This window comes from Rissa tridactyla, chromosome Z (assembly GCF_028500815.1).
Source record: "Rissa tridactyla isolate bRisTri1 chromosome Z, bRisTri1.patW.cur.20221130, whole genome shotgun sequence".
Lineage (NCBI taxonomy): Eukaryota > Metazoa > Chordata > Aves > Charadriiformes > Laridae > Rissa > Rissa tridactyla.
In genome coordinates, this window is record NC_071497.1 from 41,225,577 (window position 1) to 41,369,755 (window position 144,179).

Here is a 144,179-nt window from a genome sequence, read left to right on the forward strand (position 1 = left end):
CTGGTCTAACAAACTAACATAGTTTGCAATCTTTTACTGGTACACATAGCTTTAAGCATCAAAAGAACAAAAAAAATATATCTAATTCATTCACACCATGTATGCAGATTTGTATTTCTTGAGTCAATTCACAGTTTTCTCCTGATTTTACATTATTTTCTTAAATTTCAGCATAAATACAGATCTAGAAATTTAATTGGATTATTCCAATAGTCAATTTTATCTCTTGAGCGGTTTTAGTAGTTTCAATGAACTTAGACTTCATCAAGTGGGAAATAACCCTTTAGATAGCTCATGAAGTCATACTCAAGAATATTTTTTTCTCTGACATATTTTAAAATTAATAGATACTGACCACTGCTTCTTTGAACAAATTTTGTGTCTTTCTTTATGCAATCATTTTAGACCAAAGCATGAAACACAAAAATTAGGCACGGCACTGGAAAGCAGACTTCACAGGTGGATTTCTTTACTTTCAGAATACAAGTCGTGATAATACTTTAATACAATACAAAAACATTCCTACCAATCCATGCATTTTTTATAAAATAGATATTAAGTGTATTATTTAAACAAGTGTGTTTGTTGAAGATCAAAATATAGCAAGAGCATCCTGGTTTTGTATAGTATCATATTGGCCCTGAATTAACTCATTGTTTAAAGAGATGTCCAGGCTTAAAAACAAAATTAATGCCAAGAACTTTAACAAAATTATGTCCTAAAAAACTTAAGGTTTCAGTAAGACAGGAGTCTCTAACTGCATTTTTCCTAGATGGTGTAACAGACTTGCCAAAAATAGAAGTGTGCAAATTTACAGCAAGCTAACACAGAAAAAAAACATAAAAATGTTTAAGAACAGGATGGCTAGTGATCTGAATGTTCAGAAAAAATCTTCCGGTCCACTTCTGACTCTAGAAATGTGTTTTACTGAGTTTTTTACTATCCCAACAAAAGTGATAGTGCCAACAAAAACCTGAGCTCATTTCAGAATTCCTTTCAAGTTTGTAACCATAATAACTTCTTGTTTCCAGCAAACATGGAAAAATGGGTTAGTACTTTGACATGAAAACAAGCCCAAATACTACTCTAAGCATGACAACTGACTTTTTTGTGTTAAGCTTTACGTTACGGCAGTAACTCACCCAGACAGTTTTTCAAATTATACTTTAAATACAAATAAGGCTTTCCCAGAGCAACATATAAGTCGTGTCCTTTCTGAATTCCCAGGAAACCTCAAGGAAAAAGCTATCTGTATTAAACAAGTATTCAACTCTTAGAGTTCAGCCAACCTACATAATCAGGCAAAAAAAAGCTTTTAAAGAATTTACAATAAACTGGGAGACATCTTACATTCATGGAGGAAAGAAAACTTAAAAAAGCAGAAGAATATTAGGTGTGAATACTGACGATTTCCAAGCAGTACATGCTCTCAAAATGGACATTAGGCAATCTATTACTGGCATATGTTTCATGTGTGGACATACATACGAATGTATGTATCAACTGATAAAACAATACCGGGAATAAAGCTATTAATAGGCAGTGACAACCTACAGAAGCAGAGAATCGTAGAATCATAGAATGTGTTGGGTTGGAAGGGACCTTCAAAGGCCATCTAGTTCAACCCCCCTGCAGTAAGCAGGGACATCTTTGACCAGATCAGGTTGCTCACAGCCTCATAAAGCCTGGCCTTGAGTGTCTCCAGGCATGGGGCCTCCACCACCTCTCTGGGCAACCTGTGCCAGTGTTTCACCACCCTCGTTGTAAAGAACTTCTTCCTAATGTCTAATCTAAACCTACCCTGCTCTAGTTTAAAACCATTGCCCCTCGTCCTATCACTACATGCCCTTGCAAGCAGCCCCTCCACAGCTTTCCTGTAGGCCCCCTTCAGGTACTGGAAGGCTGCTCTAAGGTCTCTCCGGAGCCTTTTCTTCTCCAGGCTGAACAACCCCAACTCTCTCAGCCTGTCACAGAATAACAGAATCACAGAATGGTTCAGGTTGGAAAGGACCTTAAAGATCATCTAGTTCCAACCCCCCTTCCATGGGCAGAGACACCTCCCACTAGACCAGGCTGCTCAAAGCCTCATCCAGCCTGGCCTTGAACACTTCCAGGGATGGGGCATTGACAACTGCCCTGGGCAACCTGTTCCACTGCCTCACCACCCTTACAGTAAAGAATTTCTTTCTGATATCTAATCTAAATCTACCCTCTTTCAGTTTGAGGCTGTTACTCCGTGTCCTATCTTCATTCTTCTGTCTTCAGAGGAGAGATGCTCCAGCCCTTTGATCATTTTCGTGGCCCTCCTCTGGACCCACTCCATCAGGTCCATGTCCTTCTTGTGCTGAGGGCTCCACAGCTGGACGCAGTACTCCAGGTGGGGTCTCAAGAGAGCAGAGGGATAGAATCACCTGTCTCGACCTGCTGGCCACAGTTCTTTTGATGCAGCCCAGGATGCAATTGGCCTTCTGGGCTGGAAGTGCACATTGTTGGCTCATGTCCAGCTTTTCATCCACCAGTATCCCCAAGTCCTTTTCTGCATGGCTGCTCTCTATCACATCATCCCAGCTTGTATTGATAATGAGGATTGTTCTGACCCAAGTGTAGGACCTTACACTTGGCCTTGTTGAACTTCATAAGGTTTGCTCGGGCCCACCTCAGTAGCTCGTCAAGGTCCCTCTGGATGACATCACATCCCTCTGGCCTGTCAACAGCACCACTCAGCTTGGTATCATTGGCAAACTTGCTGAGGGTGGATTTGATCCCACTGACTGTATCGTTGATGAAGATATTGAACAGCACTTATCCTAGTATGGATCCCTGTGGGACACCGCTTGTCACCCCTCTCCATGTGGACATCGAGTCATTGACCACCACCCTCTGGATGCCACCAGCCAGCCAGTTCCTTATCCACTGAACAGTCCACCCATCAAATCCATATCTCTCCAACTTAGAGAGAAGGATGTTTTGGGGGACCGTGTCAAAGGTCTTGTGCAAAGAATAGTGCAGACGAGATTCACAATTAAAAACATAACATTTATGTATGAAGTACCATACCTTGTAGCACTGGTGATTGCAGACAGAATATTAATTTGCAAAGGGGCTGAGCCTTCAGGATAATTAGAGATAGAAGCAGACATAATTGACTGCGTTATCACAGAAACAGAAGAAAAATCACTGTGAAGTGGAAACCATAGATATAAGTGAAAAATTTATCCAAAAAAAAAAAAAGATCAAAACGAAATCTTCTTAAATATCTTTTGCACAAAGGTATTTTAAAGCATATTTGAGTAGGAGTTTTAGGAATATTAATACGAAAAGAAAGTTTTTACTCAACAGACAAAAATCTCTCCAAACCTGCAGATAGTTTTAGGCCTTTTATTGTTTAAAATTATGTGATGTACTTTTTTTCACCTTTTTATATTCTACACAAAAAAAATGTAAGATACACTGTAGAGACTTCCTTTTTTAACTGAACTAAAATAAATGTAAGAATGTAAGAATACAAGTATCCTTTTTAAAATTCCCTCAAAAAATGGTTCTCCTTCTACCATCTTAACATTAAGACTTGTCACACTTTGTCCTCTGTTATGAAAGATAGACTTAAAAAAACCCAAACCCCTGCACCCCAAAAAAACCCAAACAAACAAAAAAAAACCCACCCAGACCCACTGGCAGTGTTGCTAATAGTATCCACACAACTTTTTCCAGGGTGTGGAATTCTAGGTTGAATTTCCCTTTAAAATAGTTTAAAATAGTTTTGAGGTTAGAAACATCAATCCTACCATTCATTGGATTGCAATAGTCATATCATTCATAAACTTGTCACAAATTTTCCTCAATGAGACCATCACTTCTTAAGGCACATTTATATCATAATCCTCTCATAAAATAACCTCCCCTCAACAGAAACATGTTCAATTAAACAAGTTACCTAAGCAGCAAAAGACATTACCCAGAACACCATGCTTGCTGAAACCAGTTGTGATATCCACATTTCCAAGACTCTGGATTAAAATACTCTTGTATTACTTTTATCCCTTCCCCCCAAAGGCAATGACTCATTCCTGTCAGAAGTTTTAAAATAACTTCTTCTAGATCTAAAAGCAACTGCTGTCTTTAAGATCTTACAAATTTGGGGATTTAAATGGTTTTTGAAACAGACAATATCCTGATGACTGCCTGTAGCCCAGCAAGGCTCCAGACAGTTTGAAACTGACCAGGAAGAATCACACCTGGGATAGCTAACATGGGACTTATTACGTAAGAGAACTTGAAATAACTCTAAGAACTTGAAAAAACTCTAAAACCTTGAAAGGATTGTAATCGTTCAAGTCACCTGAGCAAATGAGCAAATGAGTTACCTGAGCAAACACAGAACAACATATTAAAACCTTATCCAAACTAAAATTGTGTCTAAAGAGTAATACATTCGAATGGGATACAGCCATTCATAGTGGTAGAAAAAAATTTGTAACAAATTCAGAAAAAAAAATATACAGAAAAAATAATCCAGTTGACTCCATTGGCGACAGTCATAAACTCCTGAGGATAATTGTTTCAAAAATATTCCTCAAGGAGATTAAATGACAGATCCATAGAGGACCTTAGACCAATTATACTTTCCACAAAATCAGAAACACAAGCCTAAAAACTCTTGCCCAAGCTCACGAATATTTGATTTTAGGAGACAGATTCCACAGACATCAGAAGATCTGCTCAGGTGCATTGTTAGATCTTCTGGTTTTTTAGTGGGGAATAGATTCTCTGAGACTGACACAGTTCCCAGAAGTATCATCCCATACTGTAACATCTGGGGAATGAAAAAATGAGGCCTTGGCCATCCCATTTGTTTTAGTTTTGTGCAAGAGAGTTTAGATGTCCTGCATCAGGGTAAGAAAGAGGTCTCTGTACACTCCCAACATTGATTTCAATACCAGTTAGGCTATTAAAAGAATGGCACTTGTGACTGGGCTGCACTCAGCTATTTAAAGTGATGCAACAGTATAATTAATCCGTCTTAATTTACAGGTTACATTTGGCTTACACCTATACTTGTTACTGACGGAAACTCAATTTGTACTGCAAGTTTTTTAGATTAGAGACTGTCTTTCCCACTGGATATTTTTAACAGGCAGGACTAAAAGCTTAAGCTTCAGAACAGAAATGACTGTAACAGCAGCAGACAGAGCCCACTTGTGAATCAGCTTGACATTTGCTCTACACAGCTATTTCAGAGCACTGTTGTTTAACTTTGGGCCACATGATTAGAATCATAAGTACTTACAGGAAGAGCCTCTGTCCAGAGCAGATAAATGACAGATATTTCTGCATCAAATTTACAATGAAATATTTTTGCAGTCTTTGGAGTGATGGAGACAAGGGGAAAGAATGAAAATGCCTGTTCACGACCAGTTTCTCCAGTCTTGCTTTCAATCATTTTTGAGAGTTTGACATTTCATTATCAAAAGTGCCAACTATGATTTTATTAGTCAGCAAAGCCTCAGTCAGCAAAGCTAGTCTGGTAAATTTGGCATTATGAAGAGTTAGATAGTGCTTCACCTTATGGAGCTGTAAATATCAATGTTACTCTTGCCAGTCTTTTCTAAAGTGAATATGACAGCTGTGATTTCTTTATATGAAGTATAATACAATAGCAGGTTGAACAGCTGGATAGGCTAGAGCTTTAACTGTTGACAAGGTTCTCTGAAATATTAAATGAGAAATTTATTTATAATATAGGCTACTTTCTTTCCAGATGTAGCTAAAAAATCTCAAAACTAATGTTTTAAAACAAATATATACTTGGGGGGGTTGTGTGTATATGTGTACATACATTTATAACATATATGATGGATAATTTTCTTCATTAATCCATATATATGGGGGTGCACGCACGTGTGTCTGTATACAGCCTCTCATATACATACTGGCATTGTCCAAATGACTCTTTTTAAGGCTCTGACACACACGGGTCATTGACCACCTCTGTAGGGAGCATCTTCACTCTTGACTACCCTCTTGGTAAATAAATATTTCCTAATATCAAGTTCGAACCTCCCCTGATGCAGCTTTGAACCATTCCCACTGTGTCACTGTGTCACTGGATCCCAGGGAGAAGAGCTCAGCACCTCCCTCTCCACTTCCCATTCTCCCATTCTCAGAGGGAATTCCTCTCAAGGAGGTCGCCCCTCAGCCTCCTTCTCTCCAAAACAGACAAACCCAGAGTCCTCAACTGCTCCTCACAGGACATGCCTTCCAACCCTTCCACCAGCTTTGTTGACGTCCTTTGGACACATTCAAGTACCTTCACATCCTTCTAAAATTGTGGGGCCCAGAACTGCACACAGTGCTCGAGGTGAGGCTGCACCATCTCTAAATACAGTGGGATAATCACCTCTTTTGACTGGTTGGTTATCCTGTGCTTGATGCTCACCAGGATGCAGTTTGCCATCTTGGTTGTCAGGGCACACTGCTGACTCATATTGAGCCTGCTGTAAACCAGCACCCCAGATCCCTTTCTGCAGAGCTGAACATCATGTGTACCTGTAAATGGTCAGTCAGAAACATAAATACTGTCAGAAATTGCTCCCTGGGCAAGGCTGTTTTACCTCTCTAAATACCTGCAGTAGTAGTAGATGGAAACCCTTTTACAGAAAAACCCAGAACTAAAATACAAATCCTTCTTCCAACAGATTGGAAAATCACTTTCCAATCTTCCTTTCCCTTTCCAGTCTACATTAATACAGGACAGCATTTTTCATCTTCAGTTTTGAGCATTAGCAAATGCTAGAGGGAAGGGATATCATCCCGGGGGAACCTTGACAGACTTGAGGAGTGGGACCTCATGAATTTCAAAAAGACCAAGTGCACTATCCTGCACCTGGGTCAGGGCAATCCCTAATATCAGTACAGACTCAGGGTGAAGGGATTGAGAGCAGCCCTGCACAGAGGACGTGGGGATATTTGTAGATGAAAAAATAGATATAAGCCTTCGCAGCCCAGAAGGCCAACCGTATCTTGGCTGTGTCAAAAGGAGCGTGGCCAGCAAGTCGAGGGAGTTCATTTTTCCCTTGTACTCTGCTTTCATGAGACCCTCATCTGGAGTACTGCATCCAGCTCGGGCATCCCCAGCACAAAACAGACATGGACCTTTTTGAGTGGGTCCTGAGGGGAGCCACAAAAATTATTAGAGGCCTGGAACACCTCTCCAATAAAGAAAGACTGATAGAGTTGGGGTTGTCCAGCCTGGAGAAGAGAAGGCTCTGCTCACGTTGCAGCCTTTCAATATATAAAGCAGGCTTATGAGAACGACAGAGAGGGACTTTTTACCAGAGCCTGCAGTGACAGGACAAGGGACAAAGTTTTTAAACTGAAAGAGGATAGATTTAGATTGGCTATGAGGAAGAATTTTTTTCCAATAAGGATGGTGAAACACTGGAACAGGTTGCCCAGGGTAGTTGTGGATGCCCTATTACTGAAAATGTTCAAGGTCAGTCTGGTTGTGACTTTGAGCAATGAAAAATGTCCCTGCCTGTGGCAGGGGGGTTGGACCAGATGATCTTTGAAAGTCGCTTCCAACTCAAACCATTCTATGAATCTAGATAAGCAGACCCTTGAGAAAGAGATTTGAAGTTCAAAAATTCTAACATAAATAATTTGCTAATCAATTAGGGAAACTGCAAAAATCCATACTACTCAAAGTTTTCTCTTCCTTTTCCTCTTCTCTCCAATGTGAAATTTGTCAGCTTAAAGAAAAATATTCAAAGTGTAATTCTGATTCAAACAGGTCAGGGCTACTTATACAGCATATTCTGGCCTGTGCCCAAAGCATAAGCACATTTTGCCTAGATCCCCTAAGCTTGCAAAGACTCCCCCACGTCCTTCAGGAAATGTATTTTTTTTCGTACCTTCAGGCCTGGGAGGACTTGATCTCTCGGTGGTGCAGGCACCACATGACACTTGTGCCACTTGCAGGAGTGGCAGCTCGTAATCGGTTTCCCACTGAGCAGGGAACACAAGCTACCCAACAAATTCAGTGTGCCACGAGCAACAAACAAAGGTCACTTGGGATGCCTACTTTTAAGGACATTTTTGTTGGGGAGGTGGGGTTAAGGAAAAGAAAGAGACTGACTGAAGCTTTAGACGGCTTCAGCACATCCTTATCCCAACACTACATGATAGAAGGACTGTATGTGTCATAAAAGGCAAGTATTACATGGTTCCAGCTTCAATAAGCATATAAAAGGTGTCTACAAGGAAATTAAAATCTATAGTCCTCTAGTTTCATGACAAATTTCACTGCTAATAGAAAATCTTACACAGAATTAGAATCTTTTACTGAATATTTGCACCCCCTGCTAACCTTGGCCACATTTACCAAGGATGATCATCATACTCACCTCATAAATATTTACATGACCTATAAAAATGTTTATAAACTCACTCTCAATTCCAGTAGCATCTTAGAATACATTCTGCAAAACATCTTAGCCCATTTAGTGCCCTGTAGCTTAACGGCTAGCAATGCAAATTCTTGCCAACTATAAAAAGTACAGATAAAAGATAACTGAGCAGTACAGCTGTGCCTGTCACCAGAAGAGCATAAAGAGTTTTATCCAGATGGTGTCTCTGAAGATATTTTGACAGTCATGATCTCACTTAAGACATTCCCAGACTCCTCAGTGGAGAAACTGGCCAATTATAACACGGGAATTGTTAGGGAAAAAAAAAAAAGAACAGAAGTTAAATAATATTCATGTAAGTAAAAAAAAAAAAAAGAACAGAAGTTAAATAATATTCATGTAAGTTTTCTAAATATAAAGCTAACTGGTGCAACTCCTAGTGTGGTTGAGCAAAGCTGACCAACTTTCTTGGCTTCAGAGCTGCAGAGTCAGTTTGTTGGCCCCAAAAAGGTAATATTGCTTTTGTAGCACTAGAATATCAATAAGTATGGGTCATCATAGACAGCAGTTTTGCTCCTGGAACCGCTGCCAAGAAACTTGCTTAGTAAACACTAAGTCCTTTGATGCAAATCCTTCATAGTCTTAGGTGAATGACCATCAGCAATTTTGAGAGAGAGGAGATTTAAAAAAAAAAAAAAAAAAAAAGAAAAAAAAAACTAGAAAAAATAAAAACTTTCAAAGCACTATTATTGCAAATCAGACAATTATATTTGAAAAGAGAATGATATCTGAACTATTATTTTTAAAGTTAATTAATGGAGCACTGTAGCAGCAGCTGGCAAGGGAAAGCCTATGGAAGTCAAGTTTAAGACTGGCTTGGTATCTTCAAGAGAGACCAGGAAGTTAAATATATAGCTATTAGACAACTTACTTTGCATAGCTGCAGCTCTGCTGGACACAATCTGGCTGTTGTGCATTTCATTTTCAAGAACATTTAAGAACAACGGTATTACCTATGTCATTATTTTTTTTCAGTTGCTGCAGTTCAAGTTAAACATAGATAAACTAATAGCTAAACAGATCACCTACCTGTAATTTTTTTTTTTTTAATTTATAGCCTTAAATCACACCAAAAAAAGAAGCATTTATTTTCGTACCCACAAAGTGCCTATTCATGCCTCATCAGTAGAACAGAAAGATTAAGGGTAGCCAATCCTGTGATTAACAAGCACAACAATCACCCTGATTTTCACATTTGTTAGAAGACATATTCCAGATGGGCTCAAAATTAATGACACTAGTTAATAAGTGTACATCAACGTGCTCTTCTATTCTAGTTTTTTTCATAATACCTCAGCCTGTTGCTATATTCCTGCTTCTTTCACTGAGCTGCTGGGATGCATTTTCACTTCTGTACAACCTGTCAATAACATCTTAAGACTTTTTTCTTTCTGCTGTGAATATCATCCACAGCTTCATTTCAGTACCATCTGCTACAATCTCACTCACTAGAACATGCTCTGAAGTGCCAAATCTAGACGTTTCTTAAACACCTCTAGGGATGGTGACTCAACCACCTCCCTGGGCAGGCTGTTCCAGTGCCTGACCACTCTTTCAGTAAAGTAATTCTTCCTAATATCTAATCTAAACCTCCCCTGCTGCAGCTTCAGACCATTTCCTCTGGTCCTGTCATTATTCACCTGGGAGAAGAGGCCAACACCCACGTCTCTACAGTTTCCTTTCAGGTAGTTGTAGAGGGCAATGAGGTCTCCCCTCAGCCTCCTCTTCTCCAAGCTAAACATGCCCAGCTCCCTCAGCCTCTCCGCATATGACTTGGAAAATTAACTCCAGCTCTGCTGAAAACATAACTGGATTCTTGATTGTTCTGTCAAGTCCTGACTGAAAGTACACTGTACTTTTTGTATATTATAAAAAGAGAACAGCATAACAAGATTATGATTTAATGCATTGTGTGAGGAGATATGACTGGCTAAGGTACCTTGTCTGCTTGAAAATAACCAGAACTGTGGTTACGGTCCAGCAAACGTACTTTCAAAAGTACGTCCCAACTGTCATGATGTAGAAATAAAAAAAGGTATTCCTCATTGGTTTTTTATTCTCTTTTGATTGGTTGGTCTGTTGGTTGGTTGGTTAGTTGGGTTTTTTTTTTTAGACAACAACTCTACTACAACATAGACTTAAGAGTTTTGTACTTAATCTTGATCTGTACCATGTCACATACAGGTTGGTAAGTTTGAATAAGAATCATAGAATCATGGGATTATTTAGGTTGGAAGCAACCTTAAAGATCACCTAGTTCCAAACCCATGCCACCGGCAGGGGCACCATCCACTAGACCAGGTTGCTCAAAGCCCCATCTAGCCTGGCCTTGAGCACTTCCAGGGATGGCGCATCCACAACTTCACTGGGCAACTTGTTCCAGTGCCTCACCACCCTGACAGTAAAAAATTTCTTCCAAATATCTAGTTTAAATCTACCCTCCTTCAGTTTAAAACCCCTCATCCTATTACTAGACTCCCTCCCCATCTTTCCTGTAGGCCCACTTTAAGTACTGGAATGCTGCTATAGGGTCTTACTGGAGCCTTCTCTTGTCTTCTAAATGCCATAAATTTAAACACAAAGTGGAATTTGTCTTGGTTAGACATGCACACAGAGAGTTACATTATACAACCAGCTTTAAAAACAAGAAGTCATTTTATTTGCAGCTTGGTTTGAAACAAAACAAAGTTCCCTTTGATCAACTGTTCAGTTTGTATCAGGCAATTTTAAGGCCTACAAAAAGTAATTTTATAGCAAATGAATGAATATGGCAACTTAGTCTTCACAAGAAACATGGCAAGAGTTTCCTTGTATCCTTTACAAAGGAAGAAATGCAAACAAGGGATCATTTTGTTGTCTTCCTTTCCTCTGCCTTTCTTATCCAAAAGATGTAGAACATCTCTAACATACAATTATAAAAAGGAAGGTGAAAGAGTTCAACCACAATTGAAACATGCCTTCCCTGAAACCACCACAGAAGTCTGAGTGCCATAGCTCAGCTTTGTTTCTGTAGGCTTGTTCTAAATTTGCTGTACGCACACACATTGACACTACAGGATCTTCTTTTTGCTAAAGAGCCTACTACGTGTTGTTAAACTCAGTTTTGTAGAGCTTACTCATTTTTTCACATTTTTTTTTCTTGTTGCAGTATCAGTATATCTTCTAGCTTAATCTTTCCCATGAAATGTTTCATTTCTCTTTAGAGCTTTCATCCTATGAAACAGGAACACAGTGAGCTACAGACTTGCTTCATTATTTAGAAAGCACCCTACTTCCAGAAATTGTCTGGACATAGATTTCACAGTTACTTCAGGCTTTCCAGTTTGGCATTGTTCTTTTTGCTGGGTTTCTTTCTCCCAGGAGATTTTTCCGTTCTGCTCTGCAAGGAAACTTTGGGCTAATGGCAGGGAAATGGAAATATAAACTAATGCTGAAATTTAGCAGTACTAGGTACTGAAAGCTTGGTGAATCAGCAATAGGAGATAAAATATTTAGCTCCTAGGTAATTTTTTAGCTTGCAAAATCCAAGTCAGCAGCAAGCCTGAAAAAGCTGCAAGAAAGTAATGTTTATATTAAAAGCACATGGGTTGCACAGGTAGTTTTCTGACAATCCAGTCAGTGCACAGTACAGAATACCCTTATCAGATACCATAACTGAAATTTGCACCCTTGCTGCAGCTTGAGAAAGGCCACTGGGAAAAGAATTAAGATTTCTTGTAGCTTTCAACAGAAGAGAGGAAATCAAACACTGCTACATTTTCATTATTAATATTTGCCTTTTGAAGTTGATAATTATGTCAGCATTCATGAAATAAAATTTCCAGAAATATATCTGTAGTTCATATTTGATAGAAGTGCTGCTCAGCTAAATAAGTGTTTATATATCAAGACTTTTCTCAGCAGAGAGTTTTTTAAAAAGCTTCAGGACTTAACAGTTCACCTTTTAATTTGATGATTTTTCAGAAAGCAAGTTGCTGCCTCGTGTTCTTGAAATAAGTTGCAGCCTTGTGCTCTTGGGCAGTTTCATAGACATCTGTGTCCCTTAACATTACTTGCCCTTTATCTCTCACTTCTTGTTTCAGGGCAGTAATATGCTTCCTGTGTTGATTCAGTAGTTCTTTCTTTTCACATCAGGAGTAAATTTTTTTCTCTGCAGAGAAATACTTCTTGTTTAATCTTCCTATATTCCTAATAAATGAAGACACAGCAGGAGATAGTAGAGAAATAGTGAAACTGCATGTTAGAATCAACAACAAACAAAATTCTCTTTGATGACTGCAGTTGAAAGTATTAAGAAAAGGGTGGGGGAGGGAATTAAACAGAAGACATTTTGGTCTTTTTTATGCAAAGAATGAATCTTTTTAAATTCTATGTTACACTATTACCTAACTTGAATTTTTTGATAACCCATTAACCTTTGCCTGGTTTAGTGGAAACTTTATAAAAACGTATCCTACTTTCAGCCACAGTGCCAGAAAGAAGCTCTATCACTGCAACCACATTTAGACCATATGTTTTCGGTATATGTATTACACGTCCTAAGTAGATCCTAAACAGGTGCTATATAAGGTGTCAGTTTAAAACAATAAACGAACTTATTACCTATAAAGCTTCCCTGAAACATATGAATTTCTCATACTTAGCATCTGAAAGCCACTGCTTGAAGCAAAGAATGCAGTAAAGTCAAATTTCATTTATCTGAAATTGAATATGAGTTTATGTTTTAATCTTTTAATAAATTGAAACAGTTATGTCTTAGGTGGTAATTCTATCTGACCTCAGAAATCACAAGCACCTTTGCAAGAATTCAAAACAGGTACCCACAGAATCCTGTACGCAATAAGGCAAATCATTACATTGATAAAACACGAGTCTCATCATTTCATTGATGAAGAATATAGGAGTTCCTGACTGAAAATAGAAGAAAATTGCATAGAAGAGTTTGAAGAACATTTGGAAAATAAAGAAGAGAAAAACTAACAAAACACGAACACAGAAGACAGCTAAGTTAACCTATGACTATAATTAATGCTTGAAAACATCAATTGACTTGCACACTTTCTTTTTTACTAAGTTATAAATATGGAAATCCTGTCTAAAAAGTTGGCCACCAACAGAGTAACCAATTCATTTTATGATGAATTCTGCTAAGTAATAACAAAATCAGGAAACATTTATTTTGTGTCAGCTTCAGAATAAATATAAACTCTTCCATCATGTGCCTTTAGTTAGTCTGGCTCCTAGTACAAATAAATGCTTGTTGAAAGTGGGAAGAGGAGGAAGAAAAAAAAATCTCTTGCTAGTTGCAAACAAGTATCTCTGCTCAATTAAAATTTAAACTAAGTGGAATAACTGTACATATGGTACGCATAATAACGACAGTGGTAACATCCTGTTCATTTCACTGTAATGGAAATCTACTACTGCTGCTAATGGTATATAATAGCACCAAATTAAAAGAATTGAATGAAATAACAGGTAAAAAATCCAGTCCCTCAAGAAGCCTCATGCAAGCAGAGCATTTGTACCCAACAGGACCTCAGAAAATAAGTTTGTGACTGTAAAATGGAAGAAGATTTAGCAAATAAGGACAACCTTCATTGCACAGGATGTGTGGAAATGGAGGAACTAAGGAAACCTTAGTTTCCTAGTCTTTACAACAAACTTCTCCCAACATATAGGGCTCAAGATCCAATTACAACAGCGCCAGGTTTCTAAGCTTCTTGAATTCATGACGGCAACACAGTAGGAAAGAACCACAAATTTTGAGTCACATCAGATTATATTGAATATCATGAGCTCTATGATTAAAAGACTCATAATTCTGGGCTGCTCATGAGAATCTGACACCAAATTTTATTGCAACTCTTGCTGACTGACTAGCAAAAATAGCTGTGATTCTGCCATAGATAATATATTTTTTTAATTATTATTTGAAACATCAGTACCTATATTAAAATTTTCAGCCTATTTTGCAAACCTGGGCAGTTCATTTCCCAACAAAAGACAGCAGTTCCGCATCAATTAGAATGCTCAGAAATTATACTTACTGCAAAATTAATGGACTTAATCAACGGATATCTCATTCCTCAGTATGCGATTAGCTGACTAGTGTGATCATGCATCCTATGCCATTAGGCCCAGGCATCTCAATATTTGCTTCCTTGATGTCCATTCTCTCTTATTTATTTAGGCCTGGTAATACAGGTTTTAGAAAAAGCTGATGGTCTTTATGTCTTTAAACAGCTTTCAACTGATTTAAACCTATTTTTTTAATAGGAAAAATATGTTCTGAGCTACCAAGACACACTCCCATCCACAAGACAATTTACAAGCATGACCATAAATTGTTTTTAACCAGAGTTAGATGCAATGTGAAAAATTATGGGTTTAACCATAGTTAGAGGGGTTGTGAAAAGGAATAAACCATTTATATAGCATTTTTCATTAGATTTTCCCATCAGTTTTCGCAATGTGATCAAAACCATTTTATTTTTTTAATGGTTTCTAACATTCAGACTTCTAATCACATCAAAATTGAAAATTTCAACTTCCATAATAGGATTTTATTACAACTCGTAGCCAGCTTGCTTCTAACCTGTAATTCGTTGGTTTCACAGAATCATCATTTTACATTGATTATTTAACTCTAATTCTGTATGTAGAAAACCTGTTGCCCTAAACTTGTTTGGATAGCAATTTGTTTTTATTCTTATTACCTCTTATATTTTGCTCTGGAAAGGGTTTTTTTGTTTTGTTCAAGACTTTTCGTGTACAAAGCAGTTACAGCTCTTCAAATGCATAGCATGGTCTTCTAGACTGGAGGGCTGAAGAGAGGGAAAGAGGAAAGGAAGCAAAGAGAGAGAAAGAAGCACTAAGGCATCAGCCAGTCAGTCTTAATTGATTAGGTTACTGTCAAATCTTTATTTCTTCTTCCTCTTCTGAAATAGTGATTTCTTCCTGAAGACAAGTTGCATTTACATTTGTGAGGCAAAGAAAGACACAGTAAGCATGGAAACAAAAAGTTCTGACATGGCTTCAGGAGAAAGAGTCTGCTGGCTGTAGGAAGTTAACGTGGAAATATCTGATAGACACTTCATAGTTATTCAGAAATAAATATCTAATAATTATGCAAATCAAACTTGCCTCAGTCAGAGTGCAGGGATTTGAATAACTGAGAAGTAAACATACAATTATAGGTCAGTAGTGGCAGAGCATTGAAGTACTTGAGGGGAAATGTTTCAGTATCAACTGTATTTAAACCAAAAATGTGGAGTAATTGAAGGCAATAGATGCAGCATGCTAAGCCTAAGTCTACTGAAATATGAATCCTATGAAAAATTTCATTTTACACATCAAAATACAGTACTAATCCTCAGCTGCTGAAAGCCTGCATAGCTTCACTGATTGAAATGGAGCTACACCAATTTCTATAGCTATAAACAGAGCACTGATAGAATAAGTCCGTGTGCTGTGAAATCAAGAAGAAAATGACATGGAACCAAGGAAAAAATTCTTAGAGAATTACAGAAATTTTTTTTCAGCTTCCCTGCAGCATGAAATGTGGTTTGGAGTTGACATCACCTCTGGTGTTGTGGAGTTCTGGTCAATTCCCTACAGTATCAAAGCTATAAGTACTGGCATCATCCTGGTCTCCCCAGTTCTCTGCTTGTGCTACACACCAGGGTTCACAGGACTTGCATGGTTCGGGCTTAGTGGCAGATGTTTGGGCAAAACCTTTTGCCCTCACAAGATGGGATTAAATAATTTAGTAATGCCTTCTGGTATAATCTTTCTGCAGCTACAACACATAAGTGCCTGGACCATTTAGTTCGATATTAAGTTTCACAAATGCATAAAAAGAAAGTTTGAAAGATAAATATTATTTTTACTTGCATCACAGTATCCTTCCACTCAAAGAAAAGAAAGTAGGAAAAACACAATGTACCTGCCACTCTTTTAATTTTTATTTTAATTTTTTTTTTAAGTGACTAGAGCACACCTTGTTACAGGCCCCACGACACTGTATGTGCTAATTTTCAACTAACTACTAAAGGATCGTATGATCTTTTGAATATCTCTTCAGACCCTGAAAGCTTGGAACTCAATTCCTGTTCATGACATTTAGATTTGTCTTTTCTCTCAGCAAGATCTTCATTAAGGTTTTCCAGCTCAAATATCCTACTTTCTAAATTATTTAGTTTCTTGCCAAACATTGTTTCCATCTCTCTTTCGCTGTTCATGCTGGAATTGATGCTAACCTTGAACGTCAAGCAGGAAAAGGGAATTAATGAAGTCACGTAAACATGTTGGATTTTACAGACGCTTCTGAAACCATCTAGTAAAAAGAAAGAAAAGCATGCCAGACTCAAGATAGAAAAAAAAAAAGATTTTAAATACCACATACATACTCTTTATTTGTTCATTGGGACAGGCAACTGGCGGACAGGGAAAGATTTCCCTGAGTGAAAGATAATAACCTTTGTTGGCACCTCATACATCATACTACAGAAAACATAGGAATTCCCAGCATGAGAAAAGTGACTTTGTCCTTACCATTAACACTTTTTACTTTTCTGTTGAAAGTTCTTGTGTGTACTTAGCTAATAAAGAGGTCTGTCCTTTTGTTTGTTTATTTGCTTGCTTGCTTGTTCGATTGTTTTGCAAAAGCCTAAATAAACTTACAGGATGATGTCTGTTTATATAGCTGAAATATGTCTAAGAGCAACAGAAACAACATTATCGTGTCAATTAACAGTGTAGTATCAGGTTAATCTTGTTTATTTACTCTATGAAGGCTGTTTCCTACCCGTTGGGTTTCAAGAAGTCTTTTTAAAAAGTCTTTCTTCTCAGTTTCTCCTCCAATACACTGTTATTCTGCTAGCAGTTAAAAACACACAACACAAAAGCATCACAGAAACTACACTTGTTAAACATTTCAACCAAAATGTGCAAGTTCTCTCATTTATCAATATCTGAAACATACACTTCACAATTATAAACTATTGGTTAAGATACAAATCCACTATATCAAAATACATCTGTAAGGTAGGGTCAGAAAATATAGCAAATATAAAACAAACGAATAGTAGAAAATGCCACATTAAGACAGAGAATATGGACCATACACCATATAAGTTATACTTTATATCAGCACTGATTTTGAAAAGAAAATATTTTCTTTTCTTAAATTGAAACAGATTTTTTTTAATAGAAGAAAGAATTTAATTACAAGAAAGATATTTTGAGCCCTGTTATTCAGTTATGCCACAGTATCTTCTTTTCCCTTTGACCTCATACTAGCGTTTTCCTACTCGTGCTTTCATTATAGCAATTAATCCTACTATGTGGAATGTTACTGTCATAACATTTAGTGCAGAAGCACTAAAATCAACTTTCACACTCATCTGAAAGCTAGTATAAAACACTGGGCCTTTTTTTCCTTTCATTCAAGTTCATTTTAAAAAATAAAATATTGAACTATATGAACAGTAAATACTGAAACAAGACCTAGCTAGTATCTTCTGAACTAACATTTGGCACCTGCAGTGCATTGGCTGACAAAAGTGTAACTTTAAATATGCAGTTTCAGGCCTTGCTTCAGTAATTAGGAATGTCTCTTAAGGTTTAGAAAATAAACACTAGACCACATACAAACAAGGGCAAGGCAAACCACATCAAACATCACAGTGTAATGTGATGTTGGGAGCCAGAGACAGTCTCACAATTGCAGTGCACAGCTCCACATGTGTGTGTTAGGAATGACTTGTGAGTCTTCAGCCTACAAGGAGATTTTCAGTAGTGGCTGAAATGCTGTTCTGAGCATTTCAGTGGTGGATGAAATAGGAGAAGCTTTCCTTTGGTGAAAGCAGAGGGATATAAGATCCCTCATATCTTTCCTAACTTGAGCTATTTTTATCAACTGTTAACTCAAGTTCATTAGCACATTTGTAAAAGCTCTTCCTGAACATCATAATCATGATGGTCATCAACTACTTGTTGTACATCTAGGACAGAAGCTTCTGTTTATTAAAATAATATAAATGGGTCACCTGTATAGAACACAAACTCGTCTGACAACTGAGGAAGAAGCATTACGTAGATCTCCAGCAGTGGTAAAATAAAAGTAAAAGCCCTCAGCCTTTGGACTTAAAGCAAAAATAGCTTTATCTTTCATTAGTGGAAGAAGAAGGCTTAGTTGCAATGTACTGTGAAGCATTCTCTGTAGAGGGACAGACATTGCAGATGACCAAAAAATGACTGCCTGTTGCCAAAAAAGCAGGAAGGAAAGAGTTGAGAAAAGAGATTTGTTAGCATATGGAAATAGAGTGCAGGAAGAAAAAAATCAAGCCTTTAGCATGGTACTGGTGTGAGGACAGAGCAAACAAATGCTGTAAACCTGAATTACAAGAAAATGCAAAGGACAGAGGAAGACAAATGTGAGATTACAATAACAGATTTGCCTGCATTAACTGAGATCTTTATACTATATGACCAAATCTAGATGTTGCATCTTCAAAGAAAAAATTCTATTTCCTTTTTGATAACAACTCCCAGCAAATAATGAAACTGATCTTAATGAAGCGCTTGATTATCATGTTCTTGCATTACTGTAACAAACTGACGATTTGCTGTAAAGTGCAAAACTGCACAGGGTGCCCTTGTTATTTTTCAGTTGGAAAGGAAAAAAAAAATCTAATATTCAACTGACTAACAAAATTCATTCTGAAATGTTGAGAGTCCACAAAATTAACATTTCTAAATGGTATTTGTATTTATCATTGTACTGGTTCTGGCCAGGATGAAATTAATTTTCTACGTAGCAGTCCTTACAGTGCTGTGTTCTGCATTCATGGCTCCACCAGTGCTAGTAACGCACCTGTGTTTTGGCTATTGCTAAACAGTGTGTGCTTGCATGACATTAAGGCTTTCTCCCTTCTCCCCCTGTGAGTAGGCTTGGAGTGGGAAAGAGGCTGGGAGGCATGTAGCCAAGAGAACTGACACATATGACGTGCCATATGACATCTTGCTCTGCAATAAAAGCTCAGGAAGAGGAGAAAGGAGGGACCTTTGTTGTTCTGGCATTTGTCTTCCAAAGTAACCATTTCCCCTGCTAAGGTCCTGCTTCCCAGGGAGTGACATCTGCCAATGGTGCATGAAATCCTCATTTTGCTTTCCTTGCTCATGCAGCATTTGATTTTCTTATTAAATTGACATTGTCTATATCTGTGAGTCTTCTCACCTTCCTTCTATTTTATCCCCGACCTGCAAGAGTGAATGAGAAGCTGGGTGGGAGTTTGAGTGCTGACAGGGATAAACCCACCACACTTATTCTATGATTTAACATGATTTTTTGCACTGTCCGTTTACTTTAATATCTTGTACCATTGTTTATTTTCTCTAATTTAAATTTGAAAATACTTTTTGCCCTTTCTTCCCCTTTTTATTTGGCTCAGGAAGAGTGTGCTTGAAAATTTTAAAAACACAGCATAATTCAATGAGATAAATGAAACAACAATATATATTTGTTTTGACCACTCACAAAATAAATAAAGATTCTTGAACAGAATAATAAGTTTCATTTTTTGTTTTGAGGGTGGGTGAAGGCATATGTTTAAGGTTTAAGAAACATTTAAAAACACCCGTATAGTCTCTTTACAGTATTACAAACAAGCACAAGGACTTACCTTTGACCATAACTCAAAACTTTGTAGCACTATCATCTGTGTTTTTAAGGTGGAATATTTCATGAGAGAACATACTAGACATGCACATTATTTTAAGAGTCGTTGCAATAATATCCCTTCTTTTCATAAAACTTTTCCTAAAGCAAAAAGAGATCCTTTGAAATGAAGCACGTTCATTTCGCTTCATTGCAAATGAATGGATGAAGTACTTGTGGAAAGCTGAAATTGAGAAGATGGAGACTAGCACTAGTTCTGTGAGGTAAGGAGTTGGTTAAAATGGGAGTCGTGGCTTCTCTTTGATCATTTCCAACATGATGAGAAGAATCCAGATTTGTCAGTAAGCAACAGCATGATGATAAGTCACTAGCCACAGAAAACCAGCGTATTTTTCTGGGTAGCTGGCAAAATGTTAATGTTGCTGCACACAGCAGTGCTGAAACATAGATGTTTCAGCATATGTTAAACTTACTCTGTTATTCATCAATGAAAAAAAAATAGTTACCAAACGGAAAAAAAAAAGGTTATTCAAAACAATCATACAGAGTAAAGCTCCTAAGACCACTGCAAATACCATGAAGGGAGAGCAACAGATCTTATCAGAGAAAATGAGAATGGTTTAAGAAACAATGTTCCTGCCAGTGTACATTAGAGAATAATATACAAGGAGTTACCGAATGCCTTCTTTCTTCGGTCTTTACTGCTCGGCCCAGCCCTCAGGAGTCCCAGACTTTGAAGAAAGCAACGGGGAAAGAGGAAGGCTTCCCCTTGGTTGAGGAGGATCAGGTGAGAGATCAATTAGGTCAATTAGATATTCACAAGTCCATGGGCCGCAATGGAATGCACTCGAGAGTGCTGAGGGACCTGGCAGAAGTCATTGCCAGGCCACTCTTCATCATCTTTGAAAGATCCTGGAGAACAGGCGAGGTGCCTGAGGACTGGAGGAAAGACAATGTCAGTCCAGTCTTCAAAAAGGGCAAGAAGGTGAAGCCAGGGAACTACAGGCCGGTCAGCCTCACCTCCATCCCCGGAAAGATGATGGAACAGCTCGTTCTGGGCGTTCAGATGCCCTCCACACCTCAAGGCATGTGGAGGAAAAGAAAGCTACCAGAAGTACTCAACATGGATTCACCAAGGGGAAATCATGTCTGACTAATCTGATAGCCTTCTGTGATGGCATGACTGGATGGATAGATGAGGGGAGGGCAGTAGATGTGGTCTACCTTGACTTAAGCAAGGCATTCAACACGGTCTCCCACAGCATCCTCATAGGGAAGCTTAGGAAGATTGGGTTAGAAGAATGGACAGTGGGGTGGATAGAAAACTGGTTGAAAGACAGAGCTCAGAGGGTCGTGATTAGGGGCACAGAGTCTAGTTGGAGGTCAGTGACAAGTGGTGCTCCCCAGGGGTCAGTACTGGGTCCAGTCCTCTTCAATATATTCATCAATGAGCTGGATGAGGGGATAGAGTGCACGCTCAGCAAGTTTGCCAATGACACAAAGCTGAGGGGGGTGGCTGACACACCGGAAGGCTGTGCTGCCATACAGAGAGACCTGGACAGGCTGGAGAGTTGGGCAGAGAGGAACCTTATGAAATTCAACAAGGGCAAGTGTAGGGTGCTGCACCTGGGGAGGAATAACCCCATGCAGCAGTACAGGTTGGGGGCTGACCTGCTGGAGAGCAGCTCCATGGAAAGGGACCTGGGAGTCCTGGTGGACAACAGGATGACCATGAGCCAGCAATGTGCCCTTGTGGCCAAGAAGGCCAATGGCATCCTGGGGTGCATCAAGAAGAGTGTGGCCAGCAGGTCAAGGGAGGTCATCCATCCTCCTCTACTCTGCCCCGGTGAGGCTGCACCTGGAGTACTGTGTCCAGTTCTGGGGTCCCCAGTTCAAGAAGGACAGGGAACTGCTGGAGAGGGGACAGCACAGGGCTACCAAGATGATCAGGGGACTCGAACACCTCTCTTATGAAGAAAGGCTGAGGAATTTGGGTCTCTTCAGTCTGGAAAAAAGATGGCTGAGGGGGAACCTTATCAACACTTATAAATACTTAAAGGGTGGGTGTCAGGAGGATGGGGCCAGGCTCTTTTCAGTGGTGCCTGGCAACAGGACAAGAGGTAATGGGCACAAACTTGAGCATAGGAAGTTCCACCCAAACATGAGGAGGAACTTCTTTACTTTGAGGGTGGCAGAGCCCTGGAACAGGCTGCCCAGGGAGGTGGTGGAGTCTCCAACTCTGGAGACGTTGAAAACCCGCCTGGACGCGTTCCTGTGCAACCTGCTCTGGGTGACCCTGCTCTGGCAGCGGGGTTGGACTAGATGATCTCCAGAGGTCCCTTCCAACCCTATGATACTGTGATTCTGTGATTCAGTGACAGGAAAAAAAACTATTTAAGGCCAGCCTTGGTACAAGACTAAACAAATACTGACTGGATGAAAATAAGCAGGGAGAAGGAAGTTTCTAACTGTCAGAGTACAAGGCTTGACAGCAGAATTTGAGAGCACTGGTAACATATGAACTCAGGAAAAGGGTAAGGAAATGAGCTCCTGCAATTTTCAGCTGGAACATGCTCGTTTCAAAGAGAGACTTTACAAGCATTAGTCATGAGTGAAGTAGGCCTGGACTTGAAGGATATGCCTTCCAGTCCTACATGTCAAAACGCCACACTGCCTCTAGCACAAGCTATAAAGGTCTTTTAGAAATAACAAACTTGACGAGACACACATCACTTGGATATTAAAACAGTTTGCTGTTTCTTGGAGAAAAGGAAAACAAGTATTTTACTTCCGAAATATTCTTTTGTAATTACAAATGAATACAAAAATAATGAATACCCATAATCTGAAATATGCACTGCAAGTTATTGTCAAAGTTAAATTCTATGCACCTAGCATTATACAGAACAACACAGTCTCTGCTATTTTAGAAAGTTAACGTGTGCAGTGATAAAGAAACCTTTTGCTAAGGAAATACATTACAGTGTGACTATGAGATGCTATAAATCACATATTGGTTCCAGCTGAAAGAAAAAACATGTCATTGTAGTAATAAGGAGCACAGTATGCAAACATTAAAAGAATAAACCTGAAAACATTTGCCAAAGACTGCAGAAGGAGAGAGAAGAACATTAAAAACATAAAATTTTTGTCTGTTGAATTGTGTCGGTGTAACAAGCTGTTATGGTATTTCACGTACTGCTTAGCAAAGGAAAACATCCATTCACTAATTATGTAAAAAGTTATATCCATCAGAAGACAGGCTGATGAAGCAATTTTTACAATAAGACATATCAGTCTTCCCACAGCATCAACAACAAAATGTTATTAAGAAATATGTATACTGAAATGTTAGCATAATTATATAATATAAAAAAACTATAAAGCCAGACAATTTTATAAGTATTTAAAGTGCAACTTGTAAAATGTTTAAGATGCCACGAATGGCAAATCTTTCAAAACAGTCAATGAGCAGGCAACTTACTCAACGCTCAGTTAAGAGCAAGCACTCAAGCCTAGAAATAAAATTACTAATGTGGAGAACCAAGTCCAAACTTCATCAATACATTCACTTAATGACTGGTAATTTTGGAATGACATCTTAGAGGATATTTTTTTTAAAAAACAAAAATCATTTGGCATTTTACATTAACACCTATGCTGGTTTACAAAAACACTAAAAAGAAAAACAGTTCCAATATCCAGACAAAGTAGAAAACAGCAGCTGCTGACTTGACCTACCTAGAGAACTTTTCTGCCACTACCCAGCCACCTAATTCTCTGACTGCTTTCTTTTGGTATCTGCAGAACTCTTCACCAAACATATCAATATATTTATTATATATTAATAACATCAATTTATAATTTCTGTTGTGAGGAAGAACTCCATTTTCAACATCACAAACGGCAAGAAAATATATTTGATTTCTAAAACGGCTAAAAATATGCTGTAAACATCTGTAAACTTAATAAAAAACAATGAAAATAGATCTGATCTAAAAAGCATGGTTGAAACAAGGAAAATATAAATTTATTGTTTTTAAAACTGTCAAGAAAAGCAATATGATACCCCTGTGAAATTTATACAGCCATGACATAAGTCAGGCTACACCCATAGTGCATTAAAGCTATAGTAATTAACAGGGTGTACTCCCCTGCCCTTTTGCCATCGTGCTATAATTTCTGCAAAACCTTCCATGTAACTAGGGTGGGGTAAAGGGGGAGCAGAGGATTGCTTGCATTTTTAAAAATAAGTCTCAGCTTTGAAGTTAAATCACCAAGCTTCAAAAACTTCATTAAAGGACAGTCAACAAGACTGATAATTCCAGTATTCTAACAAAGGGTGGCTTCAACTGTGTGAAACACTTCACTGAAGCAAGAAAACACAGAAGACACCCATTTGTGGGGCAGGGGCATCTGTAAGGTAGTTTGGCTAGAAATCAGTCACAGGGTACCTACATTAGGAGTTAAAATCACTATGAACCCAGGAAGAACCTAGAGTCTGCAGGATATTTATATCTTGCAAATCTAAAGACATTGCCCCATAGACCTGAAGGAGACAGTAGTAGCAAATGCACAAGCCAGAGGGAAAGTGAAATATTTGTCCTGCTCCAGGACCATTCAAAATCATCTGATCAATTGCATATAATATAAGCATTATACTGTGAATTTACCTTACTTTTTGATTTTGTCATTTTATATAAAAATTCTGGGGGAAAAGAAAAGCCCTACTTATCCACCCACACAGTGCATTTGATAGTCTGTTCCACAGTGACGGATGTTGCACCTAGATACCTTAAACTTACTTATGTTGCCAAATAATCCCCTTCAATCAATTTCATTGCTACAGTATACTCACTGCTGTAGTCTGCTTCCTTCAACAGTTCTACTACAAATGTCTGATTAAAAAAAAATTACGTGAACGTAAAATTCATGCAATTTTCTTTAACTAAACTAATCTGGACAGACATTAAAATTCAGACACGTGTGTAGCCTAAGGCTTGTTAATGTAAAAGAAATTAACGTATATAAGTGTATGGAATTTCCTGAAAAATTCTACTATAACTTCAGAAGTCAATGTAGATCTTGGGAACCCACTGATTTCCAAGGCATGAATTATATGAAATCAAAGTAATCACCCAGTTTTCAGATAGCTTCCCTTCTAATAAGCCTTTCTACATCTAAAGTATGACAAGGCTATAAATTAAAGTGCTAGATACTACAGTAATCTTCAGTAGCAGTAACACAGGGGAAGAAAATCTTTGTGTTCTACAGTGTACTTATTAAACGTGATTCCTAATAATTTGATCAAAGCCTCCCTCAAGTAGTTGTGAAAAAAGGAATAATAAAAGTATGCAATACATATTTGTATACCTCTAGGCCATAACGCAAATCCCAAGGATAAGGCAGATGGCGATACACCTAGCAGTTGTGCTCCACAAGACGCCTTCAGCAGCTGCATGCCAGTCCTGGGCATACAGCTTTTCTCTAGCCAAGGAAAGGACATGAAATGCCAATAAACTGAGGTGCCAGCAACCTGCTCTCCCCAGCCTGTGCTCATACCAGTGCATGTTGCAGAGCCACAACATGCAGGATAAAGTAAGAGATATTAGGATTACTGGGTGGGCTGGAGTTCTGCTTTGTGAATATGAGGAGGTGTCTGGGGACAGGTAGCCAGTCTCCCACGGCAGGAAAGAAGACAGAGCAAGGTATAGAGTAGGGGTGGAGAAAGGGGCTGGAGACTTCCACTTGGCTCCTACACGTGGCAGTGGCTGTCAGCTTTGGCTCCTTGAGCCGCTTCTTTGTTCATGCTGCGAGTCGTGCCTAAATATGTCACATTTAGGAATCTCTGAACTAGACCGGAAAGCAAGTCTCCCCTGCACTCTACTGTCATTTCCTCAGTGCTCTGTTTTCAGGCAGAAGACAGGAGAGCAGCTAGTTTTATTGTCACCAGAGAAGTCATCCAGATACATCACTTCTCTCACTACCTGCCTTTACAGTCAGCCTCTATGCTCCCACCCATGTTTCCTACAAATCGTGTGTAGCCTGCGTCCAGCTGAGCTGGAAGTGGTCCTGTGTTCACTCTTAGCACTCCTCATTCTGCATCTGTGCGTGTGACATGGCTACAGCAGTAAATGTCCTCATCACATTACAAAAGACAGGAGAACTATACTAAGTCATGGAAATTTCTACCAACAGAGGTGGTTGCCACACTTTTTATGTACAAGTACAGCCTGCTGCAAAATTAAAATGGAAATCTCTTTCCCACAAAGGTGGGTGCACAGAGATTCAGGATAAATTTCCTTTCTGATGCCCAGTGTGTACTACGCCTTAATATAAAGATTTGTTGAAAGATAGCTGCCTAAATTGTATCTCAAAGTGACAGAAACAAGAAGGAGAAAGTAAGTCTTCTGGGCTAAAAATCTGTCTGAAACCTCAGAAAACAAAGCTCATATAAGTTTGGAGGCATGCTATTTTTTTATAGACCACTGATAAATGGTAAGTTAATAAAAGCCTTTTGTGCTGAATGTAGAATTTAAGCTACCCTGCCTAGAACAGATGGCAGACAGTCTTTTTTACAAGAAAGCGACAACCTATGCGACTGTGAAACTTGGCACCGTTCTCAAAACTGCACAGATCCTACAGCTTCTACTGTCCCTACATTGCAGTGCTTCTGCTAGCTAGTCAGTCCTTGTTATTTGCCAACAGATGCTGAAATGTTACCTAGAGAAATAGCCAGATAAAACCAAATTCTAACTGTCTGGCTGCACATTACGTTTTGCCACAGTTGTTGCTGCATCTGGGCACAGGCTTCCAGGATGCTTCTTTTGGTCATAATGAACAAAAAACATTTTTCCAGGGAGTTGTTTAAGAAATAGTTTTATCCCTGGTTTTGTTTTTGAAATGTAGCTAATGTTGCAGGCTAGACATTAAAAACATTAAGCAAATAAAATAATTTTTTTTTTAATTTTTTTTTCTTAAATTGAAGTGTATTTTGAAGCTATATAATACACAAGGAATAAAATAGTAAGGGTGCAATGTAGGGTAAGGCATGATGAAAAGGTAAAACAAGGAAAAAACATAAAAACCATATCTGATAAAGGTGTTTGATAAGGACTAAACTGGACTGAAATAGCCAACACAGCTTCAAAGTACAGTAGCTCATCCAGCCTCTGTTAAGCTGTTGTTTTGGATCCTCTATCATTTGGTTCAGTTTTCATAAAAAATACCTCTGTCGGTAGGTTAGAGGAATAAAAACTGTGCTCGCATTTGTAAAGACCTACATAAGACATGAAGCTGGAGAGCTAGAAAAATAATCCATTTCTAAATAGAAATTTGACAATTTAGCCAGAGCAATTATAGGGAGGAAAGAAGTACATAACTTATATCCAAATTCCAGTGCATCTTTTAAATAAAAAAGCTTTTTGAGGTATTCCAATATGTACTGAGAACCCTTTGGACTTGGAAGAACACACCTGTTTATGTATTGCAACATTAATAAGAATGGCAGGTCATAGGTTCATGAGCCTTACAGCATTTTTGAAGGAATAGATCCCAGCAAAAACTTACACTCTTGTATCAAAATAAAGAGTGGACCATTTTTCCCACTTTCCCAAGGAAACTATATCCAGAGACTGAAAAACAGTTCCAACTACAGTTGCTAGAAATTGCAATGCACTTCGAAATGGAAAAGTCATCCTGGATAAAGATATAAATTTCTGATACTTTTTGAAACTTCTTTCTCAGGTATCATGCAGCAATTATTTCTCTAACAATTACAGCCACCTAAAAGAACAGTTACCCAAAAAACAAGTGAAAACTTTGAAGCCTCAGACCGATGTAATATATCAATATAAATTAAAATGTTTCCAAAATACTGAAACGTACAGTCATACCTTCCAAACACTAGACGCTTACTCTATTGTAACCTATTTGGACTTTCCCTCTCCCAAAGTCTCAAGCTTCCCCCCTCCAATCATTTGTCCTGCAAATACCTCATATTGCCTCCCAGAGATTTAGAAAATCAAACAGGAGAAAAATACCATAAAACTGGAAGATATTAAAAAAAGCAACCATTGCACTTTGGATTGCAGTAACACATTGAACCATGATCTAAAAGCTTCTCATATTTCAGACTGGGTTTTAATATTTTTATTTTTAATACCAAAAGAACAACTTCTAATAAAAGCATAGCATCCAAGCACACCAAACCAATTGTCCAGTTAGACACTTGTTCGCTACCTTTACCTGAAAGCCCTGTAGTACTAACAATGAAGAAGGGAGTACTGTAAAATACAGGACATTTGGCCATTTACTGTGCAGTTTCCAACAGTCTAGGCCAATAGCAAATAAGATGTAGTCCAGAGGTCATGCATTAGCAGGAAATCCAGGGCTGTGCAGGCCTTCTCACCGTGCAGCACCAAGGGGTACCCAACAGAGGCCTGAAATATTCCCATAAGGGTGCAAAATGACAGCATCATAGCAAACTTCTGCTGAATTTCCTTATGATACTCACATGTATTAATCCAAAAATCTGATGCACAGTACAGCCATACTGGTTTTCGCAGATATAGAGGGAAGCAGTTCTAGCACAGAGGAAATTGCTCTGTTTATTGAAGTAGCTTGTAATATGTACAAATGATTATGAATGTCAGGTAGTATTCACTCGTGACTTAAGATATTATTTCAGTCTAGTTTTCCTGAACACTAGTGCATTATAGAAATATTCAGTCAGGATTTATATTCAGGGTGTTGGAGTTGACAACATAGCAGATAACACTCTTCCATTAAATCTGCCATACTGAACCTACACCCAGGCCATACAAACAAACTTCCAGGAGTGCTGAAACATTACAGCTGGAATTAGCCACATGAGGCAAAGCAGCTTGGAGGGCATCCATTCTGTCGCTGGGTCACAGAATGGTTAAAGAGGGAAGGGACATCTAGACATCACCTGGTACAACACTTGTACTCAGGCAGGGTCATCTGGAGTAGATGGCCCTGGACTATGTCCAGAGAGCTTTTGAATATCTCCCAAGGATTGACAGCCTAGCATCTCCCTGGGCAACCCATGCCAGTGCTCAGTAACCCTCATAGTAGAAGAGTGTTTCCTAATGTTCAGGAAGAATCTCCTGTGTTTCCATTTGTGCCCACTGCCTCTTGTCCTGTCACTGGGCACTACTGAAAAGAGCCTGTCTCCATCTTCTTTGCACCCTCCCTTCAGGTATTTATATACATTGATAAGATCTCCCCGAGCTTTTTCTTCTCCAGGGTGAACAGTCAGCTTTCTCAGCCTTTCCTCATAGGAGAGGTGCTCCAGTCCCTTAATCATTTTAGTGGCCCTTCATTGGGCTCTTTCCAGCATGTCCATACCTCTCGTGTAATGGGAAACCCAGACCTGGACACAGGACTCCAGGTGTGACCTCATCAGTGCCAAAGACAGGGGAAGGCTCACCTCCCTTGACCTGCTGGTAAGACTCCTCTTAATGCAGCCCAGGATACCATTAGCCCTCACCTTCCTGTGGCAAGGGGACATTGACTTAAGTTCAACTCAGTGTCTATCAGTACCCTCAGGGCAGTTTCTGCAATGCTTCTTTCCAGCTTGGCAGCCCACAGCCTGTAGTGGTGCATGGGGTTGGTTCTCCCCAGGTGCAGAACTTTGCAATTCTCCTTGTTGAACTTCATGGAGTTATTGTCAGCTCATTTCTCTAGCCCATTTCTCCAGCCCATTCCTCCAGCTCATTTAGGTCCCTGTGGATGGCAGCACAACCCTCTAGTGTATCAACAACTCCTCACAGTTTTGTGTCATCAGCAAACTTGCTGAGGGTACTCTCTGATGAAGATGTTAAAACAGGATAAAACCCAGTATTGACCCCTGGGCTGAACCACTTGTTACTGGCCTCTAATTAGACTTTGCACCACTGATCACCACCCTCTGGGCCTGGCCATTCAGCCAGTTTTCAGACCACCTCACTGTTCATCCAGGCCACATGTCAACAGCTTGACTATGAGGATTATATGGGAGACAATGTCAAAGACCCTACTGAAGTTCAGGTAGACAGTATCCACTCCCCTCCCATCATCTACCAGGTCAGTCATTTCAATGTAGAAGTTTATCAAGGCAGTTCCTGATGATTTTCTTGTTCTTAATACGCCTAGAAATTGTTTCCAGGATGAGCTGCTCCATCATGTTTCCAGAGATCAAGGTGAGGCTGACTGACCTGTAGTTCCCTGGTCCTCCTTCTTGCCCTTCTTGAAGATTAGAATGACATTTGTTTTCCGCCATTCTTCAGGCACTTCTCACAGTCACATGATTGATCAGAGATTATTGAGAGTGGCCTTGCAATGACATCAACCAGATCCCTCAGCACTCATGGGTGCATCCCATCAGTGCCCATGGACCTAGGTATGTCCAGTTTGCTGAATTATTCCCTGACCTGATCCTCTTCCACCAAAGCTTTGCTCCAGCTTTTCCCCCTGGTCTCTGGGACTTGGGATACCTGAAGGCCAGTCTTGCTAGTAAAAACTGAGGCAAGGAAGGCATTCAGTATCTCAGCCTTTTCCATGTCCTGTGTAAAGGTCCCCACCCCATTCAGCAATGGGCCTACATATTCCCTAGTCTTTCCTTTGCCATTTATATATTTATAGAAGCCCTTCCTGTTACCCTTGACATTCCCTGCCAATTTCAGCTCCAGGTCAGCTTTGGCTTTCCTAGCCATGCTTTATTCTACATGCTTGGATAGTGTCTCACTATTCATCCCAGGTTACCAGCCTCTCCTTCCACCTTCTGTGTAGTTTTTCATCTTTGAGTTTTGCCAGGAGCTCATTGTTCATCCACACAGGCCTCCTGGCATTTTTACTTGACCTCTCACTTACTGGCATGAACTGCTCTCGAGATTACAGGAGGTGATTCTTGGAGATCAACCAGCTTTCTTAGCCCTTTATTTCTTCCAAGGCCTTATCCCATGGGACACTTTCAAGCACATTCTTGAAGAGGCCAAAGTCTAATTTCCTGAAGTCCAAAGTTTTGAGCTTGCTTTTTATTCTACTCCCTTCCCTCTTAGAATCACAAACTCCATTATCTCATAGTCACTGCAGCCAAGGCTGCCTTCGAGCTTCACATTCCCAGCAAGCCCTTGCTTGTTTGTGAGTATGAGGTCCAGCAGAACACCTCTCCTAGCTGTATCTTCTATCATTTCCATCAGGAAGTTTTTGTTGATTTTCTCCAGGAAACTCCCAGATTGCTTATGCCCTGATGTCTTGTCCATCCAGCAGAAATTGGGGTAGCTGAAGTCCTCCACAAGGACCAGGGCCTGCTAACATGAGGCTGCTTCTAGTTGTTTGTAGAAGGCCTCATCCCCTTGTTCTTCCTGATCAGATGGCCTATAGCAGACACCCACTACAGTGTTACCCATAGTAGTCTACTTGTTAATCCTTACCCATAAACTCTCTTTTTGCTCCTCGTCCATCCCCAGGGAGATGTTCATGCATTGCAGCTATTCTCTCACATGAGGGGCAGCCACACTTCCTCATTTTCCAGACTGTCCTTCCTAAAATGCCAGAATTCTTCCATTGCAGCACTCCAGTCACACAAAACACCCCACCACATCTCCTTGATGCAACCAAGATCACAGCCCTGCAAACGCACACAGTTCTCTAATTACTTATATTTATTCCCCATGCTGTGTGTATTAGTGTGTAGGCATTTCAAATCAGCATGATGATTTCCCAGAAACAGTCTGGGAGGTTTCCCCATAGTGGTGTCTTTTAGGCATTTCTTTGCTTATATGCAAATACTTCAGCCCCGTTTTGTGAATTTTGTTCCCTTTCACTCACACAGCTCCAGTCCTTTGTACTTCAATGTCGTCCATCACTCCACAGTGCTGCTGGTAACTCTCTCCCTCTCCTGTCATTCTCAGTTTAAAGCTCTTCTTACCAGGCCAACCAATGTGCTGGCAAAGATACCTTTGCCTCACTCAGTTAGGTGAATCCCATCTCTCCCAAGCAGATGTTGATCATCAAAAGGGGTGCCATGGTCATAGAAACCAAACTCAGCTGGCAATGACAGCTCTGCAACCAATTGTTACCATGTAGTCATCCATTTTCCCTCACCAGCAGGACTGAGGATCCCACCTGGGTCCCACAACCCTGGCTATCACCCCCAGAATTCTGTAGTTACTTTTGATACTCTTGAGGATATCCCTGCTAGTATTACTCATACCCATATGGGATAAGAGTGGGGGTAATAGAGGGTGGGATAAGCTTTAGCAGTCTCTCCACAACATCCTAGATCTATGCCTCCAGGAAGCAGCAGAAGTCTTTGGACAACAGGTCAGGCTGGCAGGTGAGTGCCTTAATCCCCTGCAGAAGAAAGCTGCCCACCACTATCACTGGCCACTTCCTCCAGGTTATCCTGCATGGTTCAGAGTTAGTTGTCCTGGTTGTTTCACCTGAAAGCGCACCCATCTCCTCTCAGCTTTGAGGCAATAAACCTGTCCCACACTGCGAGACTTCAGGTGGAGCAGGAGCCTTCCTAATAGTTTGTGATGTGCCCTGGGATGAAACATGCAACGTGTTTTTAACAAACCAGGGAATGGTTAAGTAGCAAACATCAGAGTATTAATTTGGTATCTTACCTAGAACATTATGTGACACACAAGCAGGTGAGAAAACAGATATAAATGAATCCCCTCAGCCAGGATATGGTATTTCTCTGTTAAGAACTTCTAACCAGCGTGCCATTCTATGATTCTGTGCCAACACCTGTTATACACATAGCATGGGCCAAATGCTAATTACTGTGACTGATTCAGGGACAACCCAGTTGGTTGGTACGAGGTAGTCAACAAGCTCTTGAAAATTACATGCTGATTTTTCTTTTTAATTTGTAGGAGAGATTTCTGATATGAACTTCTGATTTTTTTAATTGTTAGATAAATCATATAGATTCTAGAATCATAGAATCATAGAATCTCATAGAACCATAGAATGGTTTGGGTTGGAAAGGACCTTAAGGATCATCTAGTTCCAACCCCCCTGCCATGGGCAGGGACACCTCCCACTAGACCAGGTGGCTCAAAGCCCCATCCAGCCTCGCCTTGCACACTTCCAGGGAAGGGGCATCCACAGCTTCTCTGGGCAAATAAGAGAGTGAAAGAAAAAGAAAGAGCAGGAAAGGAAAAGATGGGTGGATCAGAGTCCTGAATTCTTTCCCCATCTTCCCTGAGCCTGAAAGCTCCAGATAGTCTGGCTTAATACATTATAACCTTACAGTAGTCCAAAGTAAGAGGAAAAGGAGCTACAGGACATCTTCTGGGCAGCAGCTTTCCTATAGCAAGACCTTCCAACATATGCAAAACTTACTTATAGCATAAAAGCAGATATATGCTAATCATTGTCAGCCATATCATAGTGTTGTCAACGGTCACTTTACTGCAACTAAAATACTACTGCTTTCTTTAAACCCCCATTCCTTAAATCATGTGCTACCTTGAAATGCCAACCTGTGCTTTGATGTACAGCTCCCATAGCTACAGAGAAAGGAACCCTGGTGATATGGACTTTTAAATACATTTTTTAAATGTAAAACCAAAACCAGAAAAAAAAATGAAAAGCTCTATCTCCTTTAGCTACCTGGTTGCATCAAGTGTTGCCACTCGTGGTTCCTGCAGTTGCCAATATCTAACCACGGAACTCACCTTCTCTGAATGCACTCTGAGCAGACAGCTGACCTCCTCTACCTCCCTGGGGCCAGGGCAGACCACAACAAACTTTTTGACCAACATATTTTCAAATAGTTATCTTGATAGAAAGTAATACAAATACCACGGGTTGACATACCATTACGGTTTTTAAATCAGGAAACACAGAATAAGAATGAAACATTGAATAACTTTTCATGCCATTCATAAACCTGTAGGGAGCCAAAGAAATATGTTGTGGTGTTCCTCTGTGCAAAACACTGCAACTAGTGTACATATGAAAAAGCTGACATGTCCCAGGCACAGACAGCAGCTCCAGTAGCTCAGAGGAGTACCACATGTATTTATCAGCTTAAGGCCCTGCAGTGTAACACATTATGTCATTACACAATACACATGGCCAAAGGCTGACTCAGCCTCAAATTGTCCGGACCTGGGTAACAAATGAAAAAGAAAATATAGTGTTGTATATGTAAATCTGGATTCAAGTGTTGCTCTTGTATAGCCTATCTGAGCTGATATCCATCCTTACAGATCTACTCACCATGTTTTGACAGCTAATTTAATTACTTCATAAATGTCACTGTTGATTTCAGGAAAAGGCTGGAAGCATTAGTGGAAAATAGAAGCTCTGAACATAGCAGAGGCAATACGGTTTAAGATGTAATTTCTTTTTAGATATAAAATGCATCTTTACTAAGATTTTGCTGAACCTCAAATAGTTTTTTTAGGATTTGGCAACGAGAAAACAGAAAGTTCCAGGGAGAGGTAAGAGAGATTAAAGATCCTTTCATATTAATGCATGTCAGCACATAATGAAAACACCATGTAGATCCCCTGTTTACACTAAGCAACACCCACAGCTGTTAATGGACCAGTAAAGTGAATAAGAGAGCAAGCTGTAGGATAGAATATAGTCACAGCTGCAATCAGCCCAAGTAACAGATTCAGCTATTGAACAGAGAGGAAGCTTTTCCTGAACCGCTCAACATATAGAAAGATTACCCAAGAGGTAGATAAACAGAGTTACAGTTCTTCTATTTATTAAGACTAGTTCAAATGAGGCCTCAAAATGAGGAAAAAAAAAACCCTGCTTTCCAATCTGCTCCCATCCTCTATGAAGCAGGAGCTACTCTGTACTGAAATTATCCACAGATCAGGATCTAGCAGATACTGAAATCAAGTCACATCATCAAGAAAAGAGCATTCCCTGTTTATTATTTTGCTCATTGCTTCCTTTGCAGAAAATAAACACAGTAAAACAGTTCCAATGGTGTGTAAATGTTTGAGGGGAAAAGAAAGAAAATGTTGTCCAATGTTAACTGTAAATTTTAAGGCAATATCTAATACAAGACTATGTTATTCCTAGGTACTTACTAATTAAATTTCAGGTTATTTGCTTTCATTATAAGTTTATCTTCCTACCTTATACTTTGCTATACTTAAAAACAAGGCCAAAACAATGCAGCACAAGGAAAAGGAACACAATGGAAAGTAATTATCTGATTTACACATTGAGCCAGTGAGTATTCTATAACACACATTTCAATTGCTCCCAGTCTTTCTGCGTTTGAATAGCAGCTACTTGCGAAGCAGAAGGAAATGGTTGAGTTTTAGTGACTGTCATATTTGGCAGCTTGTCACAGCCAATAAAAAGGCGGTACAGAACACGTGCATGTTCATTTTGCAGCTCAGAATTAAAAACACGTTGTTTTCCTTTAGGTATCTAAGTGTCTGTCATAAAAAGCTTGAAAACAGCATAAATTGCCATTAGTACACATAACTCCTTTCATTCATAAAATGATTCACTTCCAAAAATTGAAAAAGAACATATGCAACAGGTCAATAACAGAATTCTCTTATCTGGAAGTTTGGGGTTTTTTTATTAAAAGATAATACTTTTAAGTAGAACTACCAGTAAAACAAGTTGGGTAGAAAACCAATAAAATTAGATCAAATTCGAAATGAAGCATCTTTTGGCACACAGATTTTGTACTGCAATGGATGACACTACTAAAACCGTATTTAACAGTATGTGCTGAGTATGTTCTCACACTATTTTTGCTGTATAGGACATAGAAGTAGAACTCAAATGCAGTTATGCTGAAATTAGGAATTTCAGTTATAGCTGACATTACCCACTGGACATCTTAGGTGTAATGGAGACAGTTGTATGTGTACACCATCTTCCCCTTAAACAGAGGTACTGGACAAATTCCATCACAAAAATAATCCATTCTTTCTGCGGGTAAAATTTTAGGAAGTAATGTTCTACAAGAGCCAGGAATAAAATCTCTTAGCCCTGCAGGGAAGTACTTGGGGATACTGGTGGATGAGAAGTTGGACGTGAGCCGGGAACATGCATTCGCAGCTCAGAAGGCCAACTGTATCCTGCGTCAAAAGGAGCATGACCAGCAGGTCAAGGGAAGTGACTCTTGCCCTCTACTGTCCTCTTGTGAGACCCCACCTGGAATACTGCATCCACATCTAGAGTCCCCAGTACAACAAAGACATGGACCTGTTAGAGCAGGACTATGAAAATGGTCAGAGGGCTGCAACACCTGTCCTATGAGAAAAGGCTGAGAGAGTTAAGTTTGTTCAGCCTGGAGAATAAAAGGCTCTGGGGAGACTCTATTGCAGCTTTTCAATGTATAGGGGGGGTTTATGAGAAAGATGGAGAAAGATTTTTTTACCAGGGCCCATAATGACAGGACAAGGAGTAGCAGTTTTAAACTGAAATAGGATAGATTTAGGTTCGATTTCACAAAGAAATCCTTTATGATGAGGATGTTGAGACACTGGAAGGTTTCCTAGAGAAGCTGTGGATGCCCAATCACGGGAAGTATTCAAGGTCAGGTTGGATGGGGCCTAGAGAAACCTGACCTAGTAAAAGATGTCCCTGCCTGTGGCAGAGGGTTGGACTAGATGATGTTTGAAGGTCCCTTTCAACCGAAACCACTCTAGGATTCTATGAAAATTAGATTCACAGAGGTTCAAAGCCAAGTTGGGGAACACCAGTTTGATCTCCTGTATACCATTGACCTTGCATTTTCTGTGGCTTAATTGTTACAGCAATTTTTAAATGAAAATGTTAACCTGGACTTAAATAATTTATCAGTGTTTTGTGAGTTATCCCATGGTTGCTCTTACTGAAACACAGGCCTTTTTTTTCTAGTTCAAATCTGTGAATTCAAGTTTTAGTCTTCTGCCTTATGTTTGTCTGGTGCAGTAAAAAATCCTGTTTCGAGACTGTGATTTTTCATTGATAAACATTGACAAGCAAATGGATTTGTTCACTGTTCAATGAACTTAAAAATGCATGTTTTCTATTTATGCTAATGGTTTTCTGCTGAATGTTCCCCAGTTTATCACTGTTATTTGTGAACAGCAGAAATCTTTCAAGTAAGACTAGCAGCTAAAACAACTTCTCTATTCAAGTACCTTCTGTTTATATATCCAACAATTTTGACACTAGAATTTGCACTGGGAACTTTTATTTAGTTAATTACATTTGCACCCCTAGTTTTTCTTAAAGTTACGACTTTTTGAAACTTTCTCTTTGTTCCAGGACTTGCTTAAAATCAACATTAACACCTAGAGACCAACTCAAGAGGGTTTCAATTAGGATAGTAACACGACTGCAGGAGTTTGTGACTGGAATAAATAACACATCTAGTATTTACAAATTCTCTTCTTTCAAAAGAATGAATACTAAAAGGTTAAAAAGTAAATAAAATGTCGAAAGTAGTATTTTTTATATGGAAATCTGGAGGAGAACATCCTTTGTTGCTTTACTTTTTAAATATGACTCACTTAATTGGCAGTCTACTGCACAAAACTCATAAGTTTAGGACTATTAAAATTCTCTACTTTCAGTCTAATTTGAGTCTAAATTCTCAAAGTCTCAAGTCTTTTTAGATTAAAAAGTATTGTTTTATTAAACAAAAAATAGTCTGATTTCTGAAACTCTACAGTATATACAATTATGTAATTATACGTAAACATATTATGAAATAGCAAGCAACATAACTCCAGCAAACTCGTTGCTACACAACTTGGAAAATTTCAATAAATATCCACAAAATCCTGTAATCTGAAACCATTAGTAGAAGACCTTTATCATCATTTTGCTGATGGTATTCGTTCATGCTGCTCAGTCCTTAAAATCTTATTTAATACACTGCTATGTTATAAGACTGTTTAGCGCAGAAGTTTCAGTCACGTTGGTACTTGAATTCACAAACAGGTAAAAGCTTATAATATGCCTGAAAAAAACCCAGCAGAATTGCTACAGTTTCTATATATAAAATTGTTGATACTTATTTAAACTGAAAATCCTGAGGAGGACAATTTCCTTGAAGAGCAGAAAGTAAATGCAAACAACTATGTATGTGTTTGTACTTTAAATATTGTAAAGAATTTAATGTGCTATTTGGTCTTAAGAATGCAACAGATGACATTTGTTTTCTAAATTAATCCTTCCCCTTTTGTAAAATAAAATATCTTTTTAAGATGATGATTTATGTTCCACTGTTTCCACTACAATGTATAATGTCTTCCTCCTGAGGGCATCTATCCATACTTTATTACAATGAATGGTTACTTTTGGAAGGAACATACGTAAATTAGTGGCTGTTGCTGTGGACTTGAAAATAAATATGTTGATTTAAAAGGTGAAACAGCATCTTATGAAGGCTCTTCTGTTCCTTCTTTTATCTGAAGTTACTGGGAGCAGCTACAGTAACAAATAAAAAAAATTGTGATGATTTTTAAGTGCTTCTGGCCATCTATGTTTTCCAGTGTTTCCTATTCAGGTGGATAAAAATAGAATTATTCTGATATTCACTTGTGATTTAGAGATTTTTGATCTTCAGAGCTGAAGACTGAGTAATACTTTTGTAGTGTAGGAAGGGGTCAAATCTGTGAAAAGAGAAAAAAGAAATACATCTCAGATTTCAGCTATGTAACCCAGCACAAATAAATGGAGCCCTTAGCTAGAAAAAGCTAGGTTTCATTTTATTTCAAAGTGATCTCTGTGCTGTCTTTCAGAAATTCTGCTGGCTTGTATTATACAGAGGTTGTTCCTTCTCCAGTCCACTTTTCAAAAGCAGGTACTGGCATAATCTATAGCACAAGAATTCAGAAGCAGGAAGTGCAAGAGTGATTCATGATCCAACCTCATCATAAAAAGCATGGAGATAAGGTTTGTCTAGGAAGGCAGAAAAGTGTATCTCTGAGCTGCTTTGCGCCCAAGGAGTATAAAGTTCGCCTGTGCTTGACAGGGCCAAATGCAGTTTTCAGGCAGCCTGGCAGCCATTATCTTAGACTCCACGTTTCACAAGTATGTAAATACAACTCCATCACTACTTATTTCATGAGTATCTCTAAAGCCAAATTATGATTTCAATTTTTCCTCCATTCCTTCTCTCCATTTAAAGTGCTATTTCTACCATTATCAGAATCTGGGACTTTTATAGCAGACTTCACTTTACAAGACGAGTCTTGAATTCTCAAGCGTGCAACTTATGGACATTAAGGAACAAATGCCCATTATCAGAACATGAAAAGTATTCTGCAGCCACATCCTGTGGCCTTTCTTTACATTTCTTTTTCACCAGGTCTTGTAGGACCACTGTACAGACTACTTACCTGAAATGCAAGAAAGGAAGATACCATAAGATTCATTCCACAAAAATTCATTTCTACACACAAATTCTCAAGGAGATTTAAACAGAGCCTATAGGGTATTTTGGCTCACAGGAAATTTTGCTTTTGTTTCCTAACACATTTTACTAAAGAGGACTCAAGAGGTTGCCAGTAAATATAGGTTGGAATAGCAAAATAAAGTAATATTTAAACTTTCAGGTGCTGTGCAATAAAGGCAAAAGCAGTGATTTTACTACATTAATTTTAGAGTGGTTAAACAATTAGAACATTGATATAGATGCACTGTTAAAGAATGTTCTATCAATCCAAAGAGCATTTCATATATACGGTCTGTTTCATTTTGAGAAGGAGAAACATTTCTGCAGGAATTCAAAATCGCTAATGCCAACCCCAAGAGAGGTAAATAAATCTGGAGAATGACAGTAGTCATTGCATACATTATCACTCGATTAAGGTTAATGCATATACAAACACACCATTAATTTTGTATGAATTTTTTCAATATCAAGTGTTTTATTTGGGGCCTAAACTTTTAACAAAACACATTCAACATTTTAATTTTTAGTCTTATTTAACACCATAACAGACAATTACAGTTTAAGGGTTTATTGCTTGTACTCTTAAAAATTAGTGTTCCTAGTGTATGTCTACGTTTATACCCAAGAGAGAAGGAAGTTTGCTGCAAGTTACACATACCCCTTTCCTTTAGGTCTTCAATGTATGCTTTCATAAATTCTTTCTCAAACTGCTCCCTATCACGTTCACTTTCTATGATTTCTTCAGTGTCTTCACATACAATAGTCTCAACTGGGCTGTCCTTGAGACTTATGAATCTAGAGAGATATTAAAACAAGAATACATGCAACAGGCTTCTGAATATCATTGGCCAATATGAATGACATTTTAGAAGTTGCTACTATAGCCAAAAGGGTAAACATAAAGAACATTTGCCTAATTTTTGCATTATGGCATTGTTAGGATTGTTATTATTAGAAATAAAGATTTCAAATGGCACCTTCTCTATACTCCACTTTCCATATAAAAATGATCATATTTATCTCTTTCTTTTTGCCTATCTACATAAATAATTCTTTGGAATAACAGATATATTTCTTTATTACGGAACTTCTGACAGACTTCACTGTAATTTCACATCTGTTAATGAGCAGTATGAACTCCATCCTAACAATATTTCCTATTAATCTGGAGTATTGCCAGTAACACGAAGCTGACAGTATGTATCTCCATTTTTGGGTTGTTATGTAACTTCTCTTTCACAATGCATGTCTGCATGTGGATTATGTTGTATTTGCAAATTTCCTAAAGCTACACATTGCCAGTGAAAAATTAGACATTTACGTAAGTAACTTACATAACGTGCAATGTTGTGCATACAGTGCACAGTATTCTGAAAATCTCTGATGATATTACCACTCCAAGAAGGAAAAAAAAAAGCAAACCAGTAGAATTGTTACTTGCAAAAGAACAAATGTTACAACAAATCATATGGCTTTTTAAAATCTCATGAATTGCTGTGAGTCTGTGGCGGGTTGACCTTGACTGGCCTGGTGCCCACCGAGCACCTCACTCACTCCCCCTCCTCCGTGGGACAGGGGAAGAGTATAAGATGACAAAATCATAGGCTGAGATAAAGACATCTTAATGAAGAAAAGCAAAAGCCATGAGGGCAAAGCAAAAAAAATTATCCTCTATTTCTCATCAACAGGTGATGTCCAGCCACTTCTGGGAAGCAGGAACTCAGTACGTGTAGTGGTTGCTTTGGAAATAAACACCTTAATAACGAATGACCCACCTCCCTTTTCTTTTCTCTTAGCTTTTATTGCTGAACAGACACCATATGGTATGCAATATCCCTTTGGTCAGTTTGAGTCAGCTGTCCCAGCTATGTCCCCTCCACCTTCTTCTCATCCTCAGCCTACTGGCCTTTATGGGGGAGGGTTAAAGAGACAGCCTTGATGCTGTGGGAGCCCTGCTCAACAGTAGTCAAAAACCTTGGTGTGTTATCAGCAGCATTCTAACTACAAATACAGAGCCCAGCACTATGAGGGCTGCTATGGGGAAAGTTAACTCCATATCAGACAGATCCAGTATAGTGTCAAATGGCTTCATAATCAAAAACCTGAGCATCGCCTACAGAAATGCAAGATCATTGTAACTGCAGACTAAAAGGCCTTTTAGTCTTACCCTGCATGCAGCAACAAGGTGCTGTTTCACAACAAAGAATGTATGGACTACTAATCTCATGGGACACTATTTAGCCTTTTAACTAGCCATGTCTCCTACTCCCAGCAGCATACTTTTGACAGCGCTGAGCTTATCAACAGCTAACTGCCAGACTACTGGTGCCACACTGTAGCATGGCTTTGTGACTACAGAGTTAGAGGAGGATATAGAGGAATAGCAGTTTAGGCATACAGATGCACAACTGTCAGATGAAAATCAGAAAGCTGCAGCTCCTCTGCAGTTTCCAATCTCTCTAGTACTTCCTTAAGGGGTCTCATATAAATTGGGCCAGAATTTGACCAGTGGGTATGGTAGAAACTGATGTTTGTGACAGTATTTCCCCTGGGTGCATCTACCTTACCTTCTTAAGAACAGATTCCTTTCTCTCTCACTTTTACTTACTTTAAACCTGTAGTTGATTCACAGATGGCTGTGGGTATCTCAACCAGGTCATCACCACTGACAATTAGCAAACTGAGCTTTGGCATATTGACCAGAGATCGTGGAAGATAAGTCAACTTGTTTTTCTGTAGGAGAAGCGTCTGAAGTTGATCTAACCTGTAAAAATGTAAAAACTAAAGATAACTTAAAATATTTGTTTCAGAGAGGTGCATCTATCTAAAATAGCAATACAGAATTAATCTTGTGTAAAAGAATAACAATTACATGCATCATCTTTGGCTTCTCAAAAATTACTCATACCACACTTTCAGAAATTGTAATCAACTTTAGTGGAAATATCCAGTCGTGGCTCAACATTACAGATATTAATAGCATACCTCCGACAAGTACTCAGAAGCATGCCCAAGATAAAAGGTTACAAAAATTACTGTGCTTTCATACGGAAGATCTAGACATAATATGATACAAAGCCTCATCATGTGTATCCCAGAACTAATGAAAAATACGGGTGACCAGCCCATACCTTTGCCCATATGCTGGTTTCTGTGAATGAGATACATCCATGCAAGGCAGTGTATTCCCATCTACTGTTTTTCACTAGTAATTAGTACTGTGGGGAGCAAGAGAAAGACCAGCTCCTGGTCATATGGCTCTTGCAAGTTGTCCCACTGAAATCAATTTAATGACAATGTTTTGTGGAGGAATGCATTGGGCTTCTTTTCCTTCATTTCCCCTGGCTTTTCTTAATGCAATGGTAATTTCTGGCTGAGCATTTATTCTTTGGAGTAGATAGAAGATGAAAAGCATAGCAAACTGATGAAACAAGTTTGTATCATTCGACTGGAAGCCTCCATTCCTAAAACAGTGTTGCAAGCTATTGCTTATCAGGCCTGTGTGGTTTGTTTGAATTCAGGGAAAGATGTTAAGTAAGGTTTCAGTTTACTGACAACTCATCTTTTTTAATCACAGACTTCTTGGTAGTTCATTGAGGTTCTTCAACACTGCAGGCATTGAAATCATGAGTCTGAATAAGAGTATCAGTTTACTGGGAGGGTGGGGGATATCCTGAAATATTCTAGTCTTCAGAATGCATATAAGCCCAAGTGATCTTGAAATTCAAAATCCAAAGTCAAACAAAGAAAACATTATTTTGTGGTGTCTGATTATGATGCTTTAGTATAGATCCTGGCAACTCAGTACAAAATCAAGAAGATGAAATGTAGAAAAGGAATATTTTGGAGATAGAGAAATACAGATATATTACAGGGGAAAAAAATGATCCTTAAGTTGAGCAGGTATCCTTCCATAAAGTGAAAATACCCTCTTAGAAGCTCTTTGAAGTTAATCAAATCTCTGCTCAGATCCCCTGGAAAAAAATGGCAGGTTTATGCTGTTGTGGATAGAGTATGTGAATTACTAAATCAAATTAAGTCTTCAGCTCTGCTGTCAGAGAAATCTGTGATTACACAATGTCTCAGAAAATTCTTTTTGCCCAGCAGCAAAGCTCTTGCAAAAGTTAAGGTTGAATGAGTTTTCTGTGAAGTCTCTTGTGTCTCAGGGATCTCTATTCCCAGATCAATAAACAATCCATATTTTTTTTATTAAACTTTAGTTAATATGTGTTTCGGTTTACTTATGGCTATGTAAAGTTTTGTAAACCAAGTTACAACAGGACTCCAGAGTGAATAAATAGGCCCAGAGATAAGAAAAGTGCTTTCTCAGGCTAGTAAGTCCCATTAGAGGGATCAGCATGAGTTTTTTTAAAACTAGTTGTAGTGTATCCCTAAACTGAGAGACTGAGTATATACGTGCACTTGCATATATACTTCAGAGTAGAAGAGGAGGATTGTCAGTGGTTTTTTTTAATCTTATCGATATTTTTCTGCTTTACTGCCAAAGTTTATCAAGTGCTTTCAGTAACTTAGATATGCTTTAGTTCATTTTTCCCTTCACCCTATCTGTCCTCCAGAGAGATATTGCTGACAATTCCATATGGTGAGTCCCCTTTGCTGGAACTGGGGTGTTCTCTTTGATGGAACTGGGGCATTCTCTTTGCTGGAACTGGGGCAGACTATGCCCCATGAAGTTCCCAAATAACAATGCCTGAATATAATGACAAATTATTGTGAATGTGGCAGAAAATGTAATCAGTTAACTGAACAGGAAAGGCACTGACTGTGCAATCTGCCATCAACAAGATAGAAAATGTAGTTTCTGTGACTTTTTCATGTGATTTTTCATTAATGGTATCCCTTTGAAGCTTGTTATTTCTAGATTTGCTTTATAGTTCACAAGCCTGTCAATGAATTAAAAAATAAACTACCTGTCTATGTCTTCTGGGAGATCTTTCAGGTTGTTGCTGCTAATATCCAACCACTGCAAGTTAGACATCCGGAGTACACAAATTGGAATAGAATGGAACTTGTTTGCTGACACATCCACAACTGTGACTTGTTTCAGGTTACTTAGCTAGAAAGAAGCAGTGCTTTATTTTAGTTACATTTTGCAAACACAAGAAGACATTCCATTCTTCAAACATTCTTATTCCTCTCAAAGCACTTAGAAAAATATGAATTGCACTATTTTTTTACTCAACTTTTTGGCAGCCTTATCTTTTACTCATCATTTCATAGGAAAAACGATTTCAGAAATAACTACCTCCCAAACTGTTCATCATGTTTGTACGACTGTTATGGTATTGAATGAAATTTTCACTCTAAAAAAACCTATAGTTTTAGATAACACCAAGGCTGGAACAAGACAATGACTTGGTTCCTTGCTAGGTTACATATAAACTAAGCTCAGAGGTGATAAAACACAGTTTTGGTAATTAAAAGATGCCAGGTTATCTTTCTCAAAATCAGAGATTTTATAACTCCCACCAAAAATATGTAGATTTCCTTTGCTATAACTCTGTTATGCACTGAGAGTATATTGCTAGGAGACCCTTAGACAATGAAACCGCCAACATAAGCCAACAGAAAATTTGGTCCAATATTTTTCAAAGATCTTTAAAAATACATAATCCATATTGCAAACTAAATGCATAATAAGGTGCACTAGAGCTTTTTACTTGAATACTTTTCAAAGGAATTACATTTTTAAGTTAAAAACCTTTACTGCAATGAAAGTTAACCACAAATGTAAAATACACCTGTTAAAGAAATAAATGTGTTAAATAAAGCTCTCAGTGTACTGAATCAATTATTCACAATACCAGTGTTCATAAAACCATGCAGCTAGCTAAAGTGAATGTCAAAGGAGTGTAACTGTTAACCAAAAAAGTACTTTAGAATGGAAATTATACATCTGAGCTTCTAATCATATGTCACCATCACCATCTAGCTCTATAAATTCTGATACAGATGAGAAAGTAGCAAAAAATTTTTATTGGTCTTTGCCTGAAGGTTTCTTAGAATGTAGAAAATAATCAGGAAACAAAAACCCCAAACCCCATATATTTTCCATTCCCAAAGTAAGCAAAATGCAAGCAATGGCACAAATTATAAAAAAACTAGAAAGTGATAAAATACATTGAAAAATCCTTGAGAAGGACTTTTTTATTCTTATTTATTAAGAATCAAGTCCTATTTTGTTACATTTTATGGCTAAACTTCTTCTTACCTCAATACTATCAGAATTCCCTCTTAATTTGACCCTTGTTATTTAAAATGCTCACATTCATAGCATGGTGCTGTGTCAAAGACAGTTTGGTTTGGGTTTTGTGGTGATTTTTTGGGGGTTTGTAGGATTTGGGGGTTTGGTAGGTTGGTTTTTTGATTTGTTTTGTTTTGTTTTGTTTTGTTTTTTCTAGATCTAACTTTATATTGCTGCCAGACCCTAAAATTTGGGGAAATTTTTTTAGGAAGATTTACTGAAGTTATCATATTACAACTGACTACACAATTAAATTTACCTTTCAAAATGATAAAAAAAAAAGGTTCAGAGTTTCTCAAGCCAAAGATATGATTTCTAAATCTGCCCACCACTGCATTAAAACAGCCTTGGTGAGGCATTACCATGAAAATGTCTCACTTCTGTTTCAGAACAGGCAAGCACTCCTATTGTTCTGACACTTCTCACTTCCAAACCATTTTGTCATTTTGAGGACTGACTACTAGCAATGAACACTCACTCCTATACTGTAAATTTTTCAAATACTGAATCTTTTTTCCAAGAAAACAGAACTTCCCTTTGAACAAGGAAAGCAGAGTCACTCTTCTAGACTGTAGCAATGAGAGAATAGAAAAAATAATTGGCACCATCTTTACAATGCATTTATTTTGTTGTTTCAAATTACTGTCACAATTCCAAATCCTAAGCAATATTTCAAGTTTCTCTGCACTCAGAACAATTTGCTAAAACTGCTGACATATTTCTTTCAACAAACTCTCCCAAAAGGAATTTAGCAGGCACAGAATTAGAATAAAGTCCTACAGGCTTAAATGTCACCCAAAATGTTCTCAAACCATCCCCAAAGAAGAAAAGCCACAGTCTCTAAACACCAAGCAGCAGAGTATTTTAAAATAAACTGACATCACTGTTCACCCAAGTTTCTAAACACTTTGCTTTCACATGCAGTCACCTGTCATGCTGAAACAATGTGGTAACTTTAACACTAGGTAGTAAATATCGTCAACAGCAGTAACTAGTTTTATGTGTTCACCTGAAATTGCGTTATTGGGTTAAATATTAAAAGTAACATTAATATGGCAGTATTATTTTTTTAATAAACAGAACTGTTTCTGCCATTTTTCATATAGTATGGAAAACAGATTGTTTTAATAGTTGATTAGATGAAAACATACATTTTTCAGGAGTTTGTACTCCCATAAAAATGTACTAACAAAATATAAGGCCATAGACTCATACGATATAAAGTTTGGTTCAGCATACTGCAGAATGTATGGAGCCATGGTTATATTGTGTAAGCTGCAAGCCCTCCGTGCTTGTTCTTTTAGGCTAATATTTAGCAAAATCTGTCCATTTTCTATAATATGTTGAAATCTAATGGAGTTTTTATTTAATCTGTCTCTGATATGTCACCAACAAACACCTATGATATACAATGCATTGGAAATTATGGCAGCTGTGCATTATACTTTCTGAAGAAAATCCTGTGCATTTTATTTCTTCTTGAAAGACTAATGGATTTTTGCACCTTTTATAACACTTCATTTTCAAACAAGCATGGCTACCTTATCATTTTTACGTTATTGTTGCTTGATGTTGTTTTTTGCTATTTTGCTCTATAATGTGACTTTGAATCAATCAGTATATAGGCATTATGCAAGTTCCATTTTTAAAAACAGCTATATTTGACAGTCCAGGTACCTGGACCCGCTAATTGTGGTCCTTATGTTCAATCACTATAGTCATGTTTATTTTACAAACTGCCCCATTTTGCTTATCTTAATAATTTTGTTCATAGAAATAGCCCAGATGATAACATTGTAGGACTCCACTGCTTCCCTTTCTCTCTGACATGAAAAGGGCTGAACAAGTTATTTGATTAATGGGAGTGGTTTTATTTCTGATCTGCTTTTTGTCCTGAAAGGGATTTACTGATAAGGTTGCATGTAACTTTATCATGAGTTGCCTACTATTTAGCACCAACAAATGAAGAGGTGTAAAGACATGTTAAGCCTTACCACAAAATATGCTGTATTTTTCAATTACATGTAAACATTCAGTGACAGAAACAGCATCCCATCAAAGTCAATGTATGACAAGACATACAAAGGATTAACCCAGAAATGTCTACTGTTGCATTACAAACATGCATTTTCTCAGAGATTTCAGACTCCATGAATTCAAAGAAAATTTGTACCACTTCAGTAGGATCAGGTTATCACCTATGCTGTCTCCCAAAACACGTAGATTGGCGCTCAGCATCTCATTAGCTTGCTGAAAGCAGTACAGTATATATGACAAAGGGGCACCCTAGGTGCCAACTGCACAGTTGCCCACTTAGATCTCATGCATTCAAACCAAATCCCCAGCTTTTCTTTCACAGAGCTGTAAATTTAAGCTCTTCTATAATCTCATTGACATTTCTAGAGAAAAGCATCAATTAAAGAAACAGTGGACAAGCACCTTTAGAGGTAGAAGGTATCTTTCATGAAGATATACTTGTACATTTATAGCCCAGTCCACCATTGGACTTCCAAACTGGGCTCTTAAACTTGAGAAGGCAAAGGTATTTAACAGTCAGACCCACCCCTTAGTAACAGGGTACTCACTCACGTATTTTGTGACAAAACCCTCTGAAGCATAAAAAAGCATGACTTCAAACAGCACTTGGTCTGGTGGTAACGTGATAAGCTAAATCCAAGAAATATATGTGGAAGCAAGTCTTCACCCAAATTACATTATTCTCATTTTGCAATGCTGAAATGCTAAATCTTTTGCACAGTTAATCCACAAATAGACACTGTTATTTTGATGACAAACTGTCTCCCTGGAAGTTTAACATTATCCCCTTTCATCTTTGGAGCATTACCTTCATTCAAATACCTAAAGTTTAAAGTCTAATAGAGTAATTACAGCTATGATGATCAAGCATTAAAAGTTCACAGACAGGGACTTTGCTTTTTATTAGAGCATTATGAAATATAAATATTTCATCCAGTCTGCAAAGAATAAGAAAGCTGGCTGCAATATTCGCAAAAACATTACATTCACAGGTATTGATCATTCAAAGTGATTGAAGAACCACATAGCAACAAGAGCAGGACTATCTTCATACAGTTAAAATCCCTAAGAATGTGGATCATGTGTTTAAATTTGAATATAGGAGTTTTTCCAAGCCAACAGATGAGTCACGGGCGTGAAATTAAGCACACAATAAATGATTTTCTGGGCTGAAGCCAAAACAAGTCTACTGTCTCTAAAAATAAATTTATGTTGATTAGTTACATTAAGTTTTCATAGTATTACTCCTGCAAATACACAGTCTGCACTTTGCCATCATAAAGTGACCTCATCTTCAGATCTCCAAAACTTGTAATTTAGGGGCACATATTAGAAGGAAAACTAGGCTTTACCAAAAGTCCATTACAAGTTCCTTCACCAAGAGATGACCAAAATTGCTCCCTTTCACAACAGAACAAAGCCAGAAACTTTCTTCATTTCTGCTCCAAGATGCAACAGTAATTGAAGAGATACTATTCAAATGGTGCCATCATAATTATCATTTCAACACATACAACAATTCTGTTTTGCCATGACTATACACAGTGGCCTGTGAAGTTACTCTTCTGATTTTAAAAACTGAGTATGTTCATTTGAGCTCATTCTGAAACCCACAGCAAATCATTATTTGCCAAAGTGGGGCAAGGGGGAAAAACCCAAAAGAGAGGGAAATTTTATTCTGTAGCAATTAAACAATGATATTATAAACAAAGATGGTAGTAAAAATAAAGAATTATAACACAGTGGTTGATGGTTTTGTTTTGCATTGATAAAACAGGAACCATTGACTTTAAATTAAAAAAAATATCAAGGATATTTGAAGAGACATCAGTAGAAGAGAAGCAGGTAATGGTGTAATATTGACAGAAATAAAATAAATAATGAAATTACATGAGAAAAACATTAAAGTGAAAGTAAGAATTTGCTCTTATTGCTCTAACTTATTACAGTAGCATCATTTTGATGAGTGATGATGAAATCATTTCACCTTATATACATTGATGCTGGGCAATGACAACAGCTTTCTACACCAGATTGAACAGATAGTCTGATAAACCTGGAAACAAGGCTTTCGTGGAATGTTAGACAGAAATCAACTTGCTTAAAAAGGTAAGTGGAAGACAGAATATTAAGGGGGAAAAGACATTCTGACTTCAGCAGTGGAGGGCCTTCTAGGATACCAGGAATAAGCATCTGCATGGTTTTTTGCTTTACAAAGAGGAATGGTAAAACTTTTCACCTTGGCACAGAGTAGCTTCACTAAAATGCACAAGTTTCTCACCTGCTGTGGTGCTGGGCAACAGAGCAGTTTGATTAATACAACTAATTGGCTCACAAGCAGGACAACCGTGCAACTTGGAACTGCATTTATCTGTTCTTGAAGCAAAGGTTTCTTAAAGAAAATCCTCAAATTCAGGGAGGTCACAATGGAGATAAGTCTGTTTTGCACCCTGTGACATATCTGGTCTGGAATTAGACCTTATCTAGCTGAGCAAACTGTTGCAAAATATCTATCAAGATTGTTTTTCTTTTAATGCCACAAAATATATGTGCGCGACACAGATAGTACACAAACCCACAATGGAAAACACCGTCAACAATTGAACACTACAGTTCACAGCTTTGTGGCTTGTCAGGATTGTAGCAAATTTTCTTGCCCTCCTCTTCTTTCCTTTCTCATAGTGCTGTTAGATATATGTGGGGTTTTTTTATATACATTCTCTGAGGTGGTGATAAACCTAATGGGAAAAAATTTAAGTTAATCTCTTTCCAAAAGATTCTTTTCTTTCTATATTGTAATAGTATTTCTAGGATGCTTTATGTCTTGCTCTGGTACAAAAATGTAAAAACTGGAAATACAGCTAATATTAGTAAAAGACGCAGATATCGGAGAGATCTTTTCCTGACCTGGACAAGAAAGCTGAGGATTTGCACATATTCTGTACACACAGTGGGTGGGCTTTTTGCACAAATAGACATTTGGCTGCTTGTTAAGAAACTGATGGTGCAATTAAGAGCATAAGGTTATGACTTCTTGTAGGTTTTTAGTGCTTCATTGTTATTTTGCTTTACTCCATCCAGGCTGTGTCCAAGTAGCTGGGGTGTGTCCAAGTAATTTAGGGTATTAAATTATTATTGTTCTTATTAAGTGTCTCCTAGTAAAAATATAACTGAAAACTTATACTTACTTATGAAAGCTTATAATGAAGCTGGATTTTCAAGACTCACTTTACAGGAAATATTCCCCTACCATGGAGTTTACAGAGACCTGGTGCAGGCACTGGACACATTGCAGCCCTCCAGTGTTACCACCCAGCCATGTGATCTTTGATACTGCCCCACAGATGAGAACATAGCAAGCCTACAAATCTCATCTGTTTTTTACTGGAAATCCTTTAAAGTTTCTTTTCTCTTCTTTCTTTCCTTCTTTCTTTCCTTCTTTCTTTCCTTCTTTCTTTCCTTCTTTCTTTCTTTCCTTCTTTCTTTCCTTCTTTCTTTCCTTCTTTCTTTCCTTCTTTCTTTCCTTCTTTCTTTCTTTCCTTCTTTCTTTCCTTCTTTCTTTCTTTCCTTCTTTCTTTCCTTCTTTCTTTCCTTCTTTCTTTCCTTCTTTCTTTCCTTCTTTCTTTCTCTCTTTGTTATACACTAGTGAAGCACTGGTTCAAATTGCCTTTTTAAAGGAAAAAAAAAAAAAAAAGCCTGCATATAAAATATCTGGCCAGGTCCCCAGTTTAGCCAAGAGGCTCCTATATTTCAGGCAGGCTTCTAGGTCTACATTACATCCAGAACTCTTCCACCAAGTCTGAGTACCTCAGGAAGAGATAGTCGCAAATGTAACTGAAAGCTCAGTCCATAATGCTTCTTGGATTGCTAAATTTTGTTCTGTGTCTCTTAAATAACAGGGAAAAGGTGACTAATAAAATCAGTCATCTCACCTGTGCCAGCATAGTTACTCAGAAGATAAATTGTGTAGATTCAAGTATAAGCTCAGATACATTTTACACTTTTATGTCCTATATCAAAATCAGAAGCTTCCAAAGAAGTGTTTTGCTATCCAGTACCCTTCAGATTGTGTCCAAGCAACTCATCTTTGCTTAGCTACACATTGGTGCCGGAGACATATATTCCTGTACTATTTTTTTAATAGTAAACAACAAAAAATTTCTGCATTTTTATGTATATCATGTGCAATGCCAGATAATATTTTCTGTGAATATGACATCTTACAAACGCCTATTAATTCTTTGAGCATATAAAAACATTAATATAACAAAGGAAACTGTGACTACGGAACAAACACTTAGGAGTAACATTTATTATTAACACATGAATCTAAAACTGCCAAGATTTTCACAACTGCAAATAAAATCTAATATGGAGAAGTACAAGCTAATATAAGAACAGTGAACTGCACACATTTCTTAAACTGACTGAAACCTGGGAAAATATGGAAAGATGAAAAAAGTAACTGCATATAACTCAGTGAAAGTCTTGTGTTCAACATGCACTAGTGGTCAAAAAGGGCAGATAAATAGTTGGATATATATGTAGTACGAAACCAGTAATTAACCCCAAAATTACTTGCCACTAGATAAAACAATCGTACACGTATATACAAAACACCATACTTCTTGTCAGTTTTTATCAAGAAAAAATACAACAGCAGATGGGAATCAAAAATGAGCAACAGTCATTAACAGAATGGAAAGACTTTATTATTTTTGTTAATTTTTTGGTTTGCGGTAGTTCTGAAATGCCTACATCTATGTCTTCCTAGAAAGACTAGGAAAGACTGTAAAAAATCAAACTGTTGAGCAAGAAATGGTAAATGCATGGTGCATTCTTCTTTCACAATACAAGAGCAACCTAACCAAAAAGCATTGCACTTCCTGATAAAATCAAACTTCTATACAATTAGGTTATAGAATTTGCAACAACATGTTTTTCAGTTCAAGAACTTTGCAGGATTCAGGGGAAGCTGACATTCACACAAATAATTAAAACCTCCATTTCTATGTCCCAGCTCAAACAAGCAGAGTTCAGATTTTTTCAGCCTCAGAATGTGGCACAAACACCGCACTGATGGTCTAGTAGAATAACACTGAACACTCTATATTCAGCTTGTTTAGTAGCAGTAATACTAGTAATAGTAATACTAGCTAGTAATACTAGCATCATTGCTACCAGAACACATAGAACTGCAGATAAAGCTCTGTGATGCTATGCTGTAAAAACACATTGAGAGTTCTCTACCGTGCAGTTTTAATATCATTAATACCTATAACAAGGAAATGGGAGAAACTGAACAGAAACACAGTGGCAAGAAGTCACTTACCAAGGTCAAGAAATACATCAGGAAAAGTACAACACAAGCTTCCTGATTTCTAGTCTTGAGATAGTAAGGACAAATCCAGGTATGTATTATGAAAAGTCTCAGGCACCTATCAAGATTTTCTTTGATTATGAAACTAGTGGGGATTAAGAGGCTCTATATTTTTTATAACATCCTCATTTCTTTCCTTTTTAAAAAAAATATACTCCAGTATTCTACAATGCTGAAGCATCATATTAGGTCCTTGAGTCTAGTCAACCTTTTATTGCCTCTAATTGGCATTTCAAAGAGCATTTTGTATTAGTAACCTGAAGATTTAAAGCCAGCTTCTGAGAATAAAAAATATTTCAACTATATTAAAAGAAGTTTGGGGTAACCTGGCCTCTTCTTAATCATCTCCCTGCCCTGCAAGGAGTGTATTCAAAGAGAAAACACCACCCACCCCCCCAAAAAACCACATCAATAACAAAAACAAATAAAAAAAACCTAACACCAGCAACAAAGGCAGAAAAGAACAATGAATCACGAAATGGTGACGCCCACATGTGATCTTGACACATGTATCTTCTAATTCATTGCAGCCCCTCTGTCACCACAATCATGTGGGTCAGACACAACTTTTAACTGACAAGCTCTGTATTTTAAGATGAGACAAAATAGCCTCAAGACAGCTTGGCAGCCAGCATACTCCACCTAACAAGATTGAAATTAGGAGTCATAGCCCTCTTCAGCAGTCTAGTGATGCACTCTACCCAATCATACTGCCATATAACCACTTATCATATAACCAGACACTTATCATATAACCAGACACATTCCCCAGTTAGGGGAAGTTCTGTTGCATAGTCACACACATTCTTCACGCAAACTCTATGTAGAGGCAAGCATTGGCCGCATATACCCAGCATCCATACTGTCCATGTAAACCCATACATGGAGTCTCCAGTTTTGGTTCAAGGAATTTGGCAAACTAGGATTAATGGTATCGCCTCAGATTAGTCCACAAAGAAATTGGCTGATGTGGCTAGAGTAACGCAGGTGATGGGGAAGCAAACAAAAGGTAAGTCAATTAAAAATATATAGAAACAAAAAAATTACCCAGATTGATTTTGCAAAATAAAAGATAAGGGAGGTCTGGGAAATCTTATTCCTGCAAAATTGCATTTATGCCATAAAGCATGAAGTTACTTTAACCTTACCATAACCCTTGTTATTTGTGTTTTTATTGTTCATAACATTATCCACCTCCTTCTAAAATCCATCAGTCACAAGCCACAATAGTGAATTAGATGGATAGTCTTAAACAGCAGGTGAAAAGATGCCTCTTTTTTTATATTTCTTTCGAGTTTTCCAGCCATTAATTTCTTAATCTGAAACTCATCATGCTTTGCATTGCAGTTCAGAAGCGTGACAGAGGCCCAGGTATGTGAGCTGGCATCTCTTCAATAAGAAAAGCAGGAACCACTGGGCTATATCCTCCATTGAACTCCCTTGCAATTTCAGTATCACTTCCACTTCACATTGGGTATAATTTTACACTCTTTTGCCCAGCACTAGTAGAGCAGAGATCTTACCTGGATGAGCTCTGTATGAAACAAAAACATAAGATGTTATCTGCTTTCAACTGATAGGGCTGTTTCTTGTCTTTATGCCTTTCCCACTGATCAATGATGATGAATAAAAATCAATTAGCCTTATCAGGTGTTGTTTACAGTGTGAAGTGCTGATCAATCATGTAACTACCTATAGTTAGTTAACAATGATAGGAATGTATTCAGTAATAAATTAAATGTATTAACTTCAGTTAGACTCTCCAACTTTATTCTCTTTACAGAATAAACAATACCTCTCATAATAACAAATAACATGCTTTTCTCCCTTCACCTACAACTCCCTTCTGATTCTCATCAATCCATATATGTGAGCACCAGAGATATTTTTTTTAAACTAAAATATGCAAGTGTGATAGTGCTATGTATTTGTTCTCCTCTCTGCTTCTCTTCAGTAGTTATATAAAAACTGCCTCAGATTATGCCACTAATGAATGGAGGATATACAATCATGATTTTGAAAGCCTATTTTGCTATTGCACTCAGTAAGGTTTTGACCTGTTTTCAGAGAAAGCAGAGCTAGAAGAGTAGCACTCTTTGCTACCACAGAATTCTTTTACAATGAGATTCATGCTTTTTGTAACAACATAGGCATGTTGGAGTGTTCATATTATGGCTTTTTGCTCATTGTTAAGTCTTCCCTTATGCTATAAAACTACTTCTCTGTCATTTCAGACTGTGCAAGGTGATGTTACATTTATTGGACTCGTGAAAGGTAAAGGAAAGGTCACTGGCACACCAGCATGGAGGCAAGCATGGGTTGGTTCTCCAATGAAGTAGGCTGTTATTATTAGCTGTTGATTTGCTCTGATAGTGGAGTGATTTTGAAGCGATGCTATATTAATTAGTAGATTTTGGAAGCACAGTGTAAAGAAGAGGATCAACTGACACACTTTCCTGAACCTAACTGCACAATCCTGTTTCCTAACATAGACACATGCCCTGCTTTAGCCCCTTGTCTATTAAAACATTTATGAGAGCTCCTGCAACAGTAAGGCCTCCATGAATCTCCTCTGACACCTAACACCTTTGCACCTGCTCTTTTGAGTTTCACACCCCTCCTGCTAATATTTGGTGTTACGTCTTACACCAGTTCCATAAAGCAGCTGTTGCTCTGCATGGATTGACAGCACTTTGGCCAACTGTATCGGGAAGGAACTCGTCGTGAGCTTTACACAAATTCAAAGCACTGAGCAAAGAAGGGTAAGATGACAACCTGTCTAACAGAAATGCATGCAAGCCAAGCAACTGGGAAAACATTTCTGAGACTGCAAAATGTACATGTAGAAATGCTGGTTTGATTAAAGTCAACCAGACTTTTGCCAGTAATTTAAAATGAAGAATTTCACCAGAGGTTAGTTGGTTGGCTTAATGCTGTTGGCTTCACAGTATCAAGTTAAGCACTTTATTACATCACTTCTCTCTGCTTTGTGGTCCTGAAAAAAACCACCAAAAAAATTAGTTTTTAACAAATCCAATACATGACTCCTTTGTGTCTTTCTAAAGATTCTACAAATGTGAAGATTTTACAGGTCCCTTATAATCCCATTGCACGAGAGAGGAAGGAGTGGAGGGTGAGTTCTTCCAGTGCCTGACTGGATAGTGAAACCCACAGGAAATTAATGTTCTGTACATCACCCTGACTGTGTTTTTCATTTTGTAATTGTTACACACATAAAAAACAAATGGCAGAGGAAAGAAACAGGTTTGGAAGCTTCCAACAGTTGGAAGCTTTGAAGAATAATGTGCTGGTAAACCAACCTGTCATTTTACGTTTCTATTGAGACCGCTGGTGTCCTGCCTGCATAACCAGGGTATGGCTTTTGGAGGTGTGAGTCACAGATCACAAAGACAACAAGTTACATGGAAATGCCCAGTGGGGATTTATCTGAAGTCTCCCCACACTTGCATACAGCTTGTGCCTGCTCTTCCTGCTAAATGTTTTCCTTTGCTAAATAGGACTAGTCAGAGAAACAGAACCAGACCAAAAGAGACCAAAAACTTTCCAGGTGTTAAACTTCATTTTTAAAATATCTTTTGAAATTGTATTAATGTAAAAAAGGTTATTATGTCTCCTCTGGATAATGCTGTGATTGAAAATCTTAGGAGACTAATGTTAGCGCTTAATGAATCTTTAATCACATCTGCTTTTTCTTTTTAGCGTCACACATGTTAGCACTGTTGAAAGATGCAAGAGACAAGTAATTATAATAATTTTTTTTCAGGTAAACACAGCAGAGAAATTGCACCAGCTATAATTCCTGTGTCTCTAGACAGCCCTACCAGAGGGGATGCAATACTGGAGCTGGTGATCACCGATGCAAGTGAGCTAATCGATGACATCAAGGTTGGAGGCAGCCTGGGTTGCAGTGATCATGCAGTGGTGGAGTTCAAAGTCCTGAGGGATATGGGTTCAGTCAAAGAGTCAGGACCCTGAATTTTAGGTAAGGAAAATTTCAGCTCTTCAAGGAGTTGGTCAATAGGACCCCAGGGACATGGGAGCAGAACAGAGCTGGCAGATCTTTAAGGACGATTTACACACAGTTCCAGAACTCCCAGTCCCCAGGTGTAACGTGTCAGGAAAGGAAGGCAAGAGACCAACATGGCTGAGTCGAGACCTGCTGGTCAAACTAAAGGGCAAGGAGGAAATGCACAGGCAGTAGAAACAGGGACAGGTATGCTGGGAAGAGTATAGGGACGTTGCCCAGTTGTGTAGGAATGGGGTCAGGAAGACCAAGGCACAGCTGCAGCTGAAGCTGGCAAGGGACACAAAGAATAATAAAAAGGGCGTCTACAGGTATGTCAGCCAGAAAAGGAAGGTCAAAGAAAGTGTATACTCCCTGATGGACACAACTGGCAAACTGGTAACAACAGACAAGAAGGTGGCTGAGGTACTCAACAACTTCTTTTCCTCTCTTCCCACACCTCTCAAGTGGATGAATCACAAGGCAAGGATTAGGGGAGCAAATTCCCTCCCACTGTAAGAGAAGATCAGGTTTGTGACCACCTGAGGAATCTGAAGATAGAGAAACCTGACAAGATGAATCCCAGAGTCCAGAGAGCATTGGCCGATGGAGTTGCCAAGCCACTCTCCATGATATTTGAAATGTCATGGCAGTCAGGTGAAGTCCACAGTGACTGAAAAAAGGGAAACACTGCACCCATTTTTAAAAAAGGGTAAAAAGGAGGATCCTGGAAACTACCAACCTGTCAGCCTCACCTCTGTGCCTGGGAAGATGACCATGGAACAGATCCTCCTAGAAGCTACGCTAAGCCATGTGGAGCACAGGGAGGTGATTTGAGTCAGACAGCATGGCTTCACCAAGGGCCAGTCCTGCCTGACCAACCTCGTGGCCTTCTGTGATGGAGTGACTACTGTAGTTGACAAGGGAAGAGCTATGGAAGTTGTCTATCTGGACTTCTGTAAGGCCTTTGACATGGTCCCCCCACAACATCGTTCTGTCTAAACTAACAGATATGGATTTGATGAATGGACAGTTTGGTGGATAAAGATTCCACCTGGGTGGATTCCTTGGGTGATCACATCCAAAGATTAGTGGGCAAGGGCTCAATGTCCGGATGGAGATCAGTGACAAGTGGTGTCCCTTAGGGGACCATATTGGAACCAGTACTGTTTAGTATCTTCTTCACTGACATAGACAGTGGGATGGAGTGCACCCTCAGCAAATTTGCAAGATGACACCAAGCTGAGTGGTGCAGTTGACACGTCTGAGGGATGGGATGCCATCCAGAGGGACATGGACAAGCTTGACGAGTGGGCCCACGTGAACCTCATGAGGTTCAAGAAGGCCAAGTGCAGGGTCCTGCATGTGGTTCAGGATAACCTCCAGCATCAATACAGGCTGGCGGATGAAGGAATTGGGAGCAGAAGGACTTGGGGGTACTGGCAGACAAAAAGCTGGACATGAGCCGACAATGTGCTCTTGCAGCCTAGAAAGCCAACCATATCCAGGGTTCCATCAAAAGAAGCATGGCCAGCATGTTGAGGGAAGTGATTCTCCCCCTCTACTCTGCTCTGGTGAGACCCCACCTGGAGTACTGCGTCCAGCTCTGGAGTCCTCAGCAGAGAAAAGACATGGACCTGTTGGAGCAGGTCCAGAGGAGGGACCTGCAATAAGGTCTCCTGGAAACCTGGAGAAGAGAAGGCTTTGGGGAGACCTTACTGCATACTTTCAGTACTTAAAGGGGGCTTATAAGAAAGACAAGGATACACATTTAGTAGGGCGTCTAGTGATAGGACGAGGGGTAATGGTTTTAAACTAAAGGAGATTAGATTCAGACTATACATAGGGAAGAAATTTGTTATGATGAGGGTGGTGAAACACTGGAACAGGTTGGCCAGAGAGGTGGTAAATGTCCCATCCCTGGAAACATTCAAGGTCATGGATGGGCAACCTGAGAAACCTGATCTAGTCGAAGATGTCCCTGTTCATTGCAGGGAAGGTTGGACTAGATGACCTTTAAAGGTCCCTTCCAACCCAAATTATTCTATGATTCTATGATTTTGAAAGCTCCCCAAGTCTGTACTTGCTTGAATCAGGACTTAGCTGAAACCTTCCATGCATCAGAAATACAAAACAAGATTTTATTTAATCTGTTGAAAACACAGTGTGCTAAAACAGCCAGGTAGCATAACCTTGCCATTTCTCTGAACTTCAAAGATCAGTTTATGCAGGATTGACATGGAAATGTAGGCATACATACATATGCTCTTTCTTTGACAAAGTATTTGTATGCTGTAACAGTCTCTGTCTCATTCTTTCACTTTGCATTACCCAGATCTCACAAAGGATACAGAAAACACTTCAGATCACTTGCTGGCACCGCTCAGATGTGGTACTGAACACTGTTCAAAGCAGAAGAACTTTGCAAAGCCAGTTTTTAATTTATTCTCAATATCATAACATCTATCTGTAAGCATTTCTGTAATGTGGAGTGACTTGCCTGTCCTGTGACTGACAATATGTGCCACACAGAATGGTGGAGATGGAGGAAATGAACATTTCTTCATCTTTCCTCTATTCTCAATTAAGTTCCTTCAGATCCCATCGATAGATGCTCTTGGCTGATGTAGCATTATTAGCAGAATTTTATAGTATGGAGGAAGAACTGTCCCTTCAACACAGCAAAGCTGTCTCTGAAAAATCAGCACAAAGCAGGTATTCTGCCATGCACAGGAAATGTTAATTGAGTGATTCAGTAAATAACTGTAAAAAGCAATACTTTCTGAAGGAAGCACAGCTCAAAATAGGGTCAGAGCAGTTTTTCCACAAACCTATATCAGAAAACACATTATTTATAATAACATTTTTATTCCTAAAAAACAAATCAGTTGCATAATGCGTATGAAAATAGCAATAGGAACTCTATCTAACACTGAAAATACAAATACCAGTGTGAAACCAATTCTTAAATTCACACACAGAAGGTACAAGAAATTTAGAAACAAGTTTATCTATGCCTCCCCTTCTCTGTGCAGCTACAGAGTATGGTACCCAGTATAATCCCACTATGCTAGGAGAAGGACAGGATAATATACAGGGCATGTGGCTCCTGAGCATCTTAGCTGGAGGAACAAATTCACCTCCGCAGAGGAGTCTTATCTGCTATGTGTCATCTCAGGGAAGAATGTGCCCTAAACTTCATAGTGCATCTTCCCCTCCTGAGCCTGCTTACTGAGGTCTTGAAATATCTATTACAAACTGGCTGCATAAATATGGCATGTAGGTTGCCTTTTCTGACATATACATTTGATTTCAATTTATATTTTCACTCATGTCCAGAGAAAGGCATTCTTAATTTACAAATGTGGCCAAAACTGATTTTAATTCAACTGCAGATCCATAAATCTTTTCTGCCAAAGGACCTACTTTGCAACTAGTACTAATCTAATATTGAAGATAAATAGAACTATTAACATCTAAAAATGTTAGACATCCACCAGTAGAAGAGAGAAACATAAATTGAAACGCTTTTCATTAGGCCAAGCTGAATGCTAAGGTTCGGAGTGGGGTTTTTTCCACACACTCTGAAAAAGGTGGATGTATCACTACCAGATATTGAATCTATTAACAGAGAATGAAGATTCACAAGATTTTGGCTATGCTAGGGCATCTCAGTCCTAGCATACCTCATCTTAACACAGCTGCATTGAAAATTGAAACTGCTTTCAGAAAAATAAAAATAAAAAAATAAGTTTCAGATTAAAAAGGCAAGAAATATAGTCGGTATACAAGCTGGAAACCTCCTTAACAACTTTAGTTTACCTGAAAAGTAGTACAAGATAAGGTGCTTAGTATCTTGTCTTTCCTGAAGTTTCCCTGTTTACAAAACAAATTAACAGACTTAACAGACATCATAATAGTCTGTGAATTTCTTACCGGGCTGACTGACAAATTCAGGCACAGAAACAACTGATATGCCAGCAAAAATTTATACACATATATGGTAGCCATCTTCACAAATTAGGAACTTCAGTTCAAATTGGGTATTTGGTTTTGTGTAATAACCAACGTTCACCCTCTACCAGTTCTATAACTGTCATGTATTATACCATATACCTCTTTCAGATTTCTCCCACTAAATTAGCTCATTGCGTAATATTTTGTGTCTATTTAAAAAAAAAAAAAAAAAAACTCAATTGAACCCTTTTCCTAAGAAAGCAAACAAATAAATAACGAAATAAACTACAAGCTTCAAGACTTCTCTATTTTTTGCACCTGTCATAAAGAAAATGGATAGAAAGGGAACAGGGAAACTGATTACTGACGATGTAATTCAGTCTCAGAGTTCTGATGATCTCATAAACCTTTATGGGTCTGTCAAAAATTCTTGACTGAATTATGGGCATGTTATCAATCTCTTTGAATCCATTTTCATATTTGTTATCAGCGTCTCCCTGGCCGTTATTCTATGTACAAAATCAAGGTAAAATTAGACTTTGATCATTTCTGCTGGGCTGAAGTTTGCTTTTATTTCCTTTGAGTAAGTTTTGCACTGGAGAATACTGTTGCTGTTCTCATGCTTTTCTTTAACCTTCCCAGAAGAAACTTTTAAGGACTTGAAAGTCAAATAAAAATTGAACTTCCTAAAAATCGAACAGGGAACATTTTTAGCAATTCTCTACCTTATTCTGTGTATCAGTTGCCAGGTTTTTAAAGGGAACTCATTCACCTACCAAAACACAGCTTGCATGTACTTGTTCATTTACACTCTCCAGTTTCCAGTACTCACACCACAGGAGAGAACGATGACCAACTTTTGTGAGCATTTCACTGTATTAATAGATGTTAGCAACAATTGTATTAGCTAATAATTGATCTAATATGTCTAACTTGGGTTCATAAATACTTTTATTGGGTGTCCATGGCAACGTTCTGGCAGCTTCCCCATGCTGGACTCAGACAGTTCCAGCTGGCTCCAACTGACCTGCCACAGGAAAAAGCTGAGCCCCTCAGCCACATGTGTGGTGTCACTCTAAAAACTTATTTAAGAAAGGGAAAAAAATGCTGGAGAAAGGGGGAGAGAATAAAAAGAGTGTGAAAGAGCAGAGGGAACACCAAGGTCCAAACAGGAGGAGGGGGAGGTGCTCCATGGTGGATCAGATCTCCACACCACGACTTGTGAAAGACTCATGCTGCTGCAGATGTATATTCCTGAAGAAAGTGCAGCCCATGGCAATCCCCACCCTGGAGCAAAGGAAAAGTGCGACAAGGAAGGAGAAGTAGCTAGAAACCATTGTGTACTGGCTATAACTCCGCCTGCCTCCCTGCACCTCTCAGGGCTGGGAGATGGATCTGGAGTGAAGGAGTGAAGCTGACCGTGGGAGAGGGGGGAGAAAAGATGTTTCAAAGTCTTTGTTTCTCATTAGGCAAATATATATTGGCAAATATTAAATTAATCTTCCCCAAGTACAGTCTGTTTTGCCCACAATAGTAAATGGTAAACAATTTCCCCATATTTTATCTCTACCCATGAGCTTTCTTATCCTATTTTCTCCCAGTGTCACGCTGAAGAGGGGGAGGAAGTGAGCAGCTGAGTGGGTGTTTGGCTATTAGCCAAGGCTAGCCCACCACAACATTTCACAGTGTCTTTCTGTTTTCCCTTTTAAGACTGTTCAGACTAATTCAATATTTTAATTCATTAAATAGTTACCTGCCAGTGAGTACCAGCTTTTGTCCATCTGAGAATCAAACATCAGACACCTATTACATTAGAAAAGATACTGATGCAATTGCTCTGAGTAACATCAGCCACACTGAGTACACCGAAGGCCAAACACTTTGCAGCATTTTAAATTATTTGAGAAAAGTGCTCCTTTAATTGTATGTTTGGCTTCCAAAGCTGCCCTTGAAATGTCGATTCTTGAAAACTAATTTTATAAACTGAATCAGAAGAGTTTGTGTAGCCTACCTCCCATGTCACTGCAAGTATAAATTAAGTGCCAGCCTCCAGAGAAACAAGGAAACACAATAGATAATGACAATTTTTTTTCTTCTTGACCTTTTATACCATACTGACATGATGTTCTTCCAGTTTTTGCTGCTATATAAAGGTCATTTGCACACCTCCAAATTTTTTCCATAGATTGTAAGTGAACCATTACGCAGTAGCCTACGCTCAGTTTTAGTGGCTTTCAATCCCATTGAATAGGACACTGCCAGAAGGGAACAATATTTTTGAGCTTTCCAGGAGAAAATTGTCTCAGTGTTTCTCAGCCCTCAAAAGACTTACATGCACAGTTAGGTTTACTTGCAAAGGCTACCCATAATGCATAGACATAGGCCTTTAGAAGCAACTGGGAAAATATTAATTGATTTTAGCATACCAACAATTGAGGCTAATTTCACCATTCTAGTCCACAGGTTTGAATATACTTACTTCTCCTAGATGCTTATATTTAATTCCGTTGCCTGTTCAGGATATATTTTTTTCTGATTCCATTATGGTTTTTTTTAACCAGTTAAGTTTCATGTGGTTTATCCCCTATCTTTGATATCTGAAGGAGTAGGAGAAGAGGAAAGGAGACCTGCGCTGTTTGTGCTGTTGCTAGCATTTCCATACAGTGTTCACTTATGATGTGAAGCTAAGGTTCATCCTTTGTTTCTGTTTCCTTCACATCATTTTTTAACAATTCTTTTCAGATAAACTACCTTACAGTGAAAAGTCAGAGGGAAAATTTAATTGTTGTTCACATTTTCTCAGAACAGAACATAAGCATGGTCTAACCAGATCTCACATAAATTTAATCCACTCCAACATCGCATTGGTAACAGATGTTTAGAGAAAAAGTAGGAATCAGTAAAGAACAGCCTGACACATCTCCCTAAAGCTCCCCAACTCATCCTCTAGGAATCAGGATATTAAGAACTGAAAAATACAGATGACATCTGAAACAGTGGTTAGGTACCAGCCTCCGTGAACAGTAAGTCTCAGAGCAGCTGAGGCAGAGAGCAGTTATGCATCCAACACAAGAAATAATGTTGGTTCATGCCTGGCAGTCCTTTTCTCAGTCTTTATTATATATTCATGCTGTGCCTCACAAGTAATATCCCTTTCAGAAAGGTATTTATGCTCACAGCAACATGCAGTGTTGTTTATAGAACTCTCCCTGTTCTTTTTAAAGGAAAACAGTGGGAACAAATGAAGGTTAGTATATCAATTTGACTGTCAAGATGCACTTCACTTTCCCAGAAAATAGCTATTTGCAGGCTTCTCCTTATCACCACTGGCCAAATTCCCTTTGGGATCATGTCCTTCTTCATATATCAGAATAAATACAAGCAAAATTTAGTCACTTGAAAACCAAAACAAAGAAGCTTGGTCCTGTTTAACTGCTGCTAAGGCATTTCCAGTGATGTTACTACTAAAACATTATTGCTAAAAACTGCAAGGAATGTGATTTACTCTGTTAAGAAAAGATTTTAAGACTATGATAAGATACCTTGTAAGCAAAATAAAAAAGATATTTTGTTATCTTACTTCAAATGGGAGTTCTGTTATTTCCATATTTCCAGACAAATCCAGTTTTTCCAGATTCTCACAATCACCCAATTCTGGAGGGATTGACTTCAAATTATTGAAACTCACATTGAGCACTTTGAGGTTTTTTAAACAGCCTGTGAAGGAAAGGTAATTAAAATCAGTGCATTTGAAGGAAAAAAAAAAAAAAAAGAAAGGAGAAAGTAAAAATAAAAGGCATACTTAGTTTAGCAAAGATCACTAACATTGTGTGAGTGCAACAGTGCTGTGTGGCACTCCTATGGACTTCCCTTAATCAGCAATGGTTTTGGCAAGAGTTTGAAAGGAGGCAGCAAAGACTTGCAAAAATCTTCATTCTACCGGGCATGAGATGCCTATTGACCTCAGTTGAAACTAGAAAAGTTGGCTTTTGGTTTGGCCACTGTAGAAAACTTGCCTGCTAACTGAAAAGCATCTTAGTATTTTTTATAGGACTTGTTCATTGTGAACAATCACTTCTGTTAAACTTATTACATCAAGAATTGTCTTTCGTATCCAGCATTGCATACTTTTGATTATAAAATATAATGGACATGTCCATTTGCTTCACTATTTTCTTTATTGCAATTTATTATCTTTGTCAGCCTAATTTTAAGGCCCTTGTAATATTCTAGGCTACATATAGTCACATTCTACTTTCTGTTTCTTCAGCTTATAGAATTACATAATTACACAAAAACAGGTTTAGAAATATCATTATAATGCAAAGCGTATTATACTGAAAAAATGCAAATTATATTGTGATATAATCAAAGGGGAAGGAAGTAAGGAATTTGAATGTATCACATAGCTGATGTGTTAGAAAAGGAGTCCTTAAATACATACATAACAAAATGAGAACTTTCTATGGACAGCTGTGCTGTTGTATTACCTGGGTGATGATAGAATCACAGAATCACAAAATTATTTCTGTTGGAAGGGACCTTCAAAGATCATCTTAGTGCAAAGCCCCATTCAACCTAACTTTGAACACTTCCCATTATAAGGCATCCACAACTTTTCTAGGAAACCTACTCCAATGTCTAACCATCCTCATCGTAAAAAATTACTTCCTTATGTGCAATCTAAATCTATCCTCTTTCAGTTTAAAACTGTTACTTCTTGTCCTGTCACAACAGGCCCTGGTAAAAAGTCTCTCTCCATCTTTCTCATAAGCCCCCTTCATATATTGCAAGGTTCCAATAAGGTGCTCCCAGAGCCTTCTCTTCTCCAGGCTGAACAACCCCAACTCTCTCAGCCTGTCCTCATAGGAGAGATGTTCCAGCCCTCTGACCATTTTCACTACCCTCCGCTGAACCCATTCTAACAGGTCCATGTCTTTGTTGTACTGGGGACCCCAGAGCTGGCTGCAGTATTCCTGTTGTAATCTAACAGGCATGGAATATAAGGGGAGAATCAATTCCTTCAACCTGCTGGCCGTGCTTCTTTTGATGCAGCCCAGAACACAGTTGGCTGCAAGTGCATGTTGCCAGCTCATATCCATTTTCTTTTCCACCAGTATCCCAAAGTCCTTCCCTGTGGGGCTGCTCTCAATCCATTCATCCCCAAGTCTGTATTGACATTGGAAATTGCCCCAGCTCAGGTGCGGGACCTTGCATTTGGCCTTGCTGACTTTTATGAAGTTCACATTGTCCCACTCCTCAAGCCTGTCAAGGCCCCCCTGGATAGCATGCATCCCTTCCCACAAGTGTATCAACCACACCACTCAACTTCATATAATCTGCAGTATTCCCTTCAAATCAGTGATAGAGCATTCCCAAGGAAAAGCAGCAGTAAGAAAATTAAATTCAATTCAGCAGCTGGAAATCAGGAAACAACAGTATCTTGTGTCAATAGGTTCTCAGAGCAAACAAAAACTTACATTGGCAAACAAAGACAAGACATACACAAGAGTCATAATTTTATGTTACATCATTCTTCTATTTATAATCTAATTTTTAAAAATAATCTAGTGTTTCATGGGATTTGGACGACACTGGAGAGACTCTCTCTACAGTACATCTCAAGAGTTCCAGTGTCATAATAATGAGCTTATCCTCAAGGCACCAACGCTTAGCTAAATTCTCTCCAAAGCAAAAGTTGGTTTAGAGCTTCTCAGCTTTTGCAACATGTGGAAATCCTTAACAGAAGTCAGATGGTGCTTCCACAGAAAAGGGCAGAGAAGAAACATAGAGAATTGAAAGCTCCACGTTTTTCCCCTGAGAAATTTCTGTTGTTAGAGGAAGAGGCATGCAGTTTGATGACCAATACTAGGAGCCACCAAATCTCACAGCATTTTAAGCATTTTACACAAACACAAGTTTCCCTTGTACAAAACATTGTCTTCATTTGATGGCTGGACCACTCAAATCTTTCTTACAGGTGGCAGACAAACCGTATATGGTTAGAACTCCATTATAATAATCTCTACAGCTTGCAACAGAGAAAAATATAGAAGTTTCCACTCAGCTTCCTCCCAGTTTTGGCTCTGCTAGAAATAGAAACTGCGATGGCATTTCAAAATGCAGTGTCCTTTTAGGAAGGTAACCTTGTCTTTGCTATTCGCTGTGAAGTGCTCTTTTAGTTAAAATAGCAGAAGAAAAATTTTCTGTAAGACTACAACAGGCATTGTTTTGGCAGTACATTACTGCCCCGCGAGGATCACTGGGGATGGCGCAAGAGAGTAATAAAAGTGACTTAATGCTTAAACACATGAACCGCCTTATTTCTGGATTTTTAAGCACATAAAAGTGATAAAAGTTTAGCCTACCTATGATGAAGCCTCACCAGGTTTAATACCACAATGCAGACAAATTAAGATATTACATCTTAATGTATGTAATGCTAAGCTACATAAACATCAACTTACCACCTCATTGCAACAAAATAATCACTAAAGCAGAAATGCCTTAAAATAAATAGAGAATCAGAGAATCGCAAAATAATTCCTCATCCAATTAATCCTTCAGTGAAGGAGAACAAATCCCATTGTAACAAAAAACAAGCTACTCACTCAGTAGCACTGGAATGTTTTGTCTTTTCTTTTAGCAATGGCATGTTGTACTGGGTCTGTCTGGAATGGAGTTAATTTTCTATATAGCAGACCATGTATTGCTCTGTTTTGGATTTGTGACAAAACAGTGGTGATAACACACCAATGTTTTCACTATTGCTGAACAGTTTTTAAACAGCATGAAGGTCTTCTCTTGCTTCTCACTCTGCTGCCCCAGTGAGTCAGCTAGGGGTGGGCAAAAGCCTAGGAGGGGACCGGGCCAAGACACTGGACCCAAATTGACCAAAGGAATATACTGCAGCATGTAACGTCACATTCAGCAGTAAAAGCTGGGAGCGGGGAAGGAACTGGGGGGGGGTCCAAGGTGGCTATTGCTCAGGGACTGGCTGGGCATTGCTTAGCTGGTGGTGAGTGATTGCTTTTGCATCACTTGTTTGTTTGTTTGCTTGTTTGCTTTTCTTCACTTATTAAACTGTCTTTATGCTGATGCTCACTTTTGCCCTTCCAATTCTCTCCCCATCCTGCTGTGGGAGACTGAACAAGCAGCTGCGGGGTGCTGAGCAAGCTGTGTGAGGCTTAGATGCCTATGAGTATTAACCCACAACAGATGTATTTGCTAACTTTTCAGATACTGAAATTTCTACCTCTCAGTTCCATTAGTAGCTGGAGAACTAACGCAAAGAAGGCATCTATCACCAACATCCTCGTCATCCTCTTGTCTAACTGCTCAGATGATGCATCTCTGGTGCATAACTAGGAGGCATGTAGCAGAATTGCTTACAAAAAAAAAATCACAAAAATTCAACAGCCTTTCTGGGCAGAGTGATGGAGTCAAACACAGCTTCCCTTTCTGACTTTCCTGCCTTCTGAAACCATGGCTTTTCAAGATTTTTTTCTCCTTTCACAATTTCCAACATGTATGTCAATATTCATAATATGGTTTGTCTTAGTTTGCAGGTATGAGAAAGCAAGGAAATAGAAGACGCATCACATTCTTTCTTGTTATATGTAATCTTTCTCTAACTTGACAAAAGCACACTACAGAACCTACACTCAATTGCCAGTAATTGCTGTGGCTAAGACTATGAAATTTACTGGAAAAAAGCCATGAGTCTTAGCACTGGATTTAATTCTGAGAACAAACTCAGGACAGCATAGATGAGTGTTCACCAAGACCTGCCTGCCAGGAGCAACCTCTTGGAATTCTGTATAATGGCTGTTTTTTCATCTTTGGGGTCTCCAGTGGGTTAAGTTATGCCACCTGACAGCTGAGTCAAGAATTCTGAGTCAAGAATTAACCCTCCCTCTAGGACCATAAGACATACATAGGACTCACCAGGACCTCCTGGGTAAAACCTTTACAGCCCCACTTTACATAATCCCATTTTTTGATTTATCACTTGCCGCCTTAAAAGTAGTTTCTTTTTTTACATCCACTGCTCTTCTGGAAAAACTAACTTACTGAGTTTCATCCTTTTCATGATCTGGAGTTGTCTTCAGATTGCCAGTCTGAATTTGTTCATAGAAGTTTTATAACCGTTAATTATTTTGCTAATTTTATCTTTATATAGCTCTTTTCCTTCCCTGGTATTTATTTATGTGATAGGTACCTATTTTCATAGGTAGTAGCTATATCAGAATTTATTTTACTAGCCTGAATAAGTCAATTCTCCTAATCTTCTCACAAAACAAAAATTCCCCTCCCTGAACGGTCCTAATAGACTTATTTTGCATCTCTTCCCATCTGAAATAACTTTTCTTGAATCTGGGTGACCACAACTTTATGTATGTATCATACTGGATTGCCCTTCTGTGACTGTTAGATTAGAAAACTCGTTTCTTCAACTATTTGCATTTAATGAGCTCATGACTTGCTGCACAAATTACTGTCTCCTGAGTACATGACCTTGAACTCTGCAATCATGAATTTAATCTCTCTACTTATTTGAAAGCCCACCTGCACATCCAGCTTTTCATATTTCCTCCTGTTTGTGCAGTGACAATAACACCCAAATTGTGTCAGCAGAAAATTTCAGTAGCCCAGTTCCTCAAAAGAATTAAGAAATAAACTCAAGACTAATCCTTCAGAAACTCCACAAGTGATCTTCCTCCTGACCACTAGCTTCTCTTTGCAAATGAGTGCCTTGTTGCCTCTGCTTTAACAACTTCCTTGTTCATTTTTATCATTGTTGCATCAAAGTCCAGTTTCTTAGATTCAAACATTCACTTTCCATAGTTCACTGTATCAAATACTTTATGGGATGCCAGATAGACAAGATCTAGTACTTGAAGCTCAATCTTTTTCTCAAAAGAAAGACAGAAACCAAATGAGTTGGGCAATACTTGCTTTTCCTTTATAAATTTTTAATTTCAACCTGTTTTCCATTCAGCTCCACGTATCTAATTATTCCTTCCTCTAAAAAATTGTTTAAAATTCTTACAAGCAACTATCTACCCAGGGACAGAATTAGGTTGCCTGAATGGTAATCCAGGTTACAGATGAAATCTTTTCCTTTCTCAGACAAAAGGAGTAAGACTGTCACTCTCCTTTTCCCCTAGACCTGTTAAACAAGTTTGCTAGGCTATTTTTGTGAGAGAAAGACCGCAAATGTACAACGATAAGATAACACCTAAGACAATTCAAAATTCTCAAATGCAGGTATCTTGGCTGAAGGAGTGCAAAATTGGGGAGCAATGAGTCCATAAGTAACCTTCAAATGCTACAGGAATTGTCAGTAAGATTCCAGACATTCTCACCCACATTTGGAGTTTCTTGAAATAACAGCTGGGAGATTAGGCGGGGCTGAAGGGGGTGGTAAAGCAGTATGACAGACCTTTGCTACCCTGTAATCTGTAATTATGGGTTTATTTGTAACTTCTTAGTGTAGAAGTTCTCCACTCTCTTAGGTATGGTCCCCAGCCACCACCAGGCCTAATGAGCATGCAGTACAGCCACTGAGGCAGCCTTAGGAGGGGACAGAGGAGGTGACACCCTCTTCACAACTCCACAAATGTAGAGCAGGATTTGAACACCGCACCTGCCACCTATACATTCAAATAATACTCAAACACAACTTCTCCATTAAAAGCAGTAATAATAAAATCGCTGCTGATACACCGCTCTTGTTAATTATGCTTAATGGCACTGAATTTTCAGTTCTATAAAAAACGCATATTAGCGAGTTAAACAGCTGAAATCTCTGTGTTTTCCAAGGAGAGGCAGTAAAAGCAGTAATGAAATCCATCGCTTCCCTGGTAGTTTCACAATTAAGAATATTTTATTTTTAAGTGGGAGTTAAAATGCCGTAGTTGTTGTCTAAGATAGTGTTTATTCCCACTTTAAATTTTTAATTCATTATATGAAAAAAATTAAACCAGTAATTAAACTCTATGATTTCTGATGAACAATGCAGCATAGTAATAATGGTAATGCAACTTCACCATTTAGATAAGCCCACATTAGTGCTCTTGACAAGGTGTCAGAGGCAAAATACAGATGAGGCTACAGAGGGCCTTTATTATCTAAGAAACCCATTCAATGCAAATGCAAATCCACTTGTACAATCTGGAATAAAATGCAAAGCAAATTTTTGCATTGATCTGCAATGATCTGATAGCAGCTTCCTATAGGCCAAGACAAATAGTCTCCTATTTCCAGTCTTCTATGCTGAATCAGCAATATTGCCTTTGTCTGAAAGGAGATATTGATGTTCAAGCTTACAGGTAGTAGTTAAAACATCAGTTTTTAATTTTTTAAACCTCTGCTCAAAACATCCAAGCAAAGGAGGAATGAAGAATTCCTGACCTCCTTTTGCATAACAAAGTTGCAAAAGCTTTTTTTGCCACTAGGGCTTATAAAAGCTGTAGCACAGTAACAGGTTGACAGTGGGCTAGTAAAATTTCATTCTTTAACCAGCCTTCATGTGTTCAATTAAAAACATTTAAACATGCTAAGAGAAATTGTGAGTGACTACTACAAACAAAAAATAAAAAGGATAAAGCTTGGGATCTTGGTCTGTGGTCAGAAGAATATTAGTACAATATAAGGAGAAAAAAAAAAAGAGAAGGTTTTCTTGTAGCAAAATAGAGTTAGAAAAACATGAAGAAGTTCCTGTGGGCTGAATGGTAGATTGAGAGACCTTTGGGGGAAAAAATGTAGGGTGAGGGTCTACTGAAAGGGCTGAAAAGGAAATTAACAAAAAAAAAAATGCAATGCCTTGAACTGAAGATATTTTGGTAGATCAGAAATTCTATAGAAAAGTATGTGACTTCCTTTTTTCATGTGAGCAGATAAGCTGAAACATGGACTCTGAACTCCATGGGGGTCCCCAAAAAAAGCTGTATGTCCCAAGGGCAAAGTAGAGTATAAGTTCAGTGCCTGGGCTGGAAAACACTTTCTGAGCATCAAAAATAGACACAGAGTAAGCTGTTTGGGAAGGGTAGAACAACACACTTTGATCACTTTGGAAACTGAAAAATCTACTTTTTGGATAAAACTTTTCCATCATATGTGGTGTGCACAGCCTTCAACATTCCCATTGTGACCCAAGTGAAGACAGAGGAATAAACCATAGGTTGCTAATACCAATCTGCTGTGTGTAGAAGGAGCCTGTTCTAAGATTGTTATATATAATGTAGTTACATAAAGCAATATGTCAAAGTAAATATATAGGTATCTTTTGGCAAAAATAATTTATGTAATGAGTGGTTTCCATGGCAGTGTTTACAGTTCGAGCTCAGTACCCAATGGCACTATTTAAAATCCTTTCAAGAAATTCAGCTTAATAAAGTACTGGCCTTTGCAAGATCCAATGATGTTGAAATCTGTTAAAGTAGCATGTTTGTATTACATTTTAGTACAATATTCCCATTTTTGATGGCTTAAGCAGATGAATAAAAAATTTCCTCTCTAGTTGGTCCAATAAAAAGTAAAATTTTGTACTTTTGTGATACACTAACCAAGGGTTAAATTTTGGGGAGCTTACCAGCTGTTCCAGTAGGAGCAAGCCACCATTTGAGCCACTAGCCTTAAAGCAACTGGCATCCTGCAAAAATCAGTCAACTTGCAACAAAGGTGTTTAATACTTCCCCTTCAAATGGGGAATATAAACAAAATTTTCCTCGATTGTATACAAGACGGAGCTGCTGGACAGATAATATTCAAAACTGAATAAATGGCAAGGGTAAGAGATGAAACTGCAACTCCTCAGAACTAAACCACATTTAAACTGAGAATATGTATTTTCTTCTTGGAAACTCACACATCAGCACACTGTGAATCTTATTAATAGAAAAAGCTATTTTAGGTATCCAGAAGTCATTTAAAACTGTATTAGTTATAGTTTTCCCCTCTGAGTTCTAGGAAATTGGATTAATGGTATACACAAATGAAATTTTATAATGTGAGGTAGGGAGGAGACAAAAAAATCCCTGTGGTTTCTTATTAAAATATGTCTCAATTTTTCCTCTTAAATATTTGGCATATAAAAAAATGTGAGAGAACATAATGAGGTACAAAGATTTTACTAACAGCTTTCTGAGATGTTTCATGAATAATTTGTGGGACAAAAAAATCCTGATATCACTATCCCATCCCAGACAAAATCTTTGGTATCCCATGAAAATGCAGTTCACTACTTCCTATGGGAATATATTGGATATTTTCAATTATAGCAATTGCTAACATACTAGCAGTAACTGGTATACAACGACTGCACTGCAGCCATGCAGTCAGAGGCAGAACTGCCATCTCACCCAGAAGCCATTGCCAAAGAAAAACCCCTGGCTACACCCCTGCTCATGATTTTTTCTGTTATTCCTGGGAAAAACAGACCTGACAACTTTGTGACAGAAAACAAATCCATTTTGCAGTTTTCTCCATTTTTGTTTACTTTCTTTCTGTGAAAATATTTCCTATTCCACAAAAAGAATCAAATCAAAAGTATTCTCATCTGTCTTCTGATCCAAATTTGATCTGTTCAGGTGCATAGGTGATTATAGCTAAGAGTGTAATTTGAAATATCTGAGAATAGATTCAAGTCTTTCTTCTCTCTGATTGAGAGTCGAGCATTCCATCCTAAATCAGGTAAAACAGGAACATGAACTTCAGTTCCTGCAGACATTTTAGTCCAGAGACTGCTACTGCAGCCATGCTTTTTTTTCAATGAAAACATTCTTAGCATTTCCTGTTCTCTCACTGTGCTCTCTTAAAGCCCTCTTGTGAGAATCAAAAGTAGGCCAAAGATGGTGCACCAGTTTAGCTTCTGCTGGATGATTTGTTGGTCTACACTTGGCTTCAATTCTATCTGAAGATTAAAGACTCAGTAGCATGTGTGTCACTGCCAACTTCAACCATCTGTCATTACTCTTAAGTATCTTTCCGCTGTGATATCTACCTACTAGCTGCTGTTTTGCAAACAAAACACAAAATGATGAATACCTTAGCACAACCTTTCCAGAGACCTTACCTTCTGATTTAATACCCAGTCCTCACTCCTTGCTTAGATAGAGCCCCCAAACCAAACCCACATAGATTATTTTTGCTGTGATGATTTAGCAGCTAGACAACTAAAGTATGAGAGGTTTCATTTTGAAATAGAATTCAAAAACTTCAAAATATCCTAGACCTTCATAATGTCTTATTAAGATAATGAACATTTCCAATACATACTACTTTTTATGTCTGTGCGCATATATACTACATGAAATAAAAGCACAGCCATTTGCAAGCATACCACCTTACATGTCAACAAAGGGAGTATATACAAATTGAGATCAAAACTTCTCTGTAATTTATGCCATAACAACAAGGGGAGCTCCATTGCGTTACTAATAGGTGGTCTATCAACACAGGACATTCACTAAGACTGAAAATCATTAGGCAGCTTTGGCAAAAAAAGTGCTGAACAGTTCAGTTTCACGGTCCTGGCGTGGGTTTTTTTGTATTATTTGTTTTTAAACTACATCAGTGAATCTGTGTCTTTCGATAGGCTAGAAATTACTGTTGTGATGTAGAATTACTGTATAAATAGCATAAACGGCTAACCAAATTTGCTAATTTTGTTACGCAGTGTCCCAGGTTTCCCCAGATGAGCATTTAGTACAGTCATATCTGCTCTCAAAAAAAATTCTGAACAGGAGTTTACTGTTAAGAGGAGGATGGTGAGTGCTATAACACTGTGTCTGAGGCAGGACCTCCAGCAAACAGTTTTCTAATAATCACTATGCCTCTCAATCAAACATTTACACAAAAAAGCAGCAACAAAAACATTGAAAGGAAGAAAGCAACACCTTGGGTATATGCTGGAGGGCTGAGTATACTGGAGGGAAAGTGAATAAATGCAAATAACATGAAAGCTACTGAGAAGCAGAAATCACATCACTTAAAATGCAGTTGAAAGAACAGTGATTGCTACTAGAAGCACTTGAATCTTTCTTCCTTGTTTCCCAAGAAAGGTCTGATATGGCTTCTACATTACATTCTACAGAGAACTGGTTATGTAATCATTTGGGTTTGTGCCTTTATTCAGGAAACAGACTTCATTAGCATTTATAATCACTCAACTGTTAAGCAGCAACCTCTTAAAAACTTATGTCTAATGGCTTAGGGTAGCCTCTAGAAGAGAACTATGTCATTTCCCCTTTCTTCCACACCACCTGGTAGAAGGTGTTTGTCTATTAAACTCTATGACCCATCAGAGTTCCACGGACAAAGTGCTGACAAAACCATTAGTGTTTATTTTGTCTCCATTATCTCCTGCTCGTGTATTGTTTATAATTTATTAGCGTATTTAGCTGCCAGGTTGAAACTATAAATCATATCTCGATGTCAGTGGGAAATTCTGTGTGTAAAATATGATGATAGTAAATAAATCAAAAGCATTACTAATAGAATAGAAAAAGAGTAGAAAAGTCTAGCACTGATTTCTGTGTTTCGGGATGCTCTCCCTCTTCCTGGTTTTCTTAGTTAAACCTATGGTAACTACATACGTGCAGGTTTTAGTCTTTACCTTTTTTTTGAAAGTTGCTAGCTTTTAGCGAACATGAATACCAGTCATGGGGGAAGCTTAGGACTACTGTACTTAAAAACAAAGGCTGAGGTATTAATACACCTGGATGCGTGGACTGAACTACAGGTGCCTCATAGTGAACCCAGCTTCTTCACCTTTCAAAGATACCCCTGGTTACAGCAATACTCTTCCTTCTCAGAGCAGTAAATCCCTCTCAAACCATTACAGTCTTTCAAACAAGCTTTTTATATTGTAAGATCAGAAAACACAGGAGAGCCAAACACTAAGATTCTTGTTATTATGTAGCTTAAAATAGCAAAAACTGAAGTACGTAAGCATTAAGAATTTGTTTCTTTAAAAACTCTGATGTCATGTTGGATATACCACTTTATTAAATGGGGATCATTACTAAACTCATTATAAAATTCTAAAGATGGATTTTATCCAGCATTCTATTTCTCATTCCTTTTTACCACAATCTTATGTTTCAATTCTTCTTGTTTGAGGTTTACAATTCTGCAATACTTCTATTTTTATTAACCCATAAGGAACATAAAACACCACCTGTTGTCAGAAAGAACTCTCCATCTACTTGAATACCAGCAATAACTGCCTTATAGTCAGATAACAAAAATGTGTCAGTTTTTTCCCATGTTTGAGCCATACTCCACATGTGGTATTGCATACAATTCAGCAAGTACAATTACAGCAAGAGAGCTGTAAAAATTTAGAGGGGACTGTTCATTGAAAACAAGCGAGAAGACAGTTATCAGCAAATGAATAAGTATATCCATGGATGTTCATTTCCTTGCAATATAGTTAAAAGGCATAAGTATTAATAGCTGAATATCTTGAACCTACTTACCAATTTCCACTGGGAGATAGCTAATTTGATTTTTTGACAACTCCAGTACTCTCAGATCTTGAAATAATGCAATGTAGGCTGGAATGGTTTGTATCAACGTATTGTACACATGCCATTCTTTCAGATAGATCTGTTCTTTCAGAGAATCTGGGAATTCCTGTAAATGAAATAAAAACAGGTAAACAGAAAGCATCAAGTTAGAATTTTGTTCTACCATGATTCTAAATACAGCAGGGGGAAAGTTCCACAGCCAAACCTCATCATTTTGCCTTAATTATCTTGATGTAGAACAGCAGTTTGCCAAACCCTCATAGGAGCTGTTTGCTTTTGAAGAACGTTGCAGCTGTCTGTCACCACATATTCGTTTTTTAACTGTTAACGCAATCATTTTGCTCTAAAGCTGAAACCTATCTGAAGCACTCAACCTGTTCAGTGTCTCCCATATTATCTCCTTTTTCCAGATGGAGGATTTCTTTTTAAAACACATTTCAGTGCGTTAATTCACACATCAAGATGTAGTAAAATGCAACATGGTACAGAAGAGTGGGTGTATGGGGAATATCTAAATAGGGTTTGCAAAAAAAAAAAAAAAAGTGTGACTACGTTCTTAATACCTATCAATGTTTCAAAATTTGTTTGCCAAGATGAAACACAGTCCAAGCAATAGAAACATTTCAGATAGGATGTACACATATCACCTTTTCAAAGTCTTTTTTCAAATAAGTGACTTAACTTCCTAACGTATTTCAGCAGTGTTTGAAAATTTTTACCAAACTTCTTTAGGAAGAATAAAAATAGTCATTTTTAAATCAGTCCATAATTACAAATAATTCTTGCTTTAGCCATACAGAATCTTTTTCTTTAGGAATTCTAGTATTGTTCCAAATACACAGCAAATATATTTGCTTCTCAGTAATTTTCAGACTATTCTCTTTGTCCAAAGTCTCCAATGTATAACAGTTACTGAAACTAAAAGTTATCAAAGCCTTTAATTCTTACAAAATTACTTTAGTTGATTAGCTTTCAGTTCAGATGTACACATCTTTGTTTGAATTATGACACCAAATTCCTTGAACTTGAAACAGACAAAAACCAATTCATTAAGTCGAAGGTCAGATCATTTAAACTCCACTTTCTAAAGCAGCACATAATTTACTGGTCTGTCCTGGGTTTTATACCACTGTGCATTGGTAACATCTGGAATAAATAATCTGGATGAGGTGTTATTACTAACTGTGCTTCATAAGAAGAGATGTAAGAGTTTCAGCCTTTAATTCCTTCATAACTACCAAATTTGGTTCCTGTGCAAGAAGAATAGGACACGGTAGGAATTACCGGTTTTTATACAGAGGACATTGTCCACTTTTTTTTTTTCTTTCTAGATTTCTTAAGTCCCCAAAGACATAAACAAAAGTGATGCATTATAATTGTTTTTTATTAATTCTGAACTTTTCAACTACGAATAGTGCTACTTAACTCTTAGCTAAATTAAAACACCTAATCTAATTGTAATTAAAGATATACTGGACTTTTGATCATAAACCGTTCTTTGTTTGGTTGTTGCTGCCTCTCATTTCAGTTCTTTTCAAATTTACACATGCAGACACTTAGCCTGTATATGTAGTTCTGCCTTGCTACCTGCCCTTCCATATTTGATATGGATTGTGTCATTTCTTGCTTTATTTTCCCACCCAATGTGTATTTCATTGTCATCCATCTCCTATATTTGTCAGTTTATGGTGGTTAAAAAATAAAATGCCCGAAATGCCTCAAGGCTGGTAATGAGAAATCTCTCCAGCTTTCTGGAGTGGCTTTCCACTCCTCCACCTTCAGTGCCGCACATTTTTCTGCAGCAAAATAAAAGAATAAATACCAACTGCAAATTCAATTAGTATTGTCTTTCCACCTGTACAGAATTGAAAATGCAGCACACAGGGGATAGCATTTAGCTGGAGTGTCATAAATGTCACCATAGGGAAGGACCCTGATTCACAGAGAAGCAGATGCGGAATAGTCATACTGGAGGGAAAAAGAGGTCTAGGTAACAGATACCATTTGCCACTCTGTTTCTCCACAGCCCTGGTCTGTCTTTGTCTTTCTACTGACTTACTGGTGTTTTGCTCCTTGTTGTAACAACAGACCATCTCCAGCTCCTTACTGGCAGATAGAACAGGGAGCAAAGGGGAGCAGTTGCCCCTCTGAAGCCAACAGCCTTGCTGTTCCCCCAAACCGAAGGGGGTATCCCACAAACTTCTCCTTGATACATTGAAAACTGTGCAGCACACAAAGCACTCTCTCAGATTAAGATCAAACTCCTTCATAATTTTAGAATAATTAAGCCAAAAATTTTTAAAAATTATTTATTATTGTTAAAGTGAAAAAAAAAAAAGATTTAAAAATCTTTACTTTTGTATTAAGGGTAGTTTAAAACACCGAGATATTCTTGTGCATCAACTGAAATAAATTCAAACAGGACTTCAAAAGAATGGAAGGAGGTTCCATTCTTCTACCAATTGCCCTGATTGACTTTTCTTTCTTGAGATTATTTCTTTGTATCTTATAATCATATTTACAATTTGCAAATGTAAGTTTACAAATTCTTTGCTATAATGTGTTTTTTTAGCATTCTCCATCTTAGAATACATTCATTTTTGTTGCTGAAACATAAATTGACATGATATTTTACTTCATTTACAAACTAGATAGGGGTGGGAACTGAAATTTGCACAAGCTTTACATTTGCTTTACTCTCTGGTTCCCTTGTGTTCTTTTGTAATCTTCTACTGCCATGCTAAGGCTGACAGTCTGCTGATAAATTGCTCCACAAAGACTGACGCTTGGAGGATAGCCAGTCTTTTGCCTTTAACAGCAAAACAATGCCTCAAACTCCTTTGATTTTTTTTTTTTTTGGGGGGGGGAGGTATTAAAAGGAAATAAATAGCAAACCTACAACCATTGCTGAGTATACTACTTCTAATTAGGAGAGAATTTACCTGCTAGACATGAGCCTGAACCAAAAGCGCGATCAAAGCTCTGAGAAGTTTCAATTTTGTTTCTTTCACAGCTCTGTAGTTTTATCTGTCATGGGCCAACCCAAAACCCTGGATCCAAGTCTCCCTCATCTTTGAGAAAGTTTGAAGCTAGTTCCGAAGCTAGTTCCAAAACTGGTATGTCTCAGGGCCATGTGTATTACCTATCTGGGTAAGGAATTTTATATTTTTTTGGTGGAAAAAAAAATCTCTGAAAGTAAATAAGTACAATACACAATACAGCAATTCTACTTGACCCTTTGTGGCAAGTAAATACCTCACTAACAGCTGAAAATAACAAATGGAAACTCTTTGTTCTCTGTGAAAATATACGGCATGTTAGAAGAGAGAATAAATACAAATGTAGTGATTAATTTGCTGCCTTTTTCTGTGAAGAAATGACATGCAAGAAGGTCATGATTTACAAATAAAGAATTTGACCATCAGTTATTCATTTACTTGTTGTGCACATTTGACATTAAAGTTTTTGAAGCTGGTGTGCATCCAGATCCTCTGCTTCTGTAAGCAGCACAGCCAAGAGCAGTCCTGCTCTGAATTTGAGTGAACACCATCACCTTTCCTTTACCAATATTAATACCACAAATTAAAAAATTTGTCTTTCCTGGATATTTTCTGAAGGTTGTTTAAAACTCATTGATCCCCTAGAGAATAAACATTCATTAGTTACGAGCAGAAAGTAAACACTCAGAGAGGAAAAACAGAACTAAAGTAAATTCATTGAAAAATTCATATGAATATTCATGGCATTATTTTGCCACAGTTTTCATTCTACTCTAATAGCAGTGCTATTTCTCTGAAGAACTGATTTAATTCAGTAGATACATGTTTACATGTACAAAGGATCTCAGTTAAGTGTTTCATCAACTCTCCATCATTCTCTCCTAGGCAACTGATTTGAACACACAATTCAAGGGCCCAAAGTCCTTATACAGCTCATTTTCCTGGTGGGTTTGCCTGGAAAACTCTCAGATAAATAAGAAATTTTTCTGAAACATGGCTTGAGAACCTCAAATTACTTGTGGCAGAGTACACCATTCTCAGGCTGTCAAGTCCCCAGGGTTTTGCAAACACAGGAGAATTTAGGACACTCACTGCTGGGGTAATACAACTAGGTTCTGCACATTTTTCACAAAGAGAAGAAAAAAGCCTGTCTGATTTCATTCACAACATCGGATTATGAGACTAGCCCATTTGATATTGTAAGACCTTTTCTTTCCTTAATACAAGTATTAATTCATTACTGTTCCCAGCTAGCAGAAATACATCACACAGGTATGTAGACACTTGAGTCATAAATGTTTAGTTGGTATGTAAAAGAGGAATCAAGGACCACTGAAGCTTAAGGATGTTGTCACACAGCTTCTTCCAGTGGAGGTCTGACAGACAAGGGTAAAACTATCTCATCACTGCAGTTATCAGCCACTGTCCACAGCCAGAAGCTAACCATCCTAGACAGATATGGCCAAACCAGTACCCAAGTTACAGGATGACTTTCAGATTCAGAGGGATTCACTGAGTATATGTTCTTCAAACATAAAGGCTTGATACTAATCCTATTTACAGCATTGTAGTTCAGATTTCCACTAAGTTAGTGTGACCATGCGGTTAGAAAACCATCGTGACTTGAGATGTGCTCAAACTGCATGTCTCAAAAAATTAGCTTAAAACTGAAAGATAACTATGGATCTGCATAAACAGAATCGAATTCCTCAGAATTCATATACTGTAAAATCAAGCCCTACTCTCTTTAGTTAGTACTCTGTGCCTATTTACCTACATATGGCATGCATGAGCTTTTTCTTTCCTCAGATATGTTAGAATAATTACTTTACAAGTACAAGAAACAGGGGGTCTCCGCCTAATGAAAATACATTATCATTTCAGTGACATTTGAGAGGTGGGAAAAAAGTGTCACAGAGATCCTAAAGGAAGAAATTCATATTAGGAATGCAAAATGTGTGATCTGCTCTGTTTTTCTCCCTTGCAAAGGTTCTCAGAAGGGAATATGAGATGATTTCCAAAAAATAACTATCCAGGTGAGTTTCAAAATAATTGTCCAAGCTATCCCAGTATATGATGGACTGTTTTACAAAGTCCATTTTAACCTCATATTTAAAAATGCAGAATCATTGGAACAGATTCACTGTTATGCTGAATGGATATGGAGCATGAGACAACAGACAGCCTGGGCACTGCTTAGTGCCCAACACAGGCTACCATTCTAATTGACTGCAACATTGCAAATAACACCATTAGTTGATTTGTGGACTCAGCTCACTTGCTGCAAAGTTTCCAACGAGAGCCCTTACATTGAGACCTATGGGAGCAATGTGGTAAAGCTACTTGCTTTGATCTTGAAAAATCCTTATGCTGGGGATTACTTCTCTGTGAGACTTAACTTCACAATACCCAGAAAAAGAACTGACACAGCCCAGAAGCAAGCCCAGTTCCCAAAATTAAATCTGTAAGTCATACCAGCAACCTACTTGGATTTAGCTATCAACTGTCTAGAGGATATATTACTGCCTCATTGATGAGAGGAAAGGGGAAACATAATGGAAATACTTATCAGCTAAAAGCCAGTGAGACAGGATTCAGCAGCTAGCTCCCAAATGGACACTTTATAGGGCTGTGCTGTTTGCTGCTGCCAACGGTAAGTGGCCAGCCAACAGCAAACCAAGCCGGTTTTGTGCCTGTGAAACTGCATAGGCAATCCTAGCTCTGACTTCTCCTGGTGTCCGAGTGCTTAATCTTCTAAACTTTCAACTCATAGATGTATGTGTGTGCAAAACACTCTACAGAAACTAAACCACAATTAATAACACAGCTTTCAGCTACATAACCTACAAGTTTCTCTGAGAAAACTGTCACACGTTCACAAATCTTTTCACATGCAAATTGCCAGTCTGTGCAGCTTTGGTTGCATAGTCTGTAAATTCGTTTTGCCTTAGTGCACCTTTTCCTGAGAGAATAATAGGGCAAAGGGTGTCAGGTCTGATTCTGTCCTTGGTTTAGAAGGAGCAGTTGAGAGTCAAAAAAGCAAAATAACTGGTAAGATTTGTATAACCAATGTAATTTTTACAAAATTTCTGCAATAAGGGAAAATACAGTTCTTTCATAACTTTGTTGAGTGGAAAGTTTCCATTTTTAATTTTTTTTAAATAATAACAGCTGTCAGAGTCTGGAAATATTCTCTGATTTTGAAGGAGCATTGGTCTTCTCTAAATAAAGCAGCTTTTATTTTATCTTTGTCTGCATACACCTGAACTATGTCACAGTATCTTGTTGAAACAGGAAGCCCACTTTAACCAGGCTAGAGCTGGACAATGAGGCACAGTGGTTGTGTGATATGGCCACAGTGAGCATATGATAAGAAGACAGAATCAAAGCACATGGTGGTTAGGAGTGTACTGCTCAAGGTGGCATAATGTTCCCTGATGCACTGAAAATATTTGCAATTGCTACTATATCAGGGCCTAAGGAGCTGTAACATCTCATGGCTTTTTCTCCTAATTTAGCACCACACCGGTAGGTGTACAGTATAAGACTACACAACTTTAACAACATTTTCAATATCCAAGGTTCTTGAAAGATGAGATATGATAGCCCTCCAGCAACTAATCTAACCACATGAATGACTAGCATCAGTTGAAGAAATAGTCTCCTTACTAGAGCTGGATGGGAAACCAGGGTTTTCTATTTTCCAGAAATTTTGTCTATTTTATGTTTATTCAGAAAAGAACTAAAGCAAAAAAAAAAACACAACCAAAAACAAAAACCAAAAGCTGAAAAAGAAAATGCCTTCATATTTAAGATCAAATCTGGGACAAAGTTACATTTCAGGTTTTAGTAAAATTTAGCCACTTTAATGATTTACTTTTTAATTTGCATTTTCGTTAATGAAAATCTCAAAATTGTGTTTCAAAATTTGCATTTTACTTTCTAATTAATAAAGTAATGCATATCCAAAATACATTTCAGTCAAAGCTTTGACAGCTCTAGAAAACTTCAGACCAAGTCTAATCCACCTTTAGCTGAATTTCAAAACAGCATTAAATCAGAGCTTACTTCCAAACCGATATTTCATATCAAACACAACTGCAAGTAAAAAGTGCTTTTTTCAGCAAGACCATTGCGGATTGATGCTAATATCAGTTTTGATTTGAACAGAGATGAGAAAAAAAGTTATCACACCATTAGAGCAAGAAGACAGATCTCTGAGTAGTAGAACACATCAACAAGCCAACAAAGCTGAATATTATTTTCATCTCTTTCCATCCATTGGGGAATTCTAGAGAAAGATAACTTATTGCAATATGATTGCTTATACCAAATTTTTTGAGAGGGCTAAATTACATGTATCAGTAGAGAATTTAAAAGAAGCATATTTGAAAACTAAACCACTCATTCAGAGTAAGATAGGAAATGTTTTCATCCCTTCTAACATCATGAAAAAGCATCAGTTTCATATGCATTGGCAAAAAAACAAAAAGTTTTGGGTGACTAAAAGTTACAATGCCAAGTTACCCAACCTCTTTAACAATAGAAATATATTTTCCATTATATTTACCGTCCACTGCTCTCCAGAAAGACGAAAAATAAACTTGTTTTTTTCTTTATTTGCTTCATCTGACAAAGCATGCCTCTTCTGGGGCTCAGGATTCTTTCCGTAAGTGTCCAAGATCTTCTCATCGGTGTCTACAAAACCATTCTTGAGGTATTTTGATTGAGGAACACCTTTCTTCCGGCACTCTAGTATGAAATTCCATTCCTGCTTTATCCTGAAATAGTGCCAAAAAAGGGATTTATGTGAATCAGCTGAAACAATATGACAAATACTTAAAGCTCGATCTTTGTTTGCACAGTACTTAACAAAATATAATTATGCACCCAATGTATTGACCATTTTCAAAGAAAAGAGAAAAAAAAAAAAGACGTTTCTGGAGCCATGCTTAGATTTTCTAGACTTACACACAGATTTCAGATAAGCAGGGTTTCATTTGGTGGCTATAAAACAGTGACACCCGGGGACTAACAGAAAAGTGGAGACTGAGTGGGCTGTCATAGAAAACAGGAAGAATGATGCCCTTTATTTCAATAGGATAGGAAATACATTTTCACAGAATAAGTTATATGTATAAACAAAAACAAGGACCTGGTAATATATGCAAAATTTTTCATTTGGAAAAAAGTCATTTTAGAATGCAAGAAGTTAGAAACATTCCCTTTTGCCTGTCCATTCTTATTCAAGTATAATGATTTTTTTTCATCTTTTACACTTTATCTTCCAATGTCATCTTAGAAGGTGCAGGTAAGGGTCAAAGTTACCACATCCCAACTAATTTCAGATTCAATTTCAGTGTAACTTTAGGCTCACCTCCAGGGCAAACTTTTATCCATATAACTTCAGGTGCAAATTCAATTTGTTATAATTAAGCATTGCCAAAAGAGAGAAGTATTTCAGCCTAGTCAATTAAGGAACAGGTTGATTAACTGAAGCAAGCCTTCCTTATACTAAAACAGGACACTGCAGAGGCCCTTGCATCATAAATCTGATCTCATGCTTTGAATGCTAGTTTTTTGTGGGTTTATGTGGTCTTCAGCCTATGGCACAAATTTTAAGCTAAAGACTTGAAGAAAACTGACAGGTGAAGAAGGGCACGAAGTTCGGGATAATATGCCCCCTAGAGAAAGTCAAAAATGGCATGTCCTAGAAAGAGAATCAGATCCAAGTTTGTAAAGTTCCAGTAGTAAATAACAAAACCTGTACAAATATCCTCAGCCAAGTGTGTAATCTTCTCTAAAACGCCAAGATATTAAAACAATGGCACATGAAACAGAATGTCTGCTTCTAAGTCACATACAAGAAATGAGTTACAAACTTAGGTACAAGAAGTATCTTCCAAACTTGGTGTCAAAACAAGTAATTTTTGGACACTCATAGGGCAAGGTAAGAGACTGAAACTGCAAGGCAGAGTATATTTATAGGAATATGATACCACAGATTAAAAGTCATATTTGACTCAATGGTATAAAAATAAATCATAAGGCATCAAAACTGCATGCCTAAGTAGGAAAGGTATTACTGAGACAGCTCTAAACTGCCCAGCACAAATTATAGAATCATAGAATCATTTAGGTTGGAAAAGACCCTGGGATCATCGAGTCCAACCATGATCTCCACTCTACAAAGTTCTCCCCTACACCATATCCCTTAACACCACATCTAAACAAGTCTTAAACACACTCAGGGATGGTGACTCCACCACCTCCCTGGGCAGCCTATTCCAGTGTCTGACCACTCTTTCTGTGAAGAATTTTTTCCTAATGTCCAGCCTAAACCTACCCTGCTGCAGCTTGAACCCATTCCCTCTTGTTCAATTGCTAATTACCTGTGAGAAGAGACCAGCACCAACCTCTGCAATGTCCTTTCAAGTAGTTGTAGAGAGTGATGAGGTCTCCCCTCAGCCTCCTCTTCCTCAAACTAAACAGTCCCAGCTCCTTCAATCGCTCCTCAATGGCACTTACTGAAACCTTAGAGAGTGCTAGAGACTTAAAAGCAGAGAGCACAGCAACAGCAGGAGACTTGAGCTATCGGCATACATGCAGCACATTGACACACTGCAGACAATATACACGGTTGGAAACTATGTATGACTTTATCAGAGTAACTAGCCTGAGAGACCACAAGAGGCCCTGATTTAGTTTCAAGGAGCAGCACATTATACATGGGTCATCAGAGAATTACAGAAAGCTCTTTCTGTAATAATGGCCACAATGTTGTATTCCCATGCAGCGTCTTTGTAAAGACAAAATAAGGAAGAACATCTACAAATATTTCAGAAGATGAGCTCCATATAACAGTGAAGTTGGTTAAAAGTACAGCTCACTGGGTAAAGTGTTGGCAGACTGCATGAAGATAGCACAACCTCAGAGTACGTACATTCTAATGAAGCCACTGTAAGGATCTCTTTCTTCCCTTATTTCCAAAAATGGGGGAGAAAAAGATAAAATGAGATTTGGAAATGTGAAGGCAGTATAAGCTCTGATAAATTAAATGTAAAAACACAAAAAAGAAAGTGAAATCACTTACTGTAGGTATACAAATTAGTAGGAAAAGGATTTCTAGCATATCAGAAGCAGAAATCCTCTGAGAGGAACAGTGGGAGCAGTAACTTATCAAGGTATGAAAGGAGCAGTGAAGAAAGAGTTAAAGAAGTTATTGAGAGCTCCAGGAAAGTTACTTATCCTTGGCTTCAGTTTTCATTAGCGAGATCAGCATGCTCTTTACAAGTAGACATCTGGAGGACTTTCTGATATTTAAAATGTCAATAGAGGAGGACTGAGACTAAAAAAATATATATTTGAAGTAAATCTCATAGTTTCTCTCAGTAGCTAATTGTGAACTGCTTTATACCACAGCAAGCTGTGATATGTAAATGAGTTAGGAAGAAAAAGACTGGACAGACAGAAAACACATCCAGCAACACACTCAGCTCAGGGAGTCCCTAGAGGAGTACTGAACCTGCTGGTACAGTCAAGGAAGAGTGCACCACCACCCCACATCATCTCAAAATCTTTTCTGAAGCTACTTGATATAACAAGGACAAGAAAACAGGTCAGAGCAGACACAGCTCCTTAGCCCTTTCAACATTCTGCATCTGATACTTCTGGTTAGAGAGGGAGAGGCACCCGAGTACCTCATCGCTAGCCCTACCAAAGGGTATCCTCTCCAGCTGCAGGCTGGAAGCACTCAGATAACACAATTTTCCATACCAGCAGACATGAAACACCTCTTTCACATATGCTTTGACACATGAGCCAATTCAATTTTTAGTGTTGATCTTGCCAAATTATTCTGTCATTTAAACCAAGAAGATCACCAGCACAACAGAAGGCAGACAACACAACGGCAAGAGATCCCTAGGAAAAGCTAGAAAATAAGACTTTCATATACTATAAGAAAAATAAACAGGCCCAAAACACCTACTCATCCTTTTTCCAAAACTCATCAACCAGTGAGCATAGCTAATTAGCTATAAAAGCTCTGGTCTACTGCAGGTGGGAGGTAAAGTGGGCGGGGCGGGGGCGGAAAACTGAATTGAATCCCCAAGGAAGAGAACAACAAAAGGCAGCAACTGAAAAGGACCAAAACCCTGGCATTCCTTTTTTTCTAAAATATTCTAAATAATCCTAGCTTTACTTACTACGGCTGTACTGCTGTTTCTCACATCCTCCTCCAGTGTTCCACATACAGCTTTTCTCTCCCTCCGTGAAGCTTAACTCTGCATTACTGCCCTCTCATTTCCATGCAATTCCTTCATTTTCTAGCAAAGTCATAAACTTCTCAGAGCATAATTTAATGCACTGAAAAATCTTGCCCCCAAGATGCTTTTTTTGCATCATTGCTCTTCACTTAAGCACAAAAAATGGCTGACCTGTTCCTTGCAATATAAATTCTAAGAACGTTAGAAACTTAAAAAACAGAAAGAAGAGGTCAAAACGTCTAACTCTGGATAAAAAGTAAAGCACTGAGCCGCTCTGCCACACCTCAGTGCTGGCTCTGTCACCCCAGGAACACAAGGACAGAGGGCTCGGATCTAAAATTGTACTCTCTCACAAGGAATATAGAAAACGGTAAGAAGGGAGCTACATTGAAGATGAAACAATAAACTATCCTCTCACACTTTGCTGATAACATGCACAAAACACAACTCTCAGGAGGTCATTACAAATAAAACAAAATGCAAACAACAAAAACTGCTGTTAATCAAATCAGTCAGTGAAATGTTGACCTCAGAAGAAAGATGGGCATTAAAAATTAAACCTGATAAGGAATTCAACGTGGATATCACACAGTGGTGTGGAAATCCTGTGTAAAATTTCTTCTTTACTCATACGTTAAATGATGGCAACATGCTCATTAAGCTTGTAAAGAATGCCCGCTTATGATCATCAGGCTAAATGCTATGTGCAAGCACATATTGAACAGATGGAAAGTGAATTAATAATGGAGCAACAAACATGCATAATTTTGTACCGTACATCTCAGAATGAAAACATGATATATCCCAAGGGCAAAGGGTCTAACAATTTACAACCCCCGCTTTTACCCTTGGAGTATACATTCACCAAATGAATCAATATGAGCCTTCCTGGCCTGGAGGTGTGACTTACATCAAGCTGGTGCGTATCATTAAGCAAAGATTACAAAGCTGTAATTTGCAGGTTAGATTTGGGATCAAACCAAAGAGATCTATTCAGCTACATGGCTGTCACTCAGCTCTGTCATTGGCAAAAAAAATGAGATGATGGTACCCCTAAAGGATCTTTATGAAAATAAAGACCATTTTAAGTCTTCCTTTGGCAAAAATCCTCAAATAAAATAGAATTACCACCACATTCATTGTATCTGGGGGTTATTGCATGAATCTTCAGCAAAGATAGGAAAGGTATCTAAACCAGTGTGGCAAACAGAAAGAAAAAAATCCACACAAATAAATGTAATCATTCAGGTAATCATTCCCCAAACATTACTTTGTCATTGGAGTATATCTGCAGCAGAGACAGAGATATATTTGACAACATATAATTAAAATTTTTTATTATAAATATTTCCTTTTGAGGATATGGGTATTCCTTGCTTGGCATTTTAGATTCTCCAGCAAAATCACAAATCTAATTAACTTGACACAAAGAATTACTGTAGAATATATTCAGTGATTGGACCCTTCAAAGGAGCGACCAGCTTGGAAAACAAGTTTGCATTAGTAAAGGTTTCAGAGCCGTTCCAGTAAAGGAGGTGTAGCTGGGTTTCTTTGAGTGGTTCTTCCTTCTGCAGCTATCCACTGCTCAATGTCTGATCAGGAGGTCTTGAGGAAAAGCTATGCTTCTTAGGTAAAGAAAGGAAGTTTCATTAGATGGCACTGTTTCCTTTAAATCAGGATGGAAGAAATAGCCAAGACACTACATGGTGACACCGGTTTAGTACTCCTGAGTGATGTCTAAATCAGAATCACTAGCCACACAGGATCATTAAATAATCCTATGGAATTTTTATGAGAGCCGTACGGTTAAACTGGAGTTCAGCCCAGACTAATATTCCTGATGGTCAAGTAACATTTGCTTCAAATTCAATTGGATTAATTTAATTTCAATCCCTCTGCCAGGGTCTTCCATGCATTGTAAAGGATTGTGGCTGAACAGCAGCTTTTCTCCTTCAAACCCCTTTGCGTGCATTATCTTAGATGCAAGGTCTGTATGCACAAGTGCCTAGGAACAAAAGCAAATAACTTAAGTCGTTATTAGTGCTGCAGATCTACTCCCAATTTATTGCTTATAATTTGTGTTTGGGGCTCAGGACTCCCAGCCTGAGTTTCAGTCTTGCTTAGAAAAATTTCTGCACTGGGGAATGAGTGGGAGAATAAAGATAAGCATCACAAATAAAATCTTGGTTCAGGTACAAACAGAGTTATAACACTGAGGTTTGGCAGAGAGATAGAGACAAATCCATTCAATTAAACAGACACACAACCTCTCAGGGAAAAAAGTCACTGTCTGACTGTAGAGTGAAAGTTTTCTTTTAATATTAAAGAAGTGCATAGCCCAGAAAAGTAATATATGCACATTTAGCTAGCCAGATCTTGAGAGGAAATTTTTGGAGAAGAGAGGCACTGGAAGGGGTGGCTGAGCAAAGTGTTATCTTTGCTGCATGTTTGTTTGCCGGAGAGGGGATGCTGTACCATTTCACAGCAAAGATTTAGATAGTTAATCTGGGCAAACAGCTCTGGCATTTCCTCACTTGACTGCTTAATTTGTCAGCCTTCAATTTTTACCTTACCTGCATTTTAGACAGAAGACAAACATGTTGCAATCCTCAAAAAAAAACCCTAACTGTAAATGCTCACTCTCTTTCCCTTTCCAAAAAAAATGACAAGTAGAAAGCGAAAAATAATGAAGGAACTCATCATACCACATTAAGTTAGTCTGACAGCATTCAGGATTTCAGGGTACAACATAAAATTGCTCAGCACTATCAGAATCTAGAAGATGAAATATAAAAATGTGCTATAAACACAAACTTCTTTCCATAATACAGACTTCCATAAAGATGTAGATAACCACAGAACAATGCACATTTTTTGTAACAGTTCTTGTTTCATATCTCATATGTGAGATTCAGAACGGGCTTGTCTGATGGGATTAAGGACATGGAGTAAAATGAAATTACTCCTGCACAACTCTGTACTGTCTCTTTTTCTTTTATACTCAGTTGCTGGTTTATATGTGCCACCCAGAAATAGGGGTTCCGTAAACTGGTGTACTTCCACAGTCCCACAAAAATCAAAAAGGAAACAGAGGACTGAATTAATTCCACACAAAGTGATCTGATGCCAGTATCTCAGAAAGCCAGATATGAGCCTCTCACAATATTCTCAATAGACTCTTCTCCAGAAACAGATTTCACTGGCCACCTGCTTAAACATCTGTTCTAGACCTGTAAATTCCCAAAATCTTTACAAGACCTCACAATTAATGCAAACACAGTTCAAGCTTTGCGTCTATTTGTGAGGTTTTCCTCTTAGAAAACCTTCAGTCAAAAAAGAGAAATATCTTACATATAACCGCTTACTGACCCTGCATATACGAAATTACCTTGCCCCAAGGCAAGCAAAGTTCCCGAGAGGTTAATTGGGAGTTTTTCCTCAAATAATACATACTTTATTTCACTATGTATTATCAGGTCATTTTACATAGCAACACCGCTGATAAGATCTGCACAATCTCAAGGGCATTAGTGAATTTTAACCACTTTGAGAAAAAATGGATTTTGTTTAAATAAAAAAAAGCTACGCAACCTCAGCAGGCAAGATTTCAAAGGCATGTGTTACACAAGTATATTTGCAGAGAAACTCTATTAATTTCAGCCCTACTTGGGAATTCACTCGGGCTGCTGGCAAAAGTAAATGTCTAGAATCTTAAATGCTAGAATGCAGTCCTTAATTCAGGAAACTGCCTTCTTTGAATGTCTTTTTGTAGTTATAATTATGGGTCACAATCCTTTCCAAAATGGTTTCTTACTGTGACTTGACAGTAAATACTGTCATTGATTTCAGTAGGCCTACCTGACAGTGGTAAAATTTTAATCTCTAAGCAGAATACCAGAATTTCATCACACGCAGAACTCCCTAAAATACTGAAATTTATTTTTACAGGGAAACATTATTTCTATCAAGCATTTAATTATAAGTACAATTTTATCTATACTTTCAAGCTAACAACAAGGAAAATCTCATCCTATTTTTGGCCCAACCTTTGGAAGCACTGAAAAGCATCTAAGAAATAACTTGAGATCTGACCTTTAGGACCTAAAGGCCAGTGGTCACTGCACACCTCATAAAACAGAGAGGATTTTTCTTTAACTGAATTTTGCATTTCGTTACCAATATTTTTATGACTTTGACCATTATTCTATATCAGCTTTATCCAATTCTATGAGGCCTGCATCATAAGAATGAACATGAACTTTGACATTCATTTCAGTAGGTGAAATACTGGTCAGTCATGTTCAGGAAACAAAGCTGATGTATTTCCTCCTTTTTTCCAGGACCTCTAAAAAAAGTAGGACTAACTGGAAAGCAATCTGATTGCATGAAGGCATGCAACAAGACAAAGTACCATATGCAAATTGCAAGCCAAAGGAAGAAAACAAAAATCCTTTGTGAATGCTGAAAGTGCATTTGGAACCTTCTACTTTTCTGCATCAGATTCCAAATTCCCCAGCTCCAGTTGGTGCAGGAAGATAACAGAATGACTTTGGACCTCATTAGTGGAAAACAGCAGAACAGGCAGTCAAGCTCCACTCTTTCAGCTAGAGAGGTGGTTACAGATAACTAACTACAGGCAGAAACAGCAGGGAGAATGTATAGTTCTTACGGAAAATAAAAGTCACAGTAAGAAATGAGGCTTAACATATGCAACTGACAAAAACATGGGAGATGAAATTAGCTACACCAGAGCATGTAAGGTTAGCCTCTTTCCCTCTTCCATACCAAAGTTCCCCATGCCAAAAAAAGTTCTGGTTTGCATTTGTACTAGCAAACTCAGAAGTTATCCTCTGCACCACAGAAAACTAAAAAACAAACAAAATGTGTTAGGGGGATGTTGAGATTTAGGTCTCAGGACATTGGGAGTGATCTTTTGTCAGTTCTGAAGATGACTGCATGTGCCATTAGCAGCTACAGATGTCTATTCCTAGTCATAATATTTTTTTTATGAAGAATGATGCAGTGATACCCCAAGAGCTACTAGCTGACACAGACAGCAAAGTAGAGAGTTGTCTGCTTTATCTGCATTAGAAAAGCAGAAAGTATCTAGGACAGAAATAAGGTTTAATCGAGTTTTATACCAACACCTTTCACTTCTGTTTTCCAGCATAAGGTAACACTCACAACAGCAAAATTTTTCTACCCCTCAGCTCACACCAAAAAAAAAATCTTATCCTTGCTAGAAAATTTAGTCTGAAGGACAAGCTTCATTTTTTGGGTTTTTTTTTTGTTTGGTTGGGGTTTTTTTGTTACTTTTATGGTTTTTAATGCAGGCTTTGAGTAGAGACGGGAGAACCAAGACTGCCACTATGGATGTTTTGAAAAAAAAAATCTCACAGTAAAGGCAGTCAGACTTTGTATTACCCTGATCTCCTCTTAGCCCAGCGGCTCTGTTGTCAGTGTAGCTGTAGTGGCAGTGAGAATCTGTGAGTGGGTGTCTCCTGAGATGGCCAAAGAAGGTTTAATGCAATGATAGTCTTTAACAAGGGCACTGTTTAACTCCATGCATTATATTTTAAAGCAGAAAGTTATTTTTATTGCTTTGTTCTCTTCTCAGAGGGGAAAAATGACAAGTCATATGTTTCCAACATTTCCAGCACAGTATAATATTTCACTGTTTCTAATGGGAATGAACATAAAGAAACCAAAATATTGCTTAAAGAAACCAGAAATTAAATATAATAAAAATAATAATATGATTAGTGGGTGTAAGTATTATAATCAAGGCTCTCTTTAGTATTGAACAAGAAAAAAATTCCACGGTAATTCGTTCATTCTATCTTCTCTGTCCTATCCAGAAGCCATTGTATGTGTCCATTTATTTAATTTCTTTTGTTTCTCCTGTCTACTCAACAAAGGACTTAAAGTATTTCTTAGTACTGAATTTTATGAGTATGTTTTCATGAATTCCACAACAAAAAGCCATATTTTTATATAGCATATAAGCAATAAAAAGGTAGAAAATATGTTATTTTTCTTTTAAAATTAAATCTACACAGTAGACAATCAAATACACCATTAGTAAATCACAATCTACATAGGAAAGAGCACGGACTAGTGAAATACAAGCACAGTTTGTGCTGCATTTCTTTTACAATCATCTTAAAACTTTACAGGAAAGGAGGTGAGAAATCATTGAAATCAAATGCAAAAAAAATAAAATTTGAATCACATGATAATGCTTAGTATATGGCAATGTTAATGAATAATAATAAAGGATTCATATAAAATGAACAGAAAAAAAGCTGACTTACTTCTCCAATGAGCTTTTTTCTAATCTTTCTTTCTCTTTCCTCTGACGTTCTTTGTTCTTCTTAACTCGAGTTTCCCACAGTCCTCTTATGAGAGAAAAGTCAAATATTATCACCTGATGCCCCATACTGTCAACATTAAGATTCTCCTGCAAGAACAAGCCATCATGAACACTTCAGGAAAGAAACAATGAGAAAAATGAGGAACTAAATGATCGTGTTTCATTAAAATTATCTAGGAAAAAAAGCTGAAGTTGTAAGAAATATTAACATAGTATGTTTTCCATCTTACCTAATTTGTCTAGGGTTTTGTGCTGGCAGAAATCAATGTGGCATACAATTGACTTCTACATAAAATCTATGGCAACAGCTAAATGTTGAATTTTTTGTATTCCTTGCACATTTCCCTTTCCAAGATAAAGACATAGTTGCAAAGGAATACTAATTTGATTAAGTAACACTGATGGAAAGAACTTTAAAGACTTTGTATTTTTAACAATTATTTTGACACGTTATGTAACTAATATTAAAATGAGAGGTCACAAAGAACTTTTTCATTGTAAATCATGCAAAAGCCCTTCATCTTGTGTTGTCATGTACTGATTTTTATGCACCCAAGCTATCCTGTTCCAGTGGCATATAAGAATTTCCAGTGTTCGCATAAGTAGGTGCTTATCTGTGAAAGGCATTGAAAGACCAGCACTGTAAGATACAATGAAAACTGACCTAAGTCAGAGATAAGGTGAAGGGTTTTGAACACATGGTCCCCATTTATTAATATGTAGAATTACCTTCCAACAATTGAAGGTTTGGTAATGTGCAGTTAAGAACTGAGCTGAACTGGACCCTAACTTGCCAAGTTTTCCATATTCAGTTAAAACCACAGAACCTTCTTGCAGGAACCTTGCCCCTACTGAGGTCCCTGACAAAGCTCTCTTTCCCTTCAGCAGCAATTATGCTTGAGCTTGACCCAGTATGAATACTACCTTCTTTTTACTTGAGGCAAAGACTACACTGTAGTATCTTTAATAACAAGAGATGAAGACCTCGGATTTACATTTTATGAAACGCAGCATGACTGGCACCATGGTGTTCTTTACTAAACTGTAGCAACGGTTGAGTACCAACAAAGGAAACAAACAACTTACTAAATCACTGACACAAGTACAGATACAAATCTTGATAACATAGTACTCTCTTGCTTGGAGTCACTTGTGAGGGTGCAATCATCAAAACACAGTTTTTCATGAAATGCAGATAGATTGTCTACAGAGGACTTCTGTCATGCTTACTTCTTTGTAAAATGGTTTGCCGAACCACTGCAAACAAGTCTTATAAAATAGAAGTTTGAAGCCTTTTAAAAATAATTGCTTCTACCAAGATAAAAAAAAAGAGAAAAGGAAAATTGGTTATTTAGATTTTGCTTGAGGTTTCATTAAATACCACATTTATTATACGATTCATAAGCTTAAAAAGAAAACCTCACTGAACTGTCTATCGATCATTTAAAAACAATCTGCTTCTTCCTTTTCTGGGTGTTTTCAAGCTTGTATCTATTACTTTTTCCTCAGACCTTATTGTGATCGTTTTTTCCAAGCTCTACGCTCTACGTCCTTCAACTGGGCTATTTATTATCTGTCCTTCTGTTATAATACTGAGGAGGAAGGGGAAATTATTCTCCTCTCTGCATTTTTCCACGCGTAACTTCGTAACTGTCCCTTTCTCTTTCATCCCCTTTCACCTATAGATACTTCTGTAATATGTAACGCATAAAGGAATAATTTCTTCTGAGCCAGCAAAACACCTTCATGTCCTCTGGAAAATGCGCAGCATAGACTAAAAAGGATTATGCATAGGTACACCAAGAGGAAAGGTTCCTACCTGTCAACATCTCCAGCCAGAGGCCAATATTTTTCTATGACATAGTCTCCTGTATCTTAGGATGTTTATATAAACTGCTGTCTTTGCTGTTCATAAAGTTGCTCCCATTGCTGGTTTATCTTTATGGGCACTAAAAATCAGTCAAAAACAGTTCCCAACCTATCTGGAACCAATTGCTGACAACAGCTGAGTCAAAACCCCATTAATAGCAATGTAATGAGAATGGTGACCTTATTCTCAGTGGAAAGGTTTATCTATAATCAGCTGTACCCTTCTAAAGCATATTCACTAATAATTTACAAGAAACTCTTTACTGCATAAAATAAAATGAAATCCAGTTACAAGGACTTCCCCCTCACAGTAGCTGCAGACAAGGAGTCACTCTGCAGGATCTAATTCATTTTAATAGACCAATTCATAGCAGTGTGTTTTGGTAGAAGGGCTTTTGCAGGAGCTGAATTGATGAGATACGGTGAAGTGGCAGCTGGACACTTGACCTCTGTTGGAACTAGATGGCCTTAATCAACACAAAGTCTGAATAAACTGTGAAAATACTCTATTTCCTTGATTTGTTCCCCACCTTCCTGTCTCCCAGGTTAAGTCATCTGTTCTTTATTGAGACACTGATTTATTAGGTTGGAAAAGTTTGTGCAGCTTTTATCCACATATTCATTTAGGTTGCAATGCATTGGGGTTTTTCTTCAACGGTAAAACCAAGCAGAGGAGGAACGTGGATGGGAGGTGAGAGGTGCCCATCATACTCCTCAGGACTAATCTCTTCAGAAGGAGCAAAACCGCAAATCTGATGAGAACACAGAGTGGCTACAGCTTTAGAAATCTTCATCAGGACAAACATGAAACTTTGTTGCTATCTACAACTCCAACAAGGTTCCCCAATAACTTCCACAGGGCTGTTGCTTCACCCCATATCCGAGTCCAAAAAACAGACATGAAGTATCAAGCGTGATGGCAGAATGTGTATTTCCCAAAGTTCAAATGCCACCATTTTCCTGATGTTGATACGTTGCCCAGAAAAGAGAGACTAGCAAGGTGGCAGAAACTAGACTAATCTGATCCTAAGAGTAAGTTCTTCCAGGTGCTTACTCATGTATGGCAAGAATTTGCAACAGAAGAAGCAATAATAATTTCCATTTCTAGAAATGCATAGTGCTGTACCTGTTCAAGTTTACATACAGCAGTTGCTTTCTTCCAATCATCAGGGCCTCCACATGAAAACCCAAAGCTATCATCTGTTAGTCACAGGTGGGGAGTCACATTTGGGTAGAGAAATGCCTCATTATAGACTACTTTCTAATGACTTCTTTTCAGCTGGCATTCGACACTTGTGTTGCCTCCCACACATAGACTCTTCACAGACAATCACCATTAGCATTTCACCCATTGTCAGAAATTGAAGAACCGGGTGAGGTTGAAAGGGCCTCTGGAAGTCACCTGGTCCAACTGCCCTGCTCAAAGCAGTCACATGGTTATTCATCCAAATCTACACATAATGCAGCCCCCTTTCCTTTGCAATTTCCCCATCCTTTTGTAATTCAGCATTGCTCCTTTCACACCCCATACTTACAGATGTTCATTAAGGACAAGCTTTGGTGACATTTGTGAGGGTACCCAACCCACGAGTATGGCAGTAAGTGAAAAACAAAAGAACATACTCAAGTTACTTCTCAAACAAGAAACAGGCCACCTTGCTTTCATTAAGGACAAGTCCTGACCACAAAAGCAACCATCATGTGCATCTGCAAGGCCCTACTTCATAACTACACTGAGTTTCCAGCTTTATGCCACCTTCCTTGGGTGACATCTGCATCTAAATTATGCTGTAGATCATCAGCACACCTTTCTTAGATGATGCATGGTTATAACATTCATTCAGTCTTACAAATTACTAGTGAGACAGATCACAAAAGCAAGGTTCTTCAGTAATGTATGATAATGAAAACACAGTGCCTTCCAGGTGAAAAGGGATTCAGGAGCATAAAGAGAAGGCAAAGGTGTCATTTACAAGAGAATCACTTGTGGAGAAAATAGTTCTCTCTGTGTGTCTATGGAAGCAAATATTCTTATCCCTAGCCATTTACACCTCCCAAGAAGTAATCTACAAGGCCTTAATCAATATCCTTAAAAGGCAACATACTGGGAAGTCAGTCTGATTTCTTATCTTTCTCATTGTTAGCTCAGAAACAAAGCCGGTCATTCAGGATACATTTCTTTTTTTAATGATTGCAAGATTTTCCCTACATAAGCAGCTACACATCTTAAAAAGAAGACAACACCGTTCCTTTACAGTCTTGCAAAAATTGTATTTATTTAACTTTATTTATAAATAGGCCTATTAAAACCACACAGAATCCTTATGTGTATAAGGATATTGACATTCAAGCATTTGGAGGATTAGGTGGCAAAAAAGCAAAATCTTAGTGATGATACTCATCATATGTTTTCATTTAAATGATATAACATGTTATTGCTAGTAAAAGCATCTGCATGGATTATTTTTATTTTATCATTTATATGATAATGTTGTCCAGAGAAGGGCAACAAAGTTTTTGAAGGGTCTGGAGAATAAGTTGTATGAGTAGCATCTGAGGGAGCTGGGATTGTTTAGCCTAGAGAAAAGAGGCTGAGGGGAGACCTTATTAGGGAGACCTTAGAGGGGAGCTCTCTACAACTACCAGAAAGGAGTCTCTTCTCCCAAGTAACAGGCAATAGGACAAGAGGAAATGGCCTCAAGTTGTGCCAGGGAAGGTTTAGACTGGATATTTGGAAAAATTTTTACACTGAAAGGGTTATTAAGCACTGGAACAGGCTGCCCAGGGAAGCAGTCGAGGCATCATCCCTGGAGATATTTAAAAGACAGGTAGATATAGTGCTTAGAGATATGGTTTAGTGATGCTTTTTGTCAAAGTTAGGTTGATGGTTGGACTAGATGATCTGAAAGGTCCCTTCCAACCTAGGCAGTTCTATGATTCTATGATTTATTATGCTACCCCTTAAATGCCCTTGCTCCCTTCAGCTCCACCTTTTGTTTACAGCTCTGCCACAGGAGTGCCAGGTGTTCCCACAGTCATTTTTGACAGCAGCCACTGACCTCATGCCCACTCTTTTTTTTTTTTCCTTTTTCTTTTTTCTTTTTTTTTTTTTCCCTTGAGCTTAGTAAAAAAGGGGGGAAATGATGACTTGAAACACATCTGGAAGTGTAACCAACCTGGCATATGGAGGAACTCTCAGGCAACTGGGTTTTAAAATGGGTCTGCCTTTTGGAAGCTCCTGGTGCTTAATGCTGAAGAAGGTTCATCTCAATTACCTGTGTTTGCATGACAAGATGGCATAGTCTGCCTGATCTTCGAGAAGCAAACTGTTTAAGGATACATAAGCTAAAAGTAACACTGAATTCCAGACAGAAGGCCTTCCACAGAGAAGTACTCTTCAAATCATCAGCTTCATTGAATGAACAGTTTTCAGCCTTTCTTCACTCTTATCAGCTTCTGAGATATATCAATGTATAGATGCACTGAGGAGCATACTACAAAAAATTAAGGGTAAGGCAAGGTCTTCTTTGGAAAGAAGGTAACGGAGCACAGGGGAAAAAGTGTTCTTAATATATGATGACTGTGTGGCCTTCCAGGACTAACTGTACTACCCCTCTACGTCTCCTCCCTATTTACCAACATTATCTCTGTCTTGTTTGGAGTGGGTTGAATACAGCCAGTCATAAACCAAAATTATATTGGCGTTATCATACTACAGTCTAACCTCCTCTGAACATAGCTGGCGTCAGTGTTAATGCTGGCCAACTTGCCTATGCACAGTGCATTCTGTAGAACAAGACCTGTGTCTTCTCTTGAGGCTGGAATATGTCCAACATAGTTTTGATACTACAGATACAGTCAATACTAGTCTCTGTTACTGCTTTCCTGAGTTCATATGGAGCCTGGTTGCCTTCGATAACAGCACTGTGTATACTTCCTATTGCTGCTTTACATGAGTTACCAAATTATTAATGTTTTGGTTTCTTCAATTTGTTTAACAGCCTTGTTCACTCGGGTCCTTTTTCTTTCCAATAATCACTGTGGGAGATCTGCTGCAATCTTATGAATATTACTGGCAGGATTACATAGGGGAAAATGTGGATGAACATATTTCCTACCAATCCTTCAAATAATTTCTTAGGAAATAAGCTTGCTCACACTGTGTTTCAGAATGATCAAGTCATTTATCTCACGAGTCTTTAAATAATTCAAAGGAAACCTGACATTTGGATAGCAACTGAACACATTTTTTGTGTTATCAAGGGAAGATTAAATTACAGAAACCTGCTGTGAGGGAAAGAGCAATAGAAATGGTGACAATGTTCATAATATACAACTTTATTGCGCTACTGTGCACAGTTTGTAAGTGGGGTATTGCTTCCCTGTGACACTTGGGGAGTGGGAGAGGACTGCAAAACGGGAAGCTGCTCTTTCCTACCTAGTCTTGCTGCCACGAACAATCTCTTGTTGTTCTACACCAGCAGAGAATTACTGTCCCTGCTAGTTTGGCTGGTTTATCTGTGTCTAGACTTGCTGAATGTGCATATTTGACAGTCAGAGTTTTGGGTCAGGATCAAAGTTAGATTGTGCTTCAGACCACGTATGCATGCACGTGATGGCTGGGTCCTGGGGAGCATGTGGGCAGTGCAATGCTGTGGATCACAGACGGTGTGGCCCTGAAGGCCTGGGTCTGCAGAGATCCAGAAAATGCAGCTGCACCATGGAATAAATAGAAGCGGATAGGGACAAGCTGCTCCAGGGCTGGAGAAAGCAGTCCTGACACCTGGACAAGAGCCCAGATGTTTTGGAAGTTTGAAATATTCCCTCCTGCTCTCTCAAGAGCAGTCTCAGCCAGATGGCTCCTACATAAACAAACACAGACAGACAGTGACACTTTCAAGCTATTAATTAGTCCAGCTTTCACCGAAGTTAATTTCAGAAATTAGTGTATTTGCATATCATGGAGCTTAATCTGAATGCTCTAACGAATCAAGTTCTTTTTGAGTTTTCTGCTTTAGCTATTTCATAAAAGAGGCATTTACAACAGAATCTGACATTAGCCTCTTTCACATACATATAAATAACTTTTGCATTGTTTACATACCATGGCGAAGACAGCAAATATGTCTTTTCTTAACCTACTCCTTATACTTCAGGTAGAAATAACTATGAACATCATAAAATTTAAAAGATATGTGAATATAGATATGCAAAGGCTGAGCTTGGTTCACACACATTTTTATGTGTGTATTTCTCTTTGTCCAGTGCTGCAGCACAATGTTTTACTGACAGTTTTCAATAATGAGTTCCTATTCTAGATGTAAATTAACTAGTCTCACAAACAAGGCTCCTCTTTACCACCGCAGTCTTCACATCTTGATTTTTAGACAATTTTTAACAGAGTTATTCATTAATTAGGTCTTTAATTATGGATTAATTAGCAGCTGAATTCCAATATTCCTTATACTTCTTCAGCTCTTGTAGCACTAATATGTTTGCCATCAAGCATGATAGATGTTACATATGCAAGGGGATTTATTACAGATGTATTCCCCTAGCACTTCAGAGAGCTAAGTAAAGATTCAAAGTGATTCTTCCACTGACAACGAAGCTAATGAAACACTGGACTGATGTCTGTGACATAAATCCACTGGGTTTTTTTCACGAGGCGTTGCTGAATTCTCATAAGATCAAGAGAGGGCTGACGTATTTGAAAGGGGCATCTATTTTAAGGTTGTTTCTTGTCAAAGGAGAAACAGTAAGCTCAAAAGTGTATTACAAATTTTTAAAAGTGGTTGAATCTACAAACATAGCTGTAGTCAGCAGATAAAAATAATTGTTTTAGGTAGTAGTTAACAGAGTCCTGGGAAAGGCAGAGGTTGTGCTAAGAATTGATTAGAGAGACCCCACTTAATTACTCGTACAAAGACCAATGGCAAATAAAATTGCACTCACTGACACTGAACAAAACATGGAGGTTTTCATATACAATTAGGTGATTTTAATTAAGCATAAAATTACAGTCTAAGGTTTCTCAGAACTGTTTTATGCCACACAGTTTTTTTGCACAATGTTTCATTGGCTTATTGTCATTTGTCTTAATGGATCGGACCTAGACTGTCCCCAGGAAGTGAGGCCACTACTGTTACCTTTCATGTACAGCTTCTAGCCTCTGCAGTTATCTATGGAGATGACAGCATCACAAATGTTATTTTAGGCTCACTGTCCTAATTAAGACAAACCAAAAACCCTCAAAATTTTGATCATTTCCTTTTGCTCCCAGGGGCCCATTTTCCATGTATTGATCAAAGAATCCAATCCTATCATCTGTGTCTTCCTCTACTGCAGAAGGAGAGCAAAAATCTATGTCTGACCTATGACATCAAGGCTCTTAGTCCTATTTCCCATGTTAGATACTAGATCATTTTAGTCATATCGTGACTAAAATGCTCATAGCCACTTCCCAAGCAGTCAAATTCTGTGATTTAAGAAGATACAGCAGGCAATTTAGATAAGCAAGAGAAGATGCTGCTTTCAACTGCTCCAACAGCCTAGTTATTTTAGCTCAAATGGTCCAAACCCCACCACACAGTTATGAGGTGTATTTTATCAGCTTTCTTCCCTCACCACAGCTGTGTCTTTAGCCTTTCCCACAAAACTTTCACATGCCTGTGGATAGGAAACACAAGTGGCATGGACAGCTGGACATCCTCCTTGGAATAATTCTCCACCTTCACCTTGTGTCTGAGAAGAGCAAAGTGGATAAAACTGTTTGGTGGGATCTACCTCTTTGGCTAATGGGCATTATCATCCATCACTGATCCTTGAAATGGTGTTCAGTTAACTACTATTGAGAGGGAGAGAGCTGGTCAGTACCTTTTAGCTTACAGAAAATAATATGTCAGTGATAGCACATAAATACTTATGGTAGCAACAACAACAACAATAATGACAATATTTGACTTGAAATAATAGGTTTTGTCCACAAAAGATTTAGCAGGCTAGATTTCCTATACCAGTTAGATTAGCTGTAAGTGGCCTTCAGAAACTGAAGTTGTATAACTCTTTTTAAATTCCACTCTAAATTTTGACAGACAACAAAGATAAATGACCAACCTCTCCAACCATTTTTTATTGAAAATCATTCTCACACCAGCATATGTCCTTGAGATGTAATAGCAAGGGTTTATTACAACTGAGTCATGAAGTGAGTCTTGAAAGCTTTCCTAAATTATAAAGTTCGGATTTGTCACAGGTGTAAATCTATTTAGAGGAACTATATATGGGGTGAATTTTACTATCTATAAAGGTATCCAGCAAACACACCACTTTAGACTAACACTCCATGTTTCAGCTATTTTTCCCATATATATTAGCATTTAAAAATCCACAGCACCGTAGCAGCAACGAAGACCTGATAATGATTTTTCACTTTCCCTGCCATTTCCCACCTTGACCCCACACATCTGAAGAAACACAATAATCAGCAAAACTGTCACTTACCTACTTCTAAAGAACACGAGTGTCCAGAGCTCCTGAGTGTGCTCTGCAGTTATTCAATTTGGGACACTGAGGTTGTTTATAGCAGCAGCATAGCTCACGGCCAGCCAGACCTGTTTGAACCCCACAGCGTGACTAGCCTTCCAGATGTACTAATATGCTATATTTGTAAAGTGATAACATGATCTGTGGTCTTACAGCAGAGACACGGGCAGGATAAAGTATCTACACTGCATGACACAACACGGGACGAGAAACAACAGTTCTAGGGCAGCATCTCATTTGCACCAAAGAAAGTCTGATAGAGCTAATGTTGCTCATGCTTATGTATTTTCCTGGGAAAGGGCAAGGAGAATAAAAAAAACAGAACTTACGTCTGTATTCTTCTGGTACAGACTATCTCTTCCACCCCACATCTGTGCAAGTGCGAGAGATAAATAGACACACATGCACACAGACGCTCACTCTCAGTGCAGTTGCCATGAGTGATTGATTTACAGAAAATTCTGCTTTTACCTCCTGATGGTGGCTCACTTTTTTAATGCTCACTGCTTGGTATTGATGGCAGTATTCCTGCTCACCATTAGTGTTGCCCCATGACCCAGCAGGGTGGGGCTACAGGGAGCTGGAGACCATCCCTATTGTGGCATTGGCATCACTGGGGCAGTGGCCAGTAGTCCTGGGGGGCTGACATGGGGTCCTGGGCTGTAGGCAGACAGGGAACTCCCTGGGGTCGGGGCTGGGGGGGCAGAAGGAGGATGCAGGCAGAGATAGGGAGGAACGTCAGGCCCCTGACAGTTCAACATGAATGGATGATGTTTTCTGATTGTACCTTTGATGAAATAAGCACATTCATTCCTGGTTGGAAAATCTTTCTTTGTCAAAAAATAACTGATTTACACCGAACAAGAGAAATAAAGAAAGCACTTTTAGGACAAAATTTGGGGTCTGATATTTTAAAAAAACAAAGTTTTTCATCAGATTCATTTCCAAAAACTGCTTTTGATTTAATTTCCTTTTAAATTCAGCTTTTCAATTAATTATATTTTTTTATATATATAAAAAAAATTGGTATTTTTCAGCAGTCTCTGTTTATTATTCATCACTGCCGGTAATAATAAGAATTAACTACAGCAGCTGGGCTTTGCTGAAACTTCAGATACTAGTTTTTCACTGCTGTATTTTCAGTGCCCTTGCTGAAATCACATCACATTGGAACCAATGGAAGGAGAAAATAATGGAAAACCATGAGCTGTGGATTTAAACATTCGATTTTGTCTTCAAGCCTGCAGGAGATAATATCAACTTTCACTTTGATCTTTTTCCGTGCAGTGTGCTTCAAGGTATGGTGACACACCTGAAGGATGCGCATCACAAGTCCTTACTGTTTGGTCATCTAATTTATCACAACCGTTGGTGATAAATAGTGTATTGATCACCTCTACCACATCTGAGTTGCTTAAGATATTTTTGTCACCTGATACACCTGCCACCAACATGCACATTTTTACCAAATAGTCATCTGGGTTTCCTGTAGTAGGGATGCATATCAGCCTTCAGCTGCAGGAGCTGATGAAGAAATCGATGAGGGAAACAATACTTTGGAGCAGAGAAAGTGCATCCTTTGTGTGATCCAAAGCACACTCCATATTTTTGCTTTCTTGTACACTGCCTAGAAAAACATGTTCCTATATTTTTGTTCAGAACACAATAACATGAAATAATTCCTAATTAGCAATTATATTAAGAGATATGTGATCTTCCATATCTGATTTTTTCAGGGTCCATCAGTTGCTGTACTGGTGTTGATTTTGGCTGAGGAAGGTAAGAGGTCTTGTGCTCTTTAAATGTTGAAATTCTGAGATGTGTCTCCACAAAAGACAGCTGACCTTGCAGTTACTTCCCTGGCCCTAGATAAAGAGTCATAGATCAGCCAGTCTTCAAATTACAACCATCCCCTATCCATAAGAAGGAGAGACTGGGGATGTGTACTGTGAAGGGAATGAGAAAAAAAGATCAGCTGGTGAAACAGATATCACCCAATTAAAAAAAAAAAAAAAAGGCTTAAGGCTTTCCTATGAGGGAGAAGACACAAATGAAGAACAACTGAGGAAGCATGTCAGAGATTTAGAGGAGGTATAAAAAGTGACTGAAGAGATGGGGAGGGAGACAGACAGAATATATACTATTGTTCAGTGGTGGATGTCAGTGTACTTTACATAAAGTGATTAAGGAAAATTGTAAGTTAAGTCAATACCTAAATGTGTCTCCAAAACCAGGTTCATTCAAAGAGTATCTTGCACCTAAGGTTGCACAAATCCAGTCAAACTACAGCCCACTCTCGGAGCTAAAGGGGGAGCTGCTACATCAACAAATAGTAGGAAAAGCTTGGATAATATGGATAACACCACAAACAAAGTAGACAGCACAGACCAGTGAACAGACAGAAGGCTTGTCTGCATCCAACCAAATTGGATTGGCAGGCTTGGAACCAATTTAAGGCATGATTGTTTGACAGAGGCAGTGTTAGTCTGCCAGAGCCAAAGTGTCCTCAGCAGAGTCTCAAACACAGTACTGCACACCTGCCACAGTGCACTCCTGGGGAGTGTTCCTCATCCAGCTGATCCAGTAGACCAACTAGGGTCTACATACTCCTGTGACACTGCAGTCTACTGAATTATCTTCCTGGATGAGAAGCACTGCCTGGGAAGCAGTACCAAAGCAGCCATTTCATAAAGAAGCAGGTCCATTTTGACTGCTGGAGCAGCCTCACCAAACTGGAGCTATTGCCAAATGGACAGGGAGCCTGCACTGAAATCCCTGGCATCCCAGTCTTGGGAACAACATGCAAAAATGTCCAAGCTGTCGCAGTGTGAAGCCAGCTGCTCCATGAGACAGCAGCTATATGCTTCCAGTGATGAGCTCACCCTGAAAGCAATACAGCCTTGCTCATGAATCACTGTACTTGTCTAACCCTGCTACTGTCCTAAGATAGCAGATCCTCTAATCATGACACTGATAAATCCACAACTCAGATAATCCAGCTGGGGTAACTGAGAGCTGACTATTAACAAACAAACTAAGGGATGTTTCTTTTTTCCACTTCTGCTCTAACTGCAGCACAGTCCTTCTAATTAAACAATCTCTTCTGGTGTGCCACTTTATAGAAAACTCACAAAGTAAAGGCAATGAAAATACTAACAACACAATTTACCATGTAAATTATAAATGACTGCTACAGCAAATCAATTGCAATAGATATGCTTATTTTTTTGGTATCTCTTCCTTGTTTGTTCTACTATGGATAATAATATGCAATTAAATTAAGGTCGGTAGAAGACTTTGGACATTCAGGTGAGTGTCTGGGTAACACAGGCTCCAGCCAAAACCCAGCATGGGTAGAAGTGGGAAAAGCTTTTACTGTAGATAAGGCACCTTCACACTAACACTTCAGACAAAAAAGACTGACAACAGAAGTGCTTCTAGCATAGCTGTCATCAAAATCCCTACTAGAAGGAAACATATGACAATTAACAGCTTTTTAGGGACACATTTCCCATAAACATACAACAAAGCAAAATGTCTGAGAAGGCTTATGCAAAGTCAGGCTGAAGAGGGGACAGAACTTGCTATACTGATTTATCATGTCCTGAGCAGAACTCTTCAGCAAAACAAAATATTTTTGCTTGTTGCTTTGTTTTCATGCTATCCATGTGGCTTTCAGTCTAGAGCTGTCAGAGCTGCAGAACAACTGTAATAATAGTGCAGAATCCATAAGTCACATTACAAATCACTTCATCAGGGCAGAGCCTGTGACCTTTCAGTCTTGAAGGGTCAGCCCTTTCTGATACAATCTCAGTATGCACCAAGGAAAAGATCCAATTTATAACTCCTGACAGAGCTACAGCCCAGAGGTGGCTGTTCTGAAATGTGCCCAGAGCATTAGTGTGATGGGGAAAGTCTCAGGCAACGTTTGTAATTCTGGGCTGAGTCACACCATCTTGCTGTCCTACCTGTGCTATGAAGCCCTTTGTACAGACTTACCTCTGCTGTCACACAAGTACTTCAGCAGGCTCTGATTATGTTTTTTGTGAGGTTGCATAGCTCTGCTGAAAACAAACCCTTCCTCTGCTGTTGTTTGGGGACTTGATCAGGCACCCTGTTGACATAGTAGGTAAGTCGTCAAGAGTCGTAGCTCCCAAGGGACCTGGGAATAAGCAACTCTCGACGAACCACAAGATACCTTTAGAGTTGTCCCTGGTAAGTCATAAATGGCTTTAAAATAATTTCAGCTCATTGTGGCTGTTTGTCCAGAGGCAAATCACCTTCCCATGAATGTGCAAGGACCTTAAAATCATGACAGAAAAATGTCTAAGTGCTCCTGAAGGAGTTTGCAGGCACTGTGAGGAAGAAATACAGCACTTAAAATCAAGAGTTGGATAAGACACCACAGACTTTGCCAGTATCTCTGAGTAGACAAGGCTGTGACTGGTTGAGTTCTTCCCAGGAGGCTGTTAACAAGGTCATAAGGTATCCCAGGATGAGACCATAGCAGCACTAATATTAGCATCAGCATTTGATGATCAGCCCTCCATGTGAAAGATGCACAAAGATGTAAGTGGAAGCACAGCTTTACTCCAGGCTTCTTTTAGAGATACTTACACTTGTACCTGACTTGAACTGAGTGACCTCATTTAAGAAGCATTTTCTGAGCAAAATAATGGTCATGTTATCTATTGATCTCTCTCTTATTAGATTTAATTGTGCAACAAATTAAAGTCACCGGAGCCCGCTGGTGGGAATGAACAGAAATGAGATGTATGTTACATTTGATTGACCAGCAATTGCTGAGAACAGGAGGCTTTTTGGTAGGAATCAGGCTCAGTAGACAGCCGCATTAGATGTGTCATTAAAGGGAGCGAACCATAACTATTCCTCCACCCTGACCAAGTCAGCGAAGCAGCACAAGCTCTGTCCAGGATGCATATCTTCATCAAGGTGTAATAGGGCACTATCAAGGGACACAAACTCATTGTTTTCCAAGGACAGTTAAACCTGGAAGAAGAAAGGGAAAAATAGGAAAGCTCTGTTCCCTGTGGAAGTCACCCTTGTCCACCCAGAGCACAGGAGCAAACAGACCACTGAGCTATCAAATGCAACACCCTGCCACGGCAGCCTATTCAGGTAATATGTCTGAGAGGATGAGGCGACTGGCTGGTCCTGTGAAAACCATGTTGCACCGTAGATCCCAACAGACTTACGACTCATGCCCCGTTGCACTCTGCTGTGGTACACTAGAGAAAATCAAAGACATTTTCCTACTCTGAGCCAGTTACAAAGCAGGACACATGCTGTTGCCACCCCCCTCCTGCAGACCAGCTGCTTTACAAAACCACAGCAAAAGAAGATGTTTTTAAGAATGAAACAAATGGTGCCATCTACTGTTCAAATGACAGGGACGCCTAGCTCATCATATCTATAGCATTGCACCTTGAGGTTTTTCTGCCTTCAAACTGCTAAGGAGACATGAATAGAAATATGTGCTTTTTCCTTTATTTCTGTGTATCACATGGAGCCTCAGACCTAAATCTGCTTTGGCAGTCTGTTTTGCAGAATACATGCAAGAATATGTTACTAGAACATGTAATGCTCTGGCGTGACTGCCTTGTCCCAGTAGTCCCACTGTAGTACCGTATACAATGTGCAGTACACAGGAATCTATGTCTCTATTACTAGGCTACAGGCAGTAATTTTCCTGGAGGACCAGTATGTATGAGTACTAGGTATAGACAGAAAAGAAAGAGAGAGAGAGAGAGAGAGGCTTTCTCTGTCTTCTAATCCATAAACATGTTTCTATTTTTAATTCCTGACCTGCTGCTAGTAAGCTAAAAAGTCCTCCAATAAGCAACCTTTGATATTTAACTTGTTTTTTTGCAGCCAGCATGCCTTGTAAGCATTCCTTAAATACCTCCTGCTTGGAATTAATTGCCACAAGAAGACACAAAAGCAAGTAACAAAATAGAAATGCCCTTTGTAGATCCTCAAATCCAAGGGCAATGAACTTGAATTTGATTAAATAAAGAGACACCAAAGAATTTAAAAAAAAAAAAAAAAACAGACAAAAGATCATTGTATCTTCCTCATGAGAACTCATTAGGCTGTCACATGGGTCAAATCAGCAAGTGAGGAAAAACTGTGACATCAGAAAACAAATTTGCCCTGGAGTGCCAGATCCTCTTAGACTCTTTAGACAGTAAAAGATGTAATCTGACCTCATACTGCCACCTTGTGAATCAAAGGAAGTTGAACTGAAGGTTCACAGTGAACTTTGGGATTCTAACTCATGACCAAAAATGGCCCACCAGGTCAGGAAATACCCTTATGGCACCTGCTTCCCACCAACTGTGCTGATGTAAGAGCAGATCATGAAGGGGGTCTGAAGCACATTTGCAGACAACGTTTTGAGGTTGGCTGGCACCAGTTTAGATTTACCTAAAAACACCAGGTAGTTTTAATGTTTTGCTGTCTCAGGAGTGAACTCTTGGACTACGTATGAGCCAGAAAAAAGAGTTAATTACAGTAAAGGTGTAACTCAGGTGGCTTAAATAGAAAATTTGCCTTGAGAGTTTTTAAAACTTATTTAGTGCTCATATGCAGCCAGTCACCTCTTCTGCCCCTACCTGAACAATATTTTTGAACATTTACCAAATTTTTATCATAAATTTATAAGGTAAGATAGAGAAATGGGGAAAAGGATTTTTAATCCATACCTACAAACTATGAGTAGAGGGAATGGAAATCTGGACATGATCTTCTCCAACAGGAGCAACTTTCAGAAGCAACTTTCAGATAAGCACAGCAAAAAAATTACTGAATGACTTCTCAACTCAGTGTCATGGTACTGATTATACATTAAATTTAGATCACACTGGTATGACCTAATAAATATGACAACAGTTTGGGTGAATTTCCTGTGCTTGCAGCCCAGATGAGAGGGCCATCAGACAAGGATAATTTCTAGTTTTGAAGTGACACATAAGAAGCTAGTTCAAACTTAGAGCAATAAAGCTCCATCTAGGGTACTAATGAAAAATTTACGGTCACTGTAGCCCTTGTGCCATCGGAGTTTAGCTAATTTTGTAGTGCTTCTCTCTGCGCTTAATTTCCTGCTCTATACTGCAGATGGAGTTGAAAGAAATTACTCTGAATGAAAGTTCAGCCTCAAAAGACACCATTTTAACACTGCAGTTGTAAAGTCTTCAAGAAATGCCCTGAAAGGAAGAGAAATAACTTAACTGTGTCAGTCTGATGGGTTGTTAATGGTTTTCCTTCATATAGAGTACTGGGTTTTAACTTAAGAGGAGAGAGATACAAAGACCAAGAATAAGAATGGGGTCCTGGAGGCGGCTAAGGAGGAGATTTAATTTTACGAACATTCTTAGCACACATTAATATTGATAAGGCCATTCACCCAGAAACAGTCAGGCATCTCCTCTACACATGACTCATGGGGCTAGTTAACAGAAGGTGGATTCCACTAAATAAAATATTTAGCAGGAATGGAGTACAGTCTCTGGCAAAAGAGACTCTATTCTGCAAGGACAGAGTTGCCAAGTCTGCTGACACCACAGCCTATAAATCTTCACATGGCCAAAAGCCACAAGATACATACCCCCATGCCATGGAGAGATGAGGGCCTGGGGAGCTCTGGGCATAGTACAGAGGGTGGAGGTGACACTGAGTTCCAGGGCTTCCACCACTCAGCTGCAGAAGATCCAGGACGGGGTTTGACAGGTGCTTTGGTTTGAGAATGACTACTGTCACTGGTCCTGTCAGCACTTTCTGGGTCCCCCTGCCTAGTCAGATATATTATTTATTTCTGTGCCCACACAGACCCACCACCAGTTGTGTGCCATAGTCACAAGATGAAAGACACACTTGAAGATCTTGACAGCCATGCAGATTAAAAGCTCCACACCAGCCAGTTCTGTACTAGCAGCTCACTGGCAACAGCTTTATCCATTACCAGTACAGATTTAAGCAGTTGAGCTTTGTATTGTCGACAACAGCAAATATTAAAGGTGCTACAATCATTAAATATATGTTACCTTCCAGTCAGTCGAGCAAACATTACAGGAGGGGCAGTGGCAATTACAGAAGGTAATTACAGGTGGAGACACAGCAGTTTATCACAGCAGATGATCAATTGCAAGAAAGGATGAAGGACCCTTGTTCTGTCTGGGCAATTCATACAGATTGAACAATAACTTTAAAATAATTAACCTAGTAGAATTTAATGATTTTTAAAAACAGTTTAAATGGTGTTTAATTTGTTTAAATGAACTATCCCATTAAGACCCAAATTCATCATTTTGATTTGGAAGGGACGTTGTAATAAGCCCAACCTTTAGCACGGCTTTAATAACTGTATTACAGATTTATAGATGAATGTCTGAGGTGGAAAAATCCTAATACAATGAATTTATAAGTAGGGCTGGTAATAATTTCTCAGAAAGTTTAAAATCAGAGAGATTGGTAATAATTTTAATGGAAATATTTTGCTATGTTTTTCACTATTTCCAACAACATATAAATGTACATTTATACTAGGACTGTAAGACATTATGATCTGTAGCAAGAAAATTACAGGCTTCTAACATGGATATTCAAACAAACATATGAAGTACTTATGTACTACAATGGAAGTAACAAAATACCCCAAAAAAAAGAGGCATTGTTCAAGTCGCATTATTCAAGTAGCATTGTATAGATAACGACTGTGATGAAAACATCTTTTAAGAAGGTCCTTTAAGCTCCACGGTATTTTGAATTTGGTCCCCTACTACTGCAAGCATCAGTTGGCTGGTGTTTTTCACCAGCTGATCAAACTCCAGCAGCACGATTGAAAAAGAAGCTCCCACATCTCATTTGTTTGGAGGTGAGGAGCCCTCTCCTTGTGTCCTGCCCATAATTACTCAAAGCCAGCTTGTGCTGGGACAGATTGCTGGGCTGCGCAGAGGCTTGCACAGCACTGACCCACAACAGCACAGGAGCTGAATAAAGATATCTTTATCAGATTCTTTGACTCTGCAATAATTACAAAATAACACAGGATGCCAGGACTAAAAGAACTAGGAAAAATACATGCTGTGTGGAAAACAGAGCAATTAAAACATAAGTTTCTCCGTAAATGGGAAGAAAAAGAATTTAAGCCGCACTTTACTCTGTATCCACAAGTAGTGAGTGCCAAAAAGAAAGGGAGACAATAGGTTGTTTTCTGACAGTCATTGATTCTCAGGTAGTTCAAGTTTTAAATAGCTTTTCATTAGCTCTGATAAGGCTAACTGGAAGACTATTTCAGAGATTTGAGATCTGCATTACAAGCAAGTAATGAAGAAACGTGGAAAATAAGATAAACGTTTTTTAAAAGGTGAAAAGACACTTTGTGACTGATTCAAGTTTGGAGAGCCTGTTTTTTCAATAGTGGAGGGCTACATGAGACCCTGATAGGACACAGAAGAAGAAGCTGAGATAAAACCTGCCAGAAGAAGAAAACCTACCGGCCCTGCTTCAGTCATCTTATCTTTTTCTCTGCCCTGGACATGTACGTCCTCCCTTCTCATCTGCTGGCACTGGTACTTGCATTGGTCCAGAAACAACAAGTTTGGGGAACTAAAGCATTTGGGGGAAAAATCCATCTCTTTTTGCAGTGTTTGTTTCTTTCTGGTTAAATCTCCACCTGACAAACCTCAGTCTCAGGTGAGCACCAGCTGAAGGAAGGTGTCCCACACAAGCACACCTCTAAGTAAGTAGGACCACAGGCAAAGCCAACTTAGCTCAGCTCTTGGGGAACTGAATAATCAGCACAGTCTAGGACAACCAACCACAACTGTTCAGACTGCCGACAAGAGAGCTAATGACCTTGCTGCTACTGAGCAGATTTTAAAAGAGACTTAAGGGTCTTCAGAAAAGTCTCAGGGACATCAAAGACCTTTCTGACCTCTATCAAGAGACTTTGCATAGGTATTTGAAATTTTATATTTTTAATATTGACTGTTAACTGTAAATATTGATATGTTTGGCTCAAGTGTGGATGACGGTATCTTGAAGAAGTTCTAGTAAAAACCAATGAGAACCACCTACTCTGCTGTGCTTGTCCTCTGCAGTGATCATCAGCTCAATGCCAGGCAATGAAAGCATCACATCTTTGCTTTGCTTTGCTTCAATTAATGCCTGATCAGTCTATCCATAGCATCTCTTAGGAGCCATTATTTCCCTGTTTGTGCTTGATCTACATGGACAGTAATTGGCTGGTTTAAGATTTTGGGATCCAAAATCAAAGTTTTCCCTATATCTTCAAAGATCTGTTCTGGAAGAGAACAACGTATGCATAGCAGTTTCTGCCTGCAGACCTAAGGACTGAGTAGCATGTGCATGTGTCTGCAGACCTTATTTCTCTCTAATGGCATGTAGTTCAAGTCTGAATGCAGGGATTAGGACAAGATTTCATGAGACAAGGTGAACCGGCCCAAAGCTCAATTTCATTAAAATGGAGAGGTCTTCATGTCCCTTTTTAAGTCCTAATTCCTTCCCTGCTCCACGCTGGATACTCCCACCATTTACCTTGTGCCAGCTCTAGCAATCATCAGCTCCTCTCTGTGAGCTTCTTATAAACTCAAAAGAAAATTGTTCCAGCAAAATGTATCTGTAGCTTTCTGAGAGACAAATGAGTTTAGTATAGGGTTTCTGGATCTAACACATACCAGCATAACTGGGCTGCTGGACTGGGAGTAGAAAAAATAACCAGAGAGACAGAGGGAAATTTCCCCCATCAGAGGCAGTAAGTTTTTATATTTGGTTCAGCAGGATGGGAAACTATTTTTTTTTAAAAAGCAGGAGGGATGGGAGGTGAAAAAGAATGTCTTGTCTTAAGCTATAAATGCTTGGTACATTCTTGGAAGAGGTGGCATTCCCTTTCTCCTCTGGAATCACATTACTTCACTATCTAACTCATTTAACACTCCATGTCCAAATCATCCCCTAGGATTTAAACGTATTTACAGTTAGACAAGGGAAAAAATCACAGTACGTTCACTGACACAGATTATTTTGCCTGGTTTTATATCCTGATAATTGCAAATATAACTCTAGCTAAGAGAAGACATAGATTTGCAGGATGTCTAAGTTTGTGTTTAATACATTCATGGCAGCCTCTATAAACTGTTTCCTGAAAACATGCAGAGAAAAACATAGTTTGTTCTATTCCAGTTTACGTAGCTAGGAACTTATTTTATGTAGTTTCATTGACCTCAGCACGTACCCATTTATTAATGACTATCAGGCTAATGTAAAATGCTAATATATCTTTACAGATATGAACCATATAAAAACATGCTGTTGGCCTGCTGGCCAGTCCTTGTCCCAGCGTACTCACTGCGAGGTCTTAATAATTGTGGACTATCATCACATTGCAGATGAGAGAGGCTGTGATGTTTCTGACCCAACTTTTAGGATCCAACATTTCATATTTATATATTTAGCCAACTCTATCCCCAAAGGGAATTTCAATGGGATTGCTGAGCTGCTGGTGAGCCATGCTTCCCACTCTTTCCTTTTCCAATTCCCCTTCCCACCTTCCCTGCTTTTGACCAAGAAACACTCAATCTGGTATCAGTTGAGCCAATTCAAGTCACAGGCCGAAGAAAGAAAAAGATACTTTTTCTTGTTGTTCAATGTGCTTTCTATCTGAAGGGATAGGAGAAAGTGATCAGCCAGTGACTAGAAACAGTTCACTGCACCGGAGCAGCTCATATATTCCCTATTAAACAGCATGACCTTCCCTGTCTAATCCAGAAAAAACTGCATCACATCAATAGCAAGAAATACAAGGGAAGAAAAAAATCTCTGACCTCACTCACACACCAGGGATCTTCTGTATTTTCAGAGCAATATGAACAATTTTGTCATCAACACGTTGGCTTCACTGGAAGCACAGCTTCTTCCAGTTCTGGCACAACAGTGAAATGGTGAGAACTGCATGCAAGGTAGTATAAATACGTCCAGTCCAAAACTGACTTAGCTGTTTGAAATCATGGTTCATCTTGGGAAAATTGGGTGCATTCAAATGTAAACCTGTCTGGAGAGTTGTAACTTGCAAGCCTACACAATCTGGTTCTTAAACAAATACATATCCATATTAAAAAAAAAAAAAGGAACATTAATCCCTTTTTAATCAAACTTGGAAAGGTTCACACAGCTGGAAAACTCGGGACATTTGTGTGGAGGAGCTGATAACTGCTATCACTACCTCCTCATTGACTCTTCATTGGCAGCTTCACACTTCTTGCAGTTCTGCAAGCATCAATTTAAAATGGCCTGTAACACTGCCAGCTAAATTTAACACCAAGAAGACAAAGCCAGTAAAAGAAAGTAAGGAAAAAAACCACGTAAGTGCTACAAGGGAGTCTATGACTTGATGGCATTTCTCAGTACATCCTGGAAGAGACATTGCTGCTCCCTTACTGTAGATTTCTCTTTTTGCTTTATATGAAAACCAGGGAAATGTATAAGCATACAAGGAATTCTGGTATCCTGGAGGAAAACTTTAATAATAACTTATTTATATTTGACCTTTAAAGTTCCATTTCCTCAAGCTACTTAGCAAGTCATTTCGCAATTTGCTCACATAGATTTGCACATGAGAAAAGGAGATGCTTGTTTTTCCAAAGACCAGAGTACAGTCATTCTGTTGTGCACTCAGGAAACTGCACAAATTCTGTGAGATCCATCCCAAATAGCTGCAGATGACAGTGAACTCAAAACATCAACAGAGGTTACCCGAGGAGCCCCCACTAATTTCAACAGTATTGGAACTGGCTGATCATTACCCCCCATATGAAATGACATTAACATTTCCTTAATGAAGGTATGGCTTCTAACCCTTTATTTTCTATTATCCTGACCTTGTATTGTGCCTTTGTGTCACAAAATGAGTGCATAAATCCATATCGCCATACCATTTGTCCCAGAGGGCTGGCCCTTTGACTTGGGAATTTATGTATAATTTACAGTGCCCACAAAGCTCCATTGACTTGTGTTAAACCTAAAGAGCCTTGGTGCTCTGACATTCACCTCATGATTTGTTCAAATTTAAACTTTACAGGTGCAGATTTCCTTGAGGCAGGCACCCATCTGCATTCAAGGCAAGGTTCACATACAAGGCTTTCCATTTTGTAGTGGCTTGGCAGATCCTTAAGCCTAACTAGAGATAACTGTGATTTCATGAGGCTTTAACAGGACTAAAGACTTGCTAGTTTGTAGCAGCTTCCAGTTCCATGACCAAGTAATAGCCAGGACTCCTGCTTGGGAGGGAAGGGATTCAAACAACTTTCAAAATTGTCTGCTACTGCATAAGTCAACCCTATTTAGACATCCTAGAATTAACATAATTAGGATTTCTTTTAAAGATGAGAAATCATTCAACTCATTGTTGCCGTGTTTCAGGTTTTAATTAGATATTTCCTTGAATATGTTACAGATGATTTTTTTTTTCATTTACAAAAATCTTTCTACATTATCTGCTGGCTTTCCAAAGTGTTCCTGGGGCAATTAAGGCTGCATAGGTATAAATAAATTTTTATCCCACATATATCCGTGAAACCGCATCTGCCTCTGACACCTGCTGCACAAGGTGTGCAGTACTGGGGCAGTAAGTGCCAGAAAGAGGCTGTGACATATCTGCTGTGGCATATCTGCTGTGTCATATGTTCACTCTGGTGAGCTGTAGTGGAGATGTCCATACTGGGGGTCGGGGGTAGACAGGTGATAATTGTCTTTCAGTTGCTTATTGACCAACTTGCTAGGCAGGAAAGCAGAAGTAGCAGCTTTTAAGTCTTACAGGGCACGACCTGGAAAGCTGTATCAGGTTCTTACGCTGATTTGTTCGTGAAACAGATGATGGTAAGCAATGGCTAGAGGGACTTGAGGACAGAATATGCTGTTATTTCTTGCTTGGTTTTGAAATGCTACAGAAAGATAATGAGTAAGAGCTTCCCTACTAGGCTAGAAAGGTCAAGATCTTTACAGCTCTGTCTGTGTACTTGGCTGATTTTTTTACTAACTGAAGGGAAAAGATTTCCCTGTTTTCCCAATGTGTTGAATTTAGTTAACATTAAATTTTGCTAACTAAATTTTTAAAAATCATATGTATACCTGCTTTGAGGGATTCCTCCACCTTTCCCACCCATGCTGCAACTTAGACTCATCCTTCATGCCTCTGCTGAACCCCCTTTTGTGTCTTAGATCTCTTTAGGTTCTGCTTCTGTTCTCTAACACAGTGAAGCTGGGACCAGTAACTGGTAAGAGCCTTTTCAGCATCAGTATGCCAGGGAAGATTTGAAAATATTTCCCCCCCCCCCCTTTTTTTTTTTATAATGTATTTTCACTTTTTGAAATTTAAAGCACAACAGAAGACATCCACAGAACAGTTGGAGACAGGCAGTTGCTTTAGGACACACCTATACCTCAGATATTTTGGATTCTCCTTAGAGTCAATTAATGGAACAAATATATTTTCAAAGGTATATCCTCAACTGCCTGTCCTTGGCCTCACAAACTGTAAGTTCCTGTGCTATCCTATAATTAAGAAATATGCACCGGAGCCATCTTTCTGCCACAGGAGTTGTGACAACATAGCTGAATAATTCACACTAACTACCTTAGTGACTTTTGCCTCTCCTTCTTCTTTTGCTAATTGTGTGCTAAATCTGTGAGCAGCTTTAATTCCTCTTCAACTAGTTATTAAACAACTAAGCTCTCTATCTGTATTTAATTTTTAAAGTTTTGTTTGACCACCATACTTGCTTTGCATGTTTCTAGTCCCTAATTCAGATGACTTGCTCTTATTTTAAAATCTTTCTAACATAAATGCTCGGGATTTCTGGGATTATTCTTATAGGAAAGTGTTTCTGCTGCTAGTAAGTTTTCTCACTTCAGAAAATTTACAATAAAGGAGGAGCACCAGTTATGACAATTCAAATGCGTAACCTTGCTATGTATTCACCAGCGTCTACTTGAAGCTATTAAAAGTCTTTCACAGTGGAGGCCAGGGAGAGCTGCTGTTTCAAAGACCCTGTTTTCTGATCACTTGAAGCTAATATTTTTTAAAAATGAGAAGTCATGTAGGAAATTAACTATACATGTTGTGCTTTGAAAATAATGTTTTCTATATTAGAAGAGACTTGGTCTTGATAGGGAAAGGCCAGTAATGGGTGAGGCAATCAACTTAGCCTTTTCATGATCATATTTTAAACCTTTGGCAATATCCCAAATTTCTTTTCTCAAAATAATTTTTTTAGGTTCAATCTTACTTGAAAAAAAGACACACAAGTTTTCTCTGTATCCTTGCCAAAGTGATGCTGGCAATAAATTAATACAGCTCCCCGACTACTGCAGACTGGGATGATTTTTTACTAAAAATGGTTTTACAGAGCCATTTCCTCCTTTCACCCTGACTTCAGTCTGTGTTAGGAAATAACATGAGGAAAATATAGTACTGAAGGACAATCCAGTTTCTCAGATTCTGCTGAAAGAATATCAAGCAATTACAGAGCCACAAAAAACAGGGAGGCAAGAAGGGGTCACCTTATCATCCTGCCCTGTGGTCCAGGACAGGATGAAGAATACCCAAAAGAAATATAGTCCTTGTTCAACTGACATTTCCAATATTTCTTTGTTTTAAAATATCTTTTTCTTTTTTTTCCTAGTTCATTGCACTTCAATACAGTTGAAGGAACATCACTATTTATAACTCCCAGATGATGGCAGATGTAAAAACACATGCATATGTTAAGGTAGGTTTTAGGAATATAACACTGCTTTTAACAAAATTTCACAGGCAAATTGTTAAATTTGTTAAACTTTGCAGCAAAAACGAATAACTTGTGCCTTGGACAGTTTTCTGTGAATGACCTAAACACTTCTGTGGCTGATACCAAACCTGATGAACAAAAAACGGGAAGGAAATTTTTAAAAGCAGCCTATATTATACTGGTTTACCAATAGGCTCATTTTAAAAGCACTGTATTTTTCTGTGCTTAACAGAGACTGTGATGCTGTTATCCCTGGTAGAAAGGAAATAACTCCTCTGTATACAAGTCTGTTTGTAGGGCTCTGCATAGCATAGCCCATATTTCAAGATGACTGTGGTAAGTAAATTAGCTTCAGAGGCTGAGATAGCAGATACATAGTGTGCATTTTCTCACTAAGCAGGATCCTAAACTGCTAGGTTGCAGAAGGCAGCTGACATCAACATTACAACTAGGACATCAAACATGTTAAAAAACATCTGAGAAACCTGATACCATAAGATAACTCTCTAGTTGAGGGGGGAAATGCTAAATCAAAGGTCTGTGTTAATAAAACAACGAAAAAGGAAAAATCTAGGTTTACAAAAAGATGTTTTTAGTAAGTCACCTGGAAGTCCAAGAATCTGACTTTTGCCTAGTAGGTAAAGAACAAACTGCTGCTCTAGCTTTTCTAGCTTCCACTATCTTCTCTCTTCTGAATGCAACTGTTCGCAGCCATTCACAGCTCCTTTCAAGTTTCCGGTGCTCCTGAGTGCCCGCCAGAAACGCATTCCAATGGTTCAAAAAGGTTTTTTGAACAGAAGGAGAAAATGTTCATGTTCACTGCTGAAAGAATTCCTCCTTCTGATTTATGTTTTCAGAGGAAAGTAAGGATGAAGAGGAGATTCTCCAAATATGTCTCCAGAGTTACCAGCAGAAAACATCTGTGGTTTTTTCACACTGCTCGTAATCTGCCTTACAGCATGGAAGCAGGCCAGAACACTTCCACTTGTCTTTGAGTTTACAAGTGAGATTTCAGGGTTGAGCTTTGTTCTTTTAACAGAAACGTTTCGTAGACCCTAACTAGCAATATCAGCTTCTCCTGGCCTTTTTAGAAGTCCTGAGAAATGGAAGGAGATATTTCTTCTAAAGCCGTGGCTTTCTGTATCTGCAGGGATCTGTTTCTGCCACCGTGAAAGATGTAACACAGAAATCAAGCCGACTCTCAGAACTCAAGTCACTATCCTGGGATCTTTACGCTCTTTTGGGGCGGGGGGGAAGGGGGAGTGGGGGGGGATTTACAAATAAAGATTTTGACACAGGATGTCGTTTTCTAGAAACGTATGGAGAAGATATTGGTTCCCTTAAATATCTAAAGGTTTTGCACGGACATCTAGGCAAATCTGTTAGTTACATCTCTAATTCCACAAATTATCTTCCTTGAGAAGAAAAGAATTTTTTAAGCTGCGTTTTTTTCTCCCAGGTACTGCAAGGTAGAAAAGAATATATCTTTTTTAGGAAAGACTCTAGGGGTGTAATATATCAGTTTCAGTGACTGATATGAAAGTTAAAATGACAAATTAAATAATGCAGTACCCACTTAAATAGTTCAAATAACTATTTATCAAACCTTTTTTCCTAGTCAACTATGTGACTTTTCTTATGACTGTTCTTCAGATAACTGAGGTGAATATTCCTCACACCTTCGAAGTTTTCCTTTCTCTGTCTCATCAAGAAGTTTAATTTGAATAGCACTTAACCTTACTTTAAGCTTTTCTATGTATACATATCTCCTGCTATGGTCAGAACCATTCCTGCCATACATAGGCAAATGCAATAGAAGAATTATAAATTTAATTGTGTTATAACCTGCTATCTTAGGTACCTCAATTTCTGCACTTCAACCATGGCAAAACAAAGCAAGCCCATAATATTTTCCCAGGGTCTATGTTAAATCTTTTACCTCTTACCAGAAGCTTACACTTTTAATTAAAAAAAGTTTTATCATCCTCAGAGACTTAGGTTTCCCGTTACTCCTTGAACTATTTACAATTTTCAAACTTCACATTTTTCTACAGTCGGTACCTACTTTGTACTTTGAGAATATCTTCTATATAAAGGCATTTTTACAGTGTAATACTTGCTGGACTCTTTGCTGAGCTGCAGACTTTTAAATAGGGTTGATTTTAATCTCAGTGTGGCCATCTCCTGATTTGCACAGTCCAGTGAATCAGACTTTTCCATGTGCATGCACAGGCAGCCTCTTCTAAGAATGGCTGCAATGGGCAATACCTTGTGCTCACAACTGCTAATAGGCTGTGGCTTTCCATGAAAAAAAATTCCCTCCTGCTGCTGGGCTGTAGGATGGCCATTCTTTGTTTCAATTGAAACAATGACAAAATATAGCTACAAAGACCTACTGTGGAAGACCTCTGATCCCCCGATTCGAATAAAGTCCTAAACTGCTGATTTGAAGGGATACTATGCAAATTAGCAACTACAGATTTCACATATATGCTTTACAATCACATCTCCTTGTCCCACAAGCAACATGAAGATTTCATGAAGATAGGTCCACTATAAAGAGAAACAGATACTACCATTGGGAAGAAGGCAATTTATATCAGGCAAAAGCAACAAATTAAGGATAAAATAAAATTCATCACCATTTTAAAGCTGTAAAACTGAGATGAGACAAAGTAGCTCTGGAACAAAGTGTACTTTTGGAGAAAGCAGCACTATATTTTCTGAGGCCCAGAATAGTGCCTCTGCCCTAGAGCAGAGGCTGACAAATTAGGATCCTCGTTGAAATTTAATTGCTGAAGCAGGCTTACACTCAATGTCAACAGTGAGTTTGGAAAGTACACCTTTCAGGTCTTTGTAATCCAGAAAAAATAGCTTTACTGCAAACAGAGTGCTCCCAAGAGCTACAGTTAGTCTGTGAGGAAGTGTCATTGGAGAGAAATGCAGAATATCTTCTAACCATTTTGTATTATCTGGGCATTAGCCTCATTCAGAATCTAGCTAGTACATGACTGTATTTACAGGATTACCTCATATCGGCTGGCCAGACTCACCTGTGGGACAATATGACCCTTATTTCTGGTGCTTTCATTAAAAAAAGTACTAAAATTTTAACCTGCTTTTGAGTTTCTTGACTTTTCTTTATCTCCCAGTTTCCTTTATAGTTTCTAATCTCATTACTACTGTAGATACTATCTAAATAGGTTAATAGACTGCTGCTGTGGAGCACTGAAAATCCTTCTAGGCAATCAGTCTTCTGTTTAAAGCAGTCGAATGAAACTTTAAATTAAAGATGGGGCCTGAATCAAAATGTTAGGTCTAAGCACCTTTACCCGGTGGGACTGACTGGATAGAGGGTTATGTTTTGTGGCCCCTTTCTGAGCTGTTCAGCTACCTCACCTCACACACAACCAACAATGGGAGTTTCTCACTTGCTGTTCAAGTGTTTCTAACAGAAAAACAACTATTCAAACAAAGGCGTATTAAATAGAAATGACCACTGCTAATTAATTAATGGCAGACCTAATCTTTTCAGGAGGTGAACTGAAAAGTTCAACAGCCTGTTTATGCATCACATGGATAACTAGGTCTAGATACTCTTTGGTGATTAGGCATTGGTCCCCCTTCAGTTCAGGAGGAAAAGTAAGACGCGAATGCCCTTGTGTGACCCCACCAATTATGTCAAAGAATACAGTAGGCCAAAAAATGTGAAATATAAAGGTGTTGTTCCTAGAGAAAGTTTTTGTGCAGTGGACACCCTTGAAAAAGGAGCAGACACACTGACACAAAGGCATTCAAATACCACTGTAGGTTCAGACTCAGCTTCCAGATGTTGAATGATAGCAGGTGGAAGAGCAAAACGGCAGCACTGTTGTCCAGGCAACCTTGCACTGAACACCGAGGGATGTGAAAGCCTTGTCTGAAATGACCCAGTTATTAACAGCATCCCTGACTTAAACCAAAACAAAACCAGTTTACAGTGACAGGATGACGGTAAGCCTTCCTTCAGCAATTCCTTCTGGGAGACATAGCTGTAGCAGGAGGTTCAGGCTATGATGCACCTCATAAGAGTCTTCATTAGGCTGTGATAAACTAGAAAAAAACTTGGAGGAACTCCAACTAATAACTCACATAAAATCTAACCTTTGTGAGTCCCAAACCTGAACAGGACAAAAATGGCTTAGAGCCAAAGTCTGAGCCAAAGCCAATCTTTTCCCTTTGCTCTTCTCCAAAAGTATAACAGACACAGATAACATCAACAAACACCTAGAAGCAGCAAGAAAAAACACTAACACCACCACTATAAGCATGAATAAGTGACTGCAATGACATCCAACAGTAGCACAATGTTGATCTTAAAGGCATTTTGGTAGTACAGGTCTAGTGAAAGAAACTCTTTCAGACATTTCTTATTCTGACCTGTGCATTTTTTTGCCTGTGGAAAATTACCTTCAGCAATACCTATCAACTTTTCCACTACAACTCTGACCACACCATGGATTCTGTATTGCTTTATCTCTCTACAGAGGTAGCTGAAAATACAAGAATGGATTTTACTGACCCTTAAGGGGAAAAAAAGGAGTATTTTGCTGGTGTGTTTATACCCACAGTAGCTTTTTCTCTTTTCCACATTTATATGAAAAATCTGTGCATCAGCAGAACTTTTACATGGAGAAAAAGAGAGAAAGAAAGACAGAAAGAGAGGAAAACATCTTTACAGTGCTTTGATTGGTTTTGGTGTACTCTCTTGGGGCTTTGGGGACAGTTTTTGGCTACCAAAAGTCACAAACAGCATCTTTAATACTCAATCTCTGCCTGACTTTTTCTTATTTTTGTTGGCTTTTTACAATCCCATTTCAGGATGTATCTACAGCCTAGTGACAAATCCAGAGGTAATATGTGCTCCTCAAGGAGGGATCAGGAGAAGTTCTTATCGTCTTTAGTGTCTTGTGAGTATATGTTCTAGTTTGGAGGGGAAATGCCTGCTGTGCACAGCAGGAGCTGGTGCCAGGCTGCAAGCTCACAAGATAGGTAGTGACAAGGTCTGTTTTTTCCCATATGTTTAAACTTAACCCCCTCCCTGCAAAACCTTGGCAACTAGCTTTGTCATTTTAAATTTTTCATTGTAAGTGAATGACATGCTGCTATAAAAATTTGCTGTCTGAGTGGGGTTATTTTTCTTTCTTTCTAATGGGCATGTACAATTTTTTTTGTTAATGAGTGGCAACTTTTTCCAAAATCATCCTACAGACAATATCATCCATCTTACGAGTTGACTACCTCTTTGAAGAGCCCGAGTGATCATCTTGAACTGCTGATGCTGGTGTAAAAACTTAGCATATATTGTTTGCTTGACCTTTTTAAGACTGAAAATCTTATATTTTTTTAGGCTTATAGCAATGTATTTATTTTGTGAGTAAAGAGAAATCTTCTCTTCCCATTCACCCATTCTTCCAGAATGAGAAAAAGGGATATATGCTGGGGTTTTGTAAGTTATATCACTCTTAAATACCTCATTATGGATTGCTTCAGGTGTTCCAAAAAAGCAGTCCTTCTTATGATACTCACTATCATTTATCCTCCAGCTTTGAAAGAGGTGCCATATTAACTACATAGTTAATATGTTTGTGTTACCTAGTCTGGTAGGCTAAAGCAGTACCAATGAATTAAAGCAGATAAAGTTACAGCAGCGAAAAAGTGTTTATAATTATTCTTGAGCAATTCTGTAATATGAATTATCTTTACTGCAGTACAAGAGCACATTCACATAAGGATTTATATCAGGATATCATACCCCTTGCCAAAGTGATTGGAAGAAGAAAAGACTTAAAAGTTTAGGCCAGTTAAATTTATCTTGCCAAGATGCCTCATATATTTCTTCTCTGGGGGAAGGTTTCCTCAAGGAGTGCAGGCTTCTCTTGGGAAGTTATGTCTAGTGGAATTAGGATTCACCAGGCATTATCCCATGCAGTAGCATCCTAAGTGTGGAAATGCTACACCCCACTCATTGAGGCTGATGTAAGGTGCATTGTTCTTTTCCCTAAGATCTTTCATACACCTCAGGTTTGGGAGGAAGGTAGATGAAGTTATTCTGTGCCTCAACTGCAAAACTGGCACATAATTAAACAGCAAGTCAAATTGACTTATGTTTTATGCTTTTACTAACGCCAAACTGAGTGCCAGTTTTCAATACAGAAAGAATAGATAATAGAATCATAGAATGGTTTGGGTTGAAAGGGACCTTAAAGGTCATCCAGTTCCAACCCCCCTGCCATGGGCAGGGACACCTCCCACTAGACCAGGTTGCTCAAAGCCCCATCCAGCCTGGCCTTGAACACTTCCAGGGATGGGGCATCCACAACCTCTCTGGGCAACCTGTTCCAGTGCCTCACCACCCTCACAGTAAAGAATTTCTTCCTAATATCTAATCTAAATCTACCTTCTTTCAGTTTAAAACCATTACCTCTCATCCTATCGCTACACTTGCTGATAAAAAGTTCCTCCCCGTCTTTCCTATAGGCCTCCTTTATGCACTGGAAGGCTGCTGTAAGCTCTCCCCTTATAGCTTTCTCTTCTCCAGGCTGAACAACCCCAACTTTCTCAGCCTGTCCTCATGGGAGACGTGCTCCAGCCCTCTCGTCTTCTTCATGGCCCTCCTCTGGACTCGCTCCAACAGGTCCACGTCACTCTTATGTTGGGGGTGCCAGAGCTGGACGCAGTACTCCATGTGGGGTCTCAACGAGAGTGGAGAAGAGAGGTAGAATCGCCTCCCGCAACCTGCTTGCCATACTGCTTTTGGTGCAGCGCAGGATGTGATTGGCCTTTTGGGCTGCAAGAGCACATTGCTGGGTCATGTTGAGCTTCTCGTCCACCAACACCCCCAAGTCCTTCTTCCAAGGGCTGTTCTCAATCTGTTCTCCACCCAGCCTGTATTTGTATTTGGCATTGCCCTGACCTGCATGCAGGACCTTGCACTTGGCCTCATTGAACTTCATGAGGTTTGCACAGGCCCACCTCTCAAGCCTGTCAAGGTCCCTCCAGATGGCTTCCCTTCCCTCCAGCGTGTCAACCACACCACACTGCGTGTCATCAGCAATCTTGCTGAGGGTGCACTCAATCCCACCATCCATGTCACCAAGATGTTAAACAGTGCTAATCTCAATATTGACCCCTGAGGAACACCACTTGTCACTGCTCGACATTTGGACATCGAGTCGTTGACTGCAATTCTTTGAGTGCGGCCACCCAGCCAATTCCTTATCCACCGAGTGGTCCCTCTGTCTCTCCAATTTAGAGACAAAGATGTCATGTGGGACCATGTCAAATGCTTTGCACAAGTCCAAGTAGGTGTTAGTTGCTCTTCCCTTATCCATCAATGCTCTAATACTGTCATAGAAAGCCCCCACATCTGTCATACACGATTTGCCTTTAGTGAAGCCATGTCAGCTGTCACTGATCACCTCCTTATTTCCATGTGCCTTAGCATAATTTCCAGGAGGATCTGCTCCATGGACGATCTTGCTGGGCACAGAGGTGAGACTGACCGGCCTGTAGTTCCCCAGGTCTTCCTTTTTTCCCTTTTTAAAAATGGGTGTTATGTTTCCATTTATCCAGTCAGCAGGAACTACACCAGACTACCTCGACTTCTCAAATATGATGGATAGTGGCTTGGGAACTTCATCCACCAGTTACTTCGGGGACTGTGGATGAATCTCACCAAGTCCTATGGACTTGTGCAACTTCAGGTTCCTTAGATGGTCTCAAACCTGATCTTCTCCTACAGTGGGCAGTTCATTCTCCCAGTCCCTGCCTTTGCCTTCCGTGACTTGGGCGGTGTGGCTAGAGCACTTGCTGGTGAAGACTGAAGCAAAAAAGTCATTGAGTAGTTCATCCTTCTCTATATCCCAGGTAATCAGGTCTCCCATTTTCTTCCAGAGAGGGCTCACATTTTCCCTCGTCTTTCTTTTATCTCTGATGTACCTGTAGAAGCTTATCTTGTTGCCCTTGACATCCTCGCCAGATTTAATTCTGTCTTTCCTAACCTAATCCTTGACTGCTCAGGCAATTTCTCTGTATTCCTCCCAGGCTATCTGTCCTTGCTTCCACCCTCTGTAGGCTTCCTTTTTGTGTTTGAGATCTGCGGGAGTATTGGGTTTTGAATGAATGGGCCTTCACCTCTGAGCAGAACCAATCTCTTGGAGGGGTACGTGTAGAGTAGAATAGAATAGAATAGAATAGAATAGAATAGAATAGAATAGAATAGAATAGAATAGCTCCAGTTGTGAGGGACCTACAACAATGCTGTAGTCCAACTGCCTGACCATCTCAGAGCTGACCAAAAGTTAAAGCATATTTTCAAGGCCATTGTCCAAATGCCTCTTTTTAAGGCACTGACAAGCATGGGACATTTCTAGGGAGCCTGTTCCAGTGTCTGACCACCTTCTCGGTAAAGGAATGTTTCCTAATATCAAGTCCGAACTTCCTGCATCATATGGTCTCCAGAGAGAGACCGTGTCTTGCCGCTGTGTTCTCCTCCCAGGGCAGACCTCTGGCACTCTGTGCAGCCCCAGCACAGTGGGGCCTGGCCAGCTCTCGCTGCTTTCTGCCTGCCTGCCTGTAAAGCCTCACCCCACTCCACTTCTCTCCAGGTTCCTGCTGCATGCCTGAGGCACGCGGGATCACTCATAGCCCTGGTATTGGCACTTGAGTCTTTCAATGGGGACAGCAGCAGCTCTTGGTGCCAACCCAGCAGATGGGCAGCCTGTTGCATGGGTGGTGCCTTGCATTGTCCCTCCACAGGCGTAGGACTTTTTATTTCCCCATGCTGAACTCCTTCGGTCTCCTGCCTTGTCAGACTACAACCCTGGGGTTATGCAGAGAGCAGCACCAAGTCAAAACTCTGCACAGGAGAAGGAATTTGATCACCATCACAGCAAGGCTTCTCTGGGCAGTACAGGCTGGTAGCAGAGCAGAGCCCTGGGACATGGGGGCAGACAGTGCGAGGAGGAGGAGACCAGGCCTGGGTTGATGAGCGATGGGGCACAGGCTGGCCCTGAAGAGCCCACGGATGGAAACATCTGTCCTGGACCAGCTGCAAAGGTGCAGCCCTGTTGCAGTGTTGCATGGCAATACGGATAAGTTATTGGATGAATATTGCCATGCAGTTTTGGACAGAAAGCCCAGCATCCAGACCAGCAGCTCTTCATCCCATGGATGGTCAGGATTAATGAAGAGTGCATGTCAAGTCTGAACCTCCTCTAATGCAGTTTTGAATCATTCCCGTGTGTCCTGTCACTGGATCCCAGGAAGAAGAGATCAGCACATCCCTCTCTACTTCCCATCCTCAGGAAGCCGTAGACAGCAACGAGTTTGTGCCTCAGCTTCCTTTTCTCCAACTTACACAAACCCAGAGTCCTCAGCTGCTCCTCACAGGACATGCCTTCCAGGCCTTTCACCAGCTTTGTTGCCCTCCTCTGGATGTATTCAAGGACCTTCACATCCTTCTTAAATTGTGGGGCCCAGAACTGCACACAGTGCTCAAGGTGAGGCTGCACCAAGGCTAAACACAATGGGATAATCCCCTCTTTTGACTGGCTGATTGTGCTGTGTTTGATGCATCCCAGGATGTGATTTGCCCTCTTGGCTGCTAGGGCACCCTGCAGACCCATATTAAGACTGCTGTCAACCAGCACCCCCAGATCCCTTTCTGCAGGGCTGCTCTCCAGCCACTCTTCTCCCAGTTTATACTTGTGCCTGGCATTACTCCATCCCAGGTGCAGAATTTGGCATTTGTGCTTGTTAAGTTTCATGCCATTGTTGCTCTAATCCTTCTAGGTCCCTCTGCAAGGCCTGTTGTCCCTTGAGACAACCAACAGCACCTCCCTGTTGAGTATTGTCAGCAAGCTTGCTATTGGTGTATTCAACTCCTGCGTCCAAATCATTGATAAAATATTGAACAGAACTAGCCCTAGAATTGAGCCTGATAAATGCCCCTCGCAACTGGTCACCAGCCAGATGTAGCCCCGCTCACAACAGCCCCTGGAGCCCTCCCTGTCTTTCAGCCAGCTCTTCACCCAAAGCACCATGTACCTGCTCATCTCCCAGTTGGACAACTTGACCAGAAAGATGCTATGAGGGACAGTACCAAAAGCCTTACTGAAATCGAGAAAAACTACATACACTGCCTTCCCTTCATCAACTAGGCAAGTGACCTTATCGTAGAAAGATATCAAATTAGTTAACCAGGATTTTCCCTTTGTGAACCCATGTTGACTATGCCTGATGATTGCATTGTTATTTAAAGGCCTTTCAAAGACTATGGCAGCTGCATAGTGACATATCTCAAGATTTCAAAAAGTAATTGGGAGTTGAAGACTAACATTTTTTCAGCTTAAACTGCCTTTTCTTCCTTTGTTTCTGCTGAATTTTGCAACTATGACACATATCCTGTTATAATTCATTCAGTGCCTCTCCCTGATAGGCAATGAACTGAAAATGGCAAAGACTCAAATGCTGAATTCTACTCCAACTAAAAACTTTTCCTATAGCACCTATAAATATAAGCTCATTGTGGTTTAACACCAGCCGGCAACTAGAACTGCCCAGTCACTCGCTCACCCCCTCAAGAAGGGTAAGGAGAAGAGGGAAAAAAGGAGGGGAAAAGGAGACAAAAAAACCTCTCAGGCTGAGATAAACACAGTATAATAAAAACTGTAAAAGATAAGGAAAAATAACAATAATAATAGGAATAATAATGACACGTTCACCACCCAGCGAACTGGCACCATCACAAGCAGCGTTTGCGGATTCCCACCCCCTGGTTAACCCCTATTTATATACTGAGCATTACATCTATGGTATGGAGTATTTCATTGGTCATTCCATAGTTTTGTCTATGCTTCTACAGGAAGCTGAAAAAAGTCCTTGAATAGTGTAAACGTCAATTAGCAACAACTAAAACCAACAGGTATTATTGACATTTCTTTCACAGCAATCACTAGAAAGAAAATTAACTCTTTCCCAGATGAAACCAGGACAAAGCTAGTTATAGATAACAAATTGGTTGTCTAGTTTATCCTTCCAAATTACTTTTTCAGAGATCCGAGCTATTACACCAACATAAGAATCCAGACACTTGCCATTAATTTCAGCACTCAGGCTGTACATCTACAAAAAGGAAGCAGAATTTGGTCTTTATACATCCAAAATTTACACTGATTACAGTAGTAAGTCTTTGGCCTTTTGGAACATTGAACTCTTACACCCACAGAATTTACAAGTGTTTCTAGTTCTTTCTACGGTGTTTTTTCTTATTCCATAAAAAGTTTGATACCTATCTTCAGAAAGCAAAGCTTAAGTCCACCAAAATGAATAAATGAGAAATTCAGAATTTCAGTTTTCTGAGACAGGATAAAGACAACATAATCTAGCTACACAAGATTTTGACTATGTAAGTATATGTATGTAAAACAATACAGAAAGTAAAATTTTCATGCTGCTAGTGGAACATTTTTAAAGCATATTTACTAATAAAACCTTTAAAAAAAAATAAACATTTGGTTTTGACCTAAAGCAAAGAGGAGAAAGATTTCCGCAAAGGGTCTTTGTTGATTTTTCACACCAAAGGGCAAAACAGCTGTTTCAGCACATGTCTTCAGTTGCATTCAGCTAGATTTCAGAAGGTGCTTAGGTAAAAGAACAGTCATTCCACATCTTTCCCACTACTTGAGACCAAGTAACTTCTACAGAAGTGAACCAAGGGAGCTGAGACCATGGGACATGTCATTTAACAAGCGCTAATCTCTCTAGTTGAAGACAGGCTCCTCTCTAGGAAGATTAATCTACAATGAAATTATGGATGAATCATGATGGTCAATAAAGCGTGAATATGAAAAATTACACGGATGTAAAGAGCTATAATCCATACTGTAGGTTACCTGCAGTTGACTTCCTTGTCATTATTCATAGGTAAGCGCTACCTAGATCAATGCCAAAATTGTATTCTCAGTCTCTATCTACCACATCTGTGTGTACAGCTAACACAAGTGCGCAACAGTCTTTAAGGAATCAAGTCATCATACCTCTTCAGCTAACTGAATTAAAATTATTTTCTAATTCTGAGCTGACGCCCATCTTTATTCAAACAGCTGCTCATCTAGAAATGGAAAATCTGCTTTTCAGCATGAGCAACTCCTATTCGTCTCTCTCACTCCCGAGCTGAGAGCTGTAAGCACCATGTTAAAGCTTAGGTATCAGCAAGGGCATCTTTTACCGCTGCTACTGAAGCTGTGCCAGCACACAAGCGCGCTGGACTAGAGAAACTTGAGAGTTATGTTTTTGATTTACTCTGGTGTTAAGGGTGCTTATTTTCAAAGCAGAGATCTGGGCTGCCAGTCTCCATTAACAGATTTCCTTCTGATTTACATAGAGACTGTTGAGATAAAAATGCATATATTTGTCACTGTGCAAGAAGTACAGATTTATGTCTCCTGTTCTCTATAGCCCATGGGGATTTTTGCTACATAAGAGTATATCTTCAAAAGAGCAGTTTACAAGTTTAGACCCACTCTGATATGAATTTAGACTGTAGTTAGGTGGTAAGGTCATTCTCTCCAGATCTAGGAGAAGTGAGTTTAAATTGCCTTGGGCTAGAATACATGTCTCCAACTACCTGCTGTCTAAAACCCTGGTATAATAACTCTTATCAATAAAATATTCAGAAAGGGGGTGCACAAAAGTCACACAGATCAAGTGTGTTGAATCTGACAACTCATGAGACACAAGCAGAGCTATGCTAGGAAAGCACTTTGAATACCCAAGCTGTGTGTGTCACTTATAGGAGCAAATAAAGCAGAAGAGTACTAAAAGTCCCTCAGTACCCTCTGGTATTTAAAAGAGCAAGATATTTGTCTTTTTGCTTCATAGGCATACCTTGTCTCATCCTATTCTTTTAGACACAAAAAGGAACCAACCATTGCCTTAAGACTGGCAAGAAAGAAAAGCTGAAAACAGACATTTTGCTTTTCCGTGGCTTTTAATAACCTTGCTACAGCTCCTTCTCCTTGATGCAGCCCTGGCATATCTGAGATCTGGTGATCCTTTTGCATTATTAGCACAGATTTTGTTATTTCTGTGATCAGTTAACAGAAAGCTATTCAGCTCTCTTTACTGCAACAAGGAAATCTTAAACCTTTCACTAGGCAAGGCAGCAGCTCAGGCTCTATCAGGAACTACCTCGGTAGACCCAACAGAGGAGCTGCTGGGGGGGACGTTCTGTCAGAAGAGACATTCAGACAGAACCTTTTCCTGTGAAGGGACAAACTGGTGTGACAGGCTTTGGGTATTTTGTTGAATACTTTGTAACCACCCCAGCTGGAGCAATAGCATTGACAGGATTCCATAAAATATGGAAATCCTTGAAAGGCACACACTAAAATCCATTATCCTTTACCTGTATGTGATATAGGGAGCTTTTGTTATATATACCTTGCACCCACCACAGATTGGTCAGTTTGTCCCAGGCATTTTACACTCACTGTGCTTATATTTTGTGCAGTAATTTCCCACACCAAGATGTAGGAGCCCTAAAAGCAGTGTAACAAGTAATCACATGGTAGTTGTTTCACGGTAATTGCACAGATACTTGTTCTGATTATGCAGTGAATATGAAGTTCCCTGACCTCCGGTAAAAAAAAAGACTCATTTTCAACTCCATAAGGTAATAGTTTACATATAACCCTGTCTGTACCTCACAGTAAATACTAGGGTATCCAAGGCAATGTGCATTTTGTATCTATTTAACTTGAACTCATTTAGGAAAAGAAGCTATTATTAATCAACCCTGAAATTTCTGGTGCCCCCACTTTCAGGAAAATCATGTCTCAGAGTAAAATGCTTTACAATGCATTGCCTGTGTAGAGCTGCACGGGTGGAGAATCTGACAGTCTGGTGAATTCAGGTCTTTAAACTGAGTGCCCAAGCGTGGTGTGAAGATTATTATAATAAAAGACAAGTTCTACAGATAAGATTTGTCAGGACAGGCCAGGCTCAAGGACTCAGAAAGGCATTTACAGCATGTGCAAGGGGTAGTACCTCTCCTGCTTTCCTCTTCTCCTTGTATTCATGCTGGGCTCCCTCTCAACTCAGACTGCCACTTACAAGAAGTAGCCTCAGAGCTGAAGGGGCAAGGAGAAATGCCCACTACAAACTACACCCCACTTTGTCCTGGAGTCTGTGCTCACTTGTCCAAAATACAGTTGCCTAGAAAACAACAGGGTGGTTTCAAAGAAGTCCCAAGGCTTTGCAATTTGCTTCTATTGCACTTCTTTATTTCCCTGGTGGGAAAAAAAAATATCCCTGGGCACCTCCAAGTAATCTATAGAGAATCTATACAGTGTGGAAGTAAAGTTGTATGACTGGATTCGAACACAAGCTTTTCAAATTTCTAACAAGATACTTAAATTTCCTTCTTCCCCCCATCCTCAGGGTATTTGTCATCTATTGTTTTGTCCAAACACTTTCAAAGGGAAAACAATATGAAATTAAAAGTGCTAACTTCAATTAAGCTTTTTTTCCCCAACTCTTTTCCAAATATCCAAATATGAGATGAACGTGGATTTCAAAATTTTAGAGGTTTTACTGTCAATAACAGTAAAGCTCACTGAGCATATGTGCATGCACACACACCAAAGTGCACAACTGACATATTTTTTAGTGATGGGAGCAAAGGAGCCTGGTGGTTGCAAAATAAACAAACTAATTAACAAGAGTTAGTTTTAAAACTCCATCCTTGGAAAGCAATATGACAATAACAGAGATTACACTCCAGTCCAGAGGTCCTGCAGAGAAGGAAACAAATTAGAATTAATTTCATCGCCTCTAGGTTTTTCTTTAAGCCTTTTTTCTAAACTTCCAACCAAACACCATCCCTCGTTTCCCCTGACAGCTTCTGTTGTTTTTCATTATTTTTTCATCCTTTTATCATGTGGTTTCAGAAAAAAGTTCAGAGCCATTTTTGTTTTCACAATTTGTTATGTCCTGGTACAGTGGGTAAAAACTTGAGCCGCGCTGACTCCAGCCACACATTGGAACCATGGCCTGGAACTGTTCCAGCGCTCACAGCTGAGGCATCATTCTTGGCTTTTCCCAAAACCACTGCCAGGGTTTGGTTTGAGGGCCTTGAGGGCCAGATGCAGCCCTATCACAAAGAAGTCACAGCCTTGGCCATCTTCTTCATGCTCAGCTATTACACGATAGAACTGCACGTTCTTTAACTGCTGTGTCACACTGCAGTTTGCCTCCCTCCACCTCCACACATCTGCACATGGGAAACAGAAGAAAGAAGTGGCAGCAACGCCAAAACAAGGGCACCAAAAAAGACCCTACCTGAAATCTGTCCCTGAATGTGACCTGGCCTACTTCTGTTGGGTTCGTTATGATTGCAACACACTGCTTGCATCAAAGCGCTTCACTTCCAACAGGAATATGAGCAGGTATTGCTAGCTGTTAATGAAATACTAACTTTCGTCTGCATTAGGTAGTTCTGTAGGAATAAAATGAGAGAAGAAAAATTAAAATCTGCTCAAATACCAACAGTTTAGTTTCAGTTAGCTTCTGTGGGAAGAACTAGCTTTCACTAACCCAACAAAAGAGCTCTGCATTTCCGTCAAACAAATGTCTGTCATGACTGCATACATCGGCACAGCACAATCATGATCACAGCCTTTTTTTACAACGGTAAAGTAAGTAGAAGTGATCATTTTTCCTCATGTTGAACATGAAGAAGAAACAATCTACCAAGGTGCTTGACAAAGACAATCTATCCATAACCCATTTAATTATGCACAAAGCATGCTAAACAGACTGAATCCAAGTACTGTGTTACGTATGTGTTGGATGCCAGACATGCTCTGACATCAGAAATGAAGAAGCTTAGAAATGGCCTAGATGTGGCCAAGAACTCACATCAGATGTAAGCCCACACTCTGAGCGACTGTATCCTACCCCCTTTCCACCCCTGATTTCTGCAGCCATTCAGCAAAGCAGTTAGCTCGAATAGCTTGGAAAACAAAACCAAACTCATTATGTAAACAATTGCAGTCAGTGCAGTGCCCTTTGCTGGCTTTTTTCCTACATTCTGATTCCAAAGTGGGCATAGAACCTATTTGTGGCTTTATGCTGCCTCCATTTCTCACATTTTAGTCCACAACAGATCTTTTAGCCATCCAGTGTGAACGGGAGAGTAGAGAGTTAGAAAATGTTTGTAATCAAATGAAAGTCAAAGGATACACTGGAGACTGTGAAAAGAACAGGAGAAGTCTGGATTTTTGCAGCAAAAACATTGAAAAGCTTTTTTCCTTCTGCATTCAGAAAATAAAAAAATAAATTGGTGCCACCTGATAACTGTTATTTTCTATCAGTTTCTTTGTCAGCATTTACACAATAACAAGCAGACATGGGTCAATAAAAGGATCAATAATAAGAATTAAAGCTAAGGATATTAAAATTGCTATAATTACATTCCAGACAGAGGTGGGCAGAAAATTGATTCCCTGTCCTGCAAATGTTGAGACAAAAATATATTCCTGTTTTGCATGAGGACAAATCCAAGGCTTTTCTTTCTTTTTTGTCTTTTTTTTAGTAAAAAAAAAGGAAAGAAAATCTGCAAGACACAAAAGACAGAGAAGGCAGAAACAGATAAACACAGACAGGCTTCGAAATAGCTAATAGACTTTTGGCTAGGACACTAAAATTAGTTTGTTGCAAAAACCCTGGTCCATTCCTTAGGTTAAATCAGAAAAAGTAGGAATTCAAACATAGGTCTCAAAAACCCCAGCTGAGAGCTACAACTGTCAAGTTATTTCCCTTTTTTGAAGGTGAGTCCCTGTTACTGAAAATGCTCTGTCAAAACAATACATTTCCACAGCGTTTCATTTGGACATCAGGCCTTTTCCAATTTGTCAATGTTTCCAACCTGCCATAGTTACAGGACTGCATCCTCTTTATCAGACTTACAGAATGGTTGCCTGAGGCTACCTCTATGCAAGCCCAGAAATTCAACCTGGCATAATGACAGAGGATTTTAATTATTTTTTTCTTTGCATCCAAAGATGAGTCTTTTTTTTTGCTAAATGGACACATGGGAATGAAGACAGTTTATGACAGAGTAAAACCTTAACACAGAATAATCTATACAGACAGCAGGACTCTGCTTTTAAAACAATATAACCAACCCTTTATTTGACTTTTTTACAACAGACTATTTTTCAATGTGGTTCTGATTCTTCTGTTCTCTACTCCCTAGCAGAGATTCAATTCCCCCTTCGGGTGCAATAACAATTTACAATATTCCCATTTCCTCTTCTCCTTCCTCCCGTCTTCACAGCAGGGTACACCTTCCTCTCAGAAATGCTACTCAAGTGTTTGAGAGGCTATGCTGTAAACTAGATGGGAGACTGAAAAATAAGCTCTGCTACAAAATCTTTTATGCATCTGCCTCCCTTTTTTTTGCTACAGATTCACAGGCAGGTCTCTACAAGACAGAAAGTTAAACTGGAGTAGACACCAGGAGGTTGTAGCTCACAGTTCCACTGATCTCTAGGATGGAGTTGTTTCATGCTTAGTCTGACTGCTCCTTTAGAGGCAATGTAAAGTTCACATTCAGTCCCCATTGTCCTACAATAGCATCACACCAGCAAATCTAGCTTTTCAGAACTGCATTGAAGTGCAGTGGAATCCTGTAGTGAAAACAAGCCTGCAGTATTAATGCCACCCACACTAGCATTGTCCTGTGTGGGGTGAGCATCACTCACCTAAAACACACAAATGGACTATATCTAACTTATGTAACAGTACTGTATACAGCCTACACGTTTTGTCACCTTGGTTTCTCAAGGCTTGTCTTTGGGGGGTGTACATTATTTTCCATTTTCTTTCTATGCATCACTAAAGTCGTTCCTGTGATTATTTTTTTTGTGGGGGGGGTAAGTGTAATTTCTTCATAAGACAAGTCTTATTGTCTAATATTGCAACGCAGTGCTAAGAGTTTCTAGACAGAGTCTTTCTGAGATGGCAATCTATGCACAAGGAGTCTTTCCACAGTTGAAGGAGAAGGGAGGTATGCAAAGTCTGTAAAGCAGCAGAAAAACCCTTCAGGATAACCTTCTAATACCAAATCCCCCGAAATATTTTTTGAGCATGCTTGGTACTTTGTCTTGTTAATGTAAATACACATAAAAGTCTCCTGTTAGCAGGAAAGTGACAGAGTGGATGTAAGGGAACAGATGTGGCATGGCTCATTGAAAGGGTTTTTTCATAAAAAAAGATATATTGTTCTGGCCCTTCGATCTGCAGACAGCTGTAGATGCTTCCCTGAAGCTCCTAATGCCGCAAAACTGTCAGCTACTAATGAACAGTTGACACATCACAGAGTAACTCTGTACACTGAGAATTGCCACTTGTCCCTACTCGGCTGTGCTCCTCTGCATAGCCTGCAGGACAGCAAGTGCAGGTATGCACCGACATCTGCATTCCCATGCTCAAGCCTATGAAAGGCAGAAACAGAGAACGCCCAGGAGAGGCTGACCAGGATGAGAGGAACACACCATTACATTAAAGGGTTAGCACTGGGCCTAACAGTTTGAGAGAACAGACACATTCAATGCTAGAGAAAGAAAAAACACTAGACTGAAGATCAATCTTAACATGTAGTAGAAGTAGTCAGTGGATAAGTGCTTTGAAAAGTAGCTATTCATTCCCCTTTTTCTCCTTCATGAACTTAAAACTGTGAAGCTAGGAGTTACTCTAAGTACTTGAGTGATCCATTAGCTTTATGCAGTAGACTTCTTCTTCCTTGTCAATATTTGGTTACACCTGTCCAATGGAGTATTAGATAATGACAAGGCCCTGGCTGACAGCCACCAGGCTGAGCAGTGGTAATGCCCATTAGAAATATAAAACACAATTGGTGAGAGGTTAGCCTTGGCACATCCTCCAGCCTCTGCGATAAATTCCTGCCGATCTGCCAGCTCACTCAGTGCAGGAAGAGGTAAAAAAGCAAAATGATCCCCAACATAGTTCTTTCCCCTCTTTGCACAAGTGGAGGAAAGCAAGCTTGCTTTGATAGCTAGTGTGTGCAGGAAGGTGAAGACTAGCCTCTGATACCCACACAAGGCTAAAGATGGGGTATAGTCCATCCTCAAGGGGCAAATCCATCTCTGCAGAAATCCAGCCAGTGCCTACAGAGGTAACATAGCATTGTGGCTTCACCTCAATAGATATGTGTGTACTTACTTGTGGTATTTTTAGGGAAAACACAAGTTAACTGGAGACAGTTTTCTAAGAGTAAAATCACAGTGAAGACAAGACACATAAAAATTATTGTGATGTGGTGACTCAAGGTCAGGCATGCATAGACAGGCATTGGATCAGATCGCTATCTGGATGATTAAGTATGTCCCGCAAAGCAGTGCTAGACTAAATATTCATTAATGTAGCACTCCATCTAATTTTCAAATTACCTTGCCAGATGTTTTGCCATAGTTTATAGATAGCAGCCATAATTTTAATAAAAGCACATAAGACATGTGCATGCAAGTGCAGATTTGTCACTGTGGGATTCAGTGGTATTAGCCCCAACTGCACAAGCACTATCCCCAGCTAATACAGCACTCCCATACATCAAAGGGTGCGTCATGATGACATGGTTCCTTCACCTAGATCAGGGGTTGTGTTACTCTCCTACAAATGTTTCTAGTTCCACTCTTGTGAACAGAATCTGCCCTGTTGAATAGATTTAACCATTACAAATACACACGTAGCTAGAGAAGGGACTGTGGAAGAAATTTTATACCACTAGGGAAACATTAACACAATTTACTAAAAGAAGAAAGCATTTTTTTCCTGTCAATTTTTATGTGGAAATGAAGGTTAGTTTTCCAAGTTATAAACTGTCACAGGCCCCTGGAAATCTGTGCCCCTGTAAAACAGGAAGATTTAGCAGAAAAAATGGTAGATTTTCACTTAAAGAGGAAGGTTATAAGTGTTCCCAGAGCAAGCATGAAGCACCAGTTGAAATGAATTAAGCTAGGCGAAGTTTCACCGTAAATGTTAAACACATACTCATCTAGAGCTGTAAAGGTGTCCCACATTCGAAGATATTTTCTCTGCTGTCATTGCCTGGGGTGAAGTTTACTGCTCACTAGAATTCCCAAACTATTTCTTTTTCATCTTTAGCCAAACAAAGCTGCATTAACAAAATGCTCACAAACCATGTTCTCTTTTAAGGCCTCTCTGTCCTTTGGAGACTCAGGACATAGTGGTAATTTATTAAACTGGTTCAATCTTTTTTCACCCCTAAAGGCGGCTAAAAGCAAACACTGCTGAAAAATCATCATATGCACAGAAGTTTAGTTTTCTTCTTTGGTCATTCAGGTGTGCCATATTCAGAGGAGCTGAGCACACAGGAGAAGGTTTCATTTAAATACAGTTATACCAATTCAGCTTTTCTGTGAGACTGCCCTCTATGTTTGATCTGTAAAAGGCCCAAATTTAAATGAAATAATTGGAAACTTTAATCTTTTCTCTGCTGTGAATGATGACCTGAATGATTTGAGCACCACAATTGAGGGGACAAAAGTTTGTGGGAGGAAAAGCAAGGCAGAAAGATCATAAAAATCAGCTTTTCTGCCAAAAAAAAAAAGGCAGTCACACTATTAATATAACTGCTCACAATATGCCCGTGTTAGGTGACAGACTATTTCTACCCTCTTGTCTTCAGGGAATTATACTAACAACATTCATGCCATAACCACTGGTTTCTGTGGCGGAATGACTGAACTACCATGCTAATGTTACATCATCCCTAACCTGCAGAGTAATGAGAAAACTGGGTTTTCACAATGCATCTCTCCAGTCTTAACAAACAAATGCCATCAAGCAGAGTTTGTCATAATTAGTTTTGTCACTCACAACTGTATCTTCTCCTCACCATATAGCCATGCTTAAAAAAAAAGAGAAAGTTTTACTGTTTGCAGACACTTAGTAACAGACTATGGAAAGACACCAGTCACTTTTCCTTAAATCTGTAATCACTCTTCCCAAACCAAAGGGGAAGAGTGATGTCAGAAGGTTAATCCTTAAGTCAAGCATATGTTGAGACAGGCTCTGTCCCTAAGAGCATGACTCCATCTGTACAGATGTTGATTTTGCTTTCCCCCACGTTAATTCCACTGTTAGCTCAGAGCCCTCCAGCACACTGGAGCCAACCATTGCTGAAAGAGATATGCCTCCTTTCCTTCTGTAGCCCCATGTGCAATCTAACTGCTTAAAATAACCCTCATATTCTAGACTTCACTCATGGGCTTTCTAGTTTGTTCTTTTTCATGGGACTTTTGTATTCTCAGAAGCAGTTCACAGACTGTCCCTAACACCCACATGCTAGAAACTTTCAAAACGGCCTTTTGATATAGCAATCCATTCTGAGTGCCTGGATGAAGATATTAAAATTTGGCCTCTGTTGACAAATGCAGATTTCCCCGAGCATCATTACATATGTGCCAGCTCTGGTACACAGATGTGTTTGAGAGATGCAGACCTATGCAGAAATTCATACAGTTCCCCAGTTATTATGGAGGAGAAATGAAGCCATTGTAATGGCAGAAGTTCAACACATTCCCCGCAGTAAAGCAACCTGGAGCACAAGCCATCTGCAAACAGTGGCACATGCAGCACATTTTGAATTGCTGGGCCAGGGCTGAGCTGGAACACAGTGCTCGCACAGGGGACAGGAACCATCAAGTGGGGCAATAGACTGGAGACAAAGGGAAGGCCTGGACTGCTGACAGCAGTATAAATTATGATATAGTGGTTTGTTTCTATTTTAATTGATACTAACATTTAACTGCTATTATCATAGATTAAAATAAACACTGGATCTTTCAGTTTTGCCTGCCATCTCTGGTGCCTACAAGGATAACTCTCCGAGAAGCGTCAGACCTGTTCCTTACACATATCTCCAAAACCCAGTTTTGCAAAGTGACTTTTATATATATATACAATCTGCTTTCTACTTTGTATTTGAAACAGTGAATTCAAAGAGGGGGAAAAAAAGGATGAAGGAAGATGGCAGGGGTTGGAAAGAACTGCCCATTGTAAGTGAAGATCAGGTTCATGACCATGTGATGAACTTGAAAGTGCACAAATCCATGGGACCCGATGGGATACACTCACGGGTACTGAGGGAACTGGTGGATGAGGTTGCTAAACCTCATTATATTCCAAAAGTCATGGCAGTCTGGTGAGGTCCCCACTGACTGGAAAAGGGGAAACATAATCCCCATTTTCAAAAAGGGAAAGAAGGGTGAACGGTGAACCAGGGAACTATAGGCCAGTCAGTCTCACCTCCATGCCTGGTAAGATTATGGAGCAGATCCTCCCGGAGGCACTGCTGAGGCACAAGAATAACGAAGAGGTGATTGGGTACAATCAACACGGCTTCACCAAGGGCAAATTGTGCCTGACAAACCTGGTGGCCTTCTATGAGAAGGTCACAACATCAATAGACAACGGGAGAGCAACTGACGTCATTTACCTGGACCTGAGCAAAGCCTTTGACACTGTCCTGCATGACATCCTGGTCTCCAAGCTGATAAAATATGGGTTTGATGGACTGACAATTCAGTGGATAAAGAACTGGGTTGACAGCCGCATCCAAAGAGTGGCTGTCAATGGGTCCATGTCCAAGTGGAGGCCAGTGACAAGTGGAGTCCCTCAAGGATCAGTACTGGGACTGGTCTTGTTTAGCATCTTCGTCAGCGACATGGACAGTGGCATAGAGTGCACCCTCCGCAAGTTTGCTGACGACACCAAGCTGTGTGGGGCAGCTGACATGCCGGAGGGAAGAGATGCCATCCAGAGGGACCTTGACAGGCTGGAGAGGTGGGCCCATGCCAACCTCATGAAGTTCAACAAGACCAAGTGCAAGGTCCTCCGTCTGGGTCAGGACAATCCCAAGCACCAATATAGGCTGGGCAGTGACTGGCTTGAGAGCAGCCCTGAAGAAAAGGACTTGGCGATGCTGGTGGACAAGAGGCTCAACATGAGCCGTCAGTGTGCACTAGCAGCCCAGAAAGCCAATCGTATCCTGGGCTGCATCAGGAAAAGCGTGGCCAGCAGGTCGAGGGAGGTGATTCTCCCCCTCTACTCCACTCTCATGAGACCTCACCTGGAGTACTGTATCCAATTCTGGAGCCCCTACTACAAGAGACGTATGAACGTGCTGGAATTTGTCTAGAGAAGGGCCACAAGGATGATCAGAGGGCTGGAGCACCTCTCCTATGAGGACAGACTGAGAGAGTTGGGGTTGTTCAGTCTGGAGAAAAGAAGGCTCTGAGGAGACCTTATAGTGGCCTACCGGTATCTTAAGAGTGTCTACAAGAAAGCTGATGAGGGACTTTTTAGGATGTTGGGTAATGGTAGGACTAGAGGGAATGGATTAAAACTAGAGATGTGATGATTCAGATTTGGCGTTAGGAAGAAGTTCTTCACCATGAGGGTGGTGAGACACTGGAACAGGTCACCCAAAGAGGTGGTGGAAGCCCCATCCTGGAAGTTTTTAAGGCCAGGCTGGATGGGGCTCTGAGCAACCTGATCTAGTGGAAGGTGCCCCTGCCCATGGCAGGGGGGTTGGAACTAGATGGTCTTTAAGGTCCCTTCCAACCCTAACAATTTTATGATTCTATGCTATGGCTTAGGATGATCTAACACCTCATAACACCTGAAAAGATGTCTTGCCCACCTCTTTCCTGCAATGCCTGGCTCCAAGCCACACATTTGCTGACACACCCCCACACGTCAGCTGCAATGTCACTGAACCTCTTGCTGAGATGCTTCAATTCATAAGCCAGAAAACTAGCTGAGAAAAAAAAGTAGATAGGTCTGTTCCAGGTTAACAAATGGATTCAACTCCATAACAGGTCCAAGGCCACTCGAGCCAGTGCAAATCTCAGCATATGCTTCACTTGGGAACTAGCCTTCTAACATTGCCTGAGCTTTAACATGTAGCTTCACCTTAAGGAAATGTCAGCATCCTTGGCTAGCTTGAAGGTCAAAGGCAAGAAGTTTACGAAGTTCACCAACTCATGAAGTTCATTGAGGCCAAGTGCAAGGTCCTGCATGCAGGTCAGGGCAATGCCAAATACAAATACAGGCTGGGTGGAGAACAGATTGAGAACAGCCCTTGGAAGAAGGACTTGGGGGTATTGGTGGACGAGAAGCTCAACATGACCCAGCAATGTGCTCTTGCAGCCCAAAAGGCCAATCACATCCTGCACTGCACCAAAAGCAGTATGGCAAGCAGGTTGCGGGAGGCGATTCTACCTCTCTTCTCCACTCTCGTTGAGACCCCACATGGAGTACTGCGTCCAGCTCTGGCACCCCCAACATAAGAGTGACGTGGACCTGTTGGAGCGAGTCCAGAGGAGGGCCATGAAGAAGATGAGAGGGCTGGAGCACGTCTCCCATGAGGACAGGCTGAGAAAGTTGGGGTTGTTCA

General features: G+C 39.1%; 1 protein-coding gene across 2 annotated transcripts; it reads right to left on the bottom strand.

The window, feature by feature from the left end:
* Window positions 1-34,869: 34,869 nt before the first annotated feature.
* LRRC2 (leucine rich repeat containing 2) lies at window positions 34,870-103,890 on the bottom strand. Of its 2 annotated transcripts, none has more exons than XM_054186558.1 (9): window positions 103,764-103,890; window positions 94,333-94,478; window positions 84,322-84,532; window positions 76,702-76,858; window positions 64,797-64,933; window positions 44,485-44,630; window positions 42,162-42,317; window positions 40,212-40,348; window positions 34,870-38,768 (listed from the first exon to the last, which is right to left on the bottom strand). In XM_054186558.1, exons 2-9 carry the CDS (start codon window positions 94,455-94,457, stop codon window positions 38,719-38,721), a joined length of 1,119 nt encoding a protein of 372 aa, XP_054042533.1. In that variant the 5' UTR covers window positions 94,458-94,478; window positions 103,764-103,890; the 3' UTR covers window positions 34,870-38,718. The 2 variants fall into 2 exon arrangements, with proteins under 2 accessions (XP_054042533.1, XP_054042532.1); XM_054186557.1 differs by lacking the exon at window positions 103,764-103,890 and adding an exon at window positions 95,478-95,651.
* Window positions 103,891-144,179: the final 40,289 nt, after the last annotated feature.

Excerpts from the sequence above, each read along its gene's own strand:
- LRRC2 (XM_054186558.1), bottom strand. The coding sequence starts at position 94,457 with ATGGGGCATCAGGTGATAATATTTGACTTTTCTCTCATAAGAGGACTG. Across the intron at positions 40,349-42,161 it reads GAATCAACTACAGGTTTAAA|ATTCATAAGTCTCAAGGACA; the intron begins GTAAGTAAAAGT and ends ATATCTCTCTAG. Across the intron at positions 38,769-40,211 it reads TGAAGACCTAAAGGAAAGGG|ATTTGACCCCTTCCTACACT; the intron begins GTATGTGTAACT and ends CTCTTTTCACAG.